This window comes from Globicephala melas, chromosome 16 (assembly GCF_963455315.2).
Source record: "Globicephala melas chromosome 16, mGloMel1.2, whole genome shotgun sequence".
Lineage (NCBI taxonomy): Eukaryota > Metazoa > Chordata > Mammalia > Artiodactyla > Delphinidae > Globicephala > Globicephala melas.
The window spans coordinates 27,074,946-27,214,806 of NC_083329.1; the positions used below are offsets into that span (position 1 = coordinate 27,074,946).

A 139,861-nucleotide genomic window follows, 5' to 3' on the forward strand; every position below is an offset into this window, starting at 1 on the left:
GTTAATTCAGGAGCAAGCCATAGCCAGCGAGGCCCAGGAGTTGGAGGATAAATACCCCTGCTTCCTTTCCTTTCAGTGGAATAATTCTGTGCTGTATTCTCTTCAGGCCTGCAGAAGGGCTCCCCCTTACTGATGCACCTTTTATTTACTTTTCCTCCCTTCTGTCACTTCCCCTCTCTTTCACTGTGTTTTCTGGGATAACCTCCCAAACAATCCCTGTCTTAGGTTCTGCTTTCTGGGGAATCAAAATTAAGATAACCTCTGTAGAGGGAGGAGGCCATCTGTCTGAGAGCCCCATCAAGACCATATGGACGAGGAAAAGTTCTTGGACCCCAAGCTACATTTGTTAGTGACAGTATCCTTGCTTACATTCCACTTTCAACCTTTGCTCTTAAGACATAACACAGTTTAGTGTTGGCTTCTGTGGGGAGTTGGGCAATAGGTTAATATCCAAGACTCTCCTGAGCTGGCTGTTTCCTTGAAGCCAAGGAAGAAGTTGGGAAATGCATGCTAGAATTCCAAGGAAAAAATGGTGGGATGCTTTCCCAAGGGCTGATGGAAAATAGAGAGAACTTAACAGCAAGCCAGGAACTACTTGGTGTTTAGGCAACCAAATCACACATAGGATCCTGGACTCCCGGAGAGCATCAGAATATGGTAAGTATAATGCTGAGCAGAGAACAACTGCCACCTCTGTTCAGTATGGGCAATTCGGTGCTATCAGAACAAACGTGTTAGAAAGAACATGGGCTTGAAAGAAGAAACATGAGGCTCAGCATAAACCTTTGAGCATGTTATTGAGTCCATAAACCTTAAAAAAAAAAGTCCAGAAACCTTACATGTTGATATGCACAGCCTCACAAATCCCCAATTCCTTCGTGTATTTTCCACCATTCTCCCCAGGAGTAAGAAACAGGGAGAGAGGTACCAAAAGATGACGATCAGGTGAACTCTGCCTGGCAAGCCTCCTGCTGGTTCTGTCCCCTGACTGGGGAACACCCCAGTGGGAAATTTGTTGAATAGAATCACACGGAAGTTGAGCTCAAGAATTATGTAGAAATATGGCACTTTAAGTTAAGGGACTGAAATCTTTGGGGTCCTGGGACTTGACCTGCTGTCACACTGCCCTCTACAACATTGTTTTATTTATTTATTTATTTATTTATGTCTGTGTTGAATCTTTGTTTCTGTGCGTGGGCTTTTCTCTAGTTGCGGCGAGCGGGGGCCACTCTTCATCGTGGTGCGCGGGCCTCTCACTGTCGCGGCCTCTCTTGTTGCGGAGCACAAGCTCCAGACTCACAGGCTCAGTAGTTGTGGCGCACAGGCCTAGTTGCTCCGCGGCACGTGGGATCTTCCCAGACCAGGGCTCGAACCCGTGTCCCCTGCATTGACAGGCAGATTCTCAACCACTGCGCCACCAGGGAAGCCCTACAACATTTTTAAAGAATTTGGATTTATCACAAGAGCGAAGGCTGCCGTATATCAGTCTTGTGCGTTGGGAACTGTCAAGTGCTAACACTGGCCCAGCTGCCGGGTGCTGTCTGCAAAGCAGGCGGTAGCTGCAGTGGGAGGCAGCTTAAAATGCCCCACAGTCTAGGAAGGGCCTCCGAGAAGTTCTTATTTTAACATAGAATCCAGGCTTCCAGTCAGCTTTGCCAGCAGCTGTGACCCATCTGAACCTCAGTTTGTTCTGAGAAACGAAGATGAATTCAGCCTTCAAACATGTTGTATTTGGCACAGTGGGTTCTTTTTTCTTAATTGCCAATATTTAAATAATGAGAAATTTTATATAAAAATCCAGAATTTAGGGGCCGGAGTCATTAGGCCAGGATGTTCAGAGAGGCCTAAGGCCAGCTGCTTCTAGTGCTGAGATAAGGAAGTGAGAAAAGTTGGAGCTAATATCTAAGCTCCTAGTGCTGCCAGATTTTTTGGGAAAAAAGAAAACCCAGGGAATCTAGTCCGCCCTGAAACCACTGAAGATGAGCATTGGCTGCTGTTTCAGGCAAGGCTGGCCCTCTCCAGCTCTCCACAGTCCCAACCAGGCTTACTTCCCTCACATAAGAATCCTGCTGGCCGAGCTTCCCTGGTGGCACAGTGGTTAAGAATCTGCCTGCCAATGCAGGGGACATGGGTTCGAGCCCTGGTCCGGGAAGGTCCCACATGCCACAGAGCAACAAAGCCTGTGCTCCACAACTACTGAGCCTGTGCTCTAGAGCCCACAAGACACAACTACTGAGCCCACCTGCCACAACTACTGAGGCCTGCGCACCTAAAGCCCGTGCTCCACAACAAGAGAAGCCACCCAATGAGAAGCCCACACACTGCAACAAAGAGTAGCCCGGCTCGCCGCAACTAGAGAAAGCCCGTGCACAGCGCGTAGCAACAAAGACCCAACGCAGCCAAAAATAAATAAATAAATAAATTCATAAGAAAGATTCTTGCTGGCCCATGTGGCCTTTGAGTTTATGATCCTTGAACTAGATGGTTACTTCAGCTCTAACATACAAAAACAATAGCTACCCCTTATCAAATGGTTCCAGTGTGCCAGGCACTGTGGCAAGCAATTTACATACATCAGCTTATTTCAAACTTACAAAGGTATTATTATTAACCTTAATTTTTAAATGAGAAAACTGAGGTTTGGACCTGTAGGTAAATTTGCCCACTGTCACACTGACCAGTAAACAACAAAGCCAAGACTTGAACCTGGGGCTGCCAACATCCAAGGCCCGATTCTAACCATCACGTTTGTCATCCTGACGATATCGCTGTATCTTTGTCAGCCTAACTCCAGTGCAGCTGGAGCCAGAACTGCAGCTGGTGTTTTATAATTTAAACAGCCTATATTCAGGAGCCAAGCTGTAGAAATACAGGTGAGTGTGCGCCCAGACGGCAGATCAGGAGGTGGGGAGGTGGTGGGGAACCTCGTTGGTCACAGCATCTGGTCATCTGAGGCCAAAGTGCTTCAGGGTTGGCATCAAGAGAAGACAACAGAGATGAGCTGGGGCTTCTGGGGAGGTGGCAGGGGGGAGGCAGGTCAGTCCCCCGTTAGAGGCCTTGGGGAGAACCTCCAGCGCCTCCTGGTGCTGAGACAGGCGGGTGGGAGGCGACAGGTGTTACAGCTGATACCTGAACTGCTAGAGTTGGCAGGAATCTTCCTGGCTATAGGTGGCTAGGGTGGAGGGGATGGTGACTGGAAATGTGGTGGCTCTCTGAGCTGGAGGGCAGCGTGAGCCCCTGAGCCATAGGGCCTAGGGGTCCCGCCCCAGCCTTCCTCATTCTTGTCCCTCTCCCCTCCTTGCTTGAGTGGTCGGTCTGTGGTGACCAGCGAGGCTCCTCTGCAGGAGGCAGACAGCTACCTCACAGGGAAAAATAGCATCGGAGCCCTCCTTAGATGCAGACACACAGCAATTTACCCAAGGCCTCTGGACCACGGCCACGTGCAATGCGTGAAGGTAGGAAGGGAAAGGAGGAAAGGTCGCGTCCAGGGGCGCCTCAGCTCGGCCTGGGGGCTGGGCCGCAACGTGCATGGCCCGGCGGGTAGCAGGGAGGATGAGGCGCCGTCCGGGGGCGAGGGCACCGAGCGGTTCCGCGGCCCAGTCAGATGGGTGGCCCGGAGCCCTGACCCCGGCGGTTTGGGTGGGGTCCTGCATCCAAGGCGCGGAGCGCCCTCTGCGAGGGCCGAGAACGCCGCAGGCAGATGGCAGCGCCGGGCTAGGTGGCCGGCGGAGGGAGCTCCAGCCCCGCCGGGGGAGCGGGGTGCGCCCCATACCACCTGCGCGAGGGCACCTCGCCTGCGGGAGGAGGGGCGGGAGTCCGAGGCGGGTCGGATTCCCAGCCAGCTCTCTCCTCACAGGAGGCGGCCCATTATCCGGCGTCGTAAAAGAGCAATTAGATGGAAATTAAGCCGAGAACAAGTATTGATTATCTCATTAAGGCCGGGGGAGCCCTTTCTGTCGGTGAGAGTTTACCGCCGCTCACCCCATTATCTGCAAGGTGAAAGCCTGCGGTCTTCAAAACCTAGTGAAGTATTGATCTGGTCTCCATCCCCAAACCCAGTCCCGCCCTTCCCCCCTAGCGTATGTGGGTTCTAGAGAGGTGACACGAGGGGTGTGACGAGGTGGAGGAAGAACTCAGGCCCCCACTCTCTCGTCTTAGTACTTCCTCTGTAGTTGCCTTCATTTTCTGCTCCCAAGTCATTTCCCCCCTGGAGCTGAGGGGTGAGGAGTAGGTGTGGGGATGGGAGAGGAAGATCAGAGACAGTTCACAACTCTCCAGGCCTGGAGAGATGAGAATCCCCTAGTTTTACATCCAAGGAAAAGAAACTAGAGTCGAGACTTAATGGAAAGAATTTGCCCCTGTTGACACAGAGCGTAGGGTGCATGTGGCGCCCAAACCCCTGGAGGGAGGGGGAAAGGCTTAGTTCTGGGTGACCACCATCGCCAAGGAAGAGACACCTGGGACCACCCCACACATTCCTCAACGCTTAGAAACCTCAGAATTCAGAAGGGGCTTCCTCAGGATCCCAGATGATGTGAGCTTTGGAGAAAAATCACAGTGTGTTGGACAGAAGAGTTGTTTTCATCCTGGCTCTGCTTCTAGTTGGTTGTGTGACCTCAGGCAAGTCACTTTGCGACTCTAGGCCTCGGAATCCTCAAAAGAATGGAGTTGGAAGAGCTCTAAAGCTCTTGAGTCCTCAGGCACCATAATCTGACCGACTAAGTGCTGAGCTCCCAGCTGGCAGGCAGCTGTGGGCCCAGCTCCTGCCTGCCCTCCGGGAGCTATGACCTCAAGGGAGAGAAAACATCAAACTGATAATTACAGAAATAAGTTACAATTATAATACGAATTAGAAGAAAGAGTGCAGGTGCTGTGAGGGTGCTTAAGAAGGTGGTGGGGGAGTTTACACGGGAAACAGATATTTCAATCGAAAAACACAGGGAACAAGCCTGTTGCCCACTCATCCATTCAACACACAATTACTGAAGGTGCTCCAGAGCTCATGGTGAGCAAAGCGATGGTCCCTTCCCCCTGGAGCCCCCAGTCCAGTGGCGGAGACAGACAATAACGTAATCACACAGATAAAGGTGAAAGCACACATATGGTACATATACTGAAAAATATGACACGGGGAAATGAGCAAGAATAAGAAAAGGAATTGACTTGGGGGAGAGGGGGTCAAGGAAGCCTCTCCGAGAAAGCGAAGGTCAGTCCATCATTTAAGGTCAGAAATCCTTCAATCAAACCCTGGGGTTGGTGGGGGAGACCCCTGAAGAGGGTGCACCTGCCTCCCCTACTCGCCTAGCCTCAGAACAAGCCCAGGTCGGAGACAGAGCAGGGCCTAGAATTCCGGTCTCTGACACTCCCGACACCACTGTGGGACTCATCCGATAGCCTCAGGGACGCCTGGGGGCGGAAAAGGAGGTGGCAAGAGGGATGGCGGCGGCGAGTGGTGCGCCCGGCCCGCGCAAGGTTGGCCCGGCGCGGAGCGAGCGGCGCTGCAGCCGTATCTGGGCTCATCTCCCTGCCCCGAAGCTGGGCAACTATTAATCTTGGTTGACGGTTTCTAATGTCCTAATTGGGAGGTGGGGAGAGCGGCCCAGTCCGCCCTAAAGGTAGAAGCGGCTAATGGGCCTCTTCATCACCGCCAGGAGCGGGTGCCTGGCGGAGCGCAAGGCGTTGCTGCAGCAGGTGAGACGCGGAGCCGGCGGCGGCCCTTAATGAAGCTGTCGGGGCTGCGGCGGACCGAGAGGAAGCTTGGGGAGGGAGGCGGTTCCGGGGGTGAGAGGACGGGTCGCCCATTCCCGTCCGAAATCCCAGCTGTGGGGCTCACCTGGGCGCCCTTTATCTGAAGAGGCCTCCTGGGGGCGCAGAGCTGGGGGGAAGGTGCTGGGTTAGACCTGCGTAGTTAGGGATCTTTTCAGAGGAGTTGGGTGGGATACACGGGGAGGTGGAAGGTCTGAAAGCCCGAGTCTCCCTGCCGTAAGCAAGGGCCGGGCACAAAGTGGGCGCTCCGATGTTTGCTGACCTACGAGGCCTGTGCCCGACGTGTGCAGGGGGTAGATGTTAGGAGCAAGTGTGAATTCGCGGGCATCCATGACCCCATGGCTCCAGAGCGCCTCGTCTTTTCCTATTTGCGCTCCTTCCCCCTCTGTGACTCACCTTCCCTTCTGGGGCGGGTCTGTGAGCTCCCAGTCCTCCAACTCTCAAGCGCGTCCCCTCCTCCGGCATATGCTAGCGGGACCTGCCGCTAACCCAATCCTCCCAAGGCAGCCCTCCTCACCCCCACCCCCATCCAGGTCCAAACTGCCCGGGGAAGCAGGGTTGGGAGGGGATCGCCCACGCAGCCGCTCCTCAGCCCTCCCCTGGGGCCCGCCGCGCCGTGGAGCCACGGCTTCTCTGCGGGATTCGCCGTCTCTCGCTCGCTGTCAGCCTCTTTCCCGCCCGCTCCCCGCTCCAGCCGCATCAGAAATATATTGTATTCTCACCTAATCCTGTTCAATTACAGCATAATAAAACACATAATAAAAACCTAATTCATTTTTCTCCCGTGCCCACCATCTCCCGGCATCTTTTTACTCGGGATTAAAAATTTGTCTTCATGTTTGTGGCACCGCAGTCCCGGCGCCTCCGCATCTTTAATACATGAGCCGGGGCGCTAGGGACCCGCCAGTTCTGCAGTCTTCGCGCCGGGAAGGCGCCCACCAGTCACCTGAGGATGCGGGCGGGGAAGTAGAGAGAAGCATAGACCTGCATGGGGGCCCAGCGGCACCCACCCCCTCCCTCCCCGGGGATGGGGGCGGATCAAAGGCCCCAGATTTCCGGGGGCCGAGAGATAGCGCGTCTATTTGTCCAGCAGACCCAGTGTGGCCTCCAGGGGGCGTAGTGTGGGGCAGGTCTCTGGAGATTTTACCAAGGAGACTGGGCTACCTGGTGCAACCCAGCTGAAGGTGCAGAGCAGAGCCGTCAAGGCGGCGCCCCACTGTCCTCAGCCTCTATCCTCTCCTTCGCTTCTGATCTTCTGAGCTGACCAGGTCAACACGGCTCTGACTTCCAAGTTACCACCACCATCCCCAGTCCCTAGGGATGCTCTACCACCCTCTGATCACATTGTGAACACCTGTATCACTGAAACAAGATTAGGACTCCCCAGAAGCAATTATTAAGAATTTAATAAGAGAAAGTTTCCTACAGAGGCACAGTACTTGCTGAGCTTACAGAGGGGCCAGGTCTGAGACCCAAATGCAACCCAGTGATATTCCCTCATTCCTTCATTCATTTAGGGCAGGGGTTCCCAAATTTTCTACATTCATGGAGCCCTTAGTTTTTCAGTGATTTTTTCACCGTACCCTAGGCCAAAAGAAATATCTTAACAATTCCCTTTAAATACTTAGGTCTAGGGCTTCCCTGGTGGCTCAGTGGTTGAGAATCTGCCTGCCAATGCAGGGGACATGGGTTCGAGCCCTGGTCCGGGAACATCCCACATGCCGCGGAGCAACTAAACCCGTGTGCCACAACTACTGAGCCTGTGCTCTAGAGCCTGTGAGCCACAACTACTGAGCCCGCGTGCCACAACTACTGAAGCCCGTGCGCCTAGAGCCCGTGCTCCGCAGCAAGGGAAGCCACGGCAATGAGAAGCCCTCACACCACAACAAAGAGCAGCCCCCACTCGCCGCAACTAGAGAAAGCCCGTGCGCAGCAACGAAGACCCAACACGGCCAAAAAAAAAAAAAAAGTACTTAGGTCCAAACAATTTAATAAATATTTACATCCTAACTCCTTCATAGCCATTTGAAAAACGAACACACATAAATTGGAAGAAAAAAAGAATATTTTTTACATTATTCTTAAGTTCGATTACTAATGAATGGAATGTGTGTCTGTTGGGCTCTGCATAACTTCTCAAAACTTGGAATCAGCTTGGATACTGCCACCAGTTCCTGTTCCACACTGACTTTTGTGTAATTCTTGCTGTTTGTCACAGCAACCATCAAAAACCCAGTTTTGCAAAGACATCATTGAAAGTGATGTAGCACAAACTAATTTTGAAACTGTGAACTACCTCAAGCTAGTAGTTTGTGCAGTGTCTAGCAAATGTCGAGTATTGCTGGATTTCCCTCAAAAACTTTAAATGTCTGGCAGTCCTATGAGTTCATTGTGTCTCAGTATACAGTTTGGAAACCACAGACTTAGGGAATCTACCTGTTTTCTTTAAGCAACAAGCCTCCTTAGTGGTCTTGGAAAGGTTGGGACGGCTGAACAGAGGTCATCTGATTTGGCCACAGGAAAAGAACTTGAATCTTATGCACAACTCAGAGGTCAGATATAAGGAGGGGAGTCTGACAGCCTGGGGGTTGAGGTGTTAGTCTTACATCACTGTTATCCAGCACCACCTTCCACCCCACTGTACCTTGGTGCCCTGGAAAGGAGGTCATGACAATGAAACTATATCACCAGAGACCAGCAACTCTGCGTGGGACTACTCTATAGGAACTGGACAAGAATGAGGTGAAGGTGTCTCCTTTCCAGCATGCCTTAAATGATGGCTGCTCGGTGCCCTCCCCAAGAAGTGGCAGAGGTGGAGGGCAGGTCAGTACCCCCGGCAACTGCCAAAAGGAAAAGGCATTGGCATGTGCAAGGAAGCAGACAGCACAGTTGGAGACAGTGGCTCTGATTACATGTTAGATACTTTCTCCCTCACCTCCCTGCATTTAGGACTCCTAGAGAGACACAGAAGAGGGAGGGCTGAGCTCCTTCTCTTACTGGCTATCATATGTAGGGACATCTCTAGGGATAAGCTTCATTTTGCCTAGGGGACTTTTCAAGCCACATTACCCCCAAGATTCTGACATGCCTCCTTGGGAGGACATGCTCCCCATCCTCGAGGCTGAAAATCACTGAAGCTGTGAGCCATTGTTTCTGTTGTGAATATGTCATATCTTTTAGGTTTGTTGAGGAGTAGAACAGATTGAGAACCACTCGGTTAGTGGTTAGTAACCTAGGACCAACATATGAGTGGGGTTTAGGGCACTTCTGGATTCCACATTCATTTATTCAGGAAACATGTATTGTGTACCTACTGTGGTTCGGGCACTATTATAGGTGCTGTGGGCATATAAAAGTGAAGATATGAGTAGTTGCTTAATGGGTAGAGAGTTTCAGACATGCAAATGAAAAAGTTATGAAGATCAGCTCCACAACAATGTGAATATACTTAACACTACTGAACTTAAACATGGTTAAGACGGTTTTTATGTTATGAGTTTTTCATCACAATAAAAAGTGAGTATCGGGCTTCCCTGGTGGCGCAGTTGTTGGGAGTCCGCCTGCCAGTGCGGGGGACATGGGTTTGAGCCCTGGTCCGGGAAGATCCCACATGCCACGGAGCAGTTGAGCCCGTGCGCCACAACTGCTGAGCCTGCGCTCTGGAGCCTGCAGGCCACAGCTGCTGATCCTGCGTGCCACAACTGGTGAAGCCCACGTGCCTAGAGCCCATGCACCGCAACGAAGAGTGGCCCCCACTCGCGGCAACTAGAGAAAGACCGCGTGCAGCAACAAGGACCCAACGCAGCAAAAAATAAATAAATAATTTTTTTTAAAAAGTGAATATCACAATAAAATTGCTGCCTGCCCTCAGGTTTTTCATTTAAGCTGGAGAAAATCATTTGTATAGGATCAATAGGAATACGTGTTGTAGCAAATACCAATCAAGTTAAGTCCCAGCCAAAGTGAGCGAGTGGCATGGACATATACACACTACCAAATGTAAAACCGATAGCTAGTGGGAAGCAGCCGCATAGCACAGGGAGATCAGCTCGGTCCTTTTGACCACCTAAAGGGGTGGGATAGGGAGGGTGGGAGGGAGGGAGGGAGACGCAAGAGGGAGGGGATATGGGGATACATGTATACATATAGCTGATTCACTTTGTTATACAGCAGAAACTAACACACCATTGTAAAGCAATTATACTCCAATAAGGATGTTAATAAATAAATAAATAAATAAAGAGCAGTAATTATAAAAAACAAAACTTACGTCCCAGCTCACAACTGCCCTTCTTTGAGAACAGCCCCAACCACAGAGGTGGACCTGAAGTAATGATGTGTAGTGTCCTTGCAACTTGACCCTGACCTCTGGCCACCTCCTAGGGGTAGACAACTGATCTAAGCTGTACCAATTTTTCAAACTTGAACGGAGAGACTGAAGCTGGCTGAAGCTGTTACCTTCATGGCAGTGTCCATATACTCCCATTGCTGAGGCCTCCAGAACTGCCCAGCTTCTTGCCCTTTCCAAGGCCTGGTTGGTTAGCTCCATGTCTGATTCTGAGAGCTATGGCAGAATCCTTCCAATACATCCCTCCATTTACCGAAGCTAGCCACAATCATTCTCTGTTGCTTTCTACAAATAACTTCAATTATAACCCAAACCAGTGGTGCTCCTTCTGGGAAATAAAAGTTGTCAATTGAGGATTTGCTGGTGATAGGGGAGGGGAGGTCTTCAATCAGAAAATAGCATGGGTGGTTGATTTATAGATTAAAATAGCAAACTCTTGTTGCATAAGCAAACACTTTACCCTGAAGGAGCTGTGTATTGCTTGCTACAGGCACAGGGTTATTTTCCTACTGGAGGTATGGGGATGGGAGGAGGACAGAGTTGTGTAAGTAGCCTAAATTATTCCGAGTTCCTCCCCCATTCTCCTGGTCGTTATTCAGTTGCCAAATGTCGCTGGTCTGAGAAGACTGGAAGGAGGAAGCTGGAGGAGGCTGTGGCCTGAAGCTGAGGCTGCTGTTGCTGGGCTGGGACTGCCAGTCAGGAAAAAGATCTGTATAAAAGAAGAGAGAAGGGAGCAGCCCCAGAAGCTGTCTTTTGGACACTGATCCAGCTGGTTCGAGGTTCCTCCACAATTCCTAGCAAAAGGTTGCCCGGCATCAGGACCTGAGATCACTGCAACGTGCGGGGAGACTGAGGAAGAGGGGACCGAGAGAGGTGCCTTAATGCCTGCCCTGCACGGGGCTGTGTCCCTGCAGATGGGAAGGCCCTCTTCACCCAACAGCCCATTTCTACTCAGCGCCAGGCACAGAGCCACACTTAGCAGAGTTCAGTGAACTGTGGGATACAAGGGTGGAGAGACGGAGAGGCCACGGCAGGCGCAAGAGGCAGGACCAACAGCCTCGCAGGCCACTGGAAAAAATCGGGGCTTGGGACCCAGGAGGGGCCTCGCGTGATTCCTCACTAACCTCGCGGATTTCTAGGCGGGAAGTCAAAGGGCGGGCCCTGGGATGCTCTTGGATTTCGAAACTGGAAAGTAGGGAGGGGATTTGGCGGATTTAACGGTTCAGTACCGAGGTCATCAAGGAAGCGGATCTTTGACCTAGGTTCCAGGATCAGGTAGGCGAGGTGAATCGTATCCCCGGCCTGCGGCGCTGAAGTCACTGCCCGGGAAACGGGAAGGAGGCGGAGCCGGCCGAATTTTGACTGACAGGAGCCAAGCAGGGGCGGGACTCTGCTTCTGACTGGCTGTGTCCCCCACGAGGGGCGTGGCTCACCTATGACTAACAGGCCCAGGGGCGGGGCTGGCTTGAGACTGACAAGCTTGACGGGGAGGAAATGGCACTTGGTTTTGGCTCTTTGGACACCAGCCAGGGTGGAACTAGGGTAGTCTGACTGGCATGAGTCCACAGGGCCTGAGCTAAAGCTGGCCCAAACCACCTGTCCTTAAGATGCCGGCCATTAGCCCCAGCGACCAAGGAAAAGAGCAGGATATGGCCACCTGGTCCCCTCCCTATGGCCAGGGTAAGCCAGGCCTCCAGGTCCAAACCATTTTTTCCCTTCGAACATAGGCCAGGAGAGAGGAAGAAGGCTGGGGAGGAAGGCCAAGGATGCAGATGCAGGTTCCCAGAGAGGGTTCCTGGAGTCTGAGCACTGGGAGGAAGAGAGGAGGCCCAAGAATGGGGCTGATTATTTAACTGTGAGAAAAGTGCTATCTCTACCCAAATGCTGACTTCCGAGGAAAATTCCAAGCATGTGGAGGCAGTCTGGAAAACATGCCTGGCTAGGATTTGCCCCTAGAGAACCTGTGAAATTAGCTTAAACCAACCGTTTTTTCTTTGAGAAGCTGGTATGGAACTAGGAATGAAAGATGGCAGGAAAGCCTTCCTTCTAACTGGCCCACTGGTGCCCTGACCAGCCTTCTCTCTGACATGGTTTAGTATTATCTGCAGAGCACAGATAATTGTTATTAAATGTTCTTAATGATTTTGTTTTACAGAGATTCCAGCACCTCACTCCCCAAGTGGGTTTCTTTTACCTAGATTTTCCAGTAAAAGTGCAAGGCCTCTTTTCAAGGGTATAGCTGTGGGCAACTTCCTTAATGTCTTTAATAAGCCTGTGTCTTTGCTATGAATGGACATAACATGTCCGGCCTCACAGGGGTGGTTGTGGAGATCGAAGGAGACAATGAACTTAAAGTACTTGGCTTCAGTAAGCCTGCCTGGCACAACAGGGAAGGACTCAATGAGCAGTAGCTGGTGTCACCCCCACTGCCCATCAAGTAAACTCCTACTTCCTAAGAGGATCGAGTGAGCGCAGGCCAGGGTAACAGGTCACTTGAGGCTGTTGTGGGACCATTCAGCTCTAAAGATTTCTCCTGACCACCTAGTGTGAGAGCTTTAGGCTGAAAAAAAAGGGAGATGAGGGGTATTTCCTGCAGGGAATAGGGAATGGATTTTGTTATAGATTCATTCACGTTTATTCTTTTGAATCTTCCTAAGCCGAGACTTGGGGTAAGAGAGGCAACTATTGGGGGAATTCCCTGGTGGTCCAGTGGTTAGGACTCTGAACTTTCACTGCTGAGGGCAGAGGGTGCGGGTTCAATCCCTGGTCAGGGAACTAAGATCCCGCAATCCGCAGGGCCAAAAAAAAAAAAAAAAGACAACTATACACTGTTTAATAGTAGCTCTCACCAGTTTTACATAGGCATGAACAGGACTTTGGGCCTTATTTTTCCTGGAAAAGAAAAGGCGGGGGTCATAAGCAGGGAGGGAGTAGAGGGCCCTGGGGTCGGGGGAAGGGGTGTTAACTAGCAAATGGTCCCGACCAGGCTTGTTCCAGTGTTGCATCAATGAGAGTGTGTAGGGGTGTAGAGGTGTGCTGGCGCCCTAACAACTTCTCTGATGGAGCCAGGCAGTCCTTAGCCCTCTAGCCTTCCTCTCCCAGAGGCCACCACCCCATGCCAAATGCCTGAAGGGAACCAAGAAGCCCAGAGGCTGAGTTGGTTTGTAGGTGTGTGATCAGCAAACCCGCATCCCCCGCCACCACCCCCGGCCAGAAAAGAAGGAAATGAAGCCAGCACTCCATCTCCTGAGGGAATAGAAGGTGGAGGCAATCTACCCACATCCCTCCTACTTTAGTACTCAGGGTGCTGATGGAGGACTGATTTTTCTATACTCAGAGCTCCCTCTGCTGGGGGCTGAGGCTCCCTACAGAAGGGGAGGGAAGAGACTAAGAACTGAACTTTGTAGGGAGAGAATGGAAGGCCGCAGGCAGCAAGCTCTTCCTGGACACTCAGGACATAGAATTGAATGAAGATCAAGAAGTAGACAGGTTTTCGGTTTATTGAGTAACAGTGGCACCATAACTTTTATTACTGGTGGCGGTTGTTTGGGGGAGCAAGAAAGTGCTCTTAGAGGATCGCACTGGGGCTTTCACCCCACTTCAGCCAGAGGTCACAGGAGTTGGAGTCATGGTCCAGCTCTGCACTCCGTGAATTCACCAGCACATATTCCATCCCCAAGTCCACCTCCCCTATGGACCAGCCGTTGACTGCCGGGCCCTTCCTCCTCTTGGAGGTGGGGGTGTGGGGGAGCAGGGCCAAAAAGCCTCAAGAGAAGGAACTAAGATCAGGATCCTGCTGAACGTCCAGCAATATCAGTGGAACACAAAATCCCCTGTCTTGAGATCATATGCTCAGGGCCTAGTTGCCCTTGAGGTGTCCTAGTTACAGCCACTCAGACACCTGTGGAGTTTAAGCACCGTTCCCACGCTGTGTCCCTCCGTAAGAGGGTGCAGTGGGGGCTCTTAAACAGGAATGCTTGCTCTGCCTTTGTGGCTTTTTGGTTAGGGGAGGGGGTTGGGATTGTAACTTTAGACTTAAGGTTATGATGTCTTGCGGCCCAAGAACTCCTAAGATTGTGCCTGAAGATGCCCGTGCTACAGTGTGGGGGAGATGGGGAGATGGCAAGAGCAGTACAGGACACTGACACTCCTTTGTTCTAGCAGAGAAGAGGAGAGGAGATGACCCCTTCCAGGATGTAGGGAATGCGATAAGCCCCCTGCCTCCCTTATCTTGCCATGTCATCCTCTGCCAGCCCAGTTCCTGAGTCAGCTTCGGAAGCCAGGAAGCAGAAATCTGAAGGATTCAGCCCAGTTTAGCCTGCTAGTGTCCCTCAGTCTCTGTCCTGAGATCCTGGGTCTCCTCCTGTGTCCAGAAGGGGCAAGGTTCCATCAGGAACGACTCGGCTGGTGGAACTGTTTAGGCGAGAAAGTCCCATAGCCTGGCCGGCTGGCAGGTGACAGGAGGCCAAGAAGGGAAGCCAGACATGAGGACATCCCAGGACAACCTGTACACACATGTATCACATATGTACATGTGTAGACACACTAGTGCAGAAGGGATCATGTGATCCTGCTCTTTGAAATCAGAGGAGAGAAAAAGGCTACGGGGGCACCTCTCCCAGCCTAATGGATTGCTGGTCTCAACGGCTGCTCCCACACCAGGCCCCCGCCCAGTACCAGGCAGATGGAAAAGTGGCAGGGACGGCAAGGCTCCACTAAAGCAGCAGCCCAAGGAGGTGAGAGAGGAGGCCAGGGGCTGACGCCCCCTCAAAGCCCCTTGTTGTAGTAAACCGCTTCGATACTGGGGTTTTGCTCATGGATCTGAGCTCTCAGCTCCGGCTCCAGCCTGCTCACGTGGATGGAGCTGCAACAGAACAGCGCAGGCAGGCTGAATGTCCCTTGAGCCCACCCCCTCAGCTGGGTGCCCCCCGATCACCACCTCTCTTCCTCCCAGGTTGCTGAATCTTCTCCTTCGACTGCCAGAGGCCCAGATCACTGTCACTCCCCCACCCCCAGAATAAGCTGAATGCCTGCCAGGCCTCCTCCAGGAACACACTGAAGGAACCTAAATCAGCTGCTCCCAGAGACGTGGAGACCTGTCTGAAGCCCCCAGCCAAACCTGGGGGCAACACTTACCTTCTCTGGGGGAACAGGGCACAGCACAGGGGGGTGGCAAATACCAGGCTGAGGGAGAAGAGTGTTGGAAAGGTTTGTGAAGCTCTGATCTAAGAGTGTTCCCTCCCGGCACCCCACCCCATCTCTGGAGACAGCCCCTAGGGGTGGAGACTGATGAAAGCCAACGATGACATTACGTTCTGGCCGAGGAAAGAGCCTCCAGAGCAGTGACCCAGAGCGCCACAGCCAGTGACAGAATCAGGAATTAAATGTGCATGAAACTCTGGGCTGGTACCAAAAGGTATATTTCCATGGTTTCCGTGGTGGATGTAGAACCCCTTCGACTAGATTCTTGACCTTCAAGAACAGAGATCACTCCTAACACACACAGTATGCCCTACAGGTGTCCAAGACCCCTACCAGCTGAATGTATGGTGTATTTAATGTATTAAATTATCTTAATTATCTTATCTTAAAAGCAATAAGACCCCCCCACATCCACCACAGAAAGGATACTCCCACACATTCTAGCTAACTCCCTGCACACTTACCAGAAGCCCACCAGTCCCACCTGCAGGGGCGCCCCCAGCCAGGGGCGGCGCTGTGGGGAGAGAGAGAGAATGTAATGGTGTGTGTCCCCTGGCCCCCCTCACCCCTACACATTCACCCACCGCGGCTCTATCCCATCAACGCTGCCTTTGAGCCTCTGATATGTGGCCCTTTTCTTTCCCCCAGTCCCATAACAGGGACTCACCACCCTGCACTCCAGCCAGGCCCATTTGCTGACACCCTCCCTAGCGTCCCACCGCCCATCTTCACCTCTCTGAATCGCTTCCCACACTTCCTTCAGGAGCTGCTTTCTTCAGGAAGCCTCCTCTAACCCTCCACTCCCTTCCTCCCATCCCACTGCGTGAATCTGTCCCTTTCCAAACACATCTCCTGCTCTGCACACCCTTCTTGATTTGCTCCAGCCTTAGAGGTCACCGATCTGTTGCTCCATGTACATGGCTGGCACTCAATAAATATTTGCGAATAAATGATTCAACAAATGAGCCAGAGCTTGTATCCCTGTGCCTTGCTTCTCCGTCCTGTTCGCATGCGGGTGAGCCTGTGTGTGTGTCTCAATGTTTTTTGTAGCTGACAGCACGAGCACGATATCAAGCGTGGCTGTGATAGTCCATCCCTATGTGTGTCAGAGGTCTCTGGAGTGACACCAGCTTTCTTCAGGACAGAAGCCCTTTCTTTCCTTCCCTTCCCTTCTCCTCCTGCACCCTCAGTGTTCCTTCCTTCCAGCTCAATTTATTCTTGCTGAATGAATTAATGAAGGTGGAAGGGGTAGCACAGGGGTGAGGCAAACAGGTAGCAAGTCTTAGACTCAAGTCAGGTTGGAGAGGAAGTTGGGGACCGGTCACTTCTGCCCCCAGTCACCACTATTTCTAGGACGGGAGAGGTGAGAGTGATGTACCTTTAGGAAGTCTTTCTTCTCCAGGGTGTCCATGATCACTGGGGGAATGGCTGAGGGGAGAGCAGGGCAAGGAGGGAGGGAGTTAGTAGAGTGAAAGTCAGGACCCTAAGGAAGAGGCGATCCCCCTTTGCAGCTCCTCCCACTCCCCCCAGAGTCCTCAAACCCCCCGAATAACGGCACCCCCTTCTCTTAGAGCCGTCCCTGCCTTACCCATGGCAGGAATCGCCATGCAGATTCTTGACGTCACCACCTGGAAGATTCCTTGCTTGGCTGCGGCCACCGAGTGGCCAAGCCTCTGACCCTGTTCATCGGTCACTGGGATGCCCACCTGCAGCTCTCTGAGAAGGGAAGGGGGTGAGGGTCAGATCACAGGCCCCAAATCTGACCTGCCATGCTCTCGCGGGCAGCTAGTCCCCTCAGACAGCCTAGATTCAAAGGCTGGTTCTCCCACCCCAGGATCCCAGCACCAGACCGAGACTAGGCCCAGCAGCTCGTGTGGCTGGCTGGTGTGCCTACGTGCACCCTGGGTGTGCACACGCCAGGAGCTGGGGCCTCTCACCTCTGCCTCATCAGGGGGATGTTGATGCAGTTGGCAGCTGCCACAGCTGCAAAGGGCACGAATCTGCCAACCAGCGGGGGCAAATGCTGGGGGAGGAAAGATGTCATTTAGTGCAGGGGTCCCCAACCCCAGGGCCGCACAGCAGAAGGTGAGTGGCAGGCGGGCGAGTGAGCGAGGCTTCATCTGCCGCTCCCCATCGCTCGCATTACCGCCTGACCCATCTCCCCACCCCCGTCCGTGGAAAAACTGTCTCCCACGAAACCGGTCCCTGGTGCCAAAAAGGTTGGGGACCGCTGATTTAGTGACCCTAAGGGCCATGGGGTGGTAAGGAACTCTGAGGAGAGAGATGGGGAGCCTGTAGGTTGGGGTGGAGGAGTGGTAGGGAAAAAGGAGGCAGATAAAGTGCGAACTGAGGGGGGGCACTGGAATGGGGGGGATTTACCTTAGTGAGGGATTTGAGTCCCAGGGCCGTGGCCACAGCCCCGGTGGTAGCACTCACGTAAGCCGTTCCCAGCTGCCTGTGGACACAGGATCCATGAGCCAGGACACAAGGTGGGAGGTAAACAGTCCAGCATGTGGCTCTTTGCTTCAGGGACGTGAGGCATGGGAGGGTGGCCTCAGTGCAGAGAAACGTCTCCCCTGCTCCAGGGCAGACTTGTCTGGAAGCCCCAATCCCTACCCTTGAAGAGGACTGGGTCCCCCAAAGCATACACAAGAAGACCTCAGGCCCTCAGTCAGGCCAGGAAAGTGAGTGGGGGGCAGGCTGAGAGGAGGCCGCTGAGCCACTGGCTGCACAGGCCCAGGGGAACAGGAGAGAGCAATGGAGGGCCGGGAGAAGAGTCCCTGAGAACAAGCTCTCACCCCCCAGTGATGGGAGCATCGCCACTGCGGTTGGAGTAGTTAACGATGGCATTGAAGGACTGATTCACCCACTGCCAGAACACCACGGTTGGGGTCTTCCTGAGGGAACAAAGACACTTACTTTCACAGTGTCCCACATCCTTGGACACTGATAATAAAACCCCAAAGGTTAACCCCAAACCCTCAGGAGGGGCCCTGTTGATGCCCCTAGAACGTGCTCTGGTGACCCCTACATGACCCTCCTTACACAAACACACCCATTGTCTCTGGGGTGGGAGGACCCCGGGGGCTGAATTCTGAGGAATGGAAGGGATTCTAACGCAAGCTCTCACCCACCTACTATTTTCTGCCCAAACTGGCCCAGAGAGGAAGTGCCTAGTCATCAAGTCACACTGTACCTTGAACAGAGCACCCAGGGAGGAGACACACAGAATAGGACCTGCCTGTAGAAGGTGAGCATGCAGCCGGTGATGGTCATGTTCATGGGCACCTGGGCTGACATGCGGCCAATCAGGACCACCTTCTCCCCTGTGTCCGGATGGAAGGCAGAGTCGTACACATACTTGGCCCTCCAGAGCTGGTCCTCGGTGAGCCCTGGCGTCACCACGCCGGCCCTGCAGAGGTTGGCAAGGAGGAGACAGGCAATTCTAGGGGGTAGATCTGCCCTCCCAAGCCCTGCCCACCCAGCTCAGGGGAAGTCTGGGCAGAGGACCAGGCACTTTGGCTCCCAATTTCAAAACAAAGGAACTACTTGTCTCTGGGGAAGAATCATGTCTTGCCAGAAGGAGGGCTCCTATTTCTATTTCCCTTCTAGCCACACAAAGAGGGGTGCCCTTCTGTTTCTGCCCAAATGCTAGGTCAATGCTGGGTAATGGTGGTTTCCAATGAGTCAATGGCTCATTGGCTGGGGTGTTGCATGAGTTTTTCCTCCTGGAGACAAGGAGGCTGCCCTCCTACTTCCTTGGGACTCAGCTGAGCCCCTCTGTCCTTGCAGAGGATGGCCCAGCAGTGGGACAGGTCCTTGTACAGGGTTTGTGAAACACAGAGCAGCCCCCTACCCACAAATATCGACACCACCTCCTCAACCCAAACACCCTGAAATCCTTTAAGTTAAAGTTCTGTGCCCTAGTTGTCTGTGATTCCAACCGAGAGGGCAAGGGAGTGAAGGGGTGGAGGAGTGGAACAGGGTCACGCTCAAGTTAGGGGAGACAGGTGCAAAAGGTACTGTATTAACAGCAGGGAATGAGCCCCTGTGTTAAATGGGGTTGGGGGTCACCTGTAGTTCTGTACGATGTTCCGGGAAGCTTCTAGCTGTGCCCCAGACAACAGCAGATTTCGGGGGTCAGTCACAGTGAAGAAGTGCCGGGCTCTGCCCAGGAAAGTGCTCTGGTCCCAGCGAGGTTCCTGGATATTGATATCTAAGGGCAACTCACCCATTTTCTGCAGGGCAGGGACCAAAGTCAGAGGACTCCAAGGAGGGGTCCAAGGGGTCCACATGGGGGAGACTTTGGTGGTGCTGCCCTGGTCCCTGCCAATCCTTCTAGAGCTCAAGATGACTCTAGATAGGTAAGCAAGGATGTGGGGAGGAGCTGTGTTCTAGGCAATGTTCCAGCCCCCCTGGGCCACTAGAGAACATGGCCAGGAAAACAGATGTCCTTGCACTCTGGCCTGATACAGATTTTCATGAGTGAGGATTTACATGTGTGTGGTTGACGCATGAGCAGCAACTAATCCCATGCAGCTACTCTTGTGCTCTGTATGCACAGAAATGCAGATTATATGCATTACACATCCACGTTGATGTCAGCTTTAGGCCCCAGTTGCCTTGAGACCTACATACAAACCCCCAAGGCTGTTTGGGAAGATGGCATAAGCCATCTCACTCCCCAGGCCCCGACTGGAGGACAGCAAGGGTTCACTGGCAACTCCAGGGCTTACCTATTCCAGATCTCAAACAGGGGACTCTGATGCCAGCCAGCCAGGTGTGCTCGTGGGCATGCACAGTCCCCTCTCCAGACCCATCTTCCTCAGCCCACACTGTATGGCCCAAGGCTCGCCTTGTTCCCTAGCTGGGCAGGGCTGGCAGGAACACACATCCACCTCTCCCTGAGCTACCTACCTCTAAAGGAGCAGGATTCAGTGAGTGAACCCTCCACTCGGCACAGAGAAGAAAGCCTGAAGCATTCATCTGGCCATGTTGGGCAATATCCTACAGAATGACTAATTCTCTCCAACCACACTTCCTCCCTCACAGGCAGACACACCCTCCCCTCTCACACACTTACATTCACATACCCACACACAAAGACACCAGCATACACGCCCTACACAGACCTGCAAACAGGGTGGACATGCCCTGCATACAAAGACCGTTACTTACACACACACACACACACACAGCTCATATCCATCAGTTGCAGACACTTGAATGTGTGACCATACAGAGTCTCACCCCGACATTCCCTCCCCAACCAACCTCCCCTCGTGCTTTAGAGCCGAAGATGCTGAATCTCGCAGGACGGAGGCAACTTTCCTCTCTGACTCCCAGCCCTCAAGCCCCTCTCCCCTGACCCCCGAACCCCGCCCGGCACAATGGGCACTCACGATTTCCTAGGCTCCTGGGCTCCCGTCCTCTGCAGCTCTCAGTCCCGCCTTCCTCTCCGCGCGACGCCCCCGCCCTCACATCCATCACGGGTAACGTCACGCGTGACGCTCGCCAGCCTGAGGGGCGGGGACTCCCTTGGCGCATCCGCCCGGCGAGGCCAGGGATTGGCAGAGCCTGGGGGCGATGGGTGTCATTTAAGGGCGACGCCCCCAGCCCGGGCCACTGAGACCCGGCCCTACGCTGTCTCCCAGAGCCAATCCGACCTCAGGGATCAGTTCTGGTCACGTCCCCAACCCGAGAGAGGAGGGTAGGAGCTGCCCCATTTGCTTGCAGTCCCCTGGCTGGCCTCGGGAGGCACCCGGCCTCTGCAACCGGGGGTCTAGGTGCCCGGGGCGAAGGCGGGCGGCGTGGAGGGGCATCCTCTGACGGTACGCCCAGAGAGACTCGGGTTACCGCCCGGCTTGTTTACTTAATGGCTGCCTTGGCAGTGGCCTCTGCCTACTTGGACCCCTGGTCTCCTACCCCGGTTCCCTCAAGGTCCTCTCGCAGCACCTTGGCATTCTCACCCCTTCACAGTCCGGTTCTGCTCGTGCCTGTGCCTCTTCGGTGTCCCCAGCCCTTTCCTCCTCCCTAGTCCCCTTTATACTCCCCTCTATAACCTCTAGCTCCACTGAGTCCCCAGTTTCCTTATGCCCCAATCCCTACCCCTGCATCACAGACCCTGGCCGCAGTCCCTGCCCCGGATGTGAAGGGGCAGAAAGCTCAAGGTACCTCTGTCTGCATCAAGAAAGTGGATCAGAAAGAGTCTTCCTCCTTCTAGTGTCCAGGAACCAGCTTCCCTGCCTTGCGTCCTTTCCAGAACTGGGTGGTCAGAGAGACACTTTCTGACATAGGAGGATGCATATGAGGGCAGCGCTCAAACACACACACACACACTCCCAACTCACCCAGTCACCATACAGAGCATGCGTGCTGCACACCCAGGTGCCAGCCCGCGCTCCTGCCCACCGCAGGCTCACGCCCCGCTCTGCCCAGGTGGCATTCCCTCGCTGAGGCCTCAAGGGTGACCGCGGAGGGGTGGCAATTCCATGAGCCCTGGTAGCTGGTTTGGCTTGGAGAAGACGTGGTTCTGGGCTCCCCTGCGCTGAACCGGTAGCGGGAGCTGGGCGAGCTGAGTGAGACCAAAGGCCTAAGTTCGCGGTGCGGGATGGGGCACCAGAACTCGAACTGGAGCGAGTAGAACACAGAGGCCCCAGCCCAGATTACAAACGGCCGACCGGGGCACCCAAGGGAGGTGGCTGGAGGGAGTGATTGGCGGCCCTCCCAGCCAATGGGAGCCCGGGGCTGCGCTGGGCGGCCCTATTCCTTCAGCCTCGGCGAGGCTTGGGCGGGGATCCCCCTGCTGCTGCTGCTGCTGTCGCCCGCGCCCGCGGGCGGGCGAGGCTGGCGGCTGCAGCACGCGCGAGCAGGTGAGGGGGGCCGGGAGGACCGAGCCGGGGGTAGGGTGCTGCGTTCTGGGTCCAGGAGCTGCTCTGAGGGATTTGGCCCAGGTTTTGCGCGGGATGTTGGGGGGCTCTCGCCAGCAGGTCCTTCCCCCAAGGCTGGGAGAGGTTCACGCCCCTCTTTGGACGGGAGGGAAGGGGGGACAGAGGGGACCGCAGCCTGGGGCCTGGGGATCTCTGGGGCCCTTGGCTGCAGCTGTCCCAGGTTCTGAAGCCCCTCGAGGCGCAAGTCCCTGGGGCTGGCCCCCTACCCACATACACAGGAGGGGTGGTTCAGCGAACTGTACTGGCCCAAATTTCTCTCACACTGCTTGCAGCCCTAGGGCCGGCAATAATCCCATCTCCACTATCTCAACCTCTACTGAGGACTGGGGACCTACCGGAGTAGATGACTCAGCTGAGAGCAGGAACTAGGGGTGAAAGAGAGGTTCTCACCCACCTTGTTGTATAAATGGCTCCAGAAGTCCACAATGGTGGCTGAACTGGGCAGTTCTCTGGCCAGGGGGTGGGAGAGGTGAGAGGCCTAAGGCATGGGAGGCAGGATGCTCCAAGCAGGGGGTGGGGTGGAAGTTCTGGGGGGCAGCGGAGGCAGCATTCACACCCCTTCCCCAATCTCTGCTCTCCTTGTGCAGGCCTGGAGCACACACTCCTGAGAGGCAGCAGAGATCAGGGACACCAGGTCCCTGAGATCCCAGTCAGCACAGAAGGCTCATGGAGCCTGGGGCACGTGGGGCCCTCCTCTCAAGGGCTAGCAGGTTCCCTCTGGACCTGTAGTGCACCACCCCCGTCTAGCCACCATGGCGCATGGCTTCCCAGTGGGCTTCGACCCAGTGGGCCTCAGAGACCTAAGCTCTGGCTCTCTGAGCTCCCTCTCCTCCCGAGGCCACCTGGGCAGCGAGTCAGGCTCTGCAACCCGATACCTGCTGAGAAAGCAACGGCGGCTGCTGAATGGGCCCCTCCGTGGAATCCGAGCCTCATCGCCCATGGGCCGTGTCATCCTCATCAACTCCCCCATCGAAGGTGGGAGCAGAGCCCAGCCACCGGGCCGGGAACTGCGGGTGGGGGTAGGGGACAGCAGGCACTAGGTAGGAGAGGGCAGAGCCAGTGTGGGTGGGGGAACTCAAGAAATGGCAATCATAGGGATGCAGGGAGAGAGAGCCTCTGGTAACCCATAGACTCTTCCTCATCTACCCTTTTCTCACCTTTAAGCCGATCCTTTAGTGTTCCAGGATTGTGGAGAGGTCAGAGGTGGGAGGTCTGGCATGAAGGTAGAGAAGGGGGGTGTGGTATGCCAGCCCCCAAGGAAGCAAGGCAGAGTATTAAATTGGCCCCTCACTCCTATGGACTCTTCCTTTCTCCAGACCCATTCATGTATGACTTTGGGGGGTGGGCAGGACGGAGAGGGACATTCTTCATCAACCAGTTCATTGTGAGCCCAGCTCTGTGCTGGGCTGTGAGGAGTGCATGTCCAGCTGGACAGAAAGAATTAAAGGCTTCAGGTGCAGAGGACGGAGACAGAGGTAAAGTGGAAGATGTTGCAAAGAGTGGGGAGAAAAGGAGGGTTGAGGATAGGGAGGGAGCCCCAGGTCTGGGCCCTGAGGGAGGGGGACACCTAATCTTATGTAGTTGCTTAACGTTTCATTGCACACCTATTGTATACCAGCTCTCGTTAGGTCCTGTGGGAACCTACAGAGAAATAAGGCTCAATCTTCACCTTCCAGAAATTTCCAGTGTAGCAGGACTTAGAGACAGAGCAATGACAGCAGCTGGTGGTGGGGTGGAGATATCACAGACAAGGTTGAAACGGAAAGCATGGAATATGATGGGTGGGCACTTAGGAGACAGCCTGGCTGCAGTGACAGATGTGAGGCGACAAAGAGCCGGTGACCAAGGCAGGACCTTGAATACCAGCAGGGGAGTGGGGCCCCCTGGGCCTGGGCTTTCCGTGGGTGGGACCAGATAAGTATCTCCAGCTCCGCTCTTCTCTCTCAGCCAGCAGGGCTCCCCTGGCTGGATCCCAGACTGGACTTTTCAGCCTGCTCCTTCCCGCTGACTCAGCTGGGTCCCTCTGTCCCCTACCCAGGGCACCAGGGCAGGGGAGGAGCATGTTGCTCAGGGAGCAGGCTTTCCTGCACCAGTGGCCCATCACGCTCACCCCCATCGTCCACCAAGCCCGGCCTCAACTTCAGGTGAGCAGCAGGGCGGCATGTCATTCTGGACATGGAGCAGAAGTCGCCAGATAAGCTAGGAAACACAGAGGGGGAGAGAGGAGGTACTATAGCACGGCCCTTGCAAGTCCCATCGTATTGGAAGAACTACGTCATACCTCCCCCTCACGTGCCCACATACTCCATGCCCAACTGTGATGCGAGGCCTATGCACACTGTCCCTCTTCCAGAAGTTCCATGAGGGCTCTCTCCCTCTGCCCCACCCCAGTGCCCTAGTGCAGCCAGGAGAGATGCATCCCCTAGCAATGGAAGGACTGGGGCATTGCTCCAGCCAGCTGGCTTCTCTGGGTTGGGGGCCTGTGAGCTCAGAATCATCCCCTCTGCCTGAGCACAAACATCTCCCAACTCACCACAGCCTGGAGCCCCTCCCCCACGTTATTATCAATATTTAGAACTTTCCAGAGGCCTAAAGTTAACTGATAAGGGAGACACAGTGGGAAGGGGAACACTACCACCCATATCACCCAGGAGTTCCCACCAACTCCTCAAACTCAGTGGGTCCCAGAGAAATGGTATAATCTTTAATCCCAACCAGCCCTTTCTCCTCACTCTCCTAATTCATTCATTTATTCATTATTCCACTTATTATTTCATTGATTAAAAGAAGACTTAGCAAATATCAAGCACAGTGCACAAAACTGGGGATACATTGGTGGAAAGAATTACTAAGTCCCTACCATGACTGAGCTTACAGTCCAGTGAAAAGAGAGCAAGGATAAATAATATACAAGTAAGCAAATGATGAGAAAGGATGGTAAGAATCTTGAAGGTACTAATTTGGATGATATGATAGAGCAGTGGTTCTCAAACTTCAGAATACAGCCGAATTGCCTGGGGGCCTTGTTAGATAGGTTACTGGGCCCTACACCCGGAGAATCTGATTCAGTGGGTCTGTGGTAAAACCCCCAAGTTCACATTTTTAATAACTTTCCAGGTGCTGCTATGCTGCTTGTCTGGAGAGCTCGCTTTGAGAACCATTCGAACAGAGACTACCTGGGAGGAGGGGGAAGGGACTTTCTTAGGTAGGGTTGTCCAGGAAGGCTTCTCTGAGAAAGTGGTGTTTGAGCCAGGAGGAAGTGGAAATAGGAGGTGGCTTTATGAAGGTCTGGGCAAGGGCATCGCAGGCAGAGGGAACACTGAAAGGACTGGCCGGTGAGAGGAACAGGAAGGTAGTCACTGTGGCTAAAGGTCATGAGGCTGGGGAGGGTGGCCAGAGGTGAGTGTAGAGAGGTGGGCAGAGGAAAGCCCAGGGAGGGCGTTATTGGGCATGGAAGGAATGTGAAGCTCCTTCTAGAAGCAGGGGTAGGCACTGAGGTTTTTAATCAGGGGAAAGGCATGATCTAGTATGAAAGTTGACTCTGGCCACTGTGTAGAGAATGGACTAAAGGAGGCAGGAGGGGAGGAGATAGTGAGGGGCTGCCGAGTGCCTGGAGGGATGCCTGGTGGCCCCAGGCTAGGGCAGTAGAGGTAGAGGATCTTCCCTCCTCAGAGGCCCCAAGCTCCTAGGCTCAAAACCCCAGATTTGACATCCCCCTGGCCCAGGGCCCTAGGGAGGCCCCCGAGGAGAGACTGAGGAGAAAGAGGGTGGGAGGGCGGGAGAGCAAAAGACTCCTTGTCTGGGCTGAGAAAGTCCTGGGACCTGTGCAGATAGAATCAGCTAGGAAGCCCCAGCATCTCCCACACCTCTGTCCTGCACTGTCCCCACCTACAGGCTGCCCTTGGGGATTACTTCCTGAGCTTCCCTGCTCACGTACTGTAACCTGATTTCTCTTAGATCGAATAGAAGTGTGTGTGTGCGTGTGCGTGTGTGTGTGCGTGTGCGTGTGTGTGTGTGTGTGTGATATTTCTCCTCTCAAACACCTCTGAGTAAGCCTTCCCCAAGAAGAACTCTGACCTTCCCAACTGGGACCCAACTTACCCCTCCAGTCCCCTCACTTTTCTCTAACCAAAAGGCCACCTCTGAGCCTTTGCTCACTCCATCCCCTCATCAGTGCCTTTCCCTTCCCCTCCACCCATCCAAATCCCATCCTTCAAGAAACCTTCCCTGACAGCTCCAGTCCCTAAGGACCCCCTCCTCTGACTTTCCCCATCACTGATGGAGAGGACCACTTCTGTGCTCTGGGCACATACTGAGGCATGGTGGTTTGAGTTTCTTTCCTCATGTAGTCAGTTAGCTCCTAGAGCCCTCACCTCCAGGATCACAGAGTCTATGAGATACAAGGGGCCTCAGGGATCCTTCCACAACATCCCAGACAGGGACTTACTAGGTATCAGCTTGTATGCCTCCAGTGATGGGAAACTCACTACCTTTCCTTGGAAAATTCATTCCATTGTCTGCCAACTGAAGGTTTTAGAAAGTTTTCCCTGATTAAATCTTCCTCCATATAACTCCACTGCGTGGGCTTGGTTCTGCCTTATGGATTACACAGACAAAAACATCTAATGCCTTTTATAGAAGAGCTCTTCAACTATTTGAATATAGACTTACCATACTCATCTCTACTGCAAGCTGGAGAGCCCAGACTCCCTCAACTGTGCCTCGTAGAATGGAATCTTGAACATCTTTCCCATCCATCTGACTCTCAGAGTGGCAGGATTTTTCAGAATTTGGCCTATCCCAGGCCTGTGGTCATGGGTAGCTTAGTAAGGATTAGATACACACACACACAAACACACACACACACAGACCCTGCATTATGAGGAAAGGAGGACCGTGTCTTCTACCATAGAGTCCTGTCCTGCCTGTTCCCACACCCTCCCTGGCCCATGGTCTCAAAATCACCCAGAGAGGACTCAGAAATTAGCTACCTACCCCCTCATTTAGGGCCCTGGGTGCCGGTACCCAGCAACCCAGCCTTCGCAGGCCCCAAGCTGGGGAGGCCAGGGTCCCTCTCTGCCCAGAATGGGCAGGGGAGTCATGCCTGTGTCCCTACGCCAACAGCCAACAGCGATGAAAGTGACATCATCCATGCAGTTCGAGTGGAGAAGAGTCCAGCTGGGAGGCTGGGGTTCAGTGTGCGGGGCGGCTCTGAGCACGGCCTGGGCATCTTCGTCAGCAAAGTGGAGAAGGGGAGCAGTGCAGGTGAGTGGGGCCCAGGTCCTGGCTTCGGACGTGACCCCCACTTTGGTGGGGTGTGGAGATGCTGTTGTCAAGAATAAGAGGAGAGGGCCCTCAGCTTTGGAGGGCCTGATCCAATGGGGAGATGGAAGGGGCTAATGAACAGGTAGGTCCCTGTCTGATGGCAGATACTCAGACCCTACCTGGGGATCCCCATCTCATCAAAGAGGTTTTACCCCAGGGAGCCTAGTCTGATGGGAGAGGCTCAGCCTCAACCTGGGGGACTTCTCCCAAGTGGCCCATGCCAGCCATGCCTCCCCTGGTGCAGAGCGGGCTGGTCTGTGCGTGGGTGATAAGATCACCGAGGTGAATGGGCTGAGCCTGGAGAGCACCACGATGGGCAGTGCCGTGAAGGTGCTGACGGGCAGCAGCCGCCTGCACATGATGGTGAGGCGCATGGGCCGCGTACCAGGCATCAAGTTCTCCAAGGAGAAGACCACATGGTGAGCAGGCCTGGTCCCACCCCACCCACCCCAGCACCACCACCCAAAGCCGTGGAGGGAGAGGCCAATGGCACAGGGCTCAGCCGGGGGCCTGGCTAGTATGGCTTCCGTTCTTCCCATCCCCTGGCACTGGAAACACAGGGATCCGACAGCCTGACCTTGAAATGAGAAAAGACCATTTCTTTCCCCGAGCCCTCCTCTCAACACTCTGCTGTCTCAGACCCCAGTGGCCCTGCCCCTCCGTGCTTCGGCTGTGAGCCAGGGGCCAGTACAGGGCCTCTCCCTCGGGGCCTGGGGAGGATTTGAAATGGGGCCTGGCAGTTAGAGCTGCTCAATAAAGAGAGATTTGCATGGTTTCCCTGGCTTGATGAAATCTATGGCCCAGTGAAGATCTCAGGTCTGGGAGTCCCCCAGAGGCAGCCCTGCCTTTCCTATGCAATTGTCTTGGCTGCTGGGAGGTGAGGGGGTGGCCGGTGGTGGCTGAGGGCCCCGTGCTGTTGTCCAGGGTGGACGTGGTCAATCGGCGGCTGGTGGTGGAAAAGTGCAGCTCAACACCCTCTGACAGTGGCTCAGAGGACGGCGCACGGCGCATCGTCCATCTCTACACAACCTCTGACGACTTCTGCCTGGGCTTCAACATCCGCGGGGGCAAGGAGTTTGGCCTGGGCATCTATGTGTCCAAGTGAGGGCCGGGGCAGGGTGTGGAACGGGGTTGGGCTGGAACCTGGGGATGGGTCAGCAAGTGAGTCCTGGCCAATGACCTAGGTCAGGGATGGCATCTGGAGAGGGGGTCGGGGGTCACCAGGAGGAGGGTCGAGGGGTTTGACTGGTGTATCCCTGTATGCAAGTGAAGAGTCCGGAAGAGGGTGAGGGAGAGCAGCCAGGTGGCCTATCAGAATGCCTCCTTTCTGACCCCAGAGTGGACCATGGTGGACTGGCCGAGGAGAACGGCATCAAGGTGGGGGACCAGGTCCTGGCGGCCAATGGTGTCAGGTTCGACGACATCAGCCACAGCCAAGCCGTGGAGGTGCTGAAGGGCCAAACACACATCATGTTGACCATCAAGGTGGGCAGGGCTGTGGGAGACAGGGAGAGGCCAGACTCTGGGAAGGACTTCCCAGGCCACTCTAGCACTTAGTGTTGCCCATCGCTGTGCAACTTATGACTTTCCACAGCCTCGTGAAAGGTAGGGCAGGCATTGTCCTCATACCTATTTCACAGAAGAAGAAACTGAGGCTCAGAGAGGCGACATAACTCAGGAATCACAGTCAATTACTCAGTTGATCAGTAGGAGGGCCTGGTTTCTGTCCAGCTCCCCACCAGATGCGTAGGCCAGTGTCCCTTTGTATGAGGGTGGAGGTCTAGGGGCCTCCACCCAGAAAGGGGGGTGGTAGCTGTGGCTTTGGGCAGGACCTGGGTAGTGGGCATCCTCAGGGCACAGGGCAGGGAGGTCTGGGCTGGAGCCAGAGATTGTGTTTCAGGGGATACGCCTGGATTCATTATTCATGTGGGTCTCACACTTGCCTCAGGATCAAGTCCTTCTCACCCTGGCTCCCGGAGGAGGTGATGTCTCACTCTCCCCTAGCGCCCAACCCTGGCCCCTGCCCCCGTCGTCTCCCTTGTGAGACTTCTTCCCTCTCACCATTCAGTGCCTCCCCTGCCATCCCCCCCGCCACCGCCTCTATTTCCCACCTCTCCCACATCCCGTTTCTCTCTTTCCTTCCTCTCAGATTATCCCAAACACTCCTCCTCTCTCCCACTCTGCCCCCATTCATTCATTCAATATTTTTGAGTACCTACTACACGGCAGCCACTATGCCAGGTACTGGGTCACAGCAGTGAACAAGATAGACCAGGTCTCTGCTACTGGAGGGAAACAGACAAACTAGGTGCATGCGGACTGTGACAGCTGCTGTAGGGAAATTAACGGAGAGGTGGGATGGGGTAATTTGGGAAGGCTCTTTTAGCCAGGGGGGTCAGGACCTTTCAGCTCTGAGGAGGTGACACCTGAAGAGCTGGCCATAAGACGAGCTAAAGGAAGAGAAGCCAGGCAGAAGAGACAGCAAGTGCAAAGGCCCTAAAGTATAGAGGAACTTGGCACGTTCAGAAACAAAGTGGCTGGTGTGGCTAGAAGAACATGATGAGCTCGGAGGAGAGTAATCAGGTTGAAAAGTTGACTCCCGTCCCATCACTCCTCCATTCTTACCCTCCCTCCTCACCCACTCCCCTGTGCCCTCCTGTGCCCACCATGCCCTCCCTAGGAGACTGGCCGGTACCCTGCCTACAAGGAGATGGTTTCTGAATACTGTTGGCTGGATAGATGTAAGTAGCCAAGCCTCCAAGGTTGGAAGGAAGGGGCTGAGGCCCTAAATTGGGGCTGAAATCTCTGAAGAATAAGTGGGCAGGGGCACCAAGATCTCCTCAGGACTTTCACACGCCCAGAGCCATTTATGGGCTCTCCTCCGAGAAGCTGCCGTTCCTTTACAGGCTCTCCTGGGGTCTGGAGTTGCAGGGGGTGGTTGAAGAAGTGACTTGCTTAAGATCTCTCAACCAGTCAGTGGCAAGACGGCTGAGCAGCTGGTTCCCTAGACCCCATGCTTACAACCTTGCTGCCACCAAGCCCACGGGTGGCCTGCAGCCCCGGCAGGGCCCCAAAGCCACCCAGCCGGAATACTGAGACGCCCTTGCCCTCCCCACTGCCCGCAGTGAGCAACGGGGTGCTGCAGCAGCTGTCCCCCGCCTCGGAGAGCAGCTCCAGCGCCTCCTCGTTCGCCTCCAGTGCCCCCTACAGCTCGGCCGATGGCTGGAGCTCCCTACCCTCGGACCACATGGATGTCTGCCTGGGGTCTGAGGAGCCGGGCAGCTGGGGGCCAGGCCGGGGGCGGGCAGACACGGCCATGCAGACGGAGCCAGACGCGGGGGGCCACGTGGAGACCTGGTGTAGCGTGCGGCCCACAGTCATCCTCAGGGACACGGCCATCCGCTCCGACGGCCCCCTGCCTGCCCCCCGCCTTGACTCTGCGCTCTCTGAGTCCCCCAAAACTGCTCTGCTCCTGGCCCTCAGCCAACCCCGGCCCCCCATCACCCGCTCCCAGAGCCACCTGACCTTGTGGGGTATGTGGGGGATGGGTGGCTGCTGCTCTCTCCAAAGCCCCTGCTCCAAAACCTGTCCCGCACCCTGCCCTGGGCCCCAAGCTTCCTCTGCGCCAGGCTTTGCCCCAGCGCCAGCTGCAGAATACACTCAGACCCTGCTCTGGGCTCCATTTCAAACTAGCCCTGGACCCCAAACCTACCCTCAGCCCCAGCCCCAGCTTGTCATCCCTGGGCCCCAAACCAGCCCTAACCCAGCCCCTCCATCCTGGAGTTCCCAGCCCTGTCTACAGACAGACAGACACACGCACACACTCCTCACATAGCTGTAGCTGTGGGTGGGGGAGGGGTAGAAAGCTGAAAGAGGAACCCCAGCCCCGTGCTCATCCCCACCTCCCCACATGGCTGCAGATCCCGTCTGCCCCCTACTCTCCCTTTTCTCTGCCCCTCCCCACACCCCTGCCCCTCGTCCTTCCCTTCTGCCCACCCCTCCAGCCCCCCGGGTGCTCCCTCGTGTCTGCAGAGGAGAAGAAACAGCGGAGGAAGGAGAAGTCGGGGTCCCCTGGGGAGAAGGGGGCCCTGCAGCGCTCCAAGACCCTGATGAACCTCTTCTTCAAGGGAGGGCGGCAGGGGCGGCTGGCAGGGGACGGGCGCAGAGAGGCCTGGACGCTGGACAGTGGGAGCACAGCCAAGTCCCGCCCCCACCCGGACCTGGAGAAAGGTAAGTACTGGGCAGGTCAGCCAAGCAGGACAGAGGAAAAGTCCACTCTGGCCTCCAGCAGGTCTGAGCTTAAATCCCACACTGCTTCGTCCTAGCTGTGAGCCACCACTTCACCTTGCGAGCGTCATGAGTAAAATGAGAGTAATAATACCTATTTCTTTGGGAATAATGAGGAATAAGTGAATTAGTGTATGTTAATCATTTAGCGCATGGTCTGACACACAGAAGATGCTCAGAAAATATAATGGTCCTTGTTATACTGCCTTATCTTCCCATTTTACAGAAGGGAAAACTGATGAGAGTCACAGCATAGACGAGAAAGCCTTGGGTCAGATCCCCGTGCTCTTGGCACTGAGGGGAGGCAGGGCACTCCTTTCCTAGAACATTTGGCTTCACCTCCCCTGGCCAGAGCTCCACAGGCTTTACCCAATTCTAGAACCATCTTGAGCAAGGCTATTTGTAGATCAAGGGCCATGCAGGAAGGCCTAGACAGGCTTCACTCACGTCAGGGGCTTCCTAAGGACACTTACAGAGGGTGTCTCATTTCTCTCTGGTGAGATTCAGAGACTGGACCCAAAATGGATGAGTAGAGACTATAGGGGTTGCCTGTAACAGAAACTCAACTCAAGCTAGCTTTAAAAAGCGCTTCTTGGCTCAGCTACTGGTGGAAGCTGGGTCTAAACGTTTAAACAATCTTCCCAGACATCTGCCCCCTTCATCTTCTGGTTCCTCTTTCCCCTGGGTTGGCTTCATTATCTTCCTGGCTTTGCCACTTGGAGGTAAGAAGGCCACTGTCGCTTAGCAACCCAGGGGAAAGAGCTTCTCCTTAAATAGTTCCAGCTTAAGGCTCTCATTGGCCCAGCTGGGATCAGGCGCCCAACACATCACTTGTCATCTGGGAGAGAGAGAGGTGCTTTCATTGGCCAGCCTGGGTCATGTGTCCACCCTGGAGTACAGTGACTGAGAATGGGGTGGGGGGGGTGGTCCCCAAGTAAAATCAGGGTGCTGTTTCCAGAAGGGAGAGTGGATGTTGGGTAGGCAAAAACAACCAGGGGATGAGGGGCTGGGCCTTGCCCCTCCCTGGGGTCTCAAGGTGACAGTCTCATGGGAGAGACAACCCCTTCAAATCAGGGCAGGCCAGCCCCCTCCCTAAAGCCATCTCTTTTTCCAAAGCCCTCAGGGCCCTGCTCTCTCCTGGTTCTCCTCCTACTTCTCTGGCCACTCCTCTCCTTCAAAGGCTCCTCTTTTTCTCTCTGTCCCTTGAAGGTAGGTGATTTGCCCTTGGGGTTCTTCCCTCCATTCATTTGCTTCCAAATGAACCTCCATGAGCAGGGTGCAGACTGGACCCTCTCTTGATCCAAAGCCTTCACTGACTCCCCATTGCCTGTGAATGAATCCCTGGCCTGAACATGGCCTTCAAGACCCTCCTCAATAGCCTGGCCTCTTGCTTCCCGGTCCTATCACCTTCCAGCCTTGAACGCTCCATTCCAGCCAGTGATCCAGCCAGTCCTGAGCCCCCAAACCCCATTTTCAGATTGGGGACCAGGGCTGCAACTGAGCCTCTTTCTTCTTCATAGCAGGGGGAGTGGGATCCGTGCAGAAGTTTGTCACCTGGAGGCTGAGACGTGGTAATGCATGCATCCCTCTGCCAAGCCTGGTTTACAGTAGAGCTGCAGATGGGGTGCATATTGGGGGTAGTAGCTTAGGGGCTTTGGGCTAAACTCAGTTGGGGTCAAGCATGGGGGATCAGACAGATAGGAAGGTACACACTGGGGGGCAGCTAAAAGACTTGGACTATACTTTCTAAGAAAGATAGGGTTGCAGACAGATATTGGGGTGCATTTTTGAGGAATGGGAGCTTGAATTGGGTCTCCCCAAAGACAGATTTTTGGAGAGATGAGGGAGGTAACCTTGCTAGAACTCCAGTGGGGACATTCAGGGGGTCCAGGGGGCACTGGGCTAGGACTCCACTAAGGAACAGCCTGGGATAGGGGTCTGTGTTGGGGGCTGAAGGGCCTGGATTGGAGCTCCAATGATGAGCAGATTGTATGGGAGACCGTGGTGGGGAGCATCTGGGCTAGACTGGGCTTCCGTCGGGGGTACATGGGCCCCTTAGCCAGTCTGTTCTGGGGTCTGACCCCACTGAGGGGAGCCCCCCTGCCTCCTCTTCTGGATGGCTCCTGGCTCCTTCATCATACCCTTTTGCTCCTGCCCTGCAGACCGGGAGAGGGGCCGGACTCTGCTCTCTGCCAGGTCCAGGAGCCCCTCCAGCCAGCTGCCCAATGTGGATGAGAGGGTGCAGGCCTGGGAGAGCCGAAGGCCCCTGATTCAGGACCTGGCCCGGAGGCTGCTGACTGACGACGAGGTGCTGGCTGTCACCCGCCACTGTTCCCGGGTGAGCCTCCAGCCCGTCCCCAGCCCTAGTACATGGTCACTCAGTCTCCCAACCCTTCATTCAGGCCACTATCAATTGACAAGTATCTGGGCTTGACACTGTGAGGCCAGTGGTAAATAAAAGCAGAAGTTACCCCTGTAACTCGTGAGTGCACACAGACACACAGACACATGGACACACAGACACACAGACACACACGCTGAGCTCACAGCCAGGAAGGGAAGATAGACAGTAACTAAAACCTAAGCACCCATACTGACAAATCATGTGAAGTACTGTGAAGAAAAAGAACATGAGAAAATAACCTAAGAGGCACAAACTAGATGGCGTGGTCTGGGAGGGCCTCCCTGAGGAGGTGATATTTAAGCTGAGCGGAGAAGGAGCCAGACCAGACAGGTGATGAGTTTGGGACTTGAGTCCCTGCAGTCACCTGCTCTGTTCTCTGTTCTCTTCTAAACCCAGGCTTCCCCACCCCTCATGCCTCCTTCCACTCCTGGGTCAGCCAACAGGTCTGGCCTCATGCCAAGCACCCTCCCCTGTTACCCAAGTCAGTAATCTTTTGTCCTCCCAACATACCCCAAGCCTCCCCCAACACCTGCACTGTTGCTCTCTGTTTCGTTCAACTTCAGACAGAAGCAGAGGGCCCCACGGTGGGGCAGAGGGTAGATCTGAGGGAGTCTTTGTGGCCTGGTTGTTGGGGAGGCTGCAGGAGGCACAGGCCACGCCCTCCAGGAGGATTGGAAGGCCCTCTCCTATCCCTCTGCCTCAAGAACCTGCAGGTTTCCTGTGATGGGTTCCTTGTGCTCCATCTGCATCAGTGTGCGCGTGATCCTGTATACCAGGGCAAGCTGAGGAGTTTCAGGAAATTGTGGTTCCCCCGACCCCCTCACCTTGGCCACGGTGGGGCTGTGTTATGTCTGTGTGACATGTGCATTTGTTAATCTCTGGGGCACCTGAGTTTGTGTTGACTTAACTGTACGGTTGTATCTGTGTGTATGTCACCTGGAGACTGAGGCACACTAATTCACGCATCCTTTTGCCAATGCTTGGTTTACAGCAGAGCTACATATGGGGGTGCATCTGGGGGGCAGCTAAAGGCCTCTGGGCTAAACTCAGTTGAGTGTCACGCTCAGCTCTGAGCGCCATGTAGGGCTGTGCGTACCAAGCCTTTGTGAACCTGCAACTCTAGGCCCTGGCCACTAGGTGGAGCTCTGTGTCAGTTTCTTTGGTAGGTTCCTGTTCCTCCACCCCTCTGCTCCTCCTACCCTGCCCAGGCCAGGAGGGCCTCTCTCTGTGCCCCAGAGCACCTAGGGAGCAATGCCTACCACCCAACCTGACCCAAGCCCCACCCACACCAAGAGATCAGACCCTCGGGGTGGAGTCCTGGCTGGAATGATTAGTAAAGCTCTGCTAGTGACTTGGCTGTGTGGTTCCCGAACCCCAAGCCTCCCTTCTCTCTCCCCCTCTGAGCCATCTCCCCACAGCCGCCAGACCAGGTATTATAAACCACCTCTCTGATCACTTTACACTCCCCAAGCCCCCTTGCAGCCTCATATCTTTGGCAGAATGGAGTACAAGTTCCTTATCCTCACATTCAAGGCCCTCCCTGATTTGATTCCCCAATTCACTAACCTCTGCTTTCCCATGGTCATCACATCACATCCTCTTCCCTTGGTATAACATATAACACTGGTTTATACAGCCTACGAATTGCACAACCCTAGGGGCACTACTCACACTGTAGTCACAAACTGTACAGCCTATATGGAGGCCCTCCATGTACCCCATGTTCCAGTTCAACCTCTATCTACCCATTATTCCACAGTACCCTTTCCTGCCAGCTATCATGCTGTTTCCCTGCATTTATCCTTAAGAGTCAGTGAAAGACCATCTCCTCCATGCAGCCTCCTTTGATCTTCCCACCCTCCTCTGAGACTCCCTCTGCCCCGTCGCCAGTGGTCTGTAGTTTACTGGAGCATGTGGCTCTCTGTCATTGTGTCCCCACTGCCCAGTACAGGACCTGGCACTTAGTGGAAGCTGAACACAGGTTTGTGGACTTGAAGTGTGTGCACATATGTGACTGGTTCTGTGCAATTACGTGTATCTCTCTCCAGACAAAAGGGGGTGTATTGTCCATATTTGTAAGTGTGGGTCCCTGTAATTTTGTGTGTGGTTTAGGGCCACACACACAGTTGTATTTCCAGATATTTATGAATGTCTCACTCTGGCCACCAGGGTGTGCTGTTTCCCTGTGTCTGTGCACGCCCGGGTTGCTCTGTGTGTGTCCCGGAACCAGTATGTGTGTCCCTCATAGCACTAGGGGGCAGTGTGCTGTCCAAGTCTGGTGGCTCCCAGTATACAGTTTGCCAGTTTGTCTGCGTCGGTGGGGTGTGGCTGGTGGCATCGGGGCAGTGCCAGGCAGAAAGGCCTCCACCACCCTGGGTACTGACTGGAGTGGCTTTCTGTAGGGCCACCCCTTCCCCAGAGTCCCCATTCCAGCCTTGAACAAAGCCTAATTTGTAGGTCTGTGCAGACACAAGCTGGGACAGCCAGGCACACAGCCTAGACTTTGGCTCAAATTCCTTCCTTCAGCCCGGGAGGTGGGGTGGGGAGGAGAGTCCACGCCCTGCATATCCTTTTCCGGTACCACAGCAGGCAGGAGCCAGAGCTCTCAGGTTCCAGTCCCTCTTCACACTTCCTCATCTGTGTGGCCTGGGGCAAAGTCCTTCTCTCTGAGCCTCAGTTCCCTCATCTGTGAAACGGGAATAATTGACGTCTCTCTCAGAGTGGTTGCTAAATGAGGGACCGTGTGTACGAGGCCTAGAAAAAGGCCCAAAGCTGCTATTGTTACTGCTGTTACAGCTCTGTCATTATTATTGCAGGCTTCCACCCAGTCACCAAGATAAGACAGCCCGGGGGTGGGGAGAACCTCTCCAAAACGTGGGGTCCCTCCATGCCCAGGCATGCCCCCTCACCGGGCTCTGGAAGTCCCCGCTGCTATCTGACCTGTGGTGCCTCTCTCTGCAGTACGTGCATGAGGGCGGCGTGGAGGACCTGGTGAGGCCCCTGCTGGCCATTCTGGACAGGCCTGCGAAGCTGCTGCTGCTGAGGGACATCAGGTGGTGAGGGCCTGGGGGCAGGAAGGGGATCCCCGATACCTCCCCTAACCTCTCCAGGGCTGAAGTCCCTCCGGGCACCTCCAGAACTGAGCCCTGACCACCCCTCGTCTCTTGCCCTCCCCCAGGGGTGTGGTGGCCCCCACAGACCTGGGTCGCTTCGACAGCATGGTGATGCCTGTGGAGCTGGAGGCTTTTGAGGCCCTCAAGAGCCAGGCAGGTCAGCAGCCAGGGGGCAGGACTGTGGATCCCGAGCCACAGGTGGGGCTGGGGGCGTGGCCTCCCAGTGGAGAGGGGCAGAGATTGCCTGGGCCCTTTCAGCTGGGCCCATCAGGGAGCCTTGTTCCTGACCTGCTCTCCTCTCCAACCAGTTTGGCCTCCTGCCTTGCGACCAGCCCGGCAGGACACACCGCCCAAGCGTCACCTCATCACTCCTGTGCCTGGTCAGTCAGAGTCCCAGAGCCCGGGGAGGGGGCACACCCTAGGGGGGCTGGGGGAGGGAGAGTGAACCTTCCATCCTTGTCCCCATGTGGGCTGTCGCGGCTCCAGAGGTATGTGTGTTTCCCTGAAGGAAATCCCTCGTCTGCCAGAACCATTTTCATCATGTCCACTCACCATCTGTACTATTATTTACTTAATAATTAAAAAAATTTTTTTAATTAATTAATTTTATTTTTGGCTGTATTGGGTCTTCGTTGCTGCACGTGGGCTTTCTTTAGTTGCGGCGAGTGGGGGTTGCTCTTCATTGCTTCTCATCGTTGTGGCTTCTCTTGTTGTGGAGCACGGGCTCTAGGAGCGCGGGCTTCAGTAGTTGGTGGCTCGCGGGCTCAGTAGTTGTGGCTCACGGGCTCTAGAGCGCAGGCTCAGTAGTTGTGGCGCACGGGCTTAGCTGCTCCAAGGCATGTGGGATCTTCCCGGACAAGGGTTCGAACCTGTGTCACCTGCATTGGCAGGTGGATTCTTAACCACTGCGCCACCAGGGAAGCCCCTTAATAATTGGGTTTTAAATCCACTCACTTTTTAAATCATCTCATTCTATGCAATAACCTCTGAGAAATTACCAGCTTGGTGTGGGAGTCATATTTTTACTTGCTATTGTAATAATTACTTAAATAAAACTGTAACTATGACAATAGAAAGTTTTAAAATACTATTGCAATAGAACCCGGGCACGCTGCCACAGGGCCTGAGCAAACCCAGGCCTGGGTCTCCCTACACCAACAAAGGCAAGGACTGGGGTCTGGTAAGGTGGTCTGGGCTGTTGAGGAGAAGGCGGCCTGACCTTGGCCCTCTTCCCCAGACAGTCGTGGAGGCTTCTACCTACTTCCTGTGAACGGCTTCTCAGAGGAGGAAGATGATGGGGAGCTGAGGGAGCGTCTGGGGGGCCTCCAGGTCTCCCTGGGTGCCTCTGCCTCCCACCACCCTCATAAAGGGGTCCCCCCTCTCCAGGATGTGCCAGTAGATGCCTTCATCTCACGCAGAAGCGCCTGCACACCCCCTCCCCAGCCACCCCCCGTGGCTCCCCGGCCCCCAAGGCCTAACTGGCTGCTGACAGAACCCTTGACCCTAGAGGGCCCTCGGCAGAGCTGGAGCCAGGGCCCAAGCCAGAGCCGCAGCCGCAGCCGCAGCCGGGGCAGAGGCAAGTCCCCCGGACGCAGGCGTTCCCCATCCCCGGCACCTATCCCCACTCCCAGCACAGCCAGCGGGCGCTACCACAAGCCTCGGAAGGCCAGGCCTCCTCTGCCACGACCTACGGATGGGCAGGTGGCCAAGGCAGGGGGCAGTCAAGGGCCCTCTGAGAACGGAACTGGTGGGACAGCCGAGGAGGCAGCCACGAAGGTCCCCAGTGGGGAGCTGAGGACCGTCACACTATCCAAGATGAAGCAGTCCTTGGGTGAGTCCAGGCAGGACTGCACCTGCTGGGGGGCAGGGGCTCTTGGGTGTGGGTGAGGTTGGTGGGCTTGGTTTTGGGGTATAACTAGGGGACCTGGGACTAGGGAAAGAATCGGGGTATTAGGATATAGTTGGGAGGGTCCATATTTGGGAGGTTTGGGGTCTAGAGTGAGTTGAGGATTGAGTAGTAATAGAATCTGGGGGTTTGGGAGAAGTTGGGGGCTCTCTATTTAGGGCTGGGTTTTCCTGGGAGCTCTGGGCTTTAGGGGTGTGGCTGCATGGTAACCCAGTGTTTCTCCCTCTCACTAGGCATCAGCATTTCTGGGGGCATTGAGTCCAAGGTGCAGCCCATGGTGAAGATAGAAAAGATCTTCCCTGGGGGCGCTGCCTTCCTCAGTGGGGCCCTTCAGGTGGGTGAAGGGCACCCAGGCCCACTCCCTAGGCCCAGAGCTGAATTCTGGCAGGGGGCGGGGCTGGTACATGCTCATCTTCCAGCCAGACATGTTTAGACCAGGTCATGGGAGGAGGCTTGGGAGCAGCGGGGTTAGGCCTGAAGGATACGCAGACCTAGGGAAAAATCTGTCCCCTCATGCCAGCCTGCGCCTGAGGGTGGCCCATCCTGTTACACCGCTAGCCCCAAGGGACAAAAGGCAATTGTCTGCACCCCACCCTGCCCCCAACCGGCTCTGGACACAAAAGTCCCATTGTCCATCGCCTCCGCCCAGAGCCCAGATGGGGAGGAGTGTCCTAGCTGGTGGAGGTGAGAGGTTGGGTGGTGGTGTGGGGTTGACCTGAGGAGGGAGGTCTGTGATTCTCCCACCCCCATCCCAGGCTGGCTTTGAGCTTGTGGCCGTGGATGGAGAGAGCCTGGAGCAGGTGACCCACCAGCGGGCAGTAGACACCATCCGCCGGGCTTATCGAAACAAGGCTCGGGAGCCCATGGAGCTTGTGGTCAGGGTCCCCAGGCCCGACCCACTGCCCTTACCCTCTGACTCATCAGCCCTCACTGAACAGCGGCTTCCTGGTGACCATTCCCCTGCCCGCTGACCCCTTGATGGTACTCCAGCTACCTCCCACTGGCTCCCAGAACCTCCCATTAATGCCCTTCCCACCCATACCCAGACCCCTCCCGCTGATGCCAGGCTTCTCCAGCTGACCCCCAGCCCAGTGCCCTCTCCAGTCTTCCAGCCTCCTGATACTAATCCCAGACTCTTCCCGGCTACCCTGTAACTCTTCCCACTGACCCCAGAGAATCCTCCTGCCATCCCCTGGACCTCACCTACTAACCTCTTCAGGCCTCAAGAACCTGCCACTCCTGCTTGCCTTGCCTACCCGCAAAGCTCCGCACTGGTGGCTCAGATCCTCTCCCCCCACATTCTCCCTCCCCAGTTGTCACTAAGGCTCTGCCCATTCCAGATAAACTTGGTGTCAAGGACAAGGTGCTACTGGGCAGCTCTGTCACCAGCTCACTATCCCTAACCCCCCAAGACAGGAAGGGGGTTGGGAAACCCAAGGTCTGGGGCTTAGGATTGGTGTGCACTTTCTCATAATTCCCCCAGTGAGGGACAGGCACTTTCAGATAGGGCCCTCAAGGGGGTCACTGTATCTAGCCCCCAGCCCCAAGCAGTGTTCTGTGCAAGGGACAGGATGGGAGTCTTTTCTAGTTTCTCAAACCCCAAGAGCCCATTTCATGTTGTGGTCCACTAGGAACTCAGATTTTCTGCTGGATTTGTCCCTCCCCCATCACCCTTTCTCCCCGGAAGACCTCCATGAGGGGTTAGGGGAATAGCCAGCAAATAAAAGAGGGCGTGGGGGTCAAACAAGTTCCCGTAATCTTTATCCAGCACACTCATCATTTTCTAAAAACAAAAATTTTTTTTTTAATTTTTTTCTTTGGGTTTGTACAAGAAATTTACAATGTGAAAAATATACAAGTGAAAACAAGGCCATAAACCTGGGTGTTGGGGAGGGGCCACTTGGTCACAAATACAAATAAACAAGACATTTCTGAGTTCTTCCTTTGGTCTGACTATAGCCCCCTTACCCCAGGAGAGAGGCTGCAGAGCTGGAACCTGGGGATCAGACCCCGCTCCCAGCCCTGTCCCCCAAAACGGGCAGGGTGGGGGCAGGCACATCTGGAGCAGCTGGCGCTGTTTGGCTCGCTCTGGCTGTGTGATGGGGAGAATGTGGAGATGAGGGAGCCCCTTCCTCTTCCCAGCCCCCTGGCTGGGTGGGCTGGAATGCTGGGGGTGAACGGGGTTGGCAGAGTGGCAATGGCAGTAGTTGGTGAGTGAAATAGGCTGAGTGAGTAGGAGCCTCGGGGTGACAGTGAACACAGGGACCTTCAAGGAGTCTGATCTTGCTCATCCAAATCACAGGGCAGCCCTGAGTCCTTGAAAGAGGCCCAGAGGCCTGGATCACAGGGGACAAGTGGCCCTGGGGCCCTCCGACTTCGGGGCCCTCAGTGGATCTGAGGCTACCATCTGCATTCAGTAGACCTCCCCGCAGAGCTGGATGCCAAGGCCCTAGATTTCGGTGGCAGTGATCTCCTCCAGGCAGATGCAGGGAGCTGGCTCCGCCAGGCCCAGGTCCGCGAGTTCCCGGGCCTCCAGCTCCAGGCTGAGCTGCTGCAGCTCCTGCTCCAGCTGCCGGTTGCGTCGGTACATCTGGATGTAGTTGTGCTGCAGCTGCTTCTGGTAGCGGATCACCTGCTCCTTCTCCGCCTGCCAGGCCAGCCGCTCCTCCTCGAAGCTGTCCCGCTGCTCCTCGCCTCGCCGCCGCTCCCGCTGTAGCTCCGCCCGGAGCCGCTCCACCTGGGCCCGCAGGCTGCCCCCAACCCCGGCTGCTGCCCGCTGTGCCTTGGCCTCATCACTCTCTGCCAGGAGGAACGGGTCAGCAGTGGCAGGAGGCACAGGGGGTTCCCGGAGGCCAGCCGCCTCGGTGTCCAACTGCCCAGCTTTCTCCCGCAGCCGCTCAGCCTCCTGGCGGTGCCGCTGCAGCTCCTGGGAACAGGCCTCCAGCTCCAGCTCCCGTGTTCGGGCCGCCTCCTGGAGGCCCCGTGCCCGGCCCTCACTGACCCGCAGTGCCGCCCGGGCCTCCCGCAGCGCCACTCGCAGGGCCACCAGCTCGCTGCCCTTCTGCACCAGCTCTGCCTGAGATTCCTTCAGTTGCTGCTTCAGGAGCGAGATCTCGCCTGACTTCTGGCACACCTGGGGGTGGGAGATAGTCAGAAAGGATGGTGAGAAGTGTTCTCCCAGGGTGTCAGGCCCTGACATCATGCTGGGCATTTAGGGAGAGGTGGTTTGATCATTATACCCATTTTACTGATGGGGATAATGAGACAGCTATTAATTGGCTACGGTGGAATACAGACCCAGATGTTTTGCTTTCAAAGCTGGGGTCTTTAAACCATCACAAAGCAGTAGCGCCCTGGGGACTGGGTGGTGGCGGGTTTGGTAGGAGTGGAAGCAACTGAGGGCAGTGCCCACATTTCCAGTTGAGAGGCACTACAGTATCCTGGTGAAAAGCAGAGACACTGGAGCCAGACTGCCTGGGTTCAGACCTCAGCTCAGCCACTGACTAGGTGTGATCTCTGGCTCTAGCCTTTCTGGGTCTCACTTTCCTCACCTATAAAATGAGGATATTAACAGCACCCACTTCACAGGGTTGTTACGAGGATTAGAGGATACACTCTACATTACACGCTTAGAATAGTGCCTGTTGAGCAGTAAGCACTACATTCTCATTCTCATTATGGCGGGAAGGCAGTGGATAGGAACGTTACTGGCTACGTGCGCACTTAGACCAGACCAATGAGGAGACCAAATGTGGAGGCCCAAGAAGACCCGCACCCAGAAAGGGAGGTCAAAGGGGGAGCCTCATCTCACAAAGGTGAGGAAGGGGAGGCCCTCTGGGGGTGGCAGGTGAGGGGGTGTGGCTGGGCCCCTCCTTTCAAGGCTTACCCACTCCCCACCCCCACCCCCACCCCCCTGCCAAAGGCCCTGCTCCCTGCCCATCCTGGTCTGGCCCACCTCCCACTTGGTCTCCTCCAGCCGTGGCCCGAGCTCCCGCTGCTCCCGCTCGAAGGTGGCGCAGCGCCGCTCCAGCTGCTCACGTTCCTGCAGCAGCTGTGCAAAGTCATCCTGCAGCTGCCGCTTCTCCTGCTGCAGCTGGAACACCTGAAGCTGCAGCAGCTGTTGGGCCCGCTGCGCCCGCTGCGCCTGGGCCATGCCGTCCTCTCGCAGGGCCTCGCGCTGCCAGTGCCGCTGCCGTTCCTCGTACACCTATGGGCGAGAGGGTAGGCCTGGGTCCTGGTGGCTCCCCCAAACCTCAAGCCCTGGCCACCCCCAGCTCCCCAATCACCGACTGCCCTGGCTCCCGTCCTGGGCTCAGGGAAGGTAGATTCCATTCAATAATTACAATAATTACAATACCAACAGTAGCAGCTACTTTTACGAAAAGCGACACAACAACAATAACAGCAAGCACTTCCCAGGTGCCAGGCATTAGTCTAAGCACTTTACACCCTTCACCCTACTTACTCTTCATGATAACCCTGAGGCCAGGAATATCCCCATTTATAGATGAGGAAACTGAGGCTCAGTGCAACTAAGTAACTTGCTTAAGTCTGAAGGACAGTAAATGGTGGTGCTGTGTCAACCACTCTACAGTGTAAGCCAGACATCTGGGGTGGGGATGGGGTCACAGTGCAATAGCCCGACATCTGCCCCTCAGCACAGACAGAAATGCTTCTTGTATTCCCAGCACCTGTGGATGTCCTGCCATGCCACCCCCGTCACTGCCACTGACCACACCCGGCACATGGTCACCTCGCTCTCGTCCAGACTGTCCCGCAGCTGCTGCAGCTCTGCCTCCCGGTCTCGGAGCTTTCCTTCCAGGACACAATGCAGCAGGGCCTCGTCCGAAGGGGGTGGAGGGGGTGGAGGCGGTGGCGGGGAGCGTTCCCCACAAGAGCTGCTGTCAGGGGAGGCCCGGGGACCGCTGCCCAAGAGCCCCCCGGCCATGCGGCCCCCCAGGGAGCCTGTGCTCTTGCTGGAGGAAGATCGGCCGCTGTCTGAGTGGGAGGGCCCAGTGGGGGCCCCTCGGGCTGGCCCAGGCAATGCCCCCCGCCCAGGGCCGTGGGAAGGCAGGTGCCCGCCTGGGGAGCTGGTGGCTGGCTCTGCACCCCCGGTGCTGTAAGTGGGCAAGCTGGACAGTGAGTTTCGGCCGGAGTCGGATAGAGTTCCCGATGGACAGCTGCTGGCCCAGCCACTCAGTGTCAGGGGTTTGTCGGCAGCCGAGGAGGAGGAGGAGGAGGAGGAGGAGGCAGGGCCCCCAAACAGCTGCGTTAGGCTGCCTTGGCTTCCTGACAGTCCAGCAGCCCGAGGACCCAGGAAGCTAGGTAGGGATGGTGCCCCTCGAGGTTTGGGCAGCACTGGCTTGAAGGCTGTTGGGCGGATCACAATTTTCTCCATGTTCTGAAATGAGGTGCCACTTGACAATGGGGATGAGGCCGCCCAATCTTTCAAAGCCCTTATCATACCCCTGCCCTCCCATCCGGGGTCCCCAATCCCCATATACTAATAACAATTGCTCCCACTGGCTGAGGGCCTCCTGAGTGTCAGCTTTATGTCAGGCAATTTAAAACGTTCCTCTCAGATCATTACAACAGCCATACAAGCAAAATATTATCACTATCTCGTCCACAGATGAGGAAATGGAGGCTCAGCAGAGTTACGGGCCTTGCTCAAATTCAAACACATTGTTTTAAGTATAAAACAGTATTTCTAAGCAGCTAACACTTATCGAGTACATATTACGTGCCAGGCACTAGGCTAAACACTTTACACACATTATTAGATGTAATTCTCCCAACAATCCTGTAAGAGTTGACCTATTACCTCCATTTTACAGATATAGGAACTGAGACTCAGAAAGGTTAAATGACTTCTCTGAGGTCATACAACCAGAATGAGGCAGAGTTGGGATGAGAACCCAGGTCTGGTGAATCTGGAGCCCACACTCCTCCCTCTAAATAGGTCTCCTAATTTTGGCTTCTCCAGGGGACCCCTGATTCCACCCAGGCCCCAAAGAAAGGGCTGGTCCTCACCTTCTCCAGCTTTCCGGAGACAGGGATGAGCTTTGGTGGGGGACCGCGGAGATGGGCATTGCGTGCCCGCTGCTCTCGGGCATCTTCGATGTCACTGCTTGGGCTGGGGGGTGACTCTGTCCGGAAGTCTTCATTGACGTAGGTAAAGTTGGTGCCAGGGACAGCCTTCCTGGGGGGCACAGCTGGGCACAGCGGCTCCTGTGCCTCATAGCCACCCTGCAGCAGCCCATCCTGCTGGCGGAAGAAGGTGGGCCCAGGGGGACCGTGATGGCGGGGAGGAGCCGGCCCCCCAGGGCAGGGCCGGCCTGAGATGAGGCTGCTCACGCTGCCCATGGCTGGAGCTTGTGGGGCAGTGGCGGCCTCAGGAGCGGGCTCCAGTGGCACTGGCAGCGTCTGCACAATGGCCATGGCAGCAGAGGCTCAGGCCTGGCCAAGGGCCTCCAGGGAAACCTGTGAGCAGGGCAGTGGTGTCAGTCTCTCCATCTTGAGCTCCCTCCCTATATAAGGTCTCGAGTTCCTCCTGGTCCTTTGTCCCAGGTCAAACAGCCCCCTGACATCAGTAACAAACAACGATACCCTCCCCACAAGGCATCCCCTCCGAGTCTTGGCAATAACCTCAATCATCCCTGGGCCCCAGGCCACTGCCCAATTCTGGTCTAAACATGGCTGAGGACTGAATCTACCAAGCAGGGATGATGACGGAATGGGGCCCCACAGAGGCCAGGACTCGAGTTAGGGAGGGAGCCCTCTCTACCAGCTCCCAGCACCAGTCCTTGGTCCCCTGGGACAGGTGGCCTCATTAGAGGCAGTCTGGGCAACCTCAGGGGTGCAGTCAGCAACTCAGCTGGTAATTAGGAAACAAAGAGCTAAGGCCAGGCAGTGCCCAGCCTCCCCCAGCTGGGCCTCAGTTTCTCCCAGACAGACAGGCGGCAAGGGTGGAGCTGGTCAAACAAGAACTCAGAGCTCTTAGGGAGCCCACAGGTACCCTCTGGGGTCTCCTGCCTCCAAGAGGTGGATGCAGGCTCATGCCTGTTTCCATGACAACTAGCCTCACCACACCCTATCAGTCGGGCCTAGAGAAGCCTACACAGACCCACTGCCAACCCCTATGAAACCTTCTAGCTTTGGACATTCCCCAGAGTAACCCCAAGGGGATGAGGATAGAAGCTCTACCATCACCTCTGGCAGCTGCTCCAAGATCTCATTTCCCTGGAGCCCAGGGAAGAGGGCTCCACCTCCCCAGGCCCTGCTCCTTCCTGGAAGGGGACAGCAAGTCTCCACCCGGAACTCCCTCCCCAGTCCTGAGGCTGAAGACCAGGACTCAGGCATCTGCTGAAGTCATCATGCAGAACGGGAGCCAAGAAGTGGACAGAGAATTGCGTAGGAGTAGGAGTGTATGCATCTTACTTATTTGTGTGTGTGAAACTGTGTGTACAAGAGCATGAATCTGAGCACTGTGTTTGAAAATACCATGAATGAATGTGTGAGTATATATGTTTCGATAGATGCATTAGTACATTCAGATATACATGCGTATGTATGTGAACTCATATGTGCATATCTTACAAAAGTGTGTGTAAATAGGGTGTCTCTCTCAGAAAGTATGTGAAAGTTACAAATGCATACATAAGTGAATTTGTGGTGTATGACTGTGACTATGTGAGAGAATATGTTTGGTTAGATGTCCATTCATATATACATGAGTTTATGTATCTTACACAAGTGTGTGAGTAGGAAATGAGGGTGCACAAGTGTGTATAGAGCACCGTGTGTGCATGGGAGCATGTGAGAGAGAGGGTGAGAGCTTGGGTGGCACGCAGGGCCAAATGGGTGAGTGGGAGCCTGGTTTTTGTCACTCACTGGATTGTGGGGAAAGGAGAGACACGTTGAGTCTTTGCTTGATCTGCTCTCCTTCATTCTTGCGTGTGTTCCGTTAAGTCCGCCCCCACCCCCCCTCCCCGCTCAAGTCAGAAGATCTGGAGAAACCAGGGAGGTGTCCAGACTGAGGAAGGAGGAGCTGGGAGCTGGGGGTCGGGGTGACCGGTGTCCACGGAGCAGGGGCAGGGGCTGAGTCCACCCCACAAGCGCCAGCCCTGAGCAAAGCCAATGGAACACCCCCTCCTCTGCCCTCTCCCAGACCACTCCAGGGCCTGGAGGAAACAGTGGGGAAAGGGCTTCTTAGGGGGCCATGGGGGCTGGCATCTCTGTCTCCATTTCCCCACTTCTGTGAGCACAGAGAAAGTGGAAACTGAGGGGAGGAGACAGAGAGATTCAGACAGGGACCCAGAAGACAAGAGACAAAGACTGAGAGAGGCCCCAGGGTCAGGCAGACCCAGTGAGCCGGGGTCCCTGCGCGCCACGGAGCCAGGAGCCCCTAAACCCAGAAGAGACACTGAGCTGGGCCCTGAGAGCCAGACACCCAGGGAGCCAGCGCCAGGCGTCTGGAGAGCCAGGCCCAGCCAGCCCGGCTCCTGCTCTTGAAGCCCGAGAGAGAAGGAGGGGCAAGTGGAGGCTCCATTTTGAGAAGTGCGTTTGTGGCTGTAGGAAGGGAACCCCCAGCTCTCCCCAACATCCTTGAGGAACCGCTCCGGCACAGCACACACTCCCCCCGCCCAGTGGGGACTACTGAGGGCTGGGTCCAGCCGGGGTCCGAGGGAGGTCTGGCCGAGGTCCGAGCTCCCCACAGACCTGTTTTGAGGGCAGAAGAGTTCGGGAAAGTCTCCCCCTCACCAAACTCCAAGGACCATCCAGCGGGATCAAGTCTGGGATCACGAGTTGCCATTCCGAGACCGGAAGCCGGGAGCCCCCAATCCACCCTCCGGAATCCATCCCCCTCCGACCCCCGCCGCTTCCATAAAGTGGGGGCAGCTGTAGAATGCCGCCTCCCCACGGGACCTCGGCCGTGCATAAGTTGGGGTCACCCCCAGGTCGCCTCCCAGCCCCGGCCCCCCCTCACCTCCACCGCGCTGCTCCATGCTCAGCCCCGGGCCGCCCCCAGCGCTCCACAGGCGCGCCGACCGGCTCCAGCCCGCGCGCCGCTACTCGGAGCGGCCCGGTCCGGCCCGGCCCCGCCTCCGGGGAGCCCCCGGCCCGGCCCGGCCCAGGCCCCGCCCGGCCCAAGTGGGCGGTGCAGCGCGGGGGAGGGTCCGAGGGGCGACCCCGCCCCCGGGGCGCGGATAAGCGTAGGCACCCCGTGTCACGCGTGTCCGGCGAGGCGCACGCACGCAGGGGCTACGTAGCGGGACTCAGGTTCCCTCCCTCCGAGGCGCCGCGGCTGTGTGTCTGGAGGCTCGGTCGGCTCAGGACTAGGCGGCAGCGGGTCACCCTGTACCCCAACCCGAGCCCCGGGGCCAGCGGCTGCTGATCATTGTTCGAGCACAAAGGGCCAGGCGCCGCGGCGGCCGCCCTTCCCCCTCCGCTCCTCTGGTCGATGCCAACCCCGCCCCCCCCACCCCCGACACACACTCCGGCTTCGGAGTCCAGAGAGGGAGGCCGAGGGTCAGCTGCCCCCCACTCTGGGCCCTGCGCCCCAGCACAAGTCGGGGGCCGAGGTTTGGTGGGTGCTTGCCCCACCCGCAGCGGGTTGGAAGAGGCACGCTTGGATTTGCGGAGGCGGCGCCACCTAGCGGCCTATTCGGAGAACACGCCCAGTCACCCCCAACCTTGGGGGGTCCCTACCCGACTCCCCAGCACTGTGCCCTCTCCCACTAGAGCCCAGGCCTCCCCCGAGCGCGGCTCTGTGCTCCCCAACCTTCCCTCCAAGTCATTTGCTAAGAGAGAAGTCATTGATCGAGAGGCAGCCCCTGAGCCCCCAAAAGTCACTGGGGTGAGCTGGTCCAAACTTACAGGCCAAGCCTACACGAGCCTCACAGCCGACAACATTCCACTGTCTTCTCAGGGTCAGGGATATTCTCACCCTCTGGCAAACAACACTGTCTTAACACCCACACGATCTTTCCCACATTCAGTCTCACACAGCCACAATCACACAGTCTGTCTCGTCCATCACAAGGTTCCATGTCCCTTCTTTCCATAATCTTCAGGCCAACTCACAGAGATACACTCGGTGTCACACGCCTAGTTGTGCACAAACACTCGGTGTCAGACGCCTAGTTGTGCACAAGCTTTCACAGCTCGAGTTCCTTCGCACCCAGTCACAATCTTAAATACACTTCGTCTCCTAAGTATGTTTCACACTGACAGTCTTATTCACAGTCACAAAGACAACTTCTTACACATACACGTTGTATTTCACAAACATTTTAACACATAGACTTGCCCGTAGGGGTCTCTGTGACCTAGTCAGGTCAGCTGATGCCCGCACCCCTGGGCAAGGACAGCCTCCTGCCCCCTAACCCCGCCCCCCAGGGCCAAGGCCCGCCGGAGCTCCTCCGCCCCAGGAAGGAGCATTCCCCCCCTTCCAGGCCACAGCCCTGGCCGGCTCTCAGCTCTATTTTTAGCTCTATGGAAAGGGTTGTTTTTCTTTCTTTTTCCCTGTAAAGGGAAACATAGCCCAGCCACCCTCAGGCTCACCCTAGACCCTCAGCCTTACAAGAACAGACTGAGCCCCCCCTCCCCCGTGGAGACCCCCTCTGCTGGCCTTACCCTGATCCCAGCCTCCTGGGACACCAGGAGCCTCCTCCCCTTTCTGGCAGCCTGCCCAGAAGCTCAGGCAGCAGCTGGGCTCAGCGAGTGTGTAGAGGTGGGGGGTGGGGCAGGGAGGGAAGCCGAGGGCCGCTGCCCACTACTTCATTCCCTGGGGGCAGGGGGGCCGTCCTCCCTTCTACCAGAGGGAGATAGGCCCACTCTGGTATTGAGGTGATGTGTACGCTCATGCATCCTCTGGGGAAGGGGGACTCCCACTCTTGCATGAGTGGGCCTTCTGCTTCGGGGGTAGGAGCTCCCAGTTCTTCAAGGAAGAGTGGTAGTAGGAAGGGGACCCACAGGCGCTCCCGCAGCTGCTCCCTGGGCTGGAGGACCGGGCGGGGGCTGCTGTACACTGCCATCCAGAATAGCACCCCCTTCAGGGATACTTTCAGGGATGGGGGCACCATGTTCCGGAGAAGGAGGACGAGGAACCCAGGTAACCCCACCCCAGCGCAACAGTCTCTGGTCCTCCTGCGCTACCCCAACTCCAGGGGGCGTTGTGTTCCCATTCCTGGGGGAGGGCTGATCACCTCCAGGAGGAGAATGAAATACAGCCCGGCAAGATACCTGGCAAACTTGCTGAGTACCGCGGAGGGAGGTTCCCGCCCCGAGGCTGGGGTGGGGGGAGGACAGCCCGCTGGTGGGCGAAGTGATCACGTGCTCAGCGCCTGTTTACGTCTTAGTCTTCACCTGCGGGTGGCAGGGAAGCAGGAGCCTCCGGAGGTGTCCCACCCGGCCCGCCCCCATCCGCGGTCGCTGGGCGGCTCTTTCCTCCCACCCCCATCAAGTACGCGACAGCAGCGTGCCCTGCCCGCTGGGGGGTCCTCGCGGGCCAGTGGCGCTGCTCCACGGACTACTAGCGTTAACTCACTGGGCGCGTCCGCCCCGGAATGCACGTGTGTTCGTGTGTCTCCAGTACGCGTGTGTGTCTGTGTGCGCGCGTGTGTGGGCCCGTCAGTGTGAGTTTCCGTGTAGGTTCCCTGTTCAGACTCCTGGCCTGCGGCCCCCGGACCGGGGACCCCCCTCCTCAACCCCAATCCCCAGCTTCCCCAGATCGGGAAAGTTCGCTCCGGGGCGGTGTGCGGCAGGCGAGAGTTCCTGCACCTCCGCGGCCCCACCACTCACTCACCCAGCGCCACCTGCACCGCCGTTCCAGCTTCCGCCCGGCTTCTGCTCCAGAGCCGGTACCTCCTTGCCGCGGACCAGCCGGCTCCCAAGCCTGCTCCCGGTTGCGGACTCCCAGCGCCCGCCCGGCCGGGCTCGGTGGAGCGGGGCGGGGCGGCTGAGGCCGCGCCCCCGACCCCGGCAGGGGAGTGGTTTGCGCAGCCCCCCCTCAACAGCCGACCCAGTACCCAGCCCAGCTGTGGCTCGACGGTGGCCCGAGACTGCTCCTCTGGCCTCTGACTTCACAGCTTACTGGATTTGGCTTTTGACTTACGAAGGGGCCAGTGGCGCGACAGCCAAGCTAAGCTACCTGGCTGCGCTAACCAAGTTGGCTATAGGGCTTTACTGCCACCCTCCTCTGCTTTGTAGGGAGCCCACCCTGGTCCACTCTCAGCCCACCCCCCAGACACAGGGGAAACCCCTGGGAATCAGACAAAGAAGGCTCGGGTTTCACCAAAACAGACCCCGCCCTTCCTCACACACACCTCGGGGCTGGGGCTGCCCGAGCAGAACCAGCGTCTCCCCCTCCCCTGGAGTAGGTGTCTGCCCAGGTGAGCAGGCTTGCCAGTTCTGGCCCCTACGGAGTATGGCCAGGTTTCTCTCAGGCTCATAAAGTTCCACCCACAGGCACAAACAGGAAGTTGACCTGTATTGCAGGGAGGCACAAAGGGCTCCCACCCTCCATGGCACTCAGGCAGCCTGTGATGTCTACAGGTATCTGGGCCATATTTGCAGCCTGAGTACTTGGGGAGCAGGAGTCCTGTGAGTTTAGTCCCTTCTCAAACCCATTCCCAGTAAAGGGATGGAGGACCAAGGCTGCCCCTCACAGGCAAGTGTGACAACGAATCGAGGACAAGGCTGCAAATCCAGCTGGACTCTGCTGGGCCAGGCTCTTCTTCAGCTCTCAGGAAGATTCTTAATGTCCAGCTGGGCACAGGCAATTTGCCTCAATACACTCTGGCTACGTACAGGGACAGTGATTCTCAGGGATCTTACACAGGACCCAGGGATTAACTACTGCTTTCTAGGTTCCAGGGACTCCTGAACACACTTTGGGCTAATTTTGATGTGAGGAGTTTAAGGCAGGTGTGGAATGGAAGGTGTTTGTATAGGGGGTGGGGCTGGGGGAACATTAGCTTCCCCTCTCCCCCATTCTGGTTTGTGCAGTGTGGGGGGTATCTGCTAGGAGGGTGGGGCAAGACAGGCAAGTGTGTATCTATCCCTCTAACTCCAATTCACACAGACACCTCACAAAAGTCCCCTAATGGAAATCCCTAAAGGATTTCCTGAGAACACACCAGGCATCCTAGGGAGACCAGAATATGGAACCCACATCCTTATAGGTAGGACTGACCTGGTGGTGTGCATCTGGAAGGCATGGCTGATGTTCAACGTTACAGACCCTGGATGAGGCCTAGACCAGCCAGCGGCTGGGAATGATTACTGCAGGATTAGGAGGCCTGGCTCCAGCCAGTCTGGGAGAGACCCCCAAGAAGGGAGGCCCTGGAAGAGGTCCCCCCTCCCTCCCCCCCAGAGAACAACTTTGCTCCAGGGTGTTTCAGGAGACAATTGTAGTCACAATTCTCACACACCACAGACCAGAGAGACCCCAGACCATTCCACAGGGTTCCAGAGCCCCCTCTTAGGTTGACAGGGAAACCTTGATAAAGCAGCCCTGCTTTCAGGAAGCAGGAATCCCACTGACCCCACCACCCTTTACAAAAGGCTTCTCCCCAGCCCCCTTAGAACATCTTGCATTCTCATCACGCTTGCAGGCAAATCTAAAGGGAAAGACTTTAGGATATCAGAGGAAGTGAGATGGGAAAGTGTCACCATTTAGCAATATTTCTTTAAAAAATTTTTTTTCATTAGAAGCTTTCTTTCTTTTTTAAAATATTTATATATTTGGCTGCACGGGGTCTTAGTTGCAGCAGGTGGGATCTTTATTTTTTAATTGCAGCATGTGGGATCTAGTTCCCTCACCAGGGATTGAACCCGGGCCCCCTGCATTGGAAGCACCAGAGCCTTAGCCACTGGACCACCAGGTAAGTCCCTTAGCAATATTTCTGACAGGTCTCTGGGTAAGTTATCTTACAATCTCCGGCAGGGTTTCTTAAAAATGAGGAGTCCTTCAGCCATAAAAAGAAATGAAATTGAGTTATTTGTAGTGAGGTGGATGGACCTACAGACTGTCATACAGAGTGAAGTAAGTCAGAAAGAGAAAAACAAATACCGTACGCTAACACATATATATGGAATCTAAAAAAAAAAAAAAAAAAAGGTTCTGAAGAACCTAGGGGCAGGACAGGAATAAAGATGCAGATGTAGAGAATGGACCTGAGGACACAGGGAAGGGGAAGGGGAAGGGGAAGCTGGGACAAAGTGAGAGTGGCATGGACACATATACACTACCAAATGTAAAATAGCTAGCTAGTGGGAAGCAGCCGCATAGCACAGGGAGATCAGCTCGGTGCTTTGTGACCACGTAGAGGGGTGCGATAGGGAGGGTGGGAGGGAAATGCAAGGAGGAGGAGATATGGGGATATATGTATACATATAGCTGATTCACTCTGTCATACAGCAGAAACTAACACACCATTGTAAAGCAATTATACTCCAATAAAGATGTTAAAAAAATAGGTTCTGCATTTTTAAACAAGAGCCCCAGTTCTGACACACACTAACATAAGAGAAAAGCTGAGAGGGTACAAGAGGAGGGAAATGTATGGGGTGGGTGGGGGGTGGCCAGATAAGAATATGCTGAGCTTGGGTCCACGAAGAGAGGTCAGTGAGTGGCTCATGTCACAGAGGTACAGCTGGTCAGGCAAAGCCTTAGGCATGGGGCCCAGTGATCCGCACCTCTGCCAGGGATCACATGGAGATCCTCAGGGAAGACAGATAAAGAAGCACCATCCTGTCTTCCCTAGGCCACAAAGAGATGTAAGGGTGTGCATGCATGAAGACCCTTTAATACCCCTGCTTTCTTGGGAGTGCGCAGCTCAGACAGGGTGGGGGAGGGGACCTATCTGCTCCCAATTCAAAGTGAGAGGAAAATCCAGTTAAAGACTGGGGTGACACCCAGTGGTCAAATAAGAAAAAGCACAGAAACAAAGGCAATGGAAACTTTTTTCAGTAAAACTGGAAAAGGCTCTACAACGTCATGATTGTAGCCACTCCAGCAGTCCAAGGCAGCATACCATGGAATGAGTGTCTAGGTGGCAGGCACCCTGGGCTAACAGCTCCCTTCCATGGCTCTCTTCCAGGCTTCCACCTTTGTGGCTGTCCCTGGTATTATAAGGGCTGAGCACCTAGATCCAATGGTAGTAAGCACTACCTCAGGGCAGGCTCCAGAGTGGGGAGCAGAGGAGATTGGTATCCACCATGTCGCCCCTTGGCTCTGAAAGCCTGGGCTGGAGTTTTGGCAAGAAGTCCCCTATCCCCTTTCCAGCTTCCCCACTGCTTTTACCTCAACTTGCTCATTCCCACCTCAGGGCCTCTGTATTTACTTTTCCCTCTGCCTGGACTCCTTTCTCCAGATGTTCACATGGCTCAATCCTAGTTCTTCAGAGGCCCCAGCTCAAATGTCCTCTGCTCAGAGACACCTTTTCAGATCTTAATCTAAACTAGCCTGTAAGCATTATCACATTACTGTATTTTTTCCTCTAGAGCATTTTTCACTATCTAAAACTATGTTTTGTATGTATTTGTTCATTGCTTATCTTGTCTCTTCTACCACATTACAGGTTCTGTGGAAGCAGGGACCTCATCTGTCTTGTCAGTGCTATATTCGCAGGATGCAGAACAAAACCTGGCACACAGCAGGTTCTCAAATATTTGCTAAATTGAATTCTCTTGCAATGAAACCCTGCCCTAGGCTAGGCCCCTCAGATTGAGAAGGGCCCATAGGTCACAACTACAGGACAGAGGCAGCCCTAGCAGAGGACTAAGAGTCTCTACCCCAGCCTGTCCTGGTAGGCTCATTTCAGCATCCAGCTCTGCAATGCCTTCACCTTGAAGGCTTGGAGAGATCTGGCTTGTTGGGGTTGGGGGCCTGGTCAGAGTGAGTCTCAGAGATCTGGGGCACAGCCCCCTTTTTGCCAGAAGAGGGCTTTTTGGCCACTAGCCCATTGTCATCCTTGATCTTCTTGAGCCGGGCCTTGCTCTTTGGTGGTATGGAGAAGGTGAGAGAGCTCTTGTTGAATTCAAGTGGGAAGACACCTACGTCTCCATCAAAGCGGTTCTTGGACACCTGTAGATACCGTTTCCCTGGCCCAGTTACCAGCCTCCTGTCCTGCAGGATCAGAACATTGTCTGCTTCCTGGCTTGCCTGGGGGATAAGGGGCAAAAGGAGGAAGGAGCAGTGAGAAGACGTATGAGAGAACCACAAAGGAAGGTTGAGGGTGCAGGGAGGAATAGCAAGAATGGGGGAAGGGAAAAGTACTTCCCCCATCACCAAAGTTCTTTGAACTACTGACCAGAATGCTGGAGCCACTTGAGCCTTTTAGTTCCCTGACAACCCTGTTGCTGTCCCAGATTGTGTACATGCTGTTCCCTCTGCTGCTAACATTTCTGGCTCCACAGCTCACTCAACCCGAGTTCCTTATCATTTAGGTCCTGGTCTAAATGTTACACTTCATCAGAGAGACCATTCTTGATCCCTGTAAATAAAAAAGGCACTACCATCTTTCCATTTCTGTTATTCTCTCCCCCAGTTCCATGTCTGTTCCATTGTGGCACATAGTTTGTGTTCCTTGCCCTGTATTCCCCGTGCCCAGCCCAGGCTTGGCGTGTAATAGGCACTCAGTGTACCACTGGAAGCTCCAGGATCTGGCTGGTCCCGCTGCCCAGAAGGCCCTCCCACTTATTTGCTTATTTAACACCTGTTGTTGGACAAAACCCAACCCAACCTCTGTTGACACATCTTCTAGGAAGTCTCCCCCCAGGCTGACTCAGATGCCTTTTCTCTTTTCTCCCAACACCTGTGCTGCCTATCATAGCGCTTATCATACTGAGTTGTAATCACTGTCTCCTTTTTTCCCTGTTTTTTTTTTTGGATGCGCCACGTGGCGTATCGGATCTAAGTTCCCCAACCAGGGATCGAACCCGCGCCCCCTGCATTGGAAGCACGGAGTCTTAACCACCGGACCGCCAGGGAAGTCCCTCACTGTCTCCCTCTTTTCCCCATAGAATATGTGAGTTCCTGGAAGGCAAGCAGGGCAAAGGACCCACCATTATCAGCCTTGTATTCCAGCACATGTGTTCCTCATGTCATGGCCCCAGAGGCAAGCTGCCTCCTGCCTGTTCCAGATGGACAGTCAAGATGATTTAAGGCCGAATGAGGGCTGTCCCTGGTCACACCTGCCCCCTCTACTTTCCATAGCTTGAGCTCCTCTAAAGCCCACTTACTTTGGCTGAGCCAAAAATGGATGCTGTCTGTAGTTCTTTATCATCATCTTCCTTCCGGGGGTGAATGACCAGTGTCACATGGCAGCTACTGTCTGTGGCAAACTTCCGAAAAGCCCCGATGATATAGTCTTGAGCTGCAATCCTACCCAACAAAGAGGTTACCAGACACAGAAGGACAAGAACAGACACATACTCCTGATTCGTTAACATCTCCCCACAAACCACCACAACCTCACTCTACTTCCCTCTACCTAAGGACTCACACTTAAGTCCCTGTCCATACTTCCCACTACCACACCCCACACCTCTACAAAGACAGAAATACATATGGGATGGTATGCTCCTGCACATATGTCAGAAAACAAGAGTACAGTGTGTCTGCCCAGAGGCCAGCTCCCTGAGAAGATGTGTGTCTAAGTGGGTTACAGCTAGACAAGAGGAGGATGTCACCTGTCTGTGGACAGCTGCTCATGACCCATCATGAATTGCAGATTGTCGATAACCACATGACAAATGTCATACACGTAGACTGCATGTTGCATCGTGTCTATCACAGTCCTGGGAAGAGGCAGAGACAATGAATTCAAGAGTCAGTTACAAGTAATCTCCAGACCATGGCAGCCAGAAAACTCTGTTGGGAGTCTGTTCTCCCACCCTCCTATTCTTTGAAAGCTCCACACCTAGGAATCTCACCTGATGCTCTGTTGCCCATGAAAAGTCATGAAATAGAGGGGCAGGTCTTCAAAGCGGTCGGCCCACTCGTCATATTTGTCCAGTTGCTCTTCCAGTCGCCCCACAGCGAACTGTGTCAGCATGACCCGGGCTAGTCTCACGTTGCTGATCTCAAAGCTACCCCATAGCGTGTTCACTCCCTGGGTACACAAGTCCAGGGCATATTCACTGATGAATGTCGTCTTTCCACTGCCTGTCGGCCCTGCATGGGGGGTTGAACACAGACCCGGGTGAGGAGTAAAGCCCTACCGTTGAAACCAAGACAGGCAAGGAGCTTCAAAGTTGGGAGGGGAAGGCGCCTCTTCAACATTTACTGTAGCCCAAACCCACATGCTTCAGTCATCTGACCCTCTGCCCCCAAACCCGCCCAAGCAGTGATTTCCCAAAGGGTCACCTGTGAAGACTGTCAGCTCGCCCTTCCGATGTCCCTTCAAGAGACGATTGAGGTCAGGGAAGCGGCTCCAGCGAACGCCAGCTGCCTGCTCCACATTTGACAGTTCTCCTAGCACCTCCTCCCGAAGCTGCCGGAAAGACACGATAGACTTGTGCCAGGCAGGCAGGGCAGTACGCAGAATACGAGAAAGATTTAAGCCTTGGTTCAGAGCCTCCAGGGGAGAGGGCTGCTGGTCCCCAGGCCGCACCAAGGAGCATCGTTTGGGGTTCAGTTTTCGGGCGAACAGCTTGGCAGCTTCCCAGGACCGAAGGTCATCCCCCAGCCAGAGCACAATGCGTCGAAACTGTTCGAGGTAAGGAAGCAAGACAGGGGGTAAGCAGGCTGTTCCTCGGGGTAGGGCAAGGGTGGGCAGCCCTGTGGACTGGCTCAAGGCCAGGCTGTCCAGCTCACGACTCGTCAGCACCACCTCAACATCTCGACGACTGATCAGGGGTAACCCAAACAGGTTGTGGAAGGCACCAGGCTGGGGGATGGTGGTCTCCATATAGTGCACTCTGTCACCCTGGCCTTCGGCCCCTAGTAGCTTCAGGCCTCGTAATCCCAATCCTCCAGGGGAGAACCAAGGAAAGACAAGGCTGTGAGCAGGCCGCAGGTAGCGCACACTGAAACGCTTGAGTGTGTCATCTGTCACTTTGGTGAGGCCAAACATCACGCGAGCCAGCTGGGCCTCTTTTGGTTCAGGCAGCTCCCAGAGAGGTACGGCTCGGTCCCAGATCCTCTGGACCTCCTCACTGTCCTCAGCTTCTGGGGCCTCACTAAGCAGGACCCCTTCTCTGGCCCCATCCCCTCGCCCCTCCACGCTGGCCTGGAAGTCTTCCCAGCTCCCCTCAGCTAGGCTGGTCATGCAGAGAAAGCGGCCTGTGGTCTTGTCAATGAAGAGGCTGAAGGAAGTGGCAGCACCAGTCTCGTCCTTGAGCTTCGAGGCACCCACAAAGGGACTAGGTGCCCGCACGCAGCTGTGCCCATCCTGGAAGGGGATCCCATGGGCCCGCAAATATTGCCGGATTTCAGTTGCTGTTACAGGCAACACTGGTACCTCCAAGGCGGCGAGAGCCTCCTTCCTGTACCGTCTGCGAGGAGGGCCCACGGCCAAGCTTCGTGGCAGGCCCCTCCACCCCATCCACGGCCCACGTAGTGGCAGCAGGATACGGAGGGGGTACCCACTTCGGAGGAGGACCCACATTCCTAGTCAAACGGGGGAAGTCACTGCTTGAAATGCCTTAGGTGCCCGGTTCGGGTGCCTTCACTACTAGGTCAGACCCTAGGGATCCTGCACGCAGCTCTCTTCTCCCTCTGAATCCTCTTCAGCCCCTCGACATTGCCACTTCACATCTATGCCAGAGGACACGGCCCTTTCACGTCCGTGTCCCTTTGGCCGGTTCCCTACCTCTGAAGTCCTCCACAGCTGCTGCCCCCGCCGCCTCCCCTCCGCGCCGCCCCTCGCCGATGCGGTTTTTCTCGATCATCTCCTCGCCACTACCGCCCCTCCACTGCCCCTCCTCGTCGTCCTCATCTCTGCGGCCGCCTGCGTCCCTTCCGTAGTCCCTCTCCTCTGAGCCCCCTGCTAGAGGACCGCTCCGCCGCTCCTTCCCTCAAGGGGACACGAGGCAACCTGAGCGCCACTCCTTCGCTCCCGCCGAGCTCCGCGCTCAGAGGGACGCCCGCCGCGCCTCCGCCGCGTGGTTTTCTCGGCTCCACTGCTAGGAGCTCCGCCGCTCCTGACCCCGGCCCCGAGTCACCACTTTCCTCTTGCCCCTGTTGCCTGCAACATGGGTCACTCGCGCCACTAGCCACGACCTCGGAAACAAAACTGCCGCGGCGCCAGTGTTCCAGGAAGCGGAAGCCTTGGGTTAGTCCCGCCCCCACACTGAGAGGCCGGGCTCGACGGCTTCGGAGCTGCGGCCATGACGGCGCGCGGGAGCGCGAGCCGCTTTCTGACCAGTGTCCTGCACAACGGGCTGGGTCGCTACGTGCAGCAGCTGCAGCGTCTCAGTTTAAGCCTCAGCCGTGACGCGCCCTCGTCCCGCGGCGCCAGGTGAGCCGGGGAAGGGCGCGGACGTGCGACTCCATGCCGAGGTTGCCCCGGGTCAGGAGTCACCTTGCTCACCCTTCTCCGGTCCCTCAGGGAGTTCGTGGAACGAGAGGTGACCGACTTCGCCCGCAGGAACCCCGGGGTCGTAATATACGTGAACCCGCGGCCGTGCTGCGTGCCCAGAGTAGTGGCCGAATACCGTAAGTGGGGCCGGACGAGGGCTGGAGGGAGGCGTCGTGGGGCTCGGCGCGCTTCCTGCCACTCGTGTGACCCCTGACCCGCTTCCTTTCATCCCCACCTCCGTTCGGCCAGTTAACGGGTCTGTGCGCGAGGAGAGCATCCACTGCAAGTCGGTCGAGGAGATCGCCACGCTGGTGCAGAAGCTGGCGGACCAGTCGGGCTTGGACGTGATCCGCATCCGCAAGCCCTTCCACACGGACAGCCCTAGCATCCAGGGCCAGTGGCATCCCTTCACCAACAAACCGACAACGCTGGGCGGGCTGCGCCCTCGAGAGAGGTCCAGGATCCTGCCCCAGCCTAGCGGCTAACACAATGAAGAGTTGCTCCACCTACTCCAGCCCCAGGGTTTGGACTCTGACCCCAGTAGAGCCCCAGTAGAGGTGGTTCTTCCTTCTGGTTTGGTTCACGGGAGACAGATGGAGCCCACCAAAGGGGAAGCTGATGCCAAAGCTTTTGCTTGGGATAAAGAAGAGCTGCCTGTTTCTTTTTGATGTACCCTGTGAGGGGCAGAGACTGTGAGTCTCCTAATTCTGATCCAGCTGACATCTCGGAAACCCGAGAGTCTTCAGATTTTACTGGATCTTCATTTCTTAAATCCAGATCTCAAATCACAGTGAGAGGATTTAAGGCTGGCTTCTGAAGAATCCCTTATGTCCTGTTTTTGCAGCCATTGACCAAGAGAGAGCTAGTACCTTGTACCCTGCTGTGAGCATGGCATTGGGCTAGGTCCTTTATATCTGTGAATGTTTGTGTGCAGATTAGAAAACTGAAGTTAATAAACTTGTCAAGGTCACACTTGAAGTCTACTTCAAAATATGCACATATTTAAACTATAATGCCATTTTTTTTATCTTAAAACCAGAAGCAAAATGAATAATAACTCTTCAGGATGGTGTAGTATCAAAGGCCACGTGATTAATCTAGGCTTGACCCTTGGAGAGAATGATTCTCAGGCCAGCTGATAAATAGGCAGCATCTTCTGGGCTTAGCTAAAAATGAGGTGAGGGATGGGGGGAGATGGTGAGAAAAAGAGCCAGGAGGTAAAAACCTAGAAACTGTTGTATGAATTCTTGAACTGTCGTAATTTTGTTTGTCATCCCCTTATCACCATGATCAATAAATAGTGAGAGCCTTTAAAAAAGGACTGTACCTGCCCAGGACAGTCAGGATGGAAGCTGAGGAGCCCAATTTCCTCTGCAAATGGCTTTATGGGAAGCAAAGCCAACCCTGCAGCACCTTTACCATAGGCTCAGAAGCCTGTCCTTTGGTGGTCAGGAGAAGACCAGTCTAGACCAAGCAGACCACTCATAGCTGTGGGGAAGGAGGGTATTTATTAACCAACAGTGGGGGGAGGAACTGAACCCAGCCTCCCCACCCTGTCACATGCCTCTCCCGCCTCCCTGGGTCGTGAGCGGGGGCATTCCTAAAGAATGGTAGCCGGTTTACAATAAATACATTCATTGTGGGGTAGAGGGGGGAGAGGCTGGGTGAAGGGCAGTAAAAATCCTGTGGGACTCCACGTTCTCAGCTACAAAAATAACAGTCACCCTCACCCAAGGGGAATGGGGGAGCTCAGTCAGGTTTTGATTGTCCCATATGGGCCTGGAGACTTCAGAGGCCCCTGGACCCTGAAAGTGCCCCGGTGAGGTAGGACAGGGGTGGGAGCCAAGCATCCAAACTCCCAGCCTCTTATCCTTTGCATAGTTCCAAGAACGGGCTTCATGTGCCAGGTGAGACATCAGATCTCTTCTCCCCCTGCTCTGGTCTAGGGGTAGCAAATGTTTGGTCCACAAAAGGGAGGCTGGCTCATTGAGTGCAGTGTTGGTCACCCATCCTAAGGAAGTGTCTGTGAGGACAGCTAAATGGGAGAGAGCTCTCCCTCTGAAATGTTCATGGATCAAACCCAACAGACACAGGTCCAGCGCAGCAAGGGGAGGCTCAGAAGGTGCACGTGAGTGGAAATGTAAGCACATGTTCATGAGGAACACCATGCCTGGAACTGTCTGTGTCACTCTTGAGAGTGACTAAGGGGGTAAGGAGGCTGACTTACAAGGGCTGCACATTAAGGAAGAAGAGTGAATGATGCAGTAGTCTTACCTCCCCAGGCTGGCCTGTTCCCAAGCTCTTGCCAAAGAGGTCATCACACGGGGCTGGGACTACAGGAGAGGACTAGGTAGGATGGGATGTGGCAAATTGGGAGGGTACCCAAAGTCCAGAAGGGATGAAACAAGAATGCACCAGGAGGTGGGCGTGGGGGCCCTGCAGCCCAGCTGATAGACATTCTTCCATGTGCACACGTGAATGTACACAGGGCTCAGGTGGTTCTGGTGGCTGGCAGAGGTCTTGTCTGTTTTCAGGACCATCCAGCACATAGGGCCATGCAGAGGGTGGTGACATTGAGGCCATCTGGACCTGCAGAGCCCTGCCTGGGAGAAAGAAGGGTTTGAGCAGATGAATGGGGCAGGAGGATGGCATCCTCTCCTCCCAAGTGCTTAGGTTAAAAGGGAACAGGAGCTGGCTCTGGGTCTGCAGAGCCTGAGGGAGCACCTACCTCTGAGGAGCACCGGTTGGCCTGGGCTGCTCACAGATGGGTCCATGGAGACTGAGAAGGGGGCTTTGGCTGGGCCTGACTCTGGCCAGCCCTACAGGGACATCAAAAAGTTGGGAGAAGGGCCTGGAGTTGTAGGGATGAAGGTAGGGTGTCTGTGCTGGGGAGGCAGCGGCCCAGCCTGGGGCAGACAGGCTGGTTTGGAAGAGCATTTGTCCTGGGAGGCTGGGCTCAGACAGAGCTCTCATCCAGGTGCTCCACAAGCTGTGTGTGCTTCCTCTTCTCCAGGATGCGGCTGAGCTCCTCTGTGAAGGAGCAGGGCCCTGCCGGCACTCCATTGTTGCTCTGCCTCAGGAGCACGTAGCTATTGCCATTCATCCTGCGCAGCCGGCTGGGCAGTGCCACCAGCCCGTTGGTCAGCTCAGCCGGTGGTGGTGGGGGTGGCGGGGGTGGCGGGGCTGGGGCCCCCTCCCCGGGGATGATCTGGAGGCAGCCACCCTCCAGGCCCCCAGCCCCCTCCCCATCATCACCATCTTCCTCTCCGGAACACTGGCCTGACACTGTCTGCAGCTGCACAGCAGAGCCCCCTGCCCGGCCGGCCCGACCCAGTGAGTATTTCTGTCGGTGTCCTCGTCCACCTCTCCGAAGACAGGCAACGTAGAAGAGGGAGGAAGCCAGGATAAGGCAGAGGCCACCAAGTGTAGCAATGGCTAACACATAGAGCAGCCGCATATCAGGCGCCAGTTGTGCCCCAGGCATTGCAGGGGCCTGTGGAGCAGGGGCAGGAGTGGCTGGCCGCACTGTGAGGCTGTAGGAGGCCAGCAGGGTGCGGAGGCCATTCTCTTCAGCATAGCAGCCGTAGTTGCCACTGTGCTCAGGCTGTGTGTCTGTTACCAGCAGCCCATCCACACCCACGCGGTAGCCATCCTGCCCATCACTCAGGCCCATGCTCCCATTGACCATCCACAAGGCCCGGGCCAGGTTGGATGGCTGGTCACAGGGCAGTAGGACATCATCACCCCGGAGCACAGAACGGGTCTTCAGTGGTGGTGGTGGCCCTGGAGGGAGCGGGGGACAGGAGAAGTGGTCATTGCCTGCCTGTCCTGGGAAGGCATTGGAGATGGCAAGCCAGGTGGTCCACTGTTAGGTCCCCAGCACCAAGCACAGAATCTGGAATTACGGTGACAACTGACTAAGCTCTCTGTGCTCATGCTCCCACATAAGGTTCACGTTGGCCCTTCTCAGTGGTTTCAATTCCTGACATCTGCCAATGATTCCTCATCTCTACCTCCAACAAAGAGTTCTCTTCTTCTGAGCATCAGATTTGAATATCTTCCACATGCTGGGCATCTCTTGGACATGTCACAGGAACTAAGGCCAAAATCTCCCTCCCAGCCTACACCAGGTATTTTTCTCGAATTGTCATCACCATGTATGGTGCTACCAGCCATTTCCCAGAAACCTGAGTTTCCCTTGGCTGTCTCTCCCCCTCTTCTTTCTATCTAACCCTCACTAAGAGTCTGCTTCCAGAATCTATCTTAGACCTGTTCACGTCTCTCCTTCCCCAACTGCTGGCCCCCATCTAATCCATTCTGCATGCAGCAGTGGGGTGACCTTTTAAAAACACTATGCTGATCATGCCACTCCGCTGCCTCAACACAGTCCCGCCCATTTCCCCAGCCTCTTCTCTTGCTGTTCAAACACCAAGCTTGCTCTGCCTGCTCTTCCCTCTACTTGGGTGTCATCCCCCTCCCCATGCCCTCTATTTGCCCGGTTAACTTGGGGGAGAGAGCATAGCAGTGATCAAAAGCACAAACTCCAGGCAGCCTGCTTAGGGTCAGGTTCAAATTCAGACCCTACTGCTTAATAGCTGATTTAACTTTGGGTAGTTTACTTATTCTCTCTGTGCCCCAGAGATTGCCCCTCACGGAGATGGTAATAATGGCACCTTTCTCATAGGAATGCTCTGAGAATAAATGAAATTGTTCATGTAAGTGTTTGATCAGTGCTTGGCGCATGGTAAGTACTCAGTACATATTAGCTATGATTATTATTATGATTATTGCTCTTGCTTCAGTTATCAGCTTGGTCATCTGATCTTCCTTGGGGCAAGCCCTTGTCATAGTTGTAATTATTCCTTTTGTAACAAAAACCAAAGAAAATAATTGTAATTAATTGGTTGTGTGATCATTTGATTGCCTGTGCATATACTTGGCTGTAAGCTCCAGAAGTGACAAAAAACTTCACATCTTGAACCTGTTTCCTTATTTACAATTTTTTTTTGCAACAAATATTTGTCGAGTACTTACTCTGTGCTGGGTCATTCTCGCTGAAAGCACAGACACAGCCATTCAGAATCATACATGCACATACAAGTGGCATCAAATGGTAAAGAGGACAGGCTATGCAGCCAGATGCACACACATCTGTGACGTCACTTACCTGTGTCCCTGTTGCCCTCACAACCTCGGTTTCCTCTCTCTATGTCTTGTATCAGTGCTGTCCTGGAGATAGAAGATTGGGATTTATGAACAAGGAGAACTGGGCTTCAGTTTCCCCAGTGGAAGGGTCAGTAAAGCTGTTACCAACAACTGGTCCCAACTCCCTGCAGCTGGCAGGCCCTCCTCCACCCCTCAGGCCCGATCCCCTGGGCAAAGGGGACCCTCACACACCTCTATGGCCTCCCACCTGCTACCCTGGGACCTGTTGGCTCCGGTTGTGGTCACCACGCAGGTATGGGTGCCGGGGTCCCAGCCACAGCAGGGGTCCCGGGCCAGGATGCAGTCGTAGCAGGAGCGGTAGCGGGAGCAGCTGGACAGTGATAGCTGGATGACTCCACTAGGGCCCCCCACGTAGAGGCTATGCTAGGAGCCAGAGAGGACAGCTGGTTGGCAACACCCCACTCCCACTTACAGACACACACACACAGCCACTGCCCAGCCTCCCCACTCCCTCCACTTATTCTGGCAAGGCCAGAATATTGAGGGTCACAAGTCAGGGGCTACCTGTGTCGGAGAGATGACCAGGTTCTCCACAGACTGGGGTTCCTTGAACACCTGTGTCTCTTCAATAATGTGCATCCCAGAGCCCAGGACCACTGCCTTGTGGATCCAGCCATCAGCTGGTATGGGAATGGCAGAAGGTCAGACTCCAACAGTGGAATCTACTCTCAGCCCCCTGCAATAGCCTAATGGGAGCAGCTTGGAGTCATGAGGTCAGGGACAAGGATTTGGCCAGTAGCAGTGGGCCCTCTGGACATTGGGAACTCCAAGCTAGTCATGACAAGAAGTATTGGATTTAGAAGCATTAGTGACTAGGGTCAAATGTCACTGTGGTTGGTGACAGGAGTCAGCAATCACCAAGAGCTAGTGGTCATTGGGGACCAGTAGTGTTTATTGAAGAATCAACATCAGTGGTCATCAGGGTTTTGTGATCAGGGGTCATCCAGGGGGCTAGAGGTCAACAGGGATCAAGGACTCAGGCCAGCAGTCACCAAAGGGCTCAGGCCAGGGGTCAGAAGCACCTGTGCCCAGAAAGAGCAAGTCATAGGTGGGTCCAGCTGGCGTGGTGACAGGTGTCCCCGTGAGGTGTGTGTAGCGCACACTGCGCTTGAGCAGCAGGGGCCGTCCGCGTGTGGGTACCACGGGCCGAGCCATCAGTGGGTGTAACTTCACAAAGTCCAGGACCAGAGATGGCAAGTCCTGGGATGAGTTGTAGCCTCGGCTGCGCAATGAATCTGTAATGCACTGTGGTGGGGGACGGGGTGGTGAACCTCAGGACTCTGCCACCTGCCCGTCCTCCCCACAAGGCTAGACCTCCTGCCCCTCTCAGGGGTCCCGTCTGCTCAGCACTGACCCCAGGCCTGGGCACTCACCGAGCCAGGCCGGGGCTCCGGCACCCCTCCCTCGTAGCGGCCCCAGCGTCGGACACCATCCTGGTATTCCATGTAGGGGCCTGCGAAGACAGCCTGCACCTCGGCCAGGTCATAGCGGCAGATGGCTGAGGCCTCCAGGGTCTTCCTAGAGATGGGACATAGGGGAGGGGGCTGAGTCACACTGAATGGAGCCTGCCCACTTGCATGGCCTGGAGCCCACTGTTACCCTGACCAATCCCTGCTCCAGGCCCACAGGGCCTCTCCTGAGGGTGAGCAGGCCACTGGACGTGCCTGAAGTTCTCTGTCTGCAGCCAGCCTCCCCCCAGTGGATCCTATCTCATCTTCACTGAACTCTGCTCCAGCCCCTATGCCGTCCCCGTTCCTTGCCTCCCCACTGTCCCTGCACTGACCACTGTGTGGTCAGCGTGAAGGCCGCATAGAAGTGCGTGCGGGCCGAGGTGTCAGCTTCCAGACTGCAGACACCACGTAGTGTCTCATACTGTGGAATGTGGCAGATGAGACGCGCCTTTAAGAAGGAAGTCCACTTCTTCTGCAGGATCTTCTTCCCTCCCAGGTCTCCCTGGGGAGGTAGGGGCATGGGGTCAGGGGCCAGGATCAGAGGTTCAGCCTCTACACCCTGGCCCTTCCCTCAGTCCTCCTCACCTTGCACACACGGGCCACACGGGCCACACGGTGGCTGCTGCGGCTCTGAGCAAAGCTTCCAGAGCCCTCCTCAGCAGCACGCTCTGTGAAGAAGTAGTAAACCTTGTCGTCGTCACCCGCTGCACTGGCCTTGCTCTCCCGCACCAGGACAGAGAACACAAACTCAGCATCTGTGGGTCAGGCAGTTCAGGTGGCTTCTGAGTTAGGCTGGGATCTCCCCCAACCGCCCTCACTCAACAACACACAGGAATAGACACGATCACCTGGGGATATGGGGATGGGATGGTCAACTGCCCAAGGGAGTAAAGATGAAGAAATAGTCCCCTGCCCCCCATCATCCTGTGCCTCGTCCTCCTAACCATTGAGCCAGTGCATTGGTGCCTCCTCAGTCCTCAGGGAGTGCGGGTGGCGGCTCCGGCGGATGTCAGGGATGCTCCTGAATTCATACTGAGTAGCTGTGTAGAGGCCTCCATCTGAGGCAGGGACATGCCAGCCATAAGACATGTCACACAAAACAAGACACATAACACATGGGTGGCAAGTCCTAGCAATGAGATCCGTGTCCGCAAACAGCATGCTTGTGGATGAGGGGCCGATGTGGGGAGGAGGGCATGCTTACCAATGATGAGGCCTGTGAAGCCACGGGCTGGGTCATAAGGACACTTCTCCTTCCCCTCCTCAAAGCTGGTTGGCAAGGTGAAGGCCTCAGCATCCTGGGGGAATGAAGGAAGGGCCAGAGGTCATTGATCCTGAGGATAGGCCAGGGTTGTTGCCGAAGATCAGACCAGTCCAGGGTCAGGGACCAGCAATCAGGGCAGGGACAGGAATACTCACAATGGCTGCACAGAGAGGCTGGAAGGCGTGAGTCCCGCACGCATAGAGGTGAGTGGCATTGAGGCGCTGCAGGAAACGCACGTGGTTGAAGCACTCGGTCTGTGGGATAGGTGGGGGAGGGCTGTGAGCCCTGGGCTTCCTTAGAGACTGCTTCCATTAGGCCAGCTTTGTGGTCTGGCTCTTGCCCCCACCCACAGGACAAATAGTTCTTTCCAAGAGCCTGGTGGGCTTTCTCACTGCCCAGAACACAGACTATTCCCTGGAACTCACTGTCCTTTGGTCTCCCAGGGGCATGACCCCTTTTCCCTTGGCTATCTCTTAGATTGCCTGACACACTTGGCTGGCTTCTCCTGCATCTTCTATAGTCCCCTGCACCCCCCAGTTCGGGGGCTCCAAGGGCTCTCACCACCCTAAGATGCTTCTCTCTTACATCTCCTCAGCACTGTCCCCCAGTCATGGAGCTCCCACACCTGCTTCGGGGTGGCACTACCAAATCTACCCCCAGGTTCTAGCCATTGCTCCACCTGATATCCCACAGACACATCACACTCATGCTGTCAGAAACCAAGCTCATCCCCTCCCCTCCCTCACCTGCATCCTCCCTCTTAAAACTGTTCATCCAGTCTTTCCCACTTCATCAGTCCATCCCATCACTCAGTCCAGAAACCAGGCGTCATCTTTGCTGCTTCCCATTCCCTCACCCTCACACTCAGTCTCTCTCTGTGATTAAGTCTTTGTCCTACATGTTTCATGACTTGGTCTACTCCCCCTCCACTACCACCACCCTAGTCCAAATTACCACCATCACCTCTTCCCTGGGCAGCTATGCGACCACCTGGCAGCTCTCCCAGCTCTCTGCCACTCTTTACAGAAACCATTTATTTATTCAGTGAATGAGGAATACATGCACACAGTGTAAAATTCAAAAGGTAGAAAGGGATATGTTGTAAACAGTCTCCTTTTTATCCTCGTTGCCTTCAAAGGAGACTGCTGTTACCATTGTCTGGATTTTCCTTCCAGAGAGATTCTACCAGTCAGCACCGTCTTGCAACCCACTTTCCAAGGCATATTTAAAAAATGTAAACCAGATCATGTCACTGCTGTATTTAAAAACCCTTCAGTGACTCACCAGAGTCCTGAACATAGGGTCCCATATGCTCCCGGCCCTACATGATAGGGCCCTACCCCTTCCTGTGGCCTAATTCACCCTACTGCAGCTACCCTGGCCTCCTCTGCCCATCAAATGCCCTAAGCTGCCACCCTCTTGACTTCTTTGCCTTGTTAATGATTTCTCCTCCTGCCTATTACCCAGGGTTTGAGTCCATGCAGGCCTCTTTGTCTCATCCCACTCCCTCACCAGGTGCAGTACTTTGGCATCCATCCCTCCTCTCCGCAAGCCTGCTCAGGCCTCCCTCCTCTGACCCATATGATGCCCCCAGCCTCCTCACTGCCTTTCGTGCCTCCAGACTCACTCTATTTTAAGCCACCTAGTGCCTGGGACCAAATAAATATTCTTATAATAGTGTTTCCCCAAGATGTTTACATTAAAAAAATGGAGCTGGGAGGGGGAATTCTGTGGTCAAATAAGTAGGAAACCACAGGTAAAACCTACCTTTACTGAGGACTCCTCAAAGCCTTAAGGGTATTGCTGTGCATTGTGGGATTGAGCACACAGCATTTCCCAAACTCATCTAACTATTAAACATCTCTTTTGAAAATTAATGCTCCTCAGAACATGCTTTGGGAAATGTTCTAAAGGCAAAGTGTGGTTCGGGACCAGCAGTGTCAGCTTCATCTGGGAGCTTGTTAGAATTGCAGAATCTCAGGCCCTTCCCCAGACCTACTGTGTTAGCATCTGCATTTGTAATACACCCAGGTGATTCACTGCACATTAAAGTTTGAGACTCTCTAAAGTGTCATATGGTGAGGGTGCCCATTGTCCTAGAATAAAATCCAAACCCCGAGCTGGGTGTTTACAGCCCTCCATAAACTGGGCTCCATCTGCCTCACCAGCCCCATTTTCTACCCATGTTATACTAAGAGGCAGCCTTTGATGGAATCTCCTGGAGACGCCTCTTTAAATGCAGCTGCCTCAGCACCACCACAGACCCACTGAATCAGAATCCCCAGGCCAGTGGGCCTTGGGAATGTGTATTTTTAAAAAGCTCTCCAGGGATCTCCCTGGTGGTCCAGTGGTTAAGACTGTGCTTCTACTACAGAGGGCGTGGGTTTGATCCCTGGTCATGGCCAAGAAAAAAAACCAAAAAAAAAAAAAACCAAACCAAACAAAAAAAAAACCCCACTGTGTAAAAAGCTCTCCAGATGGATCTGTTACATAGCCAGACACAGAACCCCTGCAGACACCCTGTTCTTTAGCCAGAAAGGGCTGACACTTCACTAATACACCTTCCACGGAAAACTGGGTACTTGAGCTATTCCTTGACCAAAGCCTCATTTTTCTCATCTGTAAAATGGAGGATAATACTATTTCATAGGGTTATTTTAGAATTAAATGAGATAATAGCTAAGTCAGCACTTACTAGAGATTACTTATTGTTATCATGATTATTATTGGGGAGCCCAGAGGAGATTAAGATGCTGTCTCAGACCAAGCTAGTAGGTCACCAGATGTTTGGATTAAAAATACTGCTCCCAGGGCCTGCCACTCCAGTGGCACTTACAGTGCTTATTGTGGTTGCTGCAACAGACTGGCTGATCCGTACCTCTCCATCTGTGTCCCCACCAACCCTGACATCCCCCACTGAAAAGAAAGAGGAAAGGAGCTGGGGAGAGGGCAAACCACATACCTGGTTGTTTTTCCCTTTTTGATGACATTTGCTTTGCATCTCTGGGGAGGCCTCCCAGTGAATCTGGAGGGGGCAGTAAAGGGAATTGGCTGATGCATTGAACCCAATGCCTTTGCCTTTCCCCACTACCTGTGGGACAAGGTGATAGGACCCCAGCGTGGGGGTAAGTTTCAGGAAGAGTATTGGAGGTAAGGGAGACCTGGGCCAGGAAGGGCAGTGCTGTCTGACCAGGAGGCTATGGAAGGCTGACAGGGTTTCCAGGAAGTTGAGGTCCCAAGGAGCTGGATGAAGCTGGAGACCCTCTGGTGGTTCAAATTCCAGGGGCTGACCTCTTTGTGAGTCCCGTCTCCTATGTTGTGGGCATTGAGAGAGAACAGGGCGCCTCGGGCTCCCACCAGCAGCCTTGCTGAGGCCTCCTCCAACAGCAGCGTTGAGTAGTTCTGGGCTCGGCCCTTGAAGTGCTGGGTCCCGGAGAGCTCTGGGGAGAGGGGAAGCTATAAGCCCAGCTCTGGGGCTGCCTCCCCACGCCCAGCCCTGGCTCCTGCTGCCTTTCGAGGTTGGGGACGTCTAACCTTCGTAGGGGATGGTCATCCGCGGGGTGGCATCTAGTTCTCTGGATGGTCTCCGCAGCGAAGGTCCAGGGACTGCAGTTGCTGTGAGGAAGCTCAGGAGGAGGGGCCAGAGCCTCCCCCACATCTTCCTGGGGAGGCCCAGACCAACAAGACCCCCAAGGGGAGCCAGGGCCAGAGTTAAGGGGATGATGGGAAGAAGAGTCACAGGGGTTAAGGTCCAGGGAGGTGACTTAGAAGGTCAGGAGTCATGGGGCCAGGGGGGGTCCTGGAATTGGGGAGACATGGAATCACAGGGTTGTGTGGCCATGGAATCCCAGGTAAGAGGTCAAGAGGAGAAATGGATTACATGCTGCCTGTCGGCATCAAATACAAATGCCATGGTGAGAGGGAGTTGTGGGGTCACAGAGGGGTTGTAGGTCACTGATGGGGTCACCCTGCCCCAACAGCAGGACTGGTCCTGGTTCTCTGAGGTCTGTTTTCTGAAGAAAAAAAACAGGAAAAAAAGCCCTTTCATCTGTGGAAAGTAGATAGCATTACCCTCAGACTTCAGGTGGTACCAAAGGGAGGAGGCCCAGCATCTACGAAACTCCCACAAGAGGATGGATTCAGCCATTCTGTCCCCCTCGGTGTTCTGATGCAGGACGTTGGGTGGAACTTGTCCACTTTCAAGACCCTAGACTCCCTTCAACCCAAACCCAAGGTAATAGCCCTCCTCTGACCGAGTCAGAAGCTTGGCTAGGCCTCCATCTTGGTGGAGCTCGGGTTCCTAGGGAGAGTGCCTTTTCCCAACAGGGAGACCCAACTCAGGCAGCAGCTGCCCCCGCCGCCTGCAGGGGTGCCTTATGCAGGAAGGCCTGGGCAGAGATGCTTAATGGGCCTTTGTTTATTTTGTTCTGTTTTCCCTTTGTTTTTTCTTTTCCCTGACCTGAAAGCTCCCTTTGGAATTTGTCTTTAATTAGATACTTCTCCTCCTCGGCATTCCTCTACAAGGGGGTGCACATCTCTGCCCTGCCCATGCGAGTCTGTACTATACCCTCTGGCTAAGCATCCACACGTGCCCCTACCTGCAAACAGGCACTCACAGGCACCTCGGGGTGTATCTGCCTCCCTCTGCTCTCCACCCCCCGCCACTGTACAGTTGTAATACCTGTACAGGAGTCTCTAGTGTGCAAGGTCACTTAATTGAGACATAAGCAACATGTAAAAGGTGAACGATAGGATCCCTGAGCTCTCAGCTACCTCTCCTGGCACATCTTGGAGACTATTCCCACACCAGGACCCTCCCTCACGCCAACCAGCTGGGGGTGGGGTTGGGATAGGTGGCAGGTCTGATGTGATCCCTGTAATAGGCCTGATCTCTGAAGTTCCTGAGGCTTGGCTGGGCTAGGTGTGGAGAAAAACCTGACCCACCCAATCTCATCAGACAAGGCCAGGGGGGCAACTGGCCTCTCCCTTTCCTTCCAGGTCAAATATTAACTATGTGGCCTCGAAGAGAGAGGAGGGACTGGGAACTGGCCAGAGGGAGAACAGGAACTTGGAGGGTTTTTTCAAGAGGTAAAGGTCACCACTGTGGTGGGCAGAGCCCAGAGAGAATGGAGTATGAGTAGACTGAGGAGAGTGCCGGGCTCACAGAAGGGGCATGGGCCCCTGGTGTGGGGGCTGGGGCAGCAAGAGGCCCCAGGCAAACAGCGCATACCCCACCTCTCACTGTGGAGGCACACCTGTTTACCTTTGGGCCTCCTGTCTGCTTAGTGCAGAAGCGGGGGTGTGGGGGAGCCCTATGGCTAGGAGGGATCGCCTCTAGAATTGGGCAAGAGGAACACACCCCGGGTCAGAGTGTGGTGCATGGCACACTTACACAGGTTTAAACGAGTCACATATGTCCAGAGGAGGGTGATGTGCATGCACATAGGTACACACATACATACATATTCATCAGAGGGCTGTGAGCACGTGTACTTGCAGGAGAGTCATGCACACACACATTCACAGGGAGGTGTGTGCACACATATGTTCACCTAAAGGGCCTGCCACATGTTTATACATACTTACATGTAAAGTTGTATTTACATGCCCATTTGTTCAGCAAGTCACCCAGCCTATGGGGTTAACAAGGAGGGTTATAAACCCACACATGTCTCTATGAAGGATTGTACACCTATTCACAGGAGGGTCCTGCACATACACATGTACATGTAGGGACATGCACACAAACCCATAGATATAGTGGGTCAGGCACCGTCATGTTTGCAAAAGGATCAACTACATGCGTACGCACACAGTCCTCAAACACACAGTTACATCTACGCAGAGACAAGCATATGTACATACAGGGGTCCAGTTTTCACTGCAGGCTTGGAGGCTGCCAGTGTCCACTGGGGGTGAGATGCAGAGCAGAACCTTGCCTCCTTTCCCGAAAGTCCCAATTCTAAGGCCAGAATCCAAGTATGTGTTTGTGAGTGTGTGTGTGTGTGTGTGTGTGTGTGTGTGTGTGTAGTGATGGGGGAAGTTTCTGACCTCGCACGCTCAAATAGGATGGGTGCATGGGTCAAGGCTGCTCTGTAAGGGAGGGAGGGGCTACCTAACCCAGGCAGGAGGAGGCCCCTAGTTTTAGCAAAGTAAAGATGCAATGGAATGTGTAACTTAGTCCTCCTCTACTCCCATGTATACTGCAGTTCTAGATATGGGAGTTGGGCAGGAGCTCTCAGCCCCCATTTAACTTGTTGGGAGGGAGGATGGGGCTAAAGGGGGGGGCGGAGCTGCCAACCCCCTCCCCCAGTGGCAACGAGGCTTCAAGGTCTCCAGTCCACATCCCACACTCCACCCCCGGTTCCACAGCTTGGGTTCCTCTCCCAAGGCCAGCCCCCTGAACTCTGACCATCTTCCCTCTATTAGATCTTAGGGCGGAGGGAACTGAGGAGGGGAGTCACCCTGCAAACAGGATCAGTGCAGGATGGGCAGGCTCTCGACCTTCATCCCAGATGTCCACCTGCCTAGTGTAGGTGGTATCTCCCTCTGCCCAGTAGGATGGTGGTCCCTCCAGGCCTGAGAGCCCCTCCCCCGCTACCCCCTCCCTCCTCCATCCCGGACAGTCCGCGGTTCTCTCCTCTCCTCAGGTCTAACCTCAGTCTCTACTGCTGCAGCTCGAGGACAAGCTCTCCTTCGATGCAGCCAGATGCTGGGAGACGTGACCCAGATCCCAGGGAACACTGTTCGCCACGCGGGCCCCCGCCCCACGCCAGTTCCCGACTCTGCGGTGGCGGGTCTGCGCCCAGCGCGGCCCGAGGCCTGGCCCGCGCCCCTCTAGAGCCTTTACTCGGGACCAGGGGACTTGGCGGTGAGGAAGGCCTGGCCTAGCTTGGCGGGTTTAACAGACGTGGGAAGGCCTGGCCCCCGCCCCCCCGGTCCGGGCACCGCCGCCGCCCGCACTCCACGCCTCTCTCACCTTTGCGCTCAGATCCCCGGCCATAGAGACATTGGTGCGCGGCTCCGCGGCCCCACAGCACCACAGCACCAGCGGCTGGAGGAAGGGGCCGCGGCCGGAGGAGGGGCGGGGTGGAGGCGGAGCCGGGGGGTGGGGCGGGAGCCTGGGAGGCGGGGCCAACAGGGTGAATTGCGGGGAAGGGCGCTTCCCACCCTACACTATAGGTCAGGGCTCACAAACAGCCCTCGGGTGTCTGGCGTGCCCCGCCCCCTAGGGCCGCGGCCCCGGTAACGCCCCCTGGTAGTGGCTTCACCACCCCGTGCGCCCTCGAAGGGCTGATCCTACCTTCCCACCCCTCAGCCCTAGAACCCCTTGGACTTGACTGCTCCTGGGGATGTGCACACGTCTCTTCTCGGGGCTTAACTCTCCGAAGGCCCTCTGGCCAGTCCTCTAATCTGGAGCTCACTTCTTGTGCTTCTGCCACCTCCTTCTGCTCTCTGCCTAGGGCAGAGGGCCAGAGTAGGTGGAGACCAAGAGTTGGGGCAGCTCTCACCACAGAACAGTGTCTTGATTCCTAGCTCAAGGGTCTCCAGCCGAGGTCTGAGGAGGTGAAGGGGGTCAGGCTTGGAGGGATGAAGTAACAGCTTGACCAGAAGTGCACATAGAAAATGCTGTTTTTCTGATTAAATAAGCCACAACCATTTGCACCCGTCCACTCAACCAAATCTTAGATGTAACTGGGGTTCACCTCCTCGGGGACTGGGTCACTCAGACACCTGCCTTCCCTTCCAGCTAATCTTGAATATCATTCTTACTCCAGATCTTACAGTGAGCTCCTCCTAGGCAAATATCCTGCTCTGCCTAGGCTTAATCATAGTACCCAGCAACAACCTAGGAAGCCTCCTCAGAATCAATTCCCCAACTCTCTTAAACTCAGCTAGGGAAGTCCTCCCATGCCATCTGGCACCCCCTCTAGGGTTTGAATCAAACCTGAGCTCTAGCCATGATCTGGCCTGATCCTCCCTCTCTCATCCGTGACAGTATTGATACGGGCCCAAGAATAAGACCAAAATGATGAGGGCCACAGGGTCATAGGTAACTGAGTATCACATGTGCCTAAGAATCTGAGCTCTGGAGGAGCAGGCGGTGGGGGAATAGGCAGATGAGCACTGGCCTGAGAGGGAACAGGATTAAAGTAGCTGCCGTTATTTAACTGAAGGGACCCTGGGAAAGACATGTCATCCCTCTTCTCAGAATTCCCCAAAGCTCAGTTTGGCACTTCATCATATACAGTCTCGTAGTTTGTGCGGTTGTGTGTGACTGCAGACCGCTAGACAGCAGGGCCCACGTCACACTTCCACCACCCCAGCACTCTGTAAATAGGATGTGTGTATATGTGGAAGGGGAGATAGCTGGGGAGAGATGTTTATATTAAAGTATACACAGGGAATTCCCTGGCAGTCCAGTGGTTAGGACTCTGCACTTCCACTGCAGGGGGCATAGGTTTCATCCCTGGTTGGGGAACTAAGATTCCAAGATAAATAAAATGTACACAAACTTTTACAAAGAGTGTCCAACTTCTTTCTTTCATCATAGCCTCATTCCACCCTGAGGGATTAATAGCCCTATTTTATAGATTGGAAAACAGGCTCTAAGGGGCTAAGCAACTTGCCTTGAAATCAGGACTGGAAAAGCCTGAGAAGAGGGAAGCAGGGTAAACCTGAAGGGGAATTGTCAAAGCAAAGGCAGAAGTGTGCAAGTTTGTGCACAGATGAGTGTTGGGGGAGTAGGCAGAAGGGAAGGGGCATGAAAGAGGAAAGTGAGTTTGATTTGATGAGATGAGAAGGTTCCTAGTAAGAAACAGAAGGGAAAAGTCAGCAAGTAGTGCAGAAAAGACTGCAGAAAAAAATCCTCAAAAAGAGCTGACGGATTGAGTAGGGAAGTCCAAGCTGGGAAGACCAGGAGAGACATGGCTATGAAAAATAAATCTGCAGTCCTTGTGGGAAAGTGGGTTGGGGGACAGTAGAGGGAAGGCAGGAAGACTGCTAGCCCCATGGTACCAGACAGGAGAGAAATTAAACTGCAGGGGCCCAGTGGGCTAAGGGACACAGCTCCTCATGTTCTCACAGAACTCAGTGCCAACCTCAGATACCTCAGGAGGTGGCAAGAAGGCCAAAGTGACCTGGTGGTCATCCCACTTGTGTACACTCTACGAGGCAAGCCTTTCTCCTCTAAGGAGGTCTCAACCTATGTCTCCTCTCAGGTGGCATATCCAGAGCTGTATCTGCCTGGCAAGTTGGAAGTGGTCCTAAGCTCTGCCTCTGCACTGTATGGCTTCCCCTTTCTTTGCCCTGAGCTCTAGAACAAGGGAGCCAGGCCAAGGGAATTCTTTTCCAGTCCCCTTTGCCTAATAACCGAAAATATTTTCACCTGGATTTCAGAAAGTAAGATTCATGAGAGCTGTTTGTGTTGTTTACCTAAAAAGAGTGCTTAGTATGCAGTAGGTACTTAACAGTTGTTGAATGGACATAGTAAATGAGGTAATCTAAAAATGAGATTACCAAATTCCTGACTGCAAAGGATGCAGCAAATAATTGGGTTATATAAAAGTGAACTATGTACAACTATGGCTTTATGTATTCCAGAAACAGGAAACATCAAGCTAAAAATCTGACTGGAGAATCCAATGCAAGAGGAAGAAAGGAAGAAATCAGTTTAAAAACTAGAGCTTCCCTGGTGGCGCAGTGGTTGAGAGTCCGCCTGCCGATGCAGGGGACACGGGTTCGTGCCCCAGTCCGGGAAGATCCCACATGCCGCGGAGCGGCTGGGCCCGTGAGCCATGGCCACTGAGCCTGGCGTCTGGAGCCTGTGCTCTGCAACGGGAGAGGCCACAACAGTGAGAGGCCTGCGTACCGCAAAAAAAAAAACCCCACAAAAAACAAACAAAAAAAACAACCTAGGTGGGGCAGGGGAAGAATCAGGACATTCCAGATACTTAACCATCCCCACTCCCAAACAAATATTACTAAACACATGTCCAAAATGAAGAAAAAGCCATTTTAATAACAGACACATACATTCATAGGACTTAAAACAAGATGTAAATAGTATAAAATTAAAAAAAAAAGAGGAAAGAAAAAGGAAATCTGCATTTACTTGTAAACTTCATAAAAGCTGGTGGATTAACTGGCTGATAGGATTGCCCAGGGAAAACAAACACACAGATAAGGAGGTGCACCAACACTGTTAATGAATAAGAAATAACTGCAGATCATGCTCTATATGCCCAAGCCACCTGTACCCTAACTTGTCTCCTTAGAGACAAACCAGAACAGTCCTCCCCTAATTCTCCAACTCAGTCACTTGTTAATGGGTCACCTCTTAAATTTTTGTTTTTTTAAATTTGAAAACTACTCTTGGTTTAAAGACTCCACACATTATTACTGGCCAGTCCCCACCAACTATACTTGTTTTGACAGAAATAAAAATACAAATGCTCCAACTGAGCCTGGATGACAACACACCATTTTCTTTTACATCTGGGGAGATTTTTGTGAAGTCCAAAGCAAGCTATTACTTGTACTTCAAAACAAAAACAAAATGCCAGCCTTCTAAAAGGTGACAAAGGCACCACTGCCCTCAGGAGATAGACAGAAAATGTACAAATGCTGTTACTTTACTGCTACATAGATGCATTTTGTGCATGGAAAGCCTCTTCATTTAACTTGATATACCCAAAAGAATTATATTTTAGGATAACAAGAAAAGCAGTTTAGAAAAGGCAAACAGTTACACACAGAAGCATAAACACAAGTACCTTATTTTTCAGCTTGCAATAAGGGTAATAAGTTTGACATACATATCCAGAAAATTAGACAAGGTGATTTTTGGCACAGTAATATTGCCAAACACACCACCACTCAGTGCAAGCTTTGTTTGCCAAGTCCAAAAAAGTGGCCTGACATTCTCTGTGCAATGAACATATTCTCCCCCACTACCATCCCATTCACTGGGCAACAGCAGCAGGAGGGAGACAAAGCATGGGGACTCAGAGGGAAAAGGATAATACTTAATTTGGGAGAAAAACCATGGGCTAATTGTGCTAAAGAGACTCACAAAAATTTTTGAGAACCCCAATGCAAATACTGGCTGGAATATGACCTGGAGACTAAAGACACCTACCAAAGTCATAAATACAAGGGTCCCAACTGATGTTTGGCCATTGATTTTAAAGGGACAGATGAAGTATTTTTCTCTAATGGAGAAAGACAATTAAAAATAGAGACTTTTCTTATTGGAACTGCTAAATAAAAATGTATCGAAGTGGTTTTAAATTTGATGGGCAGTTATCTGTTGAAACTGCAATACAAAAGGGTCACTCAAAAAAAAAAACCTGAATAACCCACTTGTCCCCCTGTCAATGTACACAATTAGAAAATATTTACACACTGTAATTACAAGCAATATAAGCAGTATTTTATACTTTGAGATATTGTACACTTTACACAATGCAAAATGAGAAAAATATGGACACTTATAAAATTACACACAAATAATGTATCTACAAAGTATTAAATTACAGAGAGTGAAAGCCCCCATTGTTGGGCAGATAGATGCCAGAGTTTCAAGCTTCTGTCAATATAACTCTTTGTATCTATCTCATTAACCATAAGTGGCATTTTCTAACAATACCCTTGAGAGGTAGTATCAAGATAATAATATTCTTACCAGTAAACTCAACACAGAATAAAACTTTTGTTGGTCTGACTCTTGAAGCCTCATTCAGCCTGGGTTCTTGGGAACTGGATTAACTTAGTCTTCCCTATAAAATCTCTAACTGCTCAATGCTTGACATGGGCTCAAAAGTTACTGATACTATTTTAAATGATAAATTTAAGATAAAATGGTTTTTACTCCTAAGCCTCAATTTAGAGGTAGAAAGCTAGTTTTCAAAATTTATTTTCTCCCCTCTCAAACCCATTTAAACGTCAAGCCCAATTCCCTTCCCCTCCATCATCCTTCCCCCACAATTGGAGGAAGCAGAGTGCTCAGGAGAGCAGTGTCATCCAAGTCAATATTGAAAGAAAGGAAAACAAAGCTGGCATTATCTTTCAAGAAACAAATCCTCCTAAAAGGGACAGTCAACAAAAGAATTTTTCAGTTAGCTAGTAAGAGGCTATTACTACCAAAGGCTTCAAAAGGCCCTTAGGCTAAGACCAGCATGTGCACTTCTACTAACCCTCCACCATTTAAACCAAAGGATGGCTTTCCAGTGTTTAAGAATTTAGAGCAGCTGTGGTTTTCAAGTGCAACAAATTTAAAATACAAGCACACATGCGCACACAAATACACACGCGTGCGTAGCGTACCAAAGAATAAATGCCATTCAGGTCTCTGCCAAGGTTATATACTCATGAAAGTAAGGTTTTTGGAAACTTGTCCAGATCTTTAAGCTTTTACAATATAGACTTCTGTAATATGGCTACAAAGGGCCAGAATTCTAAGATTTAGCCAAGATTCTAAAATTTAACCAGTATTAAAAAAAAAATATATATATATATATATACACACACACACACACATATATATATATATATATATATACACACATATATATATATATGCACTTAAAGAAAATCCAAAACAAACTGCATATGTATGTTTTGGAATAAAAACAGAGCCACTATTTTATAGCTTAAACTCTTCCCCTTAAGGGGATCTGACAATATACCAAACTTCTGTTTCTCAACTGTTTGTTTCGATGTATTTTAAAAACGCAACAGATTTATAATCTTGAATAGCCAAGAAAAATGCATGGATTAAAACCCGCCAGTGGTTTGCAGGAGTAACAGAAGAGATTTATCCTTTCTATTAGTAAACTCAGTTCTAAGTGTTCCCTTTGAGTCATAAAATAACCAAGATGGAAAATTAAACCAAACTGGAACTTGATCTTGGTTTCCATGTCCATCTCCTCAAGTTCATCCAAACCCTTTCTTCCATCCTTTCTGTGATTATCCAAGTGCCGCAAATACAATCCAAACAAACAAACAAAAAAGATAACTGGCTTAAAATTTAACAAGAGTTAACAGGGGAAGGTTAGACATGCAACTATCAGCTGCTTCCACCCCTCCCCTCTTGTTATGGGATTCTGCTCTTTTAAAAGGCTGGTTGCCTTTTTAAGCGGATCGCATTTCGTATCTGCTTCAGAAATGGCAATTTCTTCATTACCAGCTTCATACTAGATATTCAAGTAGCACATTTGCTGAACATTTTCTTGGCCTTCCACTGGGTTCTGTACTACTTTCTACTCCTTTAGGAAAGACTCTTATTGAATTTCTCTTGGTTCATAATTTTGCTGCTGCAACTCCTGTTAAGAATCTGGTACCCAGAAGTCATGAAGCTGCCCCTAGAAAAGGGAAGGGGGAAAAAAACAGAATAAAGGAAAATCAGATTATGAATTAATCCTTATAAAACCACTAATCATCAGACAATGCGCTTTGATAATGAAAGTAATAAAGTTTTGATATTATAAATTGCTCTGAAAATTTACAGTAATCAGATTCAAGTTTCACATTTTATAGTCTAAAAATTTTTAAAAAGTATAAATAAGTACAAGATGTTTTCCTCAGTAACACACACATGTGGAGCGACATATTTAAAAAGATTAAATAAAAAGTTAAGCTGATTTTTAAAATATTTATTTATTTGGCAGTGCCAGGTCTTAGTTGCGGCATGTGGGATCTTTTTTAGTTGCGGCATGCGGGATCTAGTTCCCTGACCAGGGATCAAACCCGGAGCCCCTGCATTGGGAGTGTGGAGTCTTAACCACTGGACCACCAGGGAAGTCCCTGTTAAGCTGATTAATATAAAGTTTTGGTATTAAATTCTTTTCTGTTTTAATGTTACATGAACAAAAATGGCAAGCCTAAAAAAAAAGTCTACTGAGATTAAAAACTAAAACAAGAACAACAAAATGTTAACTTAAGATTTCTCAAAGACTTCTCTATCTTATGAAGAACACCAACAGCAAAAGAGTCAAAGTGTCATAACACAGTGAGATTGCTTTTCTTAACTAATCTTCAGTGTTCCTGCTACTTTTATAGAAAATATAAGCAACTTCTAGGCCCTGTCTAATGAAAGTATGGTCCCCGGATCAGCAGCATTGGCATCAGTCTGAGAACCTGTTAGGAATGCAGAATATCTCAGGCTACACTCCAGATCTATTAAATCAAAATCCGTATTTCAACAAGTTCCTTATTGAAGCCTATGTACATTAAAATTTGAGAAGCAGGGAATTCCCTAGCAGTCCAGCAGTTAGGCCTCTGTGCTTTCACTGCTGAGGGCACAGGTTCAATCCCTGGTCTGGGAACTAAGATCTCACAAGCCACATGGCATGGCCAAATTAAAAATAAATAAATAAAATTTGAGAAGCATTTTCGACAATCCCATATTAGTTGGTTTGTAAATAAGCAGGATGGCAAACTTAATATCAGGTGTTTAAACAATGCTCCTCTTAAGGAAAGTCTCCTTAGATATAACACCAAAACCCTAAGTGACAAAAGAAAAAAAAAGATAAAACCGAACTTCATCATAACGAAAAACTTCTGTTCTACAAATAATATCATCAAAACAATAAAAGACAACATACAGGATGGGAGAAAATACCTGCAAATTATATACCTAATGAGGGACTTATATTTAGAACACATGGAAAATTCTTACAATTAGAAAATTTAAAAATGGGCAAAGGATTTGAACAGACATTTCTTCAAAGAAGCTATATGAGTGGCCAATAAACACATAAAAAGATGCTCAACATCATTAGTTATTAGGGAAATGCAAATTAAAATCACAATGACATTCCATGTCCAACCCCCTACTATGACTATATCAAAAAGACAGATAATAACAAGTGTTGGCAAGAACGTGGAGAAATCAGAAACCTCACACATTCTGGTGGGAATGTAAAACAGTGAAGCCACTTTGGAAAACAGTCTGGCAGTTCCTCAAAACATTTAACACAGAATTACTATAGGATCCAACAATCCCACTCCCAGGTATATGCCCAAAATGTTTTCATTTGAAATCATACATTTACACCAAAACCTATACACAAATGTTCATGGAAGCATTACTCATAACAGCCAGGAAGTGGAAACAACTCAGATGTCCATTTAATAAGTAGATATATAAAATGTGGTATATCCATAATGAAATATTATTTGGCAATAGAAAGGACACACAACATGCTACAATATGGATTAACTTAACATTATGTTACATAAAAGAAGCCAGTCATAAAAGACTACATCATATATGATTCCATTTGTATGAAATATAAAAAACAGGCAACTCTATACAGACAGAAAGTGGATTAGTGGTTGCCTAGGGCGTGGAGTGGGGACAGGAGTGCAGGTGGTTGGGAATGAGAAGTGACTGCTAATAGGTATGTGATCTCTTTTTGGAGTGACAAAAATGTTCTAAAGTTAGATTGTGGTGATGACTGCACAACTCTGTGCATATACTAAAAAATACTGTACACTTTGGGTGAAATGAATGATATGTGAATTTTATCTTAATAAAGATATTAAGAAAAATACTCCACGAGAAATAACCTCCATTTGATGCAGTGTAACATTTTAAAATGGGGTCAAACACCTTTGGAAATAAATTAATGAATATAAGAGCAAACAGAAATTTAAAAACCATACATAAAATATTATACTGGGGTTTTCAGTTCATTTTAGGATACCTAGAAGCAAGTGCTCTGTCATGATTTTTTTTTAACAGTATGAAGAAATAACATTTAGCAAAACTACTGAGAATAAATGAAACTGTTTAATAAAACGACACCTGAGTAGGTCGACAGTTCTGGATTATTTCCTGCCATTTTCCATGTATCCTGGCAACCAAGTCTTTTACCTTAAAAATATCAAGAAGGGGAAAAGGGATCAGAGCAAAACAATTTAATGCTTGATACAAAAGACCTGATAGCTGTGACAGACCCACACCCAACAACTCAATGTGGTTTCTGTTAAGAAAGAGAGAATAAACTCCTCAACTTCTGGAGGGGCTTTCAAGTCATAGTGATTACTAAGACCTTCCTTCATCACCATATCTAAAATACTGAATGCTTAGGACTCCATTTTTCCATTAGTTACTAACGATCATCCAGAAAAACACACTCCCTGCCTTCAAGACACTTATATTTTCAACTTGCTGTCTTTTGAACACCCAAAAGGGAAGCTGAAGAGTGGCCTTTGTTACAGGACCCAAAGCTTTGGCTGTTCCCTGCCTTCCAAGTTCTATTTGAAAGACTCAAGGCCACAAAAAAAGGGTTGTCATCTGTTCCTTTTCACACTATTACAAGATCCAAAATTCAATGTTAAGCCTCTCTAGGTTTTTGCAAAGTACAGTGGACTCTTGAACAACGCGGGGGTTAGTGGTGCCAAGACGCCGCACAGCAGAAAATCATACTGCTCTCTCTGCCTCAAAAACAAAGAAAGTGATAAATGACTTACCCAAGGGCAGGAAGCTAAAATGGTTTGGACAGAATCAGTACTCAAATCCGTGTTGTTCAAAGGTAGACTACACTATGAATCCTCTTCTTTTTTTTTTTTAGCAGTACGCGGGCCTCTCTCACTGTTGTGGCCTCTCTCGTTGCAGAGCACAGGCTCCGGATGTGCAGGCTCAGTGGCCATGGCTCACGGGCCTAGCCGCTCCGCGGCATGTGGGATCTTCCCGGACTGGGGCACGAACCCGTGTCCCCTGCATCGGCAGGCGGACTCTCAACCACTGTGCCACCAGGGAAGCCCCTACGAATCCTCTTTAAATACCTGATCTATTCCTGTATTTGGAGGTTTAGCAAGTCTCTGTGTGAAACTCCTACCATATTAGAGATTCTCAGTTAGTTCCTGGACATAATTGCTTGACAAAATGTTTTATTTAATTAAATTAATTTATTTATTTGGTCGTGCCACACAGCATGTGGGATCTTAGTTCCCTGACCAGGGATCGCACCCACGCCCTCCGCAGTGGATGCACAGAGCCTTAACCGCTAGACTGCCTGGGAAGTCCCAACAAAGTGTTTTAAACAGGTCAGGAATTTTATAGTTGCTTTAAGTTATTTCAAGGTCTGCTTTTTTCTCCATTTAGAGTTCAGCAGATTCAGTTTCTCTAAAACAAGCACCACCTTTTTCTACCAGAGGCTTGTGGAGAGGCATGCAATTCATCTATTTCAGCAAGACCATCCCCTGAAAGCAACTGCCACAGACCTCTGTGTCATTCTCTGCTCTAAGTAAGAGGAGCCCTGGCACCAGTCTATGCCCAGCCTCTTGGCTTTAAGAAACAAAAACCTTGGGTGGTCCTCCTTAGCATGTCTGTCAGCAGTAGCCACTACCACCAAGTTCTATGGGCCAGTAACTCTAGTTAATGTTCAAAAGAATGTGCTTCTGAAACTACAGTTTCCACTCTAAGGCAAAGAGCTATCCACTACATGTATTTGAAAATCTGCAATCTGATACAATTTCATTAGCTGCTCATTTTTGTATTTAACTTAAATCTATTTAAATACAGATACTAAATCTAAATGGGAATTGTTGAAATATCTAACCTTTACAGCTAATTAATGTAAAATATAAAGTTACAAAGCTGAAACCTCACATTCAATGACTATCCAAACACAAATGGCAAGAATGGATCGGCTCTACACTACAAAAGCTAAAAGATGATTTAGAATAAAAAAAATCCTTAGAAGAAAAAGTTTCCAGAAAATCCTGTTATGTTTCAGGAAAAATCGTCAAATTGTTTTATTAATACCGAAGTTGCTTTCCTAACTCCATACTCATATATTCAGCTTGTCTTAAAATGTATTTGCTTTGAGATTCCCCCCCTGCTTTACTTTCAATCTAGCTAGAAGTACTTAGTAGAAGTTAATTTGTTATTAAAGGAGAAAGTCATATTTCTAATCTTATATGTTCCTTCTTAAAGAGAGGCTTATACGTATTACTCAAGTATTAACGAAACCAAGGTTAAACAAACAAACAAAAAGCTAACAATAAGAAAAACACACACTTACCTTAGTTCTATAAAACAGTCTTGCATCTTCCCTAATATCACACTTAACATGCTTTTCTAAAGCCCCACAGAGGTGCACAAAGTGTTTCTGTGTAAAACAAATGCAAGGGATGAAAACAACTCTGAAGCATTACAAATTAACAAAGAAAAGATCATGTAGCTAGGACAGCTAACAATCATTTTAAAAAATCTACCTTAGCAATTTCTGATATTAACTATCCAACATAATAGCAGTCATATCAGTAAAAAGTACTAACTGCCACAACAATAAGACTGTTATAGTTTATTGCTAGTTAATGCATAAAATATACACAAAAATAAAGGTTGTTTTGCTATGTATTAAGGCACATTAATGAAAATTAACCCTAGAATTCAGACTGTGAAGTAGTGCCTAGAAATTTAAGAGTCTTTCCATTAACACATTCTCTAATGAAATATTCAAGTAACAGCTAACCTATTTTTTTCTCTATGAACAAAAGGAGGTTTAGTGGTAGTTCCTCGAAAAATTAAGTGCCCTAAGTTTTAGAAGTGTATAGTCCAAAACAGTCACACTCATATATATATACTAAGGTTGAATATACTAAGGTGAGAATGTAAATGAACATTTTTGGGGAGGGAAATGTGATAACAACCATTTTTAAATAATTAAAATTTGAAAAATTTATAACCTTTGATCTAGCATTTCTACTTCTAGGAATTTACCCTACAGAAATGCTTCCAAAGGTTTGTGTTAGCACTGTGTGTAATCACACAGAAAGGAATGTTCATCAATAAACGTTTTGAAATACTACAGTTATGAGATAGACGTGCCAGTAATTTACAGTGGGGGGAAAAAGAAAGACAAGTTGCAAATAATATGAATAACATGACCTCATTAAAATATAATTATGTTAGTATATGCATAAATTATGGAGAAATTTATAGGAGGGCACTGGATTATAAAGTCTTTCACTTTCTACCTTATATGGTTTTATAATAATTGAATTTTAAAGCAATAATCATTGATTGTTTTCTAATCAGAAAAAAATAATTTAAAAATGTAAAGACCATATATAAGAACAGATAGATGACTATGTTAGGTTCCAATCAGGAGAGCAAACAATAGTTCTATGTACAGCAGTGTTTATAAAAAGACATGAACCAGTCTTGTGTCCTTCTGATCAGGCCTAAGGAGATACAAAGTTTTAAACAGGGGTTGGATTACCTAAGGTGTGAAACATGAAGAATTAAACAAGAACTTTCCCCAGGAGTATGGAACATGATAGGACAGGAAGAATAAAATAATTCAAAATGAAAATCTTAATATGGTGAGATAATTTAGAAATGCATATCTGAAGTAGCCTGACTTACCATCAGTTTAATTTTGAAGGCAAACATTATTTCTAAATAAAAAGGAAGTGGAGTGGGAGTAGAGATGGGAAGAAACCAGCTAAGAGCTAGCCCATTTGGTATCTGGTGATCTTGATATCTTATTAATGTATTACACTACTGCCAAGTTATCACAGTTAAGTCCCACTCCAGTAAACAGAACTAACATGTGTAGACAAATAATTTTTGTCAGTGACATGGCTGCAAGGTTACTATTACTTCTCTCTTTCCAGTGTACACTCGGATTTCTATAGAGAATCCAAAGGTAACCTGATAAAAGTTATTTTATTAAGTTTTCTCCTATATAAAGAATGTTCATTTATTCCATCAATAGTGACACTTATTAAAAACAAAAAACACTAAAAAATACCTACCCGTTGTCCAGAAGAAAAAGAGTGAGAACAACTAACTTCACCGACTAAATGAAGAAGAATGTAGGTCAGGTAATATGCCTGGTAGAGAAATGAATAAAATCAACACCCATGAATTAGCTAGAATACATGTCATCCCAGTTTATACATTAGGAAAGCTGCCTAGGAAGGATTAAGGATTTGCTCAAGTTAACTGAGCTGGTTAGTAAGGAAAAGCCAAGCATTTATCCCAGGTTTCTGATTTCTAACTCAAGTGCATTCCTTTTACCACCTCACGACTGCCCTAGTAAAGGGCTACAAAAAATACTCCCAGTATTAAATTACCAACAACCATCCTTTTACCTCAATCCTCAAGTCAACTGAAGAATTTCATGACAGCAATAAACAAAAATATCATTCACTATATAATTGTGTTTGCTAGAATGTTATCTAGTCTCTAAACCCAGAAACGTCCATGGTTAAGATCATCTTTTGAGATGATCTAGCCGTGGATACCTGCTTTTCAAGTTCCAAATGAAGACTATCATCAATAGTGCCATTTGGTTGTTCAGCCCTTTTCTTCAAGACCATTTTCTTCAACAAATCTGAAGGCTTCATTTGCACAAGATAGCGATGCAAGACTGATATCTATCAAAAGAAAGAGGAGACACTGAATAATTTTTGCCTTCTCTAATTTTGCCCCTTTAGCTTCTTATAGACCAGTGATATTCACTTAACTTAAAAGTCCCCAATTGACCCACCAAGGTCATGTGACTTTTCTGTACTATTAAACTTCACTGCAATAAAATGAGAGTAAAAAAAAGTCCCCAATTGCTTTAAAGGGATCTTATTTTATTTTTATGGCTGTGCCATGCAGCTTGCAGGATCTTATTTCTTCGTTCAGGGATTGAACCCAGGCCCCAGCAGTGAAAGTGCTAAGCCCTAACCACTGGACCACCAGGGAATTCCCTAAAAGGGATATTAAAGATTTAGTACTTGTAATTGAGGATGAAAACTTAAGGAGGAGGCCAAATGGCATTACAATAGAGGTCAAAGGGAGGACTTTCTTTGAGAAATTATTTGAAAGGCAGCAGAGTTGAATCTTCCTCCCTGTGAGTAGCATTATTGAATTCTGAAAATTCTTTTTAGAAATATATTTATTTATTTATTTATTTATGGCTGCGTTGGGTCTTTGTCGCTGCACATGGGCTTTTCTCTAGTTGTGGCGAGTCGGGGCAACTCTTCGTTGCAGTGCGTGGGGCTTCTCATTGAGGTGGCTTCTCTTGTTGCGGAGCACGGGCTCTAAGCACGCGGGCTTCAGTAGTTGTGAAGCACGGGCTTAGCTGCTCTGCGGCATGTGGGATCTTCCTGGACCAGGGCCTGAACCCGTGTCCCCTGCATTGGTAGGCGGATTCTTAACCACTATGCCACCAGGCAAGTCCAAGAATTCTCTCTTGATGGCAGTAAATATCACTGAAAGGACTGAGAGCTATTTGCTAATTACCCTCGTGGCTCAGGTGTGGTCCCCCAAAAAAATCTAAAATGAAATCTACGTCAACTCTACTAATGTAGAAACCAGCTGTCCTTTCAATCTCTCTGTCTCACAGCACCTTGTGCATACTTCCATCACAGTTCTTGCTACACTGTACCACAATGGTTGCTTAATTCTGTTTCGACCACTACATTATATTTTCAAGGTCAGAGTCTCTATCTTATTCATTTTTTTTTTCTTAATCTGTAGGACCTAACGGATTATCTTGTACTGAACTGCAGTTCAAACAAGAACACCACATCTAGATCAGGTTCTGTGTTGAGTTTTCAGATTCAACTATGAATAACCCCATTAGTGTTACTATGCTTGTAAAAAGCCTTCAGGACTTCTCAGAGTGGGGTTTCTATAGGACATGTTTATACACACTCATACATGATATATTCACTACTGGGCAACCACATTTAAGCTCTATAATTTAAAGACTTTAATATTAAAATAGGTACAAGATGAAATTAATGTTTAACAGTTCTACAATTTCTAATCTTGTGATAAAATTACTAACATTGACAAGGTGAACTAATTAAATAATGTCATATTTATATAGCACATTACGATTTTCCCAGTACTTTTTTTTTTTTTTAATTAATTTTTGGCTGCATTGGGTCTTCATTGCTGCGCATAGGCTTTCTCTAATTGTGGCAAGCGGGGGCTACTCTTCGTTGTAGTGCGTGGGCTTCTCATTGCGGTGGCTTCTCTTGCTGCAAAGCACGGGCTCTAGGTGTGCGGGCTTCAGTAGTTGCAGCGCACAGACTCAGTAGTCGTGGCGCACAAGCTTAGTTGCTCCGTGACATGTGGGATCTTCCTGGACCAGGGCTCAAACCTGTGTCCCTTGCATTGGCAGGCAGATTCTTAACCACTGTGCCACCAGGGAAGCCCTTTCCCAGTACTTTTAATACATTAATTCATCTAATTGTCCACAACCATCCTATGTGGTAGAGGGTGTGATACTGTCTCTATTTCACACATAAAGAAACTGGGTCTCATTAGTTAAGTACCATGCTAAAGATTACATGAATAGTATTATGCCTGAGTTAGGATCTATTTTTTTTTTTTTTTTTTTTTTTGCGATACGCGGGCCTCTCACTGTTGCGGCCTCTCCCGTTGCGGAGCACAGGCTCAGCGGCCATGGCTCACGGGCCCAGCCGCTCCGCGGCATGTGGGATCTACCCGGACCGGGGCACGAACCCACGTCCCCTGCATCGGCAGGTGGACTCTCAACCACTGCGCCACCAGGGAAGCCCATAACCTCAGTATTTTTGACGTAGGATCCATCAATTTTCTCTACACGTCACTAGCTCTCCCATTTATTAAAAGAAAACAAAAATGTTATTTATACCTGCAGATTATTTGCATTAGGGATATCTTCATGTTTCTCATCCAAAAGCTTTGAAATAATCACTAGGCTGAGGCACTGTCTCAGTTGCCTGGAATTAGAATTTTAAAGTATTTAGAATGTGTTTAATGAATACTGCTTAAGAAGCAAATGAAGTTTGCAAAAAGAAGTTCTTCTAATTCGAAACATAGCTAATGTTTCAAAAGAAGGCTATACAAGAATATAAAAGCTATACTAGAACAGTAAAATTTTCATGTAAAATATTTGTACACAAAGTTAAAGTTGCCTGAAGCTCAGGAAAACCATTAAGAGCCTTTATCTTTGACCCTGATGATTTACTGTTAGAAAATCTATTTTACTGCCGGGATTTCTTTTTTTTTTGCGGAGCACAGGAGGCTCCGGACGTGCAGGCTCAGCGGCCATGGCTCACGGGCCCAGCCGCTCCACGGCATGTGAGACCTTCCCAGACCAGGGCGCAAACCTGCGTCCCCTGAATCAGCAGGCGGACTCTCAACCACTGTGCCACCAGGGAAGCCCTGGGATTTCTTTTTACTAAAGCCAAAAAAAAAAAAAAAGCAAACTGATTTATTTTCATGGTATATGCCATCTATATTATCAGATAAGCTAAAATTAAACATCAAGAATATTACAAACTGATCTAAGTATCAGAATCAGGCTGTCAATGCCTTTTCCCACAACTGAATATGAAATGAAATAAAAGACTCTGATTTAACATTCAAGGAATGATTAAAGGAAATAAAGGACCTAAAAGCATTTCATTAATGTAAACATACATTTTTCTTAGTGTTTAATTCTCACTTTTCAATACCTTCCACGTGATGTCCAGTTAGGGACCAGCTGTACCAACCACAGAAGGTTATGGGGATGACTGGAGAGTTCATTTATGGCCAGACAGAGTTCAGGCACCTGAAAACAAACAGTGAGCAAGATTTTTCAAATAGGTCAGTGGAATCAAATATCTAACAGATCACCCACATCCCTTCTTAATGAAGCATTATTATAAAAAGAGCATTCATTTTTAGAAACAGCATGGAGTACACATATTCAGTGTTTTTTTTTTGCGGTACGTGGGCCTCTCACTGTTGTGGCCTCTCCCGTTGCGGAGCACAGACTCCGGACGCGCAGGCCCAGCGGCCATGGCTCACGGGCCCAGCCGCTCTGCAGCATGTGGGATCCTCCCGGATCGGGGCACGAACCCGTGTCCCCTGCATTGGCAGGCGGACTCCCAACCACTGCACCACCAGGGAAGCCCCCACATATTCAGTTTTATCTTAAACTCTAGAATAGACTGAATAGATACATTTACCAGAATTTCATTTGGCTTTTGTGTTTTGTGCTACATCATATCTATCTGTATTTAAACAGTCCTTCGAAGAATAAAGTCTAAGTACACATACCAGTTTCCAAAGGTATATAATGAGAGTTGCACAAGATAATACATGTTCCTGATTTGGGATTTCTTGAATTTTAGGAATCAACTATTCCAGTATTTAAAGTCTAACAGAACTGCTTCAAAATAATCCCTGAGTAGGGAAGGGAAGTATGGGATGAGGGTAAGAGATGAGATAAGATTGATTATGTCTTGATAATTGTTGAAGTTGGGTGATAAGTATTTAGGGGTTCATTAAACTCTTCTCTCTACTTTTGCATGTTTGACATTTTCCACCAAAAAAGGCTGAAACATATAATTTAAAAAAACCTAACAAAAACTATACATGTTTACCACCAATGGCTGCAGAAATTCAACTCAACTTTTGGCTGTTATGTATGATTCACTCTATCATTTCATTTAGGTCTCTGTTCAAAGGTCACTTCAGAAAGGGCTTCCTTAACTGCCTCATATGAAATAGTAGAGCATCCCTGCCTTGTCCTGCTTTATTGTAATTTGTAGCACTTATTACAACTTAACGTGATATTATAATCTACATTTACATTGTTTATAACCTAACCCTTTGACTAGAATAGAAGTGCTGGGAGAGCAAGGGCTTTGTCTTCTTCACAGCTTTATCTCTAGCACCTGCATTAATGCTCGGCCCACAGTAAATCCCCAGCAAACATAACACATTTTTTGTGGAATGAATTAACTGCAGTTTTAGAAAAGATTCAGTTTCATGAATTTAAATACAGTGCCAGCACAGATAGTCGTTTCTTCAGTTTATTTTTCATCTGCTGAGCACCTTAACTGAGGTTACAAACTTTCAATTCTGCATGCACTATGAAAGTCAAATTGTGATGCTATACAAAAAACAATATTAAAATTTTAAGTAATGTTACCTTTGTATTCCAATCTCTGATGTTTTTCATCAGGTTTATCAGGAGGCTTTGAAAGTCTACTAGAGGAATCTGTTTCAGTTGTTTTTCCAGACTCATTTTAAACAACATTAAAATCAGTAACATTATTTCACAATCCTGGTAACCTTCCGGATGTATAGATGTACACAAGCCTAGAAACTTTGACACATATCAGAGACAAAACAACTTAAGGAGATATATTTTGCTTGAAGAGTTTAATTATAAAAACTTTTTAACAAAAAATGCAAAAGAGAACTATATAGAAATTGAAACATCAGTTGTCTAGGAAGAAGGCAAGAAATACTCATGTTAATAGTTGACTTGATAAGTATCTTCTTCCCCATTTTTAATTTTCAAAATTTTCTTAACAGTTCAATATCATTGATTTGATTCAGCCACTAAAAATGTTTTAACACTGTTATTAATTCTTGGTCACTAAGTTATACTGTAAGTTACAATTTTTTTCTTCATATATTCTAGTTCTAAAAAATTACTGGTTTCAAAACTACTAGTAGCAAAAAGCTTCTTGGTAAAGGTATTCCTAGAACTATTTTAATCACATAACTCTGATTCAAAGTTCCCTTTCGTTCCTAATATTAAAACAAAAATAAGGGACTTCCCTGGTTTGTGTCAGGGTTAGTGGTCCAGTGGTTAAGACTCCACGCAGGGAACTAAGATCCCGCATGCCGCACAGTGCGGCCAAAAAACAAAACAAAAAATAAATAAAACAGCAAAAACAACCTTTAATATGAACATTATTGCTAAGAAATTTCAGAGACTAGAAATCCCATGGTAAAACACTAGTGAATTTTTTTTTTTTTTTAATTTGGCTGTGCTGGGTCTTAGTTGTGGCACACGGGATCTTCGTTGCTGTGTGCGGGATCTTCAATGCGTCCTGAGGGGATCCAGTTCCCTAAGATCGAACCTGGGCCCCCTGCATTGGGAGCGTGGAGTCTTAACCACTGGACCACCAAGGAAGTCCCTGATTTTGTTTTAAAACCATTAAGCAAAAAACTAAGTGGTTCCAGCTCTGTGCTAAAGACATACAAAAAAGAGTTTTCTCCTACCTTGACCACATTTAAAATGTTGGTTTCAGGGAGAGATGAAAATATTGGCTTACAAGAAGAATCTTCACTTCCTTTCACCCCCAGTGTCATCTGTGTTTCAGAACTATGGAAGAGTGAATAAAAACAATGTGAAATTATGCACAAAACTGTGAGAAGTACTGAACAACAAAAGTTTTACTGAGGTATAATTTACATACAATAAAAGGAATACACACATTTAAAATTTTGATGATATGTATACTAGTGTAACCACCATCCAAATCAAGAAACAGAACATTTCTATAATACCTCAAAAGTCCCTTCATGTCAGATCCGAGTCAATCGGCTATCTCCACTCCAGGTAAATTTGATTTCTATTTCTATGCATTAGTTTTCCCTTGAACAGCTACTTTTTTTTTTTTTTTAAGGTAAGAAATGGATTTATTTAGAGAGAAACACACTCCACAGACAGAGTGGGGGCCATCTCAGAAGGTGAGAAAGGCCAAACAGCTACTTTTTATGAGGCGTTCTCTCTGTTGCTCTTGGTGTCAGAGAGCTATGTAGAAGGTGGCTCTGACTACAAAGAACTCATAATATTTAAAGGCCTCATAAGTGGCTCAACAAAACTTCCACAGCAATATAAACAATTCTAAGCACCCCAATTTTGGTTGAGGAATCAGTGAAGGTTCATGGAAGAGGAGACACATGAATTTGGCCTTCAAAACATAGATAATATTTTCTTGTTTTTTTTTTTTGAATAAATAACCCTTTCATATGGTTAAAAAAAAAAAGTTAAAAGAAATTAAGGCACAGTGTGCTGAAGAGAATTGTCCTCCCAGTCTAGGCCTTCAGCCACTCATTTCCCCTCCTCACAGACAATCAGTACTAGTTTTAGTCCTTCCTCCCACAGGCATTTTATATACATATAAATAAATATGAATACACTCCCCACTGCTTTAATACAAATGGTAGCATACTATACACTCTGTTGTGCACCTCTCTTTCTTCATTTAATATGTCTTAGAGATACTCCTATAACTACATGGGAAGAACTTTATTTTTTAAAATATCTGCTCAGTAGTCCTGTGTCCATTCCTAGCTATACAACCTCAGGCAAGTTACTTAATCTTTCTGTGCCTCACTCACCTGTAAATGGGAATGAAAAAACTATCTAGTAGTTGTAGTGACTATTAAATGAAGTACTCTATATTAAGCCCCCAGAACCATGTCTGGCACATAGTAAACAATATGTAATGTTCGTAATTCTACTCTTATAAACAGTGCTTCAACAAGTGAGACAGATAATTTTGGTGAGCAGACACTGAGGATGGAGGTGAGGGACTAGCATGAGGAAGATCCCATGCAGCAATGGCTAATGTGGAGGAACAGCAACAGAATCAATTTGGTTAGAACAACAGGGTGAACAAAACAGAAAACAGGTCAGAGTCAACTGTAGAGTCTTAAATACAGGTGTAAAGGTTTACTAGTGGAGAAAAAAGCTTTCATAAAAGGAATCCTGTAACAATGAAAGGAATAAATATCTTGGAGGTGGAAAGCCCCCACGGAAAAGGAGATTTTTGCCAGGCTAGGCAAGAAACGAGGATCTGAGTTAGACTGACACCGGGAATGAAAAGGCAAGAATAGTTGTGAGATAGGTAGAGGAAGAGGAACACAGGGATGTGACAACTGATGGAATACAGACTAGAAAGAGGTTAGGACTAGGTCTGTATTTCCTGCAGAATAATGGTAAAGAAAAGAACTGTCCTAGTATCCTTTAACATCTTACTCTCCCCACCTGAATATTTACTCTAACAACCTTTAAACATTTTTCACTCCAAACCTCCCATTTGGATAGCAACTTGCTACTGTGAACATGCACATATATACCAGCAAAAATGGATAAGCTGCATGTGAGTCCTAGTGAGAAGAGTCAGTTGTGATATTTCAACAGAATTCACTCTCGTGCTCATGTTGTTTAAACAGGTATTTGATTATGTTTCGCTGATTCCTTCACCAGCTTACTCTTGCTTACCTGTGTTCATCTTTGCCTACCACTACACAGCAATGGTGGTGACTTACAGCCACCATATCCCGGCTCCCAAACCTGACTGAGGCAACTCTTCAGTTGGTAAATAATCAATCAAAAAAACAATTTTGCTAAATATTATTTGCATTTATTATGTCTTAATGAAATAATTATATATCTTTATTTCACTATTTCCACTACAGTACCTGTTCACTACAGTGAAGAAAGGAAAACAAATCTGTTGCATACAACATAAAAATTCACCACACACTATTCAGTTCATTAAATGTTAAATAATAAAATAGTATTTTAACTTTCTAAATATAGGTATTTGAGTATTTTGGTCATGTTTGGGGTTTTTGAACGGTCTGAGAAAGCATTATTTTTCCTATTTAAATGGAATAGGATGGATGATGGACTACACTCTTTATGTGAAAATTTGCTATCCAACATATTTTCAGATACAGGTTATATCTGAGCAACAAGGAGGGATCCTGTATGGGGTGGAAAGAAATGGAGAGATGAAGAGTTTGGTTCTGGATATACCAAGTAACAAAAATTTGCTTTTTTTTTTTTGAAAAAGTGAAGATGAGAATATTCTCATAAAGTTTAAGAACTGTTTTAATTTTTCTTTTTCTGCCTATTTCCTTTGCCCATTTTTCTAATAGGTTATTGATCTTTTTATTAATTTGAAATTAAGCCTTTGTTTGTGACCAGAGTTCCATTCTTATATAGTTGACCCTATTTTGCCCTTTTTTTTGTATGTATGCATATATGTATTTATTTATTTTTGGCTGTGTTGGGTCCTCATTGCGGTGCATGGGCTTCTTACTGCGGTGGCTTCTCTTTGTTGTGGAGCAAGGGCTCTAGGTGCGTGGGCTTCAGTAGTTGTGACATGCGGGCTCAGCAGTTGTGGCTCACGGGCTCTAGGAGTGCAGGCTCAGTAGTTGTGGTGCACGGGCTTGGCTGCTCCGCGTCATGTGGGATCTGCCCAGACCAGGGATCGAACCCGTGTCCCCTGCATTGGCAGGCGGATTCTCAACCACTGTGCCACAAGGGAAGTCCCTACACTTGACCCTTAAACAATGCAGGGGTCGGGGCACCCACTTGCCGCAAAGTCAAAATCCTCGTATAAAGTATAGTTGGCCCTGGACTTATTTTGTTCCACTGATGGAGCTATGAATATCTATCTGCATTTGTCCCATGTTATTATCTGCTAAGGTCAGTCCCACCTCATAACTCTTCTTTCTCAAAACTTTCCTGGGTATTTTTTCTATATGGCTTTAGAATCACTTGTAGAGTCCCAACTCCCCTCGTCCCCACAAAAATCTGACTGGCATTTCTTTATTTTATTTTAATTTTATTGGAGTATAGTTGATTTACAATGTTGTGTTAGTTTCATTTCTTATTAGGATCTCATCAAGTTCGCAGTTTACCTCAGGGGTAGCTCTAATGTATTTATGATGCTGAATTTTCCTATCTGGTCTTCTTTTTTGTCTCTTAGTAATGTTTACACACACACACACACACACACACACACACACACACACACACACACACACACACTTCTATTTAAGTTTATTCCAAGGTATTTAATATATTTTTCTTACTATTGCAAATGAAGTGTATCTTTTAACTAGCTACAGTTCATATACCTTAAGGTTACTAATTTCTCTTTATTAACATTGTACCCTGGCATCCATACCAAATTCTCTTACTGGTTTGCCATAGCTTTTCAGTTGATTCCTAGGCTTCTATGTATACATTAAATCACTTTTTCTGCAAATAATGAATCTTTCACCAACTAATTTCCTATCTTTATATCTCTTTTTTTTTCTTGTCTAATTGTTTTGGCCAGTAGCTCCAAAATAATGGTAAACAACAATAGGCAGTCTTATTTAAAAAAATTTTCTTTAATTTAAAAAATGTCCCCATTTCTTCCCTGTTAAACATGCTGATGGCATTTAGATTAAGTTAGATGTTAAGAATATATCTAATTCAAGATCCGTTTCAACTTTAAGTTTTAAAAAAAATCAAGCATGAATACTGAATTTATCAAATGAATATTAACTGTTTATATATAAATTGTTTAAAAGACAATTTTTGGAGTTAATTATGAAAAGAACACTTACACTAGGTCATCTTCATTAAAGTCTGGCTGAAGATTCTCCAGAGGGAACAAAGATTTAAAATCAATTCCCATATTGAAAAACACAGCAGCTATATCAGACAATGATGGGATCCAAGGCCAAACTGGTGAATCACTGAAGGTATCTAGTTAACAGAAGAAAATATTTTATCCCAAATCCTGGGTTCACAAACCCATAGTTGCAAGATGACAGTCTGCACATGAAACATGGATTATTACTATGATTTTATAGAAATGGCAGCTGGTAATGATATGTTAACCATATAGTTATTTAGAATGATCATATAGGAATTACAGATTTTCAAATAAATGTGAAGGAAATGACATTTATGAACAAAATATCTGCAAGTGATGGATAAAAGGGTGTAACTCAGGAGGAACATTTTCAGAAGACTGGAAAATAACAACAGTGAAAAACCAACTACTGCTAACACAAAGATTTTACCATGTTCAGTGCCTATATAGTCCCAAGCCTTAAAACAAGTGAAAAAGGTAAATCACAATGCTTGTTTCATTATAAGGGATCTCACAGGTAAGAATGCAAGTGTCATAGTTTTGCAGTGGATACTTTCAATCTTCTCAGTGCATAATCAGTACAATACTGTTGCTCACCAAAAAGCCATGAAAGATAATTGGCTAAATAAACTTGCAACTATTTCCACTTATTCAGCACAGTAAGCTATGTCTTGGTAAAAATTAGGTAAGGGATGCCACTTGCAAGATCTTATACCCTTTTTCTCAATGCAACTAGAAAAATGCACTCATTTTTTATTGGAGTTTCATTTCATTATTAAAGTCTTTATATTACAAAAATAATTTTTTATTCTATATGTCCAAATATCCTAATTGTTTAGTAATACAAAAGAGTTCATGTACAAAGCAACCAGTAATTCACACTGTTAATCTCAATAAATTTATCTACTCACCATTTCTTATTGTTATTTCCATTAATGTACTTAAAATCTGCACAGACACAATACAGTCTGTATGAACTGACATCATCTGCCAAAGTAGATAAATGATAGAGTATTAAGAGAGAAGAAAGAGCAAAGAGGCTCAGAGAGATGAACATACTCCACCCAACATAATACATGAGTTGGAATTTAAATCCAGGTCTGATTTGTAAGTCAGAGCCCTTTCCATTCTAACATGCTGATTTTTCTTTTTTACAACTTTCATCTACAATTAGATAAATATAACTTTAAAAACTATCAAAAATACCTTTCTAGTTCATATTATGCCATGAAACCCAAAGATCATAAAGGAGAAGGCTACTAAATTGATCACATCACAGGCAAAAATCAAACCACAAACTAGTAAAAATATTTGAAAAGATACAAATATACAAATTAATAGACCAATGTATATTTTTAAGAGCTATTCAGTATCACTAGTAATCAAAGAAATGCAAAGAAAAATGACATGATATCATCAGCTGACTTCAAGACTGGTAAAGATTAAGAGTTTTCATAATACCCGGTTTTCACAAGAGTACTAGGAAAGAGGGAGTATGTCCAGTATGAGTGTAATTTGGTAAAAACTGTAAAGTCATTTGGTAATATTTATGCAAAATCACTGTCCTTACACTTTGATCTACTCAGCCTTTTTTTTTTTTTTTGCGGTACGCGGGCCTCTCACTGTTGTGGCCTCTCACGTTGCCGAGCACAGGCTCCAGACGCGCAGGCTCAGCGGCCATGGCTCACAGGCCCAGCCGCTCCGCAGCATGTGGGATCTTCCCAGACTGGGGCACGAACCCGTGTCCCCTGCATCGGCAGGCAGACTCTCAACCACTGTGCCACCAGGGAAGCCCTACTCAGCCTTTTTAACGTACAGGAATTTATATACAGAAGCATATAATGAATGTAATTTTACAAGACAACTTTTTGGGAACAAAATCTCAAGTTTAAAAGACGTTAAAAAATCATAACATATTGAAAGTTATTTTAAAGTGGTTTTATAGAGAAAAACATGGTGTATTTCTATTTCTCTTTTGTTGTGAAACCATGGATTATGATTATAATAAATTTAAATCTAAAATATAAGGGTGAACAGCCCAAACTCTGGTTTCAATCAGGCATATAACTTGAGTCATTTCCAAGTCAACCTATGTGAAAAAATGTCTTTGCTATGATTTTTGAGTCATTATACTCTGCCACTAGGGGCAGCACCATTCAAAGCCATGTTGGACACAGGACAAGTTCTGCATAAGAATCTTTTTGTGGGGGGTGATGAATTTTAAGGTGGGCATTACAGTACGTGAAGCTAAATAAATATGTAAAGAGATACATACATACATATAAAACAATCTAATGTCTGTCAATTGAGATTGGGTTAAATAAATAAATCATGGTACAGCACTACAAAGGAATACTATTACTATTACAATATAAAGCCATTAAAAAGAATGATAACATGTCTATACTGAGATGAAAATACTCAATAATTTATTGTTACCTAAAAAAAAAAGTTATAAAACAGCACATATTCTGTTCACATTGTCTTTCTGGTCAACTATGTTTAGACACATGATAAAATCATTAAGATGCAAACATTTCAATTACATTACAATTAAATTTCAAATTATCAGGACTATAGCATTAAAATGAATTCTGATATATTTTATAAAAAAAAAAAACTTGTAAGTTGGTAAGTCTCTCCATCATGAAAAATGGACTTGGAATTGAAAAGGAGAAATGAGACAAAGTGTCTTACACAGAAAAAGCACTTAACAAATGATTATTAGTTTGCTTTTCAAAGAATATAAAGAGTATAAAAAGCTGCTTACATGAAGATATGCTTTTATGTCATCATTAGGGTTTTAAAGGCTATAATGATGGGCCCTCACCAACAAGATGAAAACAGATAAATGCAAAGTCCTACTTGTAAGTTTAAGAAAAGATATATTACATAATTAGAGAATAATGAAGTCCTGGTGTGACAACAAATGAAGTTCTGAATCACAATAAACAAATATGTGGGGGCGGGGGTAGATGCGTAAGAGCCTTGCTGGAAACTGCTGGTAGGAAAGACCTTATCTGGAGCATATATTCGTTTACTGGGGGGAAGGAGGAACACTTTAGGAGGGAAATTGACAAGCTAAAGGTCATTCAGAAAGGTGATCATTAAAGGGACTGGATATTTAGTGACTCGAGAAAGTTTAGTGTGGGGAGTAATGAGGGTCATGATAGTTGTTTAACTGAAGGACTGTTAGACAGATGAGGCATACTGTGGGAAGCTATAGAAAAGATAATTAGTACTACTACTTAAAAAACCATTTGGAGGCAAATTTTGATTTAATTAGAACTGTTTAAAAAAAAAAATCACTGGGATCCAAGTAGTGAGCTCCTAACAACTGGAAGCAAATGCTCCTGCCCCACAGTCTGTCCCACCTGTTATTCTCTCTGCCTAGAATGCCCTTCTCCCATTTACCATCTGACGTATCTATAAACATACACACACCTGTTTATTGTCTATCTCCTCTATACTAGAATGTGGGTTTCATGAAATCAGAAACACTGATTTTTTAAATTGCTGTTCTCTCCAGCACCTAGCACAGTTGGCACTCAAACATGGCAGCTATATGAAAAATGAATGAAAAACTATATTGGAATATATAGCTCTTGCAATATATGAGATTCTTTGAAATGTAACCTTAAAGCCCAGAATAGAAACTGCATATATTTTTCCCACTTCTCACTTCACATATATAGAGTAGTTACAGTTCTCTGATACCAATGATATTTATAAAGTTACCATGTAGATAATACAAAATTATTTATTTAAGTGCATTTAAAAGTTAAATACAAATGGGGAAAAGAAATATTCAATTGGATTTGCGCTCCCCGCACCCAGTTATGAATGGGGAAATATCAGTATACAAGTCAAATCCTAAAAATGTATGTAGGCACCTCCACAAAAATAGGGGGGAAAAGGTAGAAAAAAATCCCCCCAGGTACACAAGCATTAGAAGACTTCTTCTAAAGCAAACTACAATAGTGATTTACCAGTGTGATGAAACGACTTAGGCACAACTAGCATTATTGCCTATCCTGCACACTATCTGCATTAGCATTTCTTTTTTTTTTGCGTTACGCAGGCCTCTCACTGTTGTGGCCTCTCCCGTTGCGGAGCACAGGCTCCGGACGCGCAGGCTCAGTGGCCATGGCTCATGGGCCAAACCGCTCTGCAGTATGTGGGATCCTCCCGGACGGGACACAAACCCGTGTCCCCTGCATCGGCAGGCGGACTCTCAACCACTGTGCCACCAGGGAAGCCCCCCAGCATTTCTTTTTTTTTTTTTTTTGCGGTACGCGGGCCTCTCACTCTTGTGGCCTCTCCCGTTGTGGAGCGCAGGCTCTGGACACACAGGCTCAGCGGCCATGGCTTACGGGCCCAGCTGCTCCGTGGCATGTGGGATCTCCCCAGACCGGGGCACGAACCCGTGTCCCCTGCATCGGCAGGCGGACACTCAACCACTGAGCCACCAAGGAAGCCCAGCATTTCTTTTATAATCTCTTTATACTGACTTCTTTTTGCTTCATTCTAGCCCACTAAAATCATGGGTTTGATATGCTAGATTTTTTCTCTAGTAATGTGCAAATAAGATTATATTTTAAAAGTTTATTTTTGACTGGGAAATATAGAAAGAGGCAACTATACCCCCCAAATATTTCTCTTACCCGAAACAGCCACTTTAACACAGGTACAGGACACTGGACATAGTGATAAGCAGAGGTAAGGAAGCCTTGTGTTGTCAAAAAAATCTGATCTGTTTTTCCTGATCTGAAAAAATACAGTGAAATCAATATGACTGTTATCTTCATGGCAAGAAACTTCTACCACCACATCTGACATAATCAGGGAAATGAGCAAGCAAACCATCGTAGTCCGTGGAGGTGGACTCTACCCCAATGTGGATGGGTTACTCATTAGAAATTCAATCAGTGGCCTAAAGCTGAACCAATCTGTTGGCTTGGCTCCAGATTTATCTGGTGGACAAATCTACAGTAGCTGGCAGTGTCGAAGAGCCTATCAAGTCTCAGAGCATCATCTGCTTTTGCCAGACTGGGTTTGTACTTCCATAAAACTTAGCACCACAATTAATGTGATCTGTCTGGATCTGAGCTATCACGTACTGAGAGAAATTAGACCAGTTTGGGTACTGTGGTAGAGACTGTTAATCCCAACATCTATTCTTGTCTTTCCTCTTGGTAACTGAACCCTGGGGTTTTTAGCTGGGCACACTGGCTGCCTGAAATGAAAATCACTTCTCAGCCTTCCTTGTGGCTAGGTGTGGCCATGTTGACTAAGTTCTACCCAACTAACCATAAGTAGAAATGTTGTGTGGGGTTTCTGGGAATTTAAAGGCTGGAGCTCCAGTAGCACCTGAAGCAACCAGGTGCTAAGGATGGTGGGGAAGAAAGATTATATGGTGAAACACCAGCCCTGGACTTCCTACCTCTGAACTTCTTCCACATCAGAAAGAAATATACTTCTTGTTTAAGCCTTGTTATTTTATTTATTTATTTTTAACATCTTTATTGGAGTATAATTACTTTACAATGTTGTGTTAGTTTCTGCCATATAACAAAGTGAATCAGCTATATGTATACATATATCCTGATATTCCCTCCCTCTTGCGCCTCCCTAAGCCTTGTTATTTTGACAGTCACTGTTACTAGATACTGATCTTAACCCTAACTAATAAAGGCATGTAATATGCCAAGCGACTACCTTACATGGCTTCCTATAACTAAATAATAAAACACAAAGAGCAACAGTAATAAGTAAGAGGATGAGGAAACTGGATAGGTCAGAATAGAAATTAACCTTTCAGAAGATTACATCAGTCAGAAACCTTTCAATTTTTATACAAGAAAAAGTTAAATGTCTATTTTCCTACTTACTTAAGAATAAGCTTTTCTACAGCACTTTGTCCGATAAAACCAGAGTCTCTTAAATCCAAGGTATACTGATTGAAAATTTTTCCAGAATTAAGGAAATTAAATATTTCTTCGCCTGGATGATGATCAGGAATAGCATCAATTGTAACTGAAAATTTCTTTAGAAATTCTCTGAAAAAAAGAAGTTATTGAATACTGAACAGTTATACTGCATATAATTTTGTATTTGAAGATTGGGTGCAAAAAACCCTTTTCTTAGGACCACTATTAATCCCACATTAGAAGATGAACATGAGAACACATGTTCTGCTCTCCCACTTTTTGCTAGTATTGAATATTTATAGTCCAAAGCCACTAAATGTGTCTGTGTGAAAAGGAGAAAAGACAAAAAATCTAACTTGGCCTTAAAATCTGCCTTTCAAATCCACCCCAGATGGATTAAAAACCCACCATAGATTATTCACAGAGTAAATAACCGTCAATGGCTCATTTATTTTACGAAAACAAAATTTTAAAATGTATTTTTAATACAGCATACATCATGAAAAATGCTGTACCTGTGCTCTTTTTTCCTGATTTTATTTACTTATCCAGTTTTATTGAGGTATAACTGACATACAGACTGTTTAAGTTGAAAATATATAGCATAAGGATTTGACTTACATACATCATGAAATGATTATCACAAGTTTAGTGAACATCCACCATCTCATATTGATACAACATTAAAGAAATAGGAAATCTTTTTCTTGTGGGGAGAACTCTTAGGATTTACTCTCTCAACAACTTTCATACACAACATAAAGCAGTGTTAATTATATTTCTCATGTTGTACATGACATCCCTAGTACTTATTTATCTTATAACTGGAAGTTTGTACATTTTAACCACCTTCATTCAATCCCTCCCTGCCCCAAACCTTCTGCCTCTGGTAACCACAAATCTGATCTTTTTCTTTGAGTTTGTTTTTTGAAGTATAACTGACCTACAACACTGTTAGTTCCTATTACACAACATCATATTGATTTTGTACTTCTATACATTGTAAAATGATCATCATGATAAGTCTAGTTATGATACACCACTGTTTACAAAGATATTATACAGTTATTTACTATATTCCCCACATACCTGTGCTCTTCTAAGAGGCCATCTTCATCATCTGTACTGTCTTGATCGCCAATTCTGATTGGAGATTTAATGCCTCGGCCCTGCCTTATGTCTTCCTGTAGTTGCTTCTGCAGTTCATCTAGCCTGAGAATCGAAAGAATGTTATAATAAATGGCTTAAAGATTTTTTTATTTCTAGGGTCTGTCTAAAAGCAGCACCAAAGAAAACTCTCATTAAAAGATCTGAATATTTCTTTATGGCTAGGACTTCAAGAATGATGTCCAAATCATTTAGAGATCGGGGGAGGAAAAATCACAAAGAATAAACACCACTGATTTGATTATCCCTCTAATCTTTAATGCTCATTGGACTTCCAGTAGACCAACAACCTGATAACGTTAACTAGGCTTTCTAGAAGCAGCAGTCATCACCATTGTCACTATGATTATCACAACACCCAACACTTACTAAGCAGTTACTATGACACCGTACCAAGGACTTCATGTATTAACTCTTTTAACCCTCACAACAATTCCATGAGGTAGATTATTACCCATTTCATACACGAGGAAACAGGCATTAGAAAAGCTTACTTGTTCAAGCTCACAATGTAAGGAGCTGGGATTCAAAGCCAGAGAGTTTAGCTCTGGAGTCCTTGCTTATATTGCTTGCCAAGATTAACTTACTTTAACCAAGGTCCTTATTCCCAGCTCCAGCTCCACAGTAGATGAGTATAATACAACAGTAAATGACCAGTAAAGGCACTGCTCTATCACTACAGGAAAGAGTTAATCATCAGATCAAACTAGAACCTCTGGGCTTCCCTGGTGGCGCAGTGGTTGGGAGTCCGCCTGCCGATGCAGGGGACACGGGTTCGTGCCCCGGTCTGGGAGGATGCCACATGCCGTGGAGCGGCTGGGCCCGTGGGCCATGGCTGCTGAGCCTGCGCATCCGGAGCCTGTGCTCCGCAATGGGAGAGGCCACAGCAGTGAGAGGCCCGTGTACCACAAAAGAACAACAACAACAAAAAACTAGAACCTCTGCCTTTGGTCTGTGCAATGTTCAATTTTAAATAAGCAATTTCAGATCTGACATCACAAATCACATGAATTCATGAAACTTTTAAAGAATTTTACAGTTGACGGGAATTCCCTGGCAGTCCAGTGGTTAGGAATCCATGCTTCCCTTGCAGGGGGCACGGGTTCCATCCCTGGTTGGGGAACTAAGATCCCACATGCCGCACAGTGCAGCTAAAAAAAAAAAAAAAAAAAAAAAGAATTTTATAGTAGAGACAAATTTCTCCAGTTAAATTCAGAAAGGGGAATACTCCTCACTTACTGTCTGCAATTCCTATGCTTAGCTACTTAAAGACACATATATACCAACTTCAAGCCAACTGAGTTTTCAGTGAATTTCTCTGCATTAGTTTCAAGGATAGTCTTTGAACTAATAAGGAATATTATTTTTCCCCTCTCATAAGCAAAAGCAGTTTGCAACTAGTTACATAAATTTCATTGGCGTTATTATAATGCCCAAACTTTCTGATTTCTATATGTGTGTGTGGGGGTGGGGTTATCAGTAATAATTCTAAACTTCTTCCTCAAAAGAGTAATTTGATGTAGAAATACCACTTCTGGTTATACTCATTTCAAAACTTGGACTAGGACGGCATACGAATGTTTAACAAGTATGAAGATGCCACTTCATACCTGTTAGGATGGCTATCATTAAAAAACCAGAAAAACCAAGTGCTGGTGAGGAGGTAGAGAAACTGGACCCGTGTGCACTACTGGTAGGAATATAAAATGGTACAGCCACTATGGAAAACAGTACAGCAATTCCTCAAAAAATTATGTATAGAATTACCATATGATCCAGCAATTCCACTTCTGGGTATATACCCAAAAGAACTTAAAGTGGGTACTTGAAGAGATAATTTGTACACCCGTGTTCATAGCAGCAAAATTTACAGTAGTCAAAAAACAGAAGCAACCCAAATGCGTCCATCAATAGATAAATGCATAAATAAAATGAGGTATATACATACAGTGGAATATTTTTCAGCCTTAAAAAGGAACGAAATTGGGTCATTTGTAGAGATGTGGATGATCTAGAGACTGTCATACAGAGTGAAGTCAGAAAGAGAAAAACAAATATTGTATATTAACGCATATACATGGAACCTAGAAAAATGGTACAGATGAACCATTTGCAGAGCAGAAATAGAGACACAGATGTAGAGAACAAACATATGGACACCAAGGGGGGAAAATGACGGGGGGAGTGGTGGTGGTGGGATGAACTGGGAGATTGGGATTGACATATATACACTAATATGTATAAAATAGATAACTCATAAGAACCTGTTGTATAAAAAAATAAATTCAAAAATTCAAAGAGGAAATTCTGACACATGCTACAACATGGATGAACCTTGAAGACATTATGCTAAGTGAAATAAGCCAGTCATAAAAGGACAAATACTGTATGATCCCATTTATATGAGGTACCTAGAATAGTCAATTTCATAGTAACAGAAAGAGTGGTAGTTGCCAGGGGCTAGAGGGAGGGGAGAATAGGGAGTTATTGTTTAATGGGTATAAAATTTCAGTTAGGGAAGATGGAAAATAAAAGTTCTGGAGATGGATGGTGATGATGGTTGCACAACAATGCGAATGTATGGTAATGCCAGTGAACTATACATTTAAAAATGATTGAAATGGTAAATTTTATGTTATATATTTTTGTCACAATAAAAAAAATACAAAAAATTTCTACCCATACTTTTGATCAAGAACTTCAGCTACCAGATACCAGCTGTGATAAGTAGAAAGGAATTCATACTATTAATTAATGCAGTATGCCATAAAAACCAGGATCTTTTGATTCAGCCTGTAAATAAGAACACCTCATTTCTAACATAGTTGACAGCAAAACTGTTATAATAGCACTAGCACAAAATACATGCTAATTTCTCATGTTTTTTTAAGGTAAATTAAAAGCCAGCCATACAAACAAACAGTATGTTAAATTTAGCAAGACAGTCACGATGCCAACCTACCTTTGTGTGTCTTCCATCTCCTTCACTAGACGCTCTAAAGTATTTGTGTAAGTTCCACTATGAACATGTTCCTAAAACAAGAAGAAAATTTGGCAATACTTTATAACGTATCTTAGTAGAAGAATTGGGATGTTTTAAATTATTCAGAAGACTAAAAAATATTTTCTATTTCAATAACCTGGGCCAGGAGGATATCTTTCTTAAAAAGATAATTTTCACCATCATGCTTTAAATCTAGAATTTTGTACTGCAGGCAATTTGATTTTACCATCTATTAGGAAAGGCACTACTTATAAAAACCCTGCTAGCCTTAGGAACTGACTGTTAACACCCAAGGGCTCCATAGCTACCCTGTCTTTATTTTTAAATTCTATTTTAGTGGAATTAAACTACTAATTTTTAGGTGTTACCATGAAGCATTAACACCTTCCCCACCATATTTTACACACATGAGAATTTAATTCAGCTTATTCCCAAGATAGAATGAAGCACTTTATAAATAAAATTGCACACCACAATTAACAACATTTCTACACTCTACCTTCATTTACAGCAGTGGTCTCCAAAGCAGGGGGTGTGCAAGGTGATCCATTGGGGTGCAGGAAGAAAATAATAGAACTTCTATTTATATGGAACTTCTATAGAAACTCCAGTAGAACTTACTCTATTGTAACTTCTATATAACTTATATAGGAAAATACTTTTTTCTTCTTCCTTTCAAATTCTGTTTTCTTCATATGCTTCAGAAAGTACATAGTAGTATAGTAGTACAGGTATATAATCTATAGGTATACATATATATTGGGGTACATGCTCAAAATTTTTTTTACTAATAAAAGTGTGTGTGATCAAAAAAAGTTTGGAGACCACTGATTTACAGTTATAAAGCTGAAGATATGGGAAATCCATTAACCAAAAAAGAACTATACCACTTTCAGTCTAATTATAATTGTAACAAACAGTGAATTTTAAAGTAAGTTCTAACAATCTATCCCTCGTTCACTAGTCAATCCATCTTTCTCTCTTCAAGTAAAGATAAATATCATAAAACTACTTACTGTATAGTCTGATGACTGAGATCTAAGCCCCTTAGAAAGAGCAGGAGGCTTTCCTGTAGTTGCAGGAGTCTGATTGAAGTTCAAAGCCATTATTTCTTCCAGTGATTTTAATGTTTCCTCTTCCTCATCACTGTCTAGGTTATAACCTAAACTTTCTTCATCACTATCAAAATCACCCCTTAGTTTTCTTTTCAGTGCATTGCTACCTGCATTGGAATTTCCTGAACTCTCTTTATCTGAAGGGGCTTTATCTGAAGGTGCTGTTGGGCTCGGAATACATGGCACAACTTCCAAAGCAGCCGGGGGAGACTTTGTAGGAGTGCCATATTCTGAACGCAAAGATCCCCCACAAATTTTCCCTGTAGATACATTAGAATCAGCCTTATTAGTCTTTGCTTTGTGTTCCTTGTGTTTGGAGGACTCTGTAGAATGCCCAGAACATTCTTTAGATGAGGAACGCTCTTTATCTTTTTTAGGAACTGGAAGAGTGCAATTTTTAGCATTTAATGGAACCCGAGAGGAACCAGCACTTGGAACATGGGAAAGTAAAGGTAGAAGTTTTGTCTCCTGTGATGCCACAGAGCTAGCAGTTTTATTTTTCTGAAGGTTGCTAGCTTTTTTAACTGCAGACTTTTCCTGAGGTAAAGGTAAGTGGGGTTTCTGTATCTTAGTCTCTTTGGTACTTGCCACACGAATTTGGTCACTATTCCTGGAAGAATGGTGCCCAGTATTTGAAGGTGTCAAGCCTGCAGAGGAGCAATCAGCTTCTTCATTCGGTTCCTTGGATATATCTTCCAAGCGCAATACACCACCAGGTGTCTTCAGTGCAATATGCTTTATAAATTTTTCTCTCTGATGTGGTCCATCAGGACGCTTCTCAAGGAAGGACTCTTTTGCTTTTGGCATTATAGATTCTCTTGTGCTTTTCAGATCTGAGTCCACAGAGTTCCTTTTTCTTTTGTCAGGGAATTTATTCTGCTTAGAGCCTGCTAAAATTTAATTTTTGCCAGATTAGTGAAAAGTATACTTTCCTATCTTATTAAAGTTTATTCAGTAAGTGTCTAGAATACCCTGACAAAATGTTTAAATTCTAAAAGTTTAGGCTGAGATTATTAACCACATATGGAATGAGGAAACAGAGTTAATATTTTATTTATTAACTGATAAATACTAGTGTCCACGAAATTTAGTCCAAAGCTAATGACAAATGCTCATTTTCATTCAAAAGCTATTAAAAGTTTACCACCTAAATAGAATTAGAGGTGTTACACCCCAAAACACTGCGTATCTGTAACAAGGAAAGGATCCTAAAGGCACTTTTCCTCAAAGTGCATATACTCTTTCTTAGACTAAAGCCTACCTGGTTCTAGAAATCTAACACTTTTACATCTAAATTTATAGTACCTTAAAACACATACACAATAACTAGTTGAAGGCAGAAAAATTTTAATTTCTCAATTAAAAAAATTCCCCTAAGTCTTTTTCCCTACTATTAAATTTTTTATTCTTTCCCATGTATCCCTCTAGTCTTCAGCTGTGTTATAGGTTGAACTGTAGCTCCCAAAATGATATGTTGAAGTGTTAACTCCCAGAACCTCAGAATGTGACCTGAATTAGAAATAGGGTCTTTATAGGGGCAATCAAATTAAAATGAGGTCATTAGGGTGGGTCCTAATCCAATACAACTGGTGTCCTTATAGAAAGAGGAAATTTGGACATGGAGAAAGACATGCAGGAGGAAGATAATATGAAGACACATAGGAAGAAGATGCCACGTGACTGGAGTGATGCACCTACAAGTCAAGGAATGCTAAGGATTGTAGACAAACACCGGAAGCTGGAAGGGCAAGTAAAAGGAGTGTCCCCTATAGTTTTTAAGAGAGAGCATGGTCCTGCTGATAACCTTAGTTTGGGAATTCTAGCTTCCAGAATCATGAGACAATAAATTTCTGTTGTTTTAAGCCACTCAGGTTTAGGTACTTTGTTATGGCAGCCCTAGGAAACTAATACAACCTGTCTCTGTGTTAGGAGCTCCATCCAGAAGCATGTATATCATCCAGAAGCACATATATTTGAGTTAACCAGTTTTTTTAAATTTCTGTGTTTAAAAATGTGATGTTTCATTAATTCACTCTTAAAATTTATTATTCATTAAAAATTCACTATTTATATAACTAGTATTCTCAAAATCAAATTTCCCTAAATCAAGTTCTTTCTGCACATGGACAGATGTCCCCAAATTCTTTTTTTTTTTTTTTTAACATCTTTATTGGGGTATAATTGCTTTACAATGGTGTGTTAGTTTCTGCTTTATAACAAAGTGAATCAGTTATACATATACATATGTTCCCATATCTCTTCCCTCTTGCGTCTCCCTCCCTCCCACCCTCCCCATCCCACCCCTCCAGGCTGTCACAAAGCACCGAGCCAATATCCCTGTGCCATGCGGCTGCTTCCCACTAGCTATCTATCTTACTACGTTTGTTAGTGTGTACATGTCCATGACTCTCCCTCGCCCGTCCCCAAATTCTTAACAGCTTGATTTAAAAAACAAAACCCAAAAAAACCTCGAGAGTTAAGCAATTATTTGCATAACTTGATCAATACATACTCTGGAAAACTCAATTTATAAGAATGAAAAATCAATTAATAAACAAATGCTCCTATCTATATTCTTCTACAGATATTTTTATTACCTGAGAAATCATTCCATGCCCACTAAGTTTTCTGGGGTTAAATGTCTTATAAAAAAGGACAGAGGTCCCTTATAGGGCAGGATGAGAAATCAGATAACTAAGAAAAAGAGAAGACTTACACTGATTATCTTAAGTTTGGGGGTTACAAAAAAGCTACAGAGCTGCTAATTTGAGTTTTGCTCCATTTCCTTAGAGAAGTCAATTTATACACAGCTAGTAATGAGGGGAAATTCCTGCTTTGTTTAAGAAGTAAAGACTTACCTAGGAGGAAAGAAAAACTGTGGGCAAAGTTTAGGAAAAATCAGCTTATTATTATTTTTTTAAAGTGGACGGTGTTTTTTTGTTTAATTAATTTATTTTATTTTTGGCTGCATTGGGTCTTTGTTGCTGCGTGCGGGCTTTTCTCTAGTTGCAGCGAGCAGGGGCTAATCTTCACTGCCATGCACGGGCTTCTCTTGTTGCAGAGCACAGCCTCTAGGTGCGCGGGCTCAGTAGTTGTGGCTCGTGGGCTCTAGAGTGCAGGCTCAGTAGTTGTGGCGCACAGGCTTAGTTGCTCTGCAGCATGTGGGGTCTTCCCAGACCAGGGCTCAAACCCGTGTCCCCTGCACTGGCAGGCAGATTCTTAACCACTGCGCCACCAGGGGAGCCCGAAAAATCAGCTTATTAAGAGCTTTTAACATCTAGTGTTAAGAGGAGAGTGAACTGGTACTACAGGTCTCCTTTTGCAAGCTCTCTAGGGCAGTAATGTAACTGTAAACGTTTCATGATTCTTTTCATACTTCTTGTACAACTTGTAGGCTGAATGTTTGTTTTACAACACTTCAAATATCTATTAATATATAAAATACTCAGATAAGATAGGGACTGAATTTGTAAAAAGAAAAAAAGGAAAACTCCACATGCTCAATAGGGGATTGGTTATTAATAAATTATGGAATAAACTAGGGAGGGATTAAGTTGGTCCTCAGAATTCAGCCGAAGGACAGGGCTCTGGAAGACCGAAGAGCTAAATGCCTACACTACCAACATTTTTGAAATCCCTGAACTTGTGTGTGATTAATGAATGTGTGATTATGTATATCACCACAACTGTTAAGTGTAATTAGCAGTAATATAAATAAAACATAATATTTGGATTATTAATATCTATTCATTATTTATCTATCAGATAAAGATAAACATTGTTCATGTTATCTAGAGCGAAAAATCCCCTTATGCCCTTTATATTCTGTTGATATTCAACAGAAGTATAAATGTATGTTTACTAAGATTACAACACCATAATTATTAATGAGGATTATGAAAACATGCAAACATATTAGAAATAAAAATACAAGTGAAGGCAATTATCTTAAACCTGCCTCTGAAAATATGTAGAAAGCATACTTTTCAAGCAGTGTTCGAGAATGCGGGAAACAGTATATGGGAAACTACTTTAGTCACCACTGATGAAATCTGCAAACCCATGAACTGAAGAGAATTTTTATCTTAGTCATTATCAGAGAAAAAAATGCTGAACAGCTGGGTGGCAACACCACCACCAGTGGTCCCTTATACTAGCAGAGCTAGCCTAAAGATATTTTGTTTTCCATTCACCTCAGTGCAAAGTGATCATTTATTTAGTGTTACAAATATGTAACACAGTACAGGAGCAATCTCATGGCTCATGGCTGAGAAATTATTGTTCTTGTACTATAATGTCAAAATCCACTAAAATTTGATCACTAAAACCAACAATACTGTAAAATTTTTTAAAATTAAAAAACAACACATAAAACCTCAAATTTATTCTTTTATCCTAGAAGGTCCTTCTACAATAGTAAAATATGATTTCAGCCTTGGCTGCAGATGGATTTTAAGACTCAAGATCACTTGGTCAAAATGCAGTACACCTCTAGAATGTATAAAAAACAGAGTTTTACATGAAACCTGAAGAAGAATGAGTCAGAACTGTCTCTCTGTACCTGCTTTTTCATCTCTAAAAGTAACCACCTTATAAGGATGTGAATCAAATGATTAAAAGCATGGCGCACAGTAAGTGCTCAATAAATGTTGGCTATTATCAGTATGTCCAATGTATCTTACTGATTGTGGAAATTTGTAAAGCCCATTTTTCAAAGTCTGCAGTTATAGCAGAAAAAGAAATTTGATACACCAGACTATTCTGAACAGTTGGCATTTCTGGGGGCCTTTCATTTTCTATGTTATACATTTCTGCGGTGTTTGAATTTTACACTGTTCTATCTTCTAGTTAAAAAGAATACTTTAAGAATTACTGAGTTAACAGTAGCTGTTTGTTATTATGTATTTTCTCAATCAACAGTTACTGTTAAAAAGGGACCTTTGTATTTGAAAAATTAAGAAACAGTTTTAGACCTTGATAACAGTTTCAAACTTAAACAAAGCATCTATAATATCAAGACCTCAGTCCATAATTCCAAGAATTTAAGATTATGCTTCTTAATGTAGCCAAGGATTCAGAAGTAGAACACTGAGTACCAATATGAAAAGCACATTGTTAGGAACTCTTGAAGAAGGCAGAGAAGAGTCAAGACAAACCACTGTTTACACATACTGAATTCAAGAACTATTCCTTCTGAATATAACATTACCAAACTTTTAACTAATCTGAGACACCGAATTTACCTCTAGGAAGGAAACTGCATATTTAAACAAATTTAAGTAAAAAACAGTTCCATTAAGATGCAAATTTATTTAAAATTCTGAAATTTAATTTTGATTCTACCTGAGGCAGGTTCCCATGAATCAGAAGAGGATCTTTTTCTTGAGAGAGGTCCATTTTCCTATTAGCAAAATGAGAAAAAAATAATTAGGAGTTGGGAGCAGTCAAGAATGTGAACTTTTCTTCATAATATTTAAACACAGATTTCTACTCTGAATAAAACAAGCACCAAATTTGGAGGTAAACCCAAACTTCTATAATAAAATATTTTAAATTCCTAAGTCTTTTCATAAAAATGAAGTACATTTGTATCATATGTAAAAATGTCAGTTTTCATAATGTAAATTTAGAAATTTTTATTAATAGCTCAAGATTAATATTAGAGCACTGTACTGTACTATTATTTTAATAAAGAAATAGCCTAATATTTGCCTATCAAATAGCTACAACTCTTCAACACTTCTGTTTACGTACTGATACACCACCAAACACTGAAATGTTATGAAAATGGACCAAATGTTACTAACTTCTATTGATCATTAGCAAATCTCACTGGTAAAGGCACCAACTTCCTTGCAAACAAACCCATGAGTTTACAAATATAATTTTCCAGCAGTATAAAATACAACTCCATTCACTCTTAGAATGTCATAGTTTGGTTTATTTTTGGTCCATCTGATTTTAAAATCTCATAGTATCTTATCAACATAGCACTTTCTTGATATCTCATCTTCCTTTAGTTGCTCTGTATGTAGAAAAGCTTTCTGAAACAGATGTACTTAACAACTTGACTTTCCAGGGGACAGGAACAGCTTTTATGCTAATTCTCAAAACAGAAGTTTGATGAGCTTAAGATGTATCTGGATAGTTTTCATCATATTCTAAGTTTTCTAAGACCCATACTCAACTACTTAAGACATATAACCTAAACTAGTGATTTTCAAACTTTAAAGTGCAGCGGAATAATCTGGAAGGCTTGTTAATTGCAGATTGCTGGACTCTACTTCAGTTTCTGGTTCATTGGGTTTGGAGTGGGGCCTGAGAATCTACATTTCTAACAAGTTCCTAGGTGATGCTGATGTTGCTAGTCCAAGGAACGTTCTGAGAACCTCTGTTCTAAACCATTTCCTGTTGTTTTAGATTTTCCATTCCCTCAAGAATCTCCCTTCAGTGTAGCCTAACTTAAAAATGACTGCACTTGTCTACCAAAAAAATGCTTACTTTCCTGATTAAGAAAGATCTTTGTTCCTGCTCTGAAAAAAATTATGGGCAAAAAACAATGCTTTACTAAGTTTGAAGGACAGTTGGAGGGAATTTAATGAAACTAGCTTCTATACAAACTGTGTATCAGTATTTCCCTAACAAAACGTACCAAATTGTTTCTTAACAATTATCAAACATTTTTAGATTTAGTATCTAAATATGATAAAATAGTAGCCAAGCTAATTCAGCATTTATTGCACATACCAGGTTTGAAAGATTACTATTTCCGGCTGTGACATCATTCTGTTTACTCTGTTCCTGCCTTGGTTTGCATCTTCTTCCTATACTAGAGGATTTTAAGGAAAGAGTGCTTGCTGCTGAGAAAGAATTTTCTGAGTTGATTCTCTGCTCCATTTGCTCCCTTCTCAACCTCTTTAGTTCTCTTTCTCTGCAGTAAGAAGCTAGAGACAACTGGAACTTAGCTCCCAGTGGGCTTTCTCCTGGGTGGTGCCTGGACAGGCTGCTCCTGCTGCTAAGACTTCTGGAGCTGTTCTTGAAGATGTCAGCTTCTGTCACTGCGGCCTGCTTTTTAGAATCTGCACTGATTTTGCCTCGATCTCCATCATTCTTCTCCCTGCTATTTTCATGAATGAAATGTGACTTCCTTCCCTCTGGAGACTGATGTTTTTTCTTCGTCTCTTTTGACAAGAGATATGAAGGAGGAACGTATTTTGTAACTGCCTTTGGACATTTGGTGGCCAGTGACACACAAGGCTGACGTGACTCATGTACACCATGATCTCTATGGTGCTCTTTAACACCTTTCATGAATGCCTCTAAGACGGGGCTCTTTTCTGATGGCACCCTTTTGGGTTTAGATCTTTTTGGTGAGGATAGTTTCCTTTCAAACTGCTCTGTCCCACTGATGGACAATCCACTTTCTCCATATTTGATGTTCGATTTTTGTGGAGAATCCAACATATGTCTATCTAAATAGCCAATTAAAACACATACACATTGTATGTTATTAAAAATAGCACAAACTATTACATTTGTATATTTATTATAAATTATTATACTTAAAATATTAAACTATCACAAAAGTTTTCAAATTGATAATTAAATGATACACATATTATTGGGGGGGGGAATTTAAGACATGATTTAATAGCCTTACTTTCACAAATCTCCCTTTTGTTACATCATGTAAGCTCCCTATAGCTCCACTTATGAAATAAGTTACTTTAATACAGAATCGAAATAGTATACATTATGAACATTATTAACTGGAATATTTTCAATTAAGAAAGCGTAACAGCAAAAAGTTTCTTCATGATGTTTAGAACTTGTTTATCTTTGTAAACAACACTGCATCTTCTTTATATTTTCTATTTTGAACACCATGTTTAATCAAATTAATAAGTTTAGAGTAGATTTAAAAATTGACTCCATCTTCCTCCCCAAAAGATCCCACAAAAAATGCATTAACAGTATACATACCTTGTTTTGAAGCTGGTTTGAAGAAATCTATAATTGACTGCTTCCTGAAAATAAAAGCATAACTAATATGGGATCACATTAGCAAATATTAAAACTTCAATAATTCAGATTAAGTGGAGAATATCAGTAGATTTATAGACCATAGGCTGAATTTCACTATCTGGTTTAATCAAGTTCTGACAATGACAATAATGCTTTGCTAAATTGATTATAAAAAATTTTAAAAATTAAATTCAGCACTTCCTGTAGGAGTAAATTTATAAAAGCAGTATTGAGGTTTATATACTCTATTGTACTAAAATGATAAGACTAGAGTGTGGATCTAAGGAATTGGTAGAGTATTTCCTAGGACTGAAAAGCTTGTTGCTATGTGGGAGAAGAAAAGAACTTGAGGGGATCTGATCCTATTCCTTCATATCTCCAGTGCCAGGTACAAAATAATGCTCAATAGATGTTTGCTGAACGAATAATGGAGATTATAAAAACTAAGTAAAACCTGAACAGACTCATAACAAGAGTAGATGGTAGAATGGCAAATATGGGTGATTTTGCTGGTCTGGAGAGGCAGATGAAGAGTGTGCTGGGCAAAAGAAAGAAAGGATCAAGTTCTAACCTTATATTATACTCTTTATACAATACAGTTAATGTTAACCTAAGTAACAGCAAAAACTGGAATGAATCGTGTTTCAAAATCTTAATTTTTTACTAAGAATTCTTAAGATATTTACGAAAATAATGCGTTGCCGGGAAAAACACAAAACAGAGAAAAAGGAGTAAGTTAACAAGAATAACAAAAACCAAACTTTTAATTTTTAAGGATTTCTGCATCCTACAATGAACACAAAGTGAAGTAGGACCATATTACCATAATTTGTATTCTGATTTGTTCATGTGTTTAGAGTTGTCAACTGCATAGAGGGATGTTATTATATGTTGAGCAACAAATCACCTTTCTGGCAAATTTTGCTAAAATGTATTCATTTTAGCTGAAAGAAAATAAGCAGTAGATGAATTTCCCTAAATATTTATCCACTATGAGCTTGGAATGCTCAGAGGAAACTTGAACAATCCAAGTCCTTTGAAGGTTATTCTTCTTCTACATCTTGTACTCTTTACTTGCCACATTAGAATAGCAATGCCCATTCTTAATGGTTTAGTGAGAGTCCACAATGTCTGTTTGAGATGCTGGTAGAAAAGCTAAGCAGCTATGAAATGAATGAGTGGGAATCTATGCATTTTTTTCTAAAATAAATTATATCAGAGGGTAAAAGAAGAAATACTAGAGGTCTGCAAAGGGGAGAAGGATGATGCCTTCAGTTACTGGTTGAACAGACAGACATGAGAAAGGACTAAAAAGCAGCTAATTAACTCAAAACAATACTGAATGTTTTTATGTTAATTACTAAAAGTAACACTGTATCTCTTCCCTAAAGTATTACATCTTTTTGGTTAATACACCTCAGAGAAAAATGGCTTTGGGTAAAACATACGAGAAACCTGTAAAATAACCAGGAATGTGACTTTCAAGAAAGAACAGTCCCCTAAGTTCATATGCACAGAAAGGTCCATTACTTATTTATAACTAAACTAATTATAACTAATTAAAAAATTATTTGTAACAGCACACAAACCCTTATCTGAAACTTTTGGGGCCAAATGTGCTTTAGAATTCTAAATTTTTTTTTTTTGGATGCATTATGTAAAGCCCCCAGTGGGGTCTGAGACTGCACCCTATAAGCAAACACATTAGTATTTCTCCAGCAAAACTTACGGAAAAAAAAAAAACCACACAAAAAACAAAAAACTTACGAACACTCACACCTAATGAGATAAAGACCATCTATAGCCTTCCATTAGTTCTGGTCAGGTTTGGCTGCCAAGTTAGATGTGGTGCCAAACTTACTGAAAACTTTGGATTTTCATAGCTTTCTGAATTAAGATAAGGGGTTGTGGACCTGTACAACAATATCTGAAGATAAATTTACTGTTAAACTTACGTTACAAGCTTTCAAACTTAAAATAAAAAAGACAGTACCAAGTGCGTAGAGAATTTAAACATGTTTTATTGTCAGAGGATGTCATTTGATTAAACTCCCCATCTCATTACATAGCTCCCACAAAATTTTTACAAAAAAATCTGGCCTCTTGGAGAGGCGTAAAGTTACTGAAGGAGAAAACATATCACATTCCAAATCTGCATGTTTTTTAAATTAAGACTTATCGTGCGTAGTGGACTTTAAAGCAATTCGTGGAAGGATTTTCGTCATCACATCTTACATAATATCACCCACAATACAGAAAAGGCTTATACTATTCAACCACTAGGATCAGTAAAACTGACAGCGTACAGAAAACCACTTAAATATGCACTTAGCAGCCAGGGCCCCGGGTCCAGCTAAAGTAAAGGACAAAAATCACATTCTACCTAAGGCGGGTGGTCCGTAGCCATCCAGGCTGTGGTCACTAGACCAAGAACAGCGTCCCAACTACAGAAAAGAAGACTCCAGCTCCCAGCAGCCCCCGCGCGGAGGCGGGGCGGTGGTTTGCCAGGCCCCGGACGCGGAGGCCTGAGCTCGCGGAGGATGGCGGGAACGGGAAGAGCGGCCGTCCGCAGTCCTCCCTCATATACCCTTGCCCCCGCGACCCGGCCCCTTCTCAAGCCCTCTGCACGGTACCTGTCCCCAGGACTCTCTGTTCTCTTTCCCGCTGCAGCAGGGGCGGTACTACCGGGTCTCAGATGGCAGCGCGGGGGCGACGACCCCGGGGCTGGGGATGAGGGGAAACCTGGCCTAGCGGGCATGCAGCGCCTTGTCATGTCGGCGCCGCTGGCGACGGCGGCATGTGCTGTGGCTGGAGAAGTTGGGTGCGTGGTTGCCGTCTTGCTGCTGGGACTCGGGGAGGCTGTCGGAGCAGAGGTGGGCGGCACCCCCTTCTCTCTTCATGGCGGTTCTCTCTCTTCGGAAGTGACTCCGGTGTGAGCGGGAAGGAACCTGAGGACCAACAGGGGGCGGGTCTTACTTGAAGCGTCGCGTTCTGATTGGCTTGCACGTCGGTCATTCCTGTTGTAGCGCAATAGAAAGCCGCAGCCTCTCAGGAGAAGGCGGGGTTTCGGTGAGGGGGAGGAGAGAAGGAAAACTGCCCCTCGTCACGTGCACAGGGACGGGGGCGCGGGGGGTGGGGTGGGGGCGCCGCAGCTTCCGGGTCGCTTCGGCTTCGGCGGGCGCGTGGGGCCGGGCGGGCGGGCAGGCGCGGGCAGCAGAGCGCGCTGCGGCAGCTGGCGACACCCATCTTGAAGAGGGCGAAGGGCGAGTCAAACCCCGAGCTTGGTAGCTGACCCCAATGAAGATGGCCAACAGTTGGGCTTCCAGTGTCACACAGTTGTGCCTCAGAAATCACCAGCTGTTCATTACATCGTCTCTTTAACATCTTAGGCCAAAGTGCCCTGATGCTGTCACCATTTCCTCGGTAGTCTGCTCAGCCCAATCTGAAGACTTGTTCATTCTGTGAGGGTTCTTGCTAAGTGCTGGGGGTGGCTCCTTTTTCTCTTTTAAAGAAGAAAAAAAACCTCATTGAAATAAAGACTTTTTATTCCACAAACGCATTTTGTTTCTCAGTTGCTGAAATGAGTTATCCATAAAACCTCTGCAGCCAGATTCCTGGGAGATTTCTGAAAGGAACATAGGCTCAGCTTTCAATTACCCATGTTAAGTGTGGAGAGCATAGGTTAGTGAAAACTGCCAGCAGCCTCCAATCCCCCTTTGCAAAGGGCTTGTGCTTTGGAGGCTGTTAGCATTTTCCCTACAAACTGAGAGGCTGGTCAGAGTATCTCTGAGCTTGTTTCCACATCTATAAAATGGGCATTCTACTTTTCTGGGCAATTGTAAACCATAAAAATGGTAAGCAATGCAAAGTGCACAGCTCAGAGTCTCTCATGTAATAAGTACTGGGCAAATTAGTGTTCCCTTCCCTTGTCCTTTAAACAGACTCTTTTTTTTTTTTTTTTGCGGTATGCGGGCCTCTCACTGTTGTGGCCTCTCCCGTCGTGGAGCACAGGCTCCGGACGCGCAGGCTCAGCGGCCATGGCTCACGGGGCCCAGCCGCTCCGCGGCATGTGGGATCTTCCCGGAGCGGGACACAAACCCGTGTCCCCTGCATCGGCAGGCGGACTCTCAACCACTGCGCCACCAGGGAAGACCTAGACAGACTCTTAACACTTTAACTTACTACAAAATCTTCCAGAGACAGGTCAGATATTATAATAACTATTAACCAAAATATCAATCTCAAGTTTGTTCAAGCCTTAACTGTCAGACCTGTTCAATCAGTTAGATGGAACAAAATCTTAAATGACACAGAATTTAGACGGTCTTTAAAGTTTATTGTACTCAGATTTAACTGCTTTGCGAGCTAAGCATGCCTGACTGGCCTCAAGTTCACCTCCTTCCCTTCCCCGTTAGCCTTCAGGAGGAAGAATTAATGAGGAACAAAGTGGCTAACAGGGTGGCAAAGTGGAGGATAGAAGGTAAACTGAATGTACAGGTCTCTCATTCATCCCCAAAGTATATATCCATAGGTATATACTAGGTAGCAGGGATGCAAGAAAGGAAATACTGAAATAAGAGGCATTTTTCTCCTCCTAATACTTGAGAAGTTACTGTACCTAGCATTGTTTCTTAGATAAAAAAAGAATATAATAAATGCTCAAAATGTGTTGAATGAATAGTGCCTTATATGTTTGTTTATTAAGGGCTTTTCACACATATTATTTCCCATCTCCTCTTATTGTGTTCTGTTGGATGTTACTACACTAGCAAGCTCCTGTTTCTATAACAGCACATCTACAAAACATTTAATCTGATTCATTTCATTGCATGCTTGGATCATAAAAAAGAGTAATGCATAAAAACACGTTCTGCATAATCAATTAGTTGCTTTTCTTGGATTATAGTATTTGAATCATCCAGCTTCCAAGGTGTCGCTTTAAAGTCTATACTCATGATACCAAACAGTAGTTTTTGGATTTTCTTAATCTGAGCAACAGATTATGGAGTTAAGTGAGGCAAGAAATCCCTAGATCAATAAATGGATATGGAGTCATAATGAAAACACAATTTAAAAAATCTCTTCTTAACAGTGAAGTAGTTATCCAAATCCTCAATAAGCATCAAGGCTCTTCTTTGTTTAAACTGTGTTTGAGAATGATACAGGTTTGGGTTGTGGGGTGAAATATACTCAACATATCAACCAGAACTGCCGGGAGCCTCTAAGGCTCTTCCCGACCCCCCCCCCCCAAATAGTGCTGGTCAGTCTATTATGTGTTTATATCCCTTCTCTCACTTTGAATTTGTGTGTGTTTGTGTGTGTTTGTGTATGTGTATACACACACACATACATACACTGTGCACACACATGGTTAATGTAAGGGATTTTTACACATTACTTTGTAGTGGGCTGGCCTGGAAGCTGTACACTAGGTGAAAGATGTGAAAGAGCCAGGTATTTGCACGTGAGGAGACCAGGGGAGAGAAAAACTGGGGTGGGGCTGGGGGAAGAAAATGATGAATAAAGTAGACAAGACTGAATTAGAGACTTAAGACAAAACATCAGCCAGGATTGGAAAAGTAATTTAGAGAAATGAAGGCTGGATGACCATAAAAGGCTAGTTGGAGAAGATTTCTGGGCATGGGGATGAGGAAGCAAAGATCACAGGAATGGAGTGGCTTCTAGGCCTGAGGCTTCTATGGGGTACCCCTCAGCTCAGTTTAGCACCCTGAGCTGTTAAAGACAATAGGAGGAGCACAGACTCTGGCCTTGATGGGAAGGGATGGGGCAGCCACAGAAACAATGTTACTTGCACGACAGATCAAATCTGCTGGGAGCCTCAAGCCCAACGTGGGAGTCCTGAGAGGAGTGACAGTATAGCTGATGCCAGAGATCCCAGCAGTCAGAGAGAAAACTATTTAGGGAGATTGGCTCACGCTGTACCTTAGCAGGCAGGGGCTAAGAGAACAAAAGGTCAGTAAATTGCGCAGAATGTTACTAATAAGCAGGGAACTCTACCTTTTGATTCAACAGTAATGACATACTTTTGCTCTGAGATTGCTGCACTCTGGAATAAACCCCAAGGCTCTTGTTGGAGGGTGCTCCACGGCAGGCGAGAGACAATGATGGGTTTGCTGCAGAGCTGCCTTGATGGTGGCCAAGAATGTGTGTGTGGAGGGGAGGGTAGAGGGTGACCTGGGAAAGGGGATAAGGAACAGACTCAGAAAAACAGGAAATAATTAACTTGAAAGCCTGACAGAGAAAGACCACGTGATGATCTGAAGGAGGGAAGGCGAGCTCCAGCATCTCAAGATCTGCACAAATCACTTTGCGAATGGATGCTGAACTCAAAACTGCCTAACAAGTGCTTGGAAAAAGCACTAGCTTGGGTCTTAGGGGCTGCTTGGGAAAAGCCAAATGTAATATAACATAATGTCATGTCATGAAACCTAAACTTCCTGGGAGTAATTAGTAAAACTGTGCAGAAGCAGATCTAATGTTAAGGAAAGTAAGTTTCTTGTTATTTCATTATGGAATGGTGCAAGATAGAGTTTCCCACACTTTAGAACACGAGTAACATATTTGTAAATTTTGACATACCTGAATGTTTCCTATATTAATAGTTAATTAATATTTTTCTGTAAATCACTTTTTAAACTTAAATACATTTATTTTAGAAGAAAACTTAAAATCATTTCCACAAGTGGAAAATCAGTATCACTTGGAAAGGGATATCTTTTCAAATGGAAGCTAACTCTAAAAACTAACAAATCACTGAATAATAACTAGAAAAAAGTCTCCATGTTTCTTCTAGAGACATCTTGTTTTCTATTGGTGGTAGGTACAGATATTACCCATACATCTGAAATATAAAAGACTCTTTGGGAAATATTGGTTTTGGGAAATCCAGCCTGGAATCAGGTGTTTTTCACTCCGGGTTAACAACCCATTAAGTTTTGAAATTGGTGTAATGGGTCACAGACCACATTAAAAGAAAAAAGAGAGAATGGGATAGAGAGTATTGATGCACTGCATACAGTGTATGAGTATGTGTTTTGCAAGACTTTTACTTATTCAGTTGTACATATATATTTTATATGGCAGTGATGTAAAAGGTATTCCTGTGGCCCTACTGTAGGTGGTGGCATAAACTTTTGAAAGTTGTTGCTGTAATTTGTATTCATATTTCACACTTCTGGGTATTGGTGGCAATGAACAGCAGAAGCTGCTTGGGGGGCAAAAGATGGGCTTTCTTTGGTCACTCCTGCTGGTGGGGAGACATAACTCCGGCTCTCCTTATGCCCTTTTTTTTTTTTTTTTTTGCGGTATGCGGGCCTCTCACTGTTGTGGCCTCTCCTGTTGTGGAGCACAGGCTCCGAACGCTCAGCGGCCATGGCTCACGGGCCCAGCCGCTCCACGGCATGTGGGATCTTCCCGGACCGGGGCACGAACCCGTGTCCCCCGCATCGGCAGGCGGACTCTCAACCACTGCGCCACCAGGGAAGCCCTCCTTATGCCCTTTTAAGGCCATACCCTCCAGGAGTGGGAGAGGATTGTAGAGAGAGGCAGACTGTCTCTCCAAAGAAGCTTTCCTTTACCCCTCCCGGGCTGTAATAGCTTCAAGATGGGGAGGAGCGGCTGAAGTGGTCCTATCAGATCCCTCCTTGTCCTCAGTAATCTTGAGACTGCGAGGGAGAAATGGGAGAGAAGGGAGAATGATCCAAAAGAGGTGGAAAAACCTTATATCCCTTACCAACTTGCCCCTCACATAAAACCCCACCACCCTGGAAAGAAGAGAGTCTGTTGAGGATAGTACATGTGATCTCACACCTTTGCAATGCTCTTCCCAGAATTCATCACACCTATCATGACCCATAAAACCTTTCTTTATCGGGCTCAGACTTGCCTCTTCGGAGTCATTCTACCACCACTGTCCTTAAGCTGTAAACTTCCAGAGCACCAAAATACTGAACCCTCTATGCCAGGCATGATAAGATGGCCTCCTGAAGGAGCCAGCCTTCATCTCCTTCTTTTAGCTCCCAAAGAGGTTTTTTATTTTTTTAAAGATGTGGGGTAACATTTAAAACTCAAGAGATTTCCCACAAAATTCTAGATTTCTGGCTTCAAGAATTATAAAGAGCGGTCTCACATTTATGTCCACAGGGGCTAGGTAGACAATATAAGTATGTGAATCAGATCAGTTCAAGACCCCCGCAGCCTGCTTGGCCACACAGAATGGATGCCAAGGCAGCAATATATGGAGTAATTTAGCTGAACTCTCAACACTTGTAAACAATATAAACTGGTATGGAATAATCTCTAAAATATGTTAAGTGAAAAATTAAGTTGCAGAACAGTGTATGCTACAGTGTATATATATATTATGTTATTGCTTGTATAAATAAAAGGGGTTATTTGCGTGTATATGCCAAGAATATCTCTGGAAGGATGCTGTGCTTTCCAAATAACTTCCTAATGCAACATAGTATTCTACTGTATGGATCCGCCATAATTTACTTAACTAGTCCCCCACTGCTGGCCTAGTTAGTTTCCTTTCAGCCTTATGTTACTGATAATGATGCAACAAATACCTTTATATATCCACCTTTGTGAACATAGAAACATATCTCTAAGATACATTGGGAAGGGAATTGCTGGGTCAAAGGACATATACATTTTATATTTTGATAGACCTCAGCCATTGGCCCTTTTAAGTGTCTAACTTGAGCATAGGTAAATAAGCTCATAACAGCAGTTGCCTCTGGAGAGAGGTTTTCCCCTAGTTGTGAAATTTATATTTTACCCGGTGCATATATTACTTTTCCAAAGAAACACATATGTCTATCTCTATCTATCTATCTATCATAAAATAAAAGGTCAATGGTTTTTGATGAAAAATTACACAGTGTTACATTAATTGCTTTCCATGAAGACTTCACCAGATATGTTCCACTATTTCTGTTAGCATCTGCTCATTTCTCCTTCGTCTCCCTCCTGTGGAACCTTGCCACTGACACCCCTATTCCTACCTGCCCCTTTCAGGCAGCGTGGAGCCTATTAAGTTATGTTGCCTGACCAGGGATTTGGTAGTACAAACATTTGTTGTTGGGTTCTCAAACTCAACGTGTCTTAAATAGAACTAATTATCTTCCCTCCCTGACCTCCAGATTTGATGTTCTCTCCTCCTGTATTTCTTATCTCAGTGAATGGTGTCATCATCTTCTCTCACCTGTCACTCCAACCAGAAACCTGGGAGTCTTACTAATCTCTCCCCTCCGTCACCCTCAACCCCCACCTGTTATGTCACCAAGTCAATGGTTTTGCTAAATATCACATGTATGCTTTCTTTTCTCTTAAAAACACATGTTCACACCTACCCATCCACCCATATTTGATTCTTTGTAGAAATGTAAAAGATATAGACAAATACAAAGAATAATATTACAAACACATATTCACCATTCTGAACTCACAACTGACTGTTAAAATTTTAACCAGTTACTTCTCTTTTCTGGTTTTCTTTATTTTTATAATAAACATTACAGGAGTAGCTAAGTCTCTTTTTATTGACACTCCAGTTTAATTCCCTTCTCCCCTACTCCTGTGATTTTTCAAATCCACAAGCCTCAGATTCTTCAGTTTTTACATACATGTATAGCTCGTCATAAAGAATATAGAGGATTATTTTGTATACATTTTTTAAAAAATATGCACACATTTACATTTTATTTATGTATGCAGTCCATACATCACATTTTATTTGTCCATTACAAACAGTACTGTCACAGACATCTCTGTACATGTTTCTTTTCACCCACGTGCAAGAATTTCTATGGGTTATATAATCACAAGGGAAATTGCTGGGTCGTAGGGTATTTGCATTATCAAGTTTATTGTATGCTGCCAAATTGCTTTCCATGAATGGCTGAGTTAATTTGCAGTCCCACTAGAAATATATGAGAGCACTGTTTTCCTCATGTCTGCTCAAATATTTGATATTGTCATCCATTTTTATTTTTGCTAATCTGAAAGGTGAAAATGGTTTCTCATTGTTTTATTTTGCATTCCCCTAATTGGGTATCTCTTCATACATTTGGGAGTGGGTCATTTGGATTCTTCTTTTGTTAATCGCCTATTTCTATATTTCACCCATTTTATAAGCCCCTGTGTTTTTCTTATTGGTTTGTAGAATTTAAAAAATGCATATTTTGAATACTCAAAAATTCTTTCCATCCCTCCTGCTGCACCCCAGTACAGGTCTTAATCATCCTTTGCAAAGTCTCTTGCAACAGCTTCCAAATTGATCTCTCTGACTTCAGTTTGCCCTTCTTCATTCCATCTTCCACACTACAGCCTGATTGATCCTTCTAACAAGCAAATCTGAGCATGCCACTCCCAAATTCATTACTGACAGGGAAACAAGGCAAAATAAAAACGTCATCATCAACAACACAATTACCAAATAAACCAACTTTAAAGCCCTAAACTCTCTGGCATACCATACCAGCTACTCCATGATCTGATCCCTCTCTACCTGTGTGGGGCCATCACGCTGTTCCTCCCCATACATCTTATATCCACCCATTCAGAACGATGGTGTTGTCCATTCTTTGAACACATCAGCCTCACTCATGCTTCTGGGCTTTTGTGAACCCCAATTTGTACTGCTATCTTGTCCTCCTAGAAAAAATTTCCCTGACATCCCTAAAGAGACCTGGTTGCTCCTTGCTCAACTGTTATGTGCACTATACCTCCGCTATAGTCTTTATGATTTTGCATTGACATGATTTATTATATATATGTCTTCTCTCTAGATTGGAAGCTTCGATAGAACAGGGCTCTGTCTCTTGGTCTCAAAAGGCAGTATAGCAGCGTGGTTAGGAATGTGGGCTCTGAAGCCAAACTGTCTGGGTTTGAATCTTAGCTCTTTTACTGTTTGGGAAGTTGTTTAGCTTCTCCATGTCTCAGATTCCTCATTTGTAAAGTGGGGATAATAATAGTACATATCTCATCCACTTGTATTAAATCAGTTAATAAATATAAAGTGCTTATTACTAGCCAAAACGTGAAAGCGACTAAAGTGTTGATTAATCGATGAATTGATAAACAAAATGTGGTATATATATACATACAATGGAATGTTATTCAGGTTTAAATAGGAAGGAAATTTCTGACATGTGCTACAACATGGATTAACCTTAAAGACATTATGCTAAGTAAAATAAACAGGTCACAAAAGGACAATTACTGTATATAATTCCACTTATATGAGGCACCTACGATAGTCAAATTCATAAAGACGGAAAGTAAAATGATGGTTACCAAGGGCTGCAAAGAGGGGAGGTTGGAGAGTTAGTGCTTAATGGGTATAGTTTCAGTTTGGAGAGATGAAAAAGTTTAGAGATGGATGGTGGTGATGGTTGCACAACAATGCGAATATACTTCATGCTACAGAACTGTACACTTAAAAATGGTTAGGGAATTCCGTGGTGGTCCAGTGGTTAAGACTCCACACTTTCACTACCGAGGGTGAGGTTTCGATTCCTGGTGAGGGAACTAAGATCCCATAAGCAGCATGGCACAGTCAAAAAAAAAAAAAAAAAAAGGTTAAAATGGTAAATGTTATGTATTCTTTATCACAATAAATGAAAAAAAGTGCTTATAATGGTGTCCAGTATATAGTAGGTGTTCAATAAAGGTTAATTCTGATTATCTCTATTAACAACCCATTATTAATAACCATTATTTATTCATGGTAGGCACATAGTATTTTTGCATGAATGCCTTGTCCACCCACTCTGGATATCTTAATGCTATCTTCAGAATTAGGACTGAGAATGTTGAGACACTTTTCCACTGTCCTTGAGGTGTTACAACCTCCAAGGGGGCTAGCTCCTACAGCTGGGTCAGTTCCCCCAGTATGTCTCCTGTCCAGTCCTAACTTCCTCTGATTTCCTGACACAAGGCCAATTCCTCAGAAGGAGATTCCTAGGGCAAGAGGATGTACTTGGTGTAGGAGCAATGCTAGCCTAGGTGACACTTGGGCATCCCCAACTATAATTTCAGGAGTAACTCCTACTGTTCACTTAATCCTGGCTTGAGTTCTTGGTCAGTAGTGACCCCCGCTTCCTTCCTTCTTTCCCCAGCTCATCCGTCCCAGCCACCTAGCTACCATACCAGAAATAAGTGGAGGCATTAGAAAAATACATTACATTAAATGAATCTGAGAACATTCTTAGCACTTGAAGAACCTGTGCTAATTCCACTCCAGGCCTCACCAAGCCACTGACCAAATCTGCACTTTCTCTCTTCTCTTCACCCTAGATGCAGGCTTCAGTCTGAGGTCTCAACATGTGGTAAACCCAAACCATCCGTTCCAAGATTCCTCCAGAATCCAATTTCCCATGTTGGGGCCTCAGATGGTATTTACCATCATGTTCTCTTTTGGAAGTCTTTCAAGCACAAAATTCTCACTTTGTGTTCTTATGACCAGAATAGAAACAAACCTTTCCTGGGTAGTTGAGAGCAGGAGAATATGCTTTGTTTTTGTTTTTTAGAGCACAGCCTAGAAATGCCATGCCTGATTTTCTAGAGGCCCTTGGAGTGCTGCTGGCTTAGATCACAAATGAAAAATTCAGATGTGGACAGGTGTGAAAGTCAAGGGCTCAGCCTGGGGGATTCTGGGTGTCTCCAATTCAGCAGAACAAATGGCAAAACAACAGGTGTCCACAGATGTACTGACCCATGAGGCACTCATACCCAAAGCTCGCCTTGGGATTGAATTATCTCATTGAAATCTGCCCCCTCTTTGTGCGGCCCCCATCACCTAATCTCTGCAGGGCTTGGGAAATTATGCATTCTGCTGGCCTTATATTACAGGTACCAGGAGGTTATGTGTGACTCACCCAGGATTAGCTGGCTTTAGGACTAAAAGTTCTGACATTTTCAAGCTGTTTATTAGTCATAGAATGTTGCAGCCTACCTACAGATGTTGCATAATAATGAAAAACTATAGTTGGAGCAAATGCTTGGGGGTGACCACAACTGACAGGACAGAGAACTGTGGAACTGGGAACCCAGTCTAGGGTCTTCAGGGCCGTAAAGCATTGTCTTTTTTAAAAAATATTTATTTATTTATTTTATTCTTGGCTGTGTCGGGTCTTAGTTGCAGCAGGCGGGATCTTTCATTGTGGTATGTGGACTTCTCTCTAGCTGTGGTGTGTGGGCTCACGAATTGTGGCACGAGGGTTTAGTTGCCCTGCAGCATGTGGGACCTTAGTTCTCTGACCAGGTATTGAACCCATGTCCCTTGCATTGGAAGGCAGATTCTTTACCACTGGACCACCAGGGAAGTCCCTGTAAAGTGTTGTCTTGAAATAAGACATTTGCAGGCTGGGGAAGAAGGAATACTATGGAAAAAGAATCAGTATGACTTTTCCTAATTAGGGGATCCGAAATGGTGCTGGTAAACCTTGGAAATTAGGTATTCCATTTACTGTTTCTTAAGGTAGACAGAAACCAGAGCCAGGAACTATTAAAGTAAAAACTTTACAAGCTTTGTACCATCCCATATTTGTTCTTACTGTTATTCTGTGTTTGTTTCTTGGAGTGATGGCACAGAACACAAAAAACCGAAAAAGCCTGTGTGCTAGTCATCAGGAGCACCAGCAAAACAGGGAGCTTAGATAACTCCATGCTGCTCCTTAGCCAGGCTTAGGATGGGTGGGTGGAATGGCAGCCTCCAAAGGAGAGGGTAGCAGGTTGAACACCTGAGTCTGCAACAAAGAAAAAAGAGGAGAGCTTTGAGTGTGGTACACAGTGGAAGGGAGCAGTTGCCCTGAGAAAGGACTGAGCCAAGCAGCAGCAATTTTGTGTGTGAACCAAGGTTGCTCATAGCAACATTGACTGTAATAGAAAACTAGAAGCAACCCAAGTGTCCATCAACAGAGGATTGCTAAACAAATTATGGAGCAACTCTACTATGGAATACCATTCAGCCATTAAAAAGAATGGAGAGGATATAAATATGCTGACATAAAAAGATGCCTGAGGTATGTCAAGTGAAAAAAGCAAAGTGTATAACAGTATACATACGTAAAGTCCCATTTCTACATGGTGTTTCCTTTAAGATGAGGCATGTTAATATGTTTTTGCATTTTCTTGTATGTATATAGACAGTGTCTGGAAGGAAATACATAAAAAAGTTAACACTGCCCCACTTCCCCCCTCTGGGACTGAGACTTAGGAGAGGTATTAGAAATTATTACTTTCCACTTTATAATTTTTATTCTGTTTGAAAGTTTTAAAAAGCATTTATAGTTAAAAAAAATCTTTTTTGTAAATCTTTTGAGGGTTTCAGCCAGGCAAATTTCAGGACTTACAATTATTGGAAACCTGTCCCTCAGTTCTAATTTCAAATTAGGAATGTGGACTTTAGTTTCCTGATTTCTTCCTTCTCCCAGGATGGTGGACAAACTTGCAGTTTTAATATATATTCTTTTCAAGCACACGTGGAATATTTACAATGACCATGTTCTAAGTCACAGCCGGATTCAACAAGATGCCAAAGAACTGATAGCATGTAAATAACATTCTCTGTCCACAATGCAATAATATTAGAAATCAGTAACAAAAGCACCGTATTTAAGCAAGAGTTAAATAACCAAATCAAGATGTAGTCTAATTCTAAATTCTCTCTCTAACAGTGATAACATAAAGGAAAAACTTCTATTAATGAATTTTCTCTGATTTTTACTTTCACCCTTAATTATGATGAGGATATTCACTGCTCCTAAGTTGATCTACGCTGTGACTAAATGAACGAGTCAGTTTATTTATTTATATCTCTTCTCATTCCATAAAGGTTTGAAGGCAGTTCAGTTGCTTGAACTCAATTCTGAATCTGGAGGAATCTTCTTTGTCACTGTTTATAATGTTAGTGTATTAAAGCCATAAAATTCCTCCAAGATCCTTACCCTTGGCTACAGGCACCAGCAGTTGAAAGATCCTTTCTTTCTCTGGAGAGGAGCCCACACCTGCCAGTCACAATAACGTTTAGATACTGACATGGACAGATGCCCAAGATACATCTTACGTGAAAAAGAAAATCAAGTTACAAGACAATGTGTAATATATGTAGTATTGGATGAAAATGTGTAAACCAGGCATATACTTAGGGTGCCAAGAAAGCTAAAAAGCAGTTTCGAAAGAATATATATATATATTTTTTTAAAAAAAATACTGAAATAATAATTAAAGGAAAAATAAAAACTTTGACCTCCATATGCTTATTTTACTGTTTAGTATTTTTATTTCGAATGAAACACGGGTGGGGTAGGGGACATCCTAACCATTTTCAGGTTTAGGGTTGCCTAAGTTCTAAGTCTGGCCATGATTTAATGATGCTGACTTTGTAAAACTTTACATATATAGCAAATATTCATCTATGAAGAAAAAGCAATCTGGATAAATACACCTCTGATTAAAAGTGGTTATCTCTGAAGGATAGAAGTTTAATTTCTACATTATATATTTCTGTAACTTTTAACATTTTTACAATGAGTATGAGTTCTTTTGTAATCAGGAAAAGAATGAAGATTAAAAAACAAAATAAAACAAATTCATTTTAGGCAGCAGGCAGTTAGGCCTTGTCTGGAAATATCACTCATCAATTGTGTGGTTGTGTGGTCTTACTACTCGTTTTCAGCTTCTGAGATATTGCTGCCAAACTCAGGTACAAAATCTTTCCCACATGCGTGGCCTGAAGGTTCATCCTTGCTCACTGCAGTTTCCCATGACTTCTTTGTGACCTTCTGCTGCCACCTCTGATCTCTGGCCACACCCTTCTTGTCCCGTTGTCCAGCTGGGCTCGGTGGGTGTTCATCTAACTATTAAGATTCTCAACTCTTTCTCTTTTCCAGCTTGGCTTGATCCCCTGGGATTGACATTACTGCAGACCTTCTAATGAAACCCTACTTCTTTTTCCTATGTAAACAGGCCTTCTGGCCATTTTCATGCATGAGTCATAACTTTCTGTAAATGCTCTGGCAACTGGATGAATGTAAAATGTGGACGTGATCCATTAAAGATAATGAGCACAGTAAGTTCTTAAAGCTGCGCTTGAATGGGAGATGGCCGACACCAGGCAGAGGATGCTCACCAGTTTCCTGACAGTCTAGGGATGAAGGCGAAACCACTGGAAGAGAAGAGCAAGACAAGAGGTGGCTAGTTGGCAGTGAGGAGATAGCAGAGTTTGGGGAGGTGGAGGTATTGGGTGGCGTTGAAGGGTTTTGACAGATGAGAGACTTCTCTGGGTGGAGAATTCATCAGGGTCTGGAGCTTCCTGAAGGCAAAGGCTATTGGGGCCAACTGGGATTTACTGGGCTTTAGCTAATCCTGGGCTTGGAGACACACAGATTACCTGTCTGGCCTATTTGTGGGTGTGTCACACAGAGAACAAAACAGTAAAAGAAGGGTGGAAGAGCAGAACTCCTCTGAGGTGGAAGGACCCTTCCCCAAGGTAAAGCTGATGGCAAGTCAGTAGGCCTCGCTTGGTGAATAGTTGGCCACCCTAAGAGAGAGGCTCTGAGAAAGACTGAGAAAGGGAACGAAAGGGGACAGAGGCAGTCCAGTGAGCACTTCCAGCTCCCATATTAGAAAGGAGACAAGAGCCAGCCCTGGGAAACAAACCTGGTGACACCTGTATGATTCTTTTTTGTTGCTGTGTTGGGTCTTCATTGCTGTGCGCAGGCTTTCTGTAGCTGTGACAAGCGGGGGCTCCTCTTTGTTGTGGTGAGCGGGCTTCTCATTGCACTGGCTTCTATTGTTGCAGAGTGTGGGCGCGTGGGCTTCAGTAGTTGTGGCACGCAGGCTCAGTAGTTGTGGCTCACAGGCTCTAGAGTGCAGGCTCAGTAGTTGTGGAGCAGGGGCTTAGCTGCTCTGAGGCATGTGGGATCTTCCCGGACCAGGGCTCGAACCTTTGTCCCCTGCATTGGCAGACGGATTATTAACCACTGTGCCACCGGGGAAATCCCACCTGTATGATTCTTAACTGTTGTGTGGCTTCCACATTAGTGGTGTTTATGTTTTTCCATGTCAGTTTCCATGGTGATTAGCGTAAACCAGTAGCAGTAAAGCAGCAAAAGCTTTAAAATGAAATGGGTTTGTCTTTGGGGGCAGCAAGGATGGGAGAGCTGGGGAGGCTGGCAAAGGCACCTCCCTAAGGAGACAAAAGCCTGCCAGTCCCCAGGGCCTACTGCAAGAAGGTGGAGGAAACCTGGACCAGGCGGCAAGTTGGCGCCAAGGAGGGCCTTAACTTAAAAAGAAGCTCTCCCTGTGGGATTTTCTTGCCCCTACCCTCATTTTACTTATTCCTCTATGTGGCACTTATTTTGCACCTCATAGGAGAAAATAACTTGCCCTGTGACTTTTGCTTTTACATTTCCAGCTAGAGTGAAACCGTGTCTCACATGTTCCTATATTCTCAGGAGCCTTGTATAGAACTGAGCATGTATCAGAGGCTCAATATATCTTTATTTTTGTAAATTAAAAATAATTTTACTTTTATACAGATATATAATGCGTAAGTGTGTCCTTTTTGTTTACTGTTTTTCCCTGTCTCTGCCCTCCTCCTCTTCTCATATTCTTACGACCATATATAAATAGGACACACACACACACACACACACACACATATATATTTTTTGTCGATAGATGTTTTACAAAAATATAATTATGTCATCTTAAACATTTTCTGCCCCTTGCTTTTCTTCCTCAACAATACCTCTTGGAAATCTACCAAGTAAACTTCTATAGGATGACCTTGTTATTTTTAATGGCTGCAGAGTAGCTCAGGGTATGGCTTTGCTATAATTCATTCATGGTGGGATTGTGCTGGAGCCCCCAGCTTTCTAGAGTCGATTGCTCACATCTCTTCCCAGCTTGGCATTCAGTGACACTAGGATGGTAGCTTGAAATTGGGCATGGTGGGAATATTTACATGTCAGGAGTATGCAACAACTACAAATCAGGGCTTTTCCAATGGTTTTAACTAGCAAACCACTGATCTCTATTAATGGATTTTAGTTTGTTTCTAGTTTTTTTTCTGGGGTGGAGGTGTAGGGGGAGAATCGGCCAGTACAAATAAACAATGCTGATACACATACACACACACACACATACATACATACATGTGTATATACCTATATCTCTTTATGTACTGGTGTTTTCATTTCTGTGGGATATAAGAGTAGGATTGATGGATCAAGGGAATACATTTTTTTTTTTTTTTTTTTTTTTTGCGGTACGCGGGCCCCTCACTGTTGTGGCCTCTCCCTTTGCGGAGCACAGGCTCCGGACGCGCAGGCTCAGCCGCCATGGCTCACGGGCCCAGCCGCTCCGCGGCATGTGGGATCTTCCCGGACCAGGGCACGAACCCGTGTCCCCTGCATCGGCAGGCAGACTCTCAACCACTGTGCCACCAGGGAAGCCCGGGAATACATATTTTTAATTTCAAAAGATGTTCCCAGATTATAAAGGATTGTAGAAACGTACATTTCTACCAGCAATGTAAAAACTTTTTTCTGTGCTTCCCTGCCAACAATGTAAATTAGCCTCATTTCAATTTTTGCTAGTTTGAAAGGTATAAAATAATATCTCATTGTACTTTAATTTGCACGTCTTTGAATACTAATAATTTTGAGCTTTTTTTCCTAAGCATGTTGACCATTTAAATATGCTCTTTTGTGGGGTGCTTTCTAATAGCTTTTGCTCATTTTTCTATTGGGTTATTTGTCTCCCTCTTGTCCATTTATAAAACCTTTCTGTTTATTGTTGTTTTTAATTATCTGTCTGTCCTGTACATTATGAATATTTCCCCCCAAATCTGTTGTTTGTCTTTTGACTTTATTTTATTTATTGCCACACAAATTGTTTTTATAGTTACAAGGTAAAATATATCTATATTTTCTTTTATGGCTTCCAGATTCCAGTCTTGGTTTACAAAGCCCCCCACAACCCCCACCCCTATATTGAACATGTAGCCTCCTAAATTTTCAAGGTTATTGTCTTATTTTTTATATTTGTCTTTAATCTATATGGAGTTTATATTTGTATGTGGTATAAAATAGGAGTCCAGTTTTATCTTATTCCAGATGGAAGCTGTCTTGGCACCATTTATTAAATAATCCATCCTTTTTCATGGAATTGAAATACCAACTATGTCATACAGTAAATTCTCACATATACACACTTGGTCTATTCCTGGGTTCTCTATTTTATTCCAATGATACATTTATTTATTCCCATGTCAATACTAAATTGATTTAATTACAGTAGTTTTATAGTACATTTTGATATCTGGTAAGACAAATCTCACCCTTTTTCTTTTTCATGTTTTTATTTGCCATTCTAAAGCATTTATTCTTCTATGTAACTTTAAGTTCATTTTATTCAATTTTCCTCCCAAATCAAAACTCTCTTGTTATCTAATTACAATTGCATCAAATCTGTACATTAATTTTGGGAAAAAATGACATTTTAATCAAGATTCTTTCCAAAGATATTTACTGAGTACCTACTTTGTGACAAGCTCTGGGGATATAGCACTGAAAAAGACGGATGTGGTCTTTGCTGTCTTTGAGTTCAGGTTGGTTTTTTTTTGTTTGTTTGTTTTTGCGGTACGCGGGCCTCTCCCTGTTGTGGCCTCTCCCATCGCGGAGCACAGGCTCCGGACGCGCAGGCTCAGAGGCCATGGCTCATGGGTCCAGCCGCTCCACGGCATGTGGGATCTTCCCGGATCGGGGCACGAACCCGTGTCCCCTGCATCGGCAGGCGGACTCTCAACCACTGCGCCACCAGGGAAGCCCCAGGTTGTTTTTTTTAAATAAATAAACAGCCCAGCAATTCCACTCGAGTATATACCCAACAGAAATGAGTGCTAACATCCACCAAAAGACGTGTATAAGAACACTCACGGCAGCTTTACACATAATAGAAAAAAAACTGGAAGTAACACCAATGTCCTTTCAGTAGAATGGATAAATAAACAACGACGTAGACAAATCTCAGAGATATTATGTTGTGCATAAGGAGGTGGACACAAAAGAGTATATACTCTATGGTCTCATTTATATGAAGTTCAAAAACAGGCAAACCTTATCCTGAGATAGGGTAGAAGAGTGGCTACTTTTAGAGGATGGATGCATATTGAATGAGGGGACACAAGGGAAACTTCTGGGGTGGTGGTAATGCTTTACATTTGGTCTGACTAGTGATGACATGAATATATATATACTTTCATCAAGCCATACATTATGCACCATCCACTTTACTGTTTGTAAGTCATACTTCAATTAAAATGTAAAGGAATAAAAAGGAAATTTATCCTCACAAAACTGCCCTCCTCCCCTTCACGTGCCTAGGGTGAGCAGCCAACTGCCCACTTCTATCTTCTGCCTTCTCCATCGCTGAAAAAATGGATTTTTCTAGTACTTTCTAGGCTGGGCTATTGCCGTCTTGAAGTGCCTGCAGCTGCTGTTCACTTCGTGATTTTCCAGCTCCCTCCCCCCTTTTAAAAAAAATATTAAAAAAAAATATCCTGATGGAATACAGTACAGTATTGTGAAAAAGCAGCAGGCCTGGACCAGCCAGCTGAAACTCCCTCTGCCCCACTGGTCAATAAGAAACCCTGGATTTTTGTGCCTTACCCCCAAAAGAGTTATAAAGTTCAGTAAGTGCCTGGAAAGCAGGCAAGACTCTGGGATGCAATCTGGATCACCCATTACCAATTTGCTTTGCTCACCCACCGTAGTGGCTGGGCCTTATGCTTCCTAGGGGAAAATGAGCAGTTTGAATGCCTGCCCCTCCTCCCTTCTCCCATCTCACCCACTCTCCTCCCTTTGTTTTCGATGAATGGTTCCCGATGTGGGGATGCCTGTATTTATGGCTCTTTGGGGAGAAAACTTTGAGCCCAACTTGGGGTTTCACATGTAACCCCAAGATGGTAAGCGTCAGATGCAGCCTGCAGCAGTTACAAAAGGCAGATTACCGTGTAGCGCTGCTGAGCTGCAGTTCATGTCATTTTGTACTTCCGCCCTCTAGGGTAGTGACTCACTGCTTTGCAGTTCAATGTGGGGACATGTCCCACGGTGCTGACTGCCTGATGCTCCTGGAGGACATTCCTAACCCACCGCTCAAGTTATTAGAAATCTAACTCCGAAATCACTAATCCCCAAACAGCCTCTATTCTCTCAACTGATGGCTTCCTTGCTTTGATTTTACGCACAGTAGTTCTAAACTCAAGGCCAAAAATTCTACCCCATGCCGAGCCACTTTCAAAGGAGAACCAATATGCTAAGACTAGAGGGGGATCTGAATAGTGGCTAATTGTCAGTTTGTCTAGTGAAAAAAGCTTCCTCTATCCCCTGAGTGGGCTGGTTATTTGTTAAAGTTTGCTGGGGTTTTGGAGCACCTCGCTGTTAGGGGCAACTCAGACTCAGCAGTTTTAATTATTAATCAGGTCAAAGGCTGATGACAATTTTTCTTCTCTTCAGGGGAGGGTCTTGAAAGTTCACAGGAGGGGCTGTCCAAGCCCTTGTCCTGTGATGGGTGGAAAAGAGGGAAGAGGGAAGCGATTCATGCCAGAACGGTCTGAGTTCTTAATGGTTGCCCTAGACAGACTGTGTTGGAAAGTTGCTTATTCTGCCTCCGGATTGATTTTTAAGTAAATATAGGTCTTTATACTTTCCAGGGGGTTGTGGCCTTCTGACCTGAACAAATTCCAGACCTGACAGCACACGTGAAAGCGTATCCAGTTGTACCCTTGCAAATTGGAGTGCAGGAAAGGTGCTATCCTCTCCAAAGAATGTGTCCATGTGGGGCATCAGCTCACTCGGGTGGCAGTGGGGAGGGCTTCTCTGTGCTTCAGCGCACTTTGGGAAAGGCACCCGGCTTTTTCCAGTTTGGGTTTCTGACGTTTCCAAAAAGGCTGCCTCTATTCCTGCCCTGCCTCCCACGCTTCTCTCCTGGTGTCTGTGGATCTGCTTTCTCTTTTTGGCCTGAGACCCCAGGTTGACAAGATCCAGAAAGGTCTCCTTTTCTGTCTGCCTCTCCGTCAGCCATTCTACACGATTCCAGCAGGCCCCGCCTCCCGCCCCTGTTGCTAGGCAGATTCCCCTGTTGCTAGGCCACCACTGCTTCTTACCACCCTGAGAAAGAGGCACAAATTCCCTGTGACCCACTCAACCGTCTGCCCACCTAGCCACACGCTGACAAAACAAGTCGATCCCAAACATCTGCTATACGTGAACTCCCGTGCCCAATGTAGAACAGTTACAAACGGAGAAGAGGCAGCAAGCCCAGGGCTGTCAGAGATAGGGGTGACCAGTTGTCCTGGGGGTGGTGATCCGGCTGTCTTCTGGGAGGTTTCTCAGGGGATAGATACTAACTTGAAGACTTTTCCCTGGTCCAAGATTTGACCCTCAACCTTACAGGTTCAGAAAACTCATTTTGCGTGCAGCTAGAAACAGATCTTTGTCCTGGTAGCAAAAGCATATTAATGAGGCTTGAAAGACTGATACCTAAAATGAGAATGTGAATTTATTCATTTATAATGAGAAGTCTGTCACATGGAGATAGGACACTCCTGCAGGTATCACTGTCTC

The 139,861-nt window shown here is 47.7% G+C and overlaps 7 protein-coding genes across 22 annotated transcripts; 2 read left to right on the top strand and 5 right to left on the bottom strand.

The window, feature by feature from the left end:
• Positions 1-13,387: 13,387 nt before the first annotated feature.
• On the bottom strand, positions 13,388-22,012 carry SFXN3 (sideroflexin 3). 3 transcript variants are annotated; one of them, XM_060286309.2, is made up of 13 exons: positions 21,667-22,012; positions 21,491-21,570; positions 20,719-20,893; positions 19,391-19,554; positions 18,554-18,728; positions 18,115-18,209; positions 17,696-17,771; positions 17,254-17,339; positions 16,905-17,032; positions 16,695-16,744; positions 15,781-15,830; positions 15,251-15,298; positions 13,388-14,978 (listed from the first exon to the last, which is right to left on the bottom strand). In XM_060286309.2, the coding sequence occupies exons 4-13, from the start codon at positions 19,549-19,551 to the stop codon at positions 14,882-14,884; spliced, it is 966 nt and encodes a 321-aa protein (XP_060142292.1). In that variant the 5' UTR covers positions 19,552-19,554; positions 20,719-20,893; positions 21,491-21,570; positions 21,667-22,012; the 3' UTR covers positions 13,388-14,881. The 3 variants fall into 3 exon arrangements, with proteins under 3 accessions (XP_060142292.1, XP_060142291.1, XP_060142293.1); XM_060286308.2 differs by having other exon boundaries at positions 21,491-21,580; XM_060286310.2 differs by lacking the exon at positions 21,491-21,570.
• PDZD7 (PDZ domain containing 7) lies at positions 21,700-41,236 on the top strand. 5 transcript variants are annotated; one of them, XM_060286303.1, is made up of 18 exons: positions 21,701-22,188; positions 22,854-23,241; positions 27,391-27,531; positions 27,836-28,010; positions 28,516-28,692; positions 28,929-29,076; positions 30,272-30,332; positions 30,717-31,124; positions 31,624-31,821; positions 32,995-33,087; positions 33,399-33,449; positions 34,041-34,216; positions 37,244-37,335; positions 37,461-37,552; positions 37,704-37,775; positions 38,633-39,226; positions 39,535-39,635; positions 40,057-41,236. In XM_060286303.1, the coding sequence occupies exons 2-18, from the start codon at positions 23,019-23,021 to the stop codon at positions 40,270-40,272; spliced, it is 3,018 nt and encodes a 1,005-aa protein (XP_060142286.1). In that variant the 5' UTR covers positions 21,701-22,188; positions 22,854-23,018; the 3' UTR covers positions 40,273-41,236. The 5 variants fall into 5 exon arrangements, 4 of the variants coding, with proteins under 4 accessions (XP_060142287.1, XP_060142288.1, XP_060142286.1 ...); XM_060286304.1 differs by lacking the exons at positions 39,535-39,635; positions 40,057-41,236 and having other exon boundaries at positions 21,700-22,188; positions 37,461-37,593; positions 38,637-38,830; XM_060286305.1 differs by lacking the exons at positions 39,535-39,635; positions 40,057-41,236 and having other exon boundaries at positions 21,700-22,188; positions 37,461-37,593; positions 38,633-38,805.
• On the bottom strand, positions 41,068-51,245 carry LZTS2 (leucine zipper tumor suppressor 2). 3 transcript variants are annotated; one of them, XM_030865365.3, is made up of 5 exons: positions 51,111-51,245; positions 45,335-45,784; positions 44,055-44,702; positions 43,257-43,508; positions 41,068-42,434 (listed from the first exon to the last, which is right to left on the bottom strand). In XM_030865365.3, exons 2-5 carry the CDS (start codon positions 45,740-45,742, stop codon positions 41,751-41,753), a joined length of 1,992 nt encoding a protein of 663 aa, XP_030721225.1. In that variant the 5' UTR covers positions 45,743-45,784; positions 51,111-51,245; the 3' UTR covers positions 41,068-41,750. The 3 variants fall into 3 exon arrangements, with proteins under 3 accessions (XP_030721225.1, XP_030721224.1, XP_060142290.1); XM_030865364.3 differs by lacking the exon at positions 51,111-51,245 and adding an exon at positions 48,291-48,429; XM_060286307.2 differs by lacking the exon at positions 51,111-51,245 and adding an exon at positions 48,023-48,098.
• A 2,518-nt stretch (positions 51,246-53,763) lies between these two features.
• TWNK (twinkle mtDNA helicase) lies at positions 53,764-59,791 on the bottom strand. The gene is made up of 5 exons (XM_030865361.3): positions 57,678-59,791; positions 57,245-57,485; positions 57,002-57,109; positions 56,552-56,693; positions 53,764-55,472 (listed from the first exon to the last, which is right to left on the bottom strand). The coding sequence occupies exons 1-5, from the start codon at positions 58,918-58,920 to the stop codon at positions 55,152-55,154; spliced, it is 2,055 nt and encodes a 684-aa protein (XP_030721221.1). The 5' UTR covers positions 58,921-59,791; the 3' UTR covers positions 53,764-55,151.
• Positions 59,579-60,802, top strand: MRPL43 (mitochondrial ribosomal protein L43). The gene is given in 4 exon segments (XM_030865363.3): positions 59,579-59,772; positions 59,863-59,969; positions 60,082-60,278; positions 60,281-60,802. Coding segments are annotated over 4 exon segments (465 nt in total). The 5' UTR covers positions 59,579-59,641; the 3' UTR covers positions 60,311-60,802.
• A 519-nt stretch (positions 60,803-61,321) lies between these two features.
• On the bottom strand, positions 61,322-74,860 carry SEMA4G (semaphorin 4G). Of its 4 annotated transcripts, none has more exons than XM_070043886.1 (16): positions 74,753-74,860; positions 71,308-71,786; positions 71,065-71,213; positions 70,736-70,798; positions 67,929-68,027; positions 67,714-67,807; positions 67,454-67,567; positions 67,095-67,264; positions 66,842-67,011; positions 66,432-66,576; positions 66,081-66,303; positions 65,563-65,678; positions 65,261-65,421; positions 65,000-65,061; positions 62,561-63,615; positions 61,322-62,435 (listed from the first exon to the last, which is right to left on the bottom strand). In XM_070043886.1, the coding sequence occupies exons 2-15, from the start codon at positions 71,429-71,431 to the stop codon at positions 62,789-62,791; spliced, it is 2,517 nt and encodes an 838-aa protein (XP_069899987.1). In that variant the 5' UTR covers positions 71,432-71,786; positions 74,753-74,860; the 3' UTR covers positions 61,322-62,435; positions 62,561-62,788. The 4 variants fall into 4 exon arrangements, with proteins under 4 accessions (XP_069899987.1, XP_069899986.1, XP_060142295.1 ...); XM_070043885.1 differs by having other exon boundaries at positions 61,322-62,431; positions 65,246-65,421; XM_060286312.1 differs by having other exon boundaries at positions 65,246-65,421.
• Positions 74,861-77,767: 2,907 nt separating this feature from the next.
• On the bottom strand, positions 77,768-120,112 carry SLF2 (SMC5-SMC6 complex localization factor 2). Of its 5 annotated transcripts, none has more exons than XM_030865356.2 (20): positions 119,834-120,112; positions 117,159-117,202; positions 115,923-116,647; positions 114,519-114,576; positions 109,077-110,062; positions 108,019-108,089; positions 104,979-105,101; positions 103,851-104,018; positions 102,624-102,726; positions 98,871-98,946; positions 97,928-98,069; positions 93,791-93,893; positions 92,706-92,882; positions 91,240-91,337; positions 90,414-90,501; positions 88,042-88,173; positions 87,550-87,627; positions 85,809-85,895; positions 83,585-83,653; positions 77,768-81,137 (listed from the first exon to the last, which is right to left on the bottom strand). In XM_030865356.2, exons 1-20 carry the CDS (start codon positions 119,971-119,973, stop codon positions 81,102-81,104), a joined length of 3,504 nt encoding a protein of 1,167 aa, XP_030721216.2. In that variant the 5' UTR covers positions 119,974-120,112; the 3' UTR covers positions 77,768-81,101. The 5 variants fall into 5 exon arrangements, 4 of the variants coding, with proteins under 4 accessions (XP_030721216.2, XP_030721215.2, XP_060142228.1 ...); XM_030865355.2 differs by having other exon boundaries at positions 109,077-110,065; XM_060286245.2 differs by lacking the exons at positions 114,519-114,576; positions 115,923-116,647; positions 117,159-117,202; positions 119,834-120,112 and adding an exon at positions 108,560-108,578 and having other exon boundaries at positions 109,077-109,121.
• Positions 120,113-139,861: the final 19,749 nt, after the last annotated feature.

Bases quoted from the DNA above. Each gene is read 5' to 3' on its own strand.
- TWNK (XM_030865361.3), bottom strand. From the start codon at position 58,920: ATGTGGGTCCTCCTCCGAAGTGGGTACCCCCTCCGTATCCTGCTGCCA. The intron at 57,110-57,244 runs GTGAGATTCCTA...GCCTCTTCCCAG, and splicing joins CATGGGCAACAGAGCATCAG to GACTGTGATAGACACGATGC. The intron at 56,694-57,001 runs GTGACATCCTCC...TTTGTTGGGTAG, and splicing joins GAGCAGCTGTCCACAGACAG to GATTGCAGCTCAAGACTATA.
- SEMA4G (XM_070043885.1), bottom strand. From the start codon at position 71,431: ATGTGGGGGAGGCTCTGGCCCCTCCTCCTGAGCTTCCTCACAGCAACT. The intron at 65,679-66,080 runs GTGCTTCTGACC...TTCCCATACCAG, and splicing joins CTTGCTCTTTCTGGGCACAG to CTGATGGCTGGATCCACAAG. The intron at 65,422-65,562 runs GTAGCCCCTGAC...TCTGGCTCCTAG, and splicing joins TGGTCATCTCTCCGACACAG to CATAGCCTCTACGTGGGGGG.
- SLF2 (XM_030865355.2), bottom strand. From the start codon at position 119,973: ATGACAAGGCGCTGCATGCCCGCTAGGCCAGGTTTCCCCTCATCCCCA. The intron at 108,090-109,076 runs GTAAGTAGTTTT...TTCTTGTTTTAG, and splicing joins CTCAGTCATCAGACTATACA to GAACATGTTCATAGTGGAAC. The intron at 93,894-97,927 runs GTAAGTGTTCTT...ACTCTTCCATAG, and splicing joins TTTAATGAAGATGACCTAGT to TTCTGAAACACAGATGACAC.
- PDZD7 (XM_060286303.1), top strand. From the start codon at position 23,019: ATGGCGCATGGCTTCCCAGTGGGCTTCGACCCAGTGGGCCTCAGAGAC. The intron at 37,336-37,460 runs GTGGTGAGGGCC...GCCCTCCCCCAG, and splicing joins CTGCTGCTGAGGGACATCAG to GGGTGTGGTGGCCCCCACAG. The intron at 39,636-40,056 runs GTGGGTGAAGGG...CCCCCATCCCAG, and splicing joins TCCTCAGTGGGGCCCTTCAG to GCTGGCTTTGAGCTTGTGGC.
- SFXN3 (XM_060286310.2), bottom strand. From the start codon at position 19,551: ATGGGTGAGTTGCCCTTAGATATCAATATCCAGGAACCTCGCTGGGAC. The intron at 18,729-19,390 runs GTGACCCCCAAC...CAACCTCTGCAG, and splicing joins AACATCGTACAGAACTACAG to GGCCGGCGTGGTGACGCCAG. The intron at 18,210-18,553 runs GTCCTATTCTGT...TCCCTCAGGAAG, and splicing joins TGCTCACCTTCTACAGGCAG to ACCCCAACCGTGGTGTTCTG.
- LZTS2 (XM_030865365.3), bottom strand. From the start codon at position 45,742: ATGGCCATTGTGCAGACGCTGCCAGTGCCACTGGAGCCCGCTCCTGAG. The intron at 44,703-45,334 runs GTGAGGACCAGC...ACCTCATTTCAG, and splicing joins TCTCCGGAAAGCTGGAGAAG to AACATGGAGAAAATTGTGAT. The intron at 42,435-43,256 runs GTGGGCCAGACC...TCCCACCCCCAG, and splicing joins TGGAGGAGACCAAGTGGGAG to GTGTGCCAGAAGTCAGGCGA.